General features: G+C 45.8%; 3 protein-coding genes across 3 annotated transcripts; 2 read left to right on the top strand and 1 right to left on the bottom strand.

Moving 5' to 3' along the window:
- Nucleotides 1–22,116: 22,116 nt before the first annotated feature.
- Nucleotides 22,117–108,371, top strand: GALNT10 (polypeptide N-acetylgalactosaminyltransferase 10). Its single transcript, XM_065643748.1, has 12 exons — nt 22,117–22,434; nt 61,556–61,658; nt 62,524–62,662; nt 66,785–66,951; nt 84,892–85,077; nt 86,745–86,928; nt 87,811–87,928; nt 96,447–96,554; nt 98,447–98,668; nt 99,350–99,466; nt 102,126–102,275; nt 103,045–108,371. Exons 1-12 carry the CDS (start codon nt 22,249–22,251, stop codon nt 103,210–103,212), a joined length of 1,848 nt encoding a protein of 615 aa, XP_065499820.1. The 5' UTR covers nt 22,117–22,248; the 3' UTR covers nt 103,213–108,371.
- Nucleotides 108,372–112,859: 4,488 nt separating this feature from the next.
- SAP30L (SAP30 like) lies at nt 112,860–124,067 on the top strand. The gene is made up of 4 exons (XM_065643749.1): nt 112,860–113,377; nt 115,231–115,353; nt 117,031–117,129; nt 119,059–124,067. The coding sequence occupies exons 1-4, from the start codon at nt 113,192–113,194 to the stop codon at nt 119,185–119,187; spliced, it is 537 nt and encodes a 178-aa protein (XP_065499821.1). The 5' UTR covers nt 112,860–113,191; the 3' UTR covers nt 119,188–124,067.
- A 9,520-nt stretch (nt 124,068–133,587) lies between these two features.
- HAND1 (heart and neural crest derivatives expressed 1) lies at nt 133,588–134,738 on the bottom strand. Its single transcript, XM_065644372.1, has 2 exons — nt 134,232–134,738; nt 133,588–133,689 (listed from the first exon to the last, which is right to left on the bottom strand). The coding sequence occupies exons 1-2, from the start codon at nt 134,736–134,738 to the stop codon at nt 133,588–133,590; spliced, it is 609 nt and encodes a 202-aa protein (XP_065500444.1).
- Nucleotides 134,739–142,250: the final 7,512 nt, after the last annotated feature.

Raw genomic sequence — 142,250 nt, 5'->3', positions numbered from 1 at the left:
AAGCCCAGGAGGGTGAGGTGAATTTAACACCAGGTAGGAATTTCCCAGGAGACCGGTTTGCTGACTGAAAACGCTACTCTCACAAAAATGAAAATTCTTCCTTTGGGAAAATCTCAAGACTGACGACAAATTATGAGTTTCTTCTGGGGGAAAGGGTGGGAGAACCGGAGACATTTGCTTAGTCCCATATCTGCCTTCAGGGAAAAAACAAAATTAATGGGCACCAGTTGAGCAGTCACGCGTCAAGCCAAGAAACCCCACTGAGCTCTCCTAAAGCTTTTTCCACTCGTTCTGAATATCTCCTCCTATGAAAAAAAAAAAAAAAAAACAGTTATACTGCATTTTGCCCCAATTCAGGTCAAAAAATGGCTTTAAAATCACATTCTTGAACATGGTATGGGATTTCATTTTCCAGCTGGCAGCAGTGAACTTGCATCAGCAAAACCTGTGCTCTATGAGGCATGCTCTTCCCGGCCTGCCCCAGTGTCACCAGTTTAATTAGCGGCCACCCCCAGTGCCTGCGGCTCAGCTTAACCTCATGCGAATAACCCCGCTGTGCTGGACTCCTGCTTGCAACACAGAGAAATCAGTGCCTTTCTCCCCCTTTTTTTCCCCGAAACTTCATACCTGGCAGAAATAAAAACTTGGAAGATGACCCCAGGTGGATTCATACCTGCCTCAGTCACTCAGTCTAGTCTTTTATCTGGGGAGGTAAATAGGAGAAAGAGACCTAAGGGAAATGAATCCTTCACCAAGCCTTGATGTGTGACTTGCCAAGCTGCTGGTGTCTGCCTGGGAGTGGGATTAATACCCATCATGGGCACTCACGGAGGTGAAGAGCATCCTCACCAGATACAGGAGGGTGCAGAGGGGGGCCAGGAGGGCTGTGTGGAGCTAGAAAACACAAAGACAGGAGGGCAAAACTAGGTTTTAGGCTCAAAAAGAGCAGGTTGTAAAAAACAATAATGGGAAAAGTGATGGCAAGGAATGTTGGTGTTGGTTCTTCATCCTCTGCTGGGTAGGACAAGGTGTGATGGGCTGAAATATCAGCAAGAACATTTGGGGTTAGACATCAGGGAAACCATTTAAGGGCAGCAATGAATTGTGGGGCAAGCTGGTCAGGGTGAAGACAGACATGCTGTCATGGTGAAGAACACACCAGAGGCACATCTCTCTGGAAAGCTGCAGGTGGAGCTGGTCCAGCCTGGATGCAGGGCTCTGGGCTGGACAAATTGCTGAGGTTTCTGCTGCTTCATTTTCCACTGGTCCAGCCCAGGGTCTGACCCTGCCTGACTGGCCAGGGGGATCAGTTTACAGACACTTTTTCTCACCTTAGCACTCATTTTTCCAAATGACAGCCGCACCCACTGATGGCTTGGGCTCCCAGGTGGGATGCCATGGAGGGAATTGTGTTTACGGAGCTGCAAGGCAAACTGCGCATCCCCGTGTGACCCGAGGGGGCTGGCAGCACTCACAGCTGGACACAGCGAGTGAGGACAAGGACATCCACTTGCAAATTTTGCATGGGCTCAAACAGCAGAGTGGACTTGGAAAATACCTTGGACAGGTTTGTTGAAGAGAGGTTTTTCTTGGTTGTCTCCATTGACTGGATCAGGAATCTACAACTGGTATCTCAAAGCACTAAAGTTATCACTTGCCCTTTGGATACATGATCAGGGACTTCTCTAAATAGATAGTAGAAGATGGCTGAGATATTTTCTCCCAAAAAGAGAAGCAGTGCCAAGGGGCAGGACTGCATCTAACCAGGCTGACCTGCACTGCATCTCACAGCTATGTCCTGCTCCTTCCCCCATGGCTCAGCCACCAGCTAAACCATCCACGCCAAAACCACCTCCCCACAGCAATGAGCAGCGGTGCGTGCAGGGACAGGGTTTCATCTCCCTCTCGGGGTAGAGAGGGGAGCGGGAGGGATGCGCAGGAGGAAGTAACCCTGCTGCTATCAAGTTTACCAGCCTTTTATGGTGCCTGATTTCTGTCATCTGCAAAGCTATCAGCTGAAAACGTCAAATTAGTGCTGTTAGTCCACTGCGCGGCTCTTATCTGCGCCTCTCAGGATGGAAGACACTTCAAGATGATTATTGTTCCCCACTGCTCCTGAAATGAAATCGGCCCTCCCGGAGCACTAAAAGGGAACCGAGAAATTGTTTGCCTGAATTTGCATGAAAAGCCTTGGAGACATAATGGAAGGGGGTGACAGGCCCAGTGTCACCTTCTGCCAGCTAAATGACAGAAGAAAAATTTTCCTTTGCATTTCTGCTTTATTTTAGGGTCTCGATTCCCTCACCTGGCCCTTTCCCTCACCTGCCCCTGAGCTCCTCATCCCTGCACATCTGCCTGCACTGTGACTGCCACGGGGGCTGCCTGCTTTGGAGCCTGGGTGATATTTTGCCACCCAAAGAAGGATGGTCCATCCCTCATGGAGACATGGAGCCTGTTCCCAGCACCACAACAATGTCTGTGAGCCCAGGGACCAGCTCTCCCACCTTCACCCCAGGGGCAAAGTGGGGTACTCCCTCCTCTGGGACGTCCCATCTCGCTCTAATTTTTCCCAGATTTAGGACATCTGTATACTGGAAAGGGGTGCAGTGACACAAATTCAAGTTCCAGCCACTCCGTCATTGCAGTTTGATATTTTTCTTTTGATGCACTCGCTTGGCTGTGAGTGAGAAAGGCTGACACCAGCTCGCAGGACAGACGGACATCTGTGTGCTTCCAGGGCTCCTCCTGATTGCCATGGGATCATCAACCCAAACCTGCAACATCCTGTATGGACCAAGAGCTTAATGACAGGGCTTTCCTGGTGAAACACAGAGGATGCAAACATGCTCTGCCACGGGGCCGTGTTCAGAGTGGTTAATCCTGGTACCTCACTGGCTGTGGCTTTGTGAGGGACCCAGCTGGGTCTGCCAGCCCTCATACATCCCATTCCCTCACCCCCTTGCCCAGCTGGAATGTGTGCCTCAACCTCCCCATAGGTTTGGGGAGCTCTGAAAGGGCTTTAAAGCACGGCAGCAGCCCCCCAGCCCCAGTGTGGGGTTTGCAGGGCTGGCCTGTGGATGCATTGTGGCACTAAGAGGGATGGGTGAGCACTCGTGTCACATTGCACCATCCCTGGGGAAGGGATTCCATCCAAAGCAGGGCTCTGAGTGACAAAACACAATGGAGCAGACAGCATGTGCTGGGGCATCCTTGTGGGAGGAGAGCCGATACAGGGCTCTCACCACGGGGACCCCATGGGACATCACCACATCCATCACTCTCCCACATCCCGACACATCTGTCCCAGCCCCAGCAGAGCAGCACCATCCCCTTTTCCCAGGCAGACACCTCCTGTGTGCAACACAGGCAGCACCTGCAGCAGACACATGAGATGTTTCCTCCAGGTCTCTGCCTGCTTTGGACTCTCTGCAACAGCTTTTGCCTCCCTTCACAGGGACCAGGAGCCCATAGCCCACCTGTGCCAGCAGCATCCCGCCCCACGCAGGGTCACAGGCAGCCTGAGGAGCATCTGCACACAGGAGAAAATACAACCGGAGTCACACGAGTGTCCTCATGCCACTGCCTGGAGAAACCGTGCTGACACATTCTCCCTCTTCTTTATTTTTTCTGCCTCCAGCAGTGCAGTGGGAGTTTTCTTGCTGCTTCAACTCCCGCAGCCAAATGAAGGTGGGATGTTGTGTAATGGGCACATCCCTCAGGAAGGGAAACTGAGTCACAGCGTGGGGAGGTCATGGTCCATCCCCTCGCTTTGCTGGAAGGGGACAAGGGAGGGCAGTGAGCGAGCCCACGGCTACATGGCCAGAGGAGCCCCCCACGACATGGGGCTGGGGCACAGCAGGCGCCCCCCGGCAGCAAACCTTGTTGCTATGGCAGGGAATAAACCTGCCTGGAGCGAGAGAGAGGAGAATATGTAAACAGTCATCGCATCCCTGGGAAGGCTGGTACGCTGCGGCTGGCTGCGAGGGGAGAAACTCAGATGGAAAAATGTACAGCTAGGAATTAGGAGAGAGCTTTCAGAGTCAAACAGAGGGATCAAAAAGCCTGGTTACAGAGTCAGAGAAGGAAATGATTAAAGCACTTGTGGTTCAATGGTGAAACAAAAGCAGCTATTACAATGGAAAAATGTATATATAGCTGAGAAAAACTAGATAGTGGTTCTTATGGTATGGATTATGTGAAATGTTAAGAATGCAAAAAGCAAGATGAAAATGCCAGGGAAAAACAATGCCTGTAAGGTTTAAAGGCAATAAGAAAGGAGGTTTTTTTAATTATATTTGTATTATTACAGACAAATGCTTAATAGAGATGGCAAAATTGCTAATGATTATACATAACGGGCAGAGACAGGCAGCAAATATTTCTGTTTGGTATTTGGAAATGAGCAGACAGCTATATTTGTCTCACGTTGGGCTGCTGAAGCACTTTCTAGTTCATTAATGATGTGGCCTTATTAAATATCATCTGCCAGGAATAAACACTGGAGAAGCAGTAGGCCAGGGTGGCTCGGCTCTGTGCCCTGCCCAAGCTGGGTCCTGGGGCAAAGCGCAGAGCCAGAGATGCTGCAGGGAGTAAAGGGGGTGGTAAAGGTGAGTTGGCTCTCGGAGAGGGGATGTGGGATGACCCAGATCGGTGCTGCCTGCTCAGCTTTGCCTTTAATCCTAGGCAAAATAGAAGAGAAGCTGATGTAAGATTCAATTAATAAAGAATTAAAGGATAGAAATCTAATTAATGCCAATCCACGTGGTTTATGGAAAACAACATCTTGTCAAACAAAGTTGGTTCATTCCATGGCGGGTGATGAGTCGGGTTAGCAGACATGACCGCGTGCTGCACCAGCACTGGCTCTGAACTGGAGGGTATCCTGGTCCCCCCAGACTGGTGCAATGCCTGTTAGCAAAGGGCACACGGCTGGGATGAAATCTGGGCTATGAGCAGCTCACAGCATCGCAGGGGCGCTCGCCCTGCAGCTGGGACCAGCCTGCAGCTGCAGCGGGCACATGGGGACCCGCTCAGGGACTGCTGCTCTGCCAGCGTAAGGCCAGAATTTTCCGTGTTAATTGAGGCAGAATAGGACTCTTGGTGGCTGTCCTGTCTGGTAGGATAAACGCTTGATGTCCCCCTTGATGATGAGTGAGACAAAATCACCTCTATCAGTTCCTTGCACAGCAAACCCACCAGCTCATTTCCCCTCTTCCCTTTTTCTCATTATTCCCATATTGCTTGATATTTCCCTCCCCGCTTTTGTTTAATCAATAGCTTATTGGAGTCAGATTTTGGAAGCAAACTAAATATTGTGGGTGCCTGTCCCAGGGGAGGGGCTGTGTGTATATCAAGGCCAGAAGGATGAGTTCAGCCTTGAGAAAAGAAGGTTTAGGGGAGATCTCATCACCATGTTCCAGTATTTAAAAGGTGGTGACAAAGAAGACAGAGACTTGTTTTACAAAGAACCACATTGAAAAGATGAGAGGCATTGGGTACAAGTTACTCCTGGGGAGATTTCAATTGGACAAGAGAGGGGAAATTTTTCACGTTGAGAACAATCAGCCACTGGAATAATCTCCCCAGGGAACTGGTGGATTCCCCAACACTGGGCACTTGTAAGATTCAGCTGGACAGGGGGCTGGACCAACTTGTCTAGAATGTGCTTTTGCCGAGTTCCTTCTAATCTGGTATTCTATGATTCCATGACTCCACAGTTCTGCCCTCACTGGGGTGTGCAGGAGGATTTTGAGGGCTGGAGGGGAGCACTCCCTCTCTGCATGAAGAGCTGGAGTGCAAACGAGTGCTGTCTGCAGGGATGTGGGCTGTGACACTGGTGGCAGAGATGTCTGTCCACAAGCAGCAGTCAGTCCGTCCTTCTCTCCTTGCACATGTGCCTCCACTGGCACATGCATCCATTTGCAAAGGACTGCACATTTCTGGCACTCTATACGTCACTGTGCTTCACTCCGGAGGAGGAATTATCCTTACAGGAAAATACAAAAATATGCTGCACCAGCTGGTCCAAATACAGCTGGCACATCACCATGAGGTGTAGCACTGGACGGGGACTGTGAGAGCTGCTTGCAGAGCAGTGCAGGCTAGAAAAGTCCCTTTATCAATGGGAAGGCAATGGAGAGAATAGCTTCCGTTCAAGGCATGTGAGCAGAGGAGAAGAGGGAAACATCACGGAGGTCCCAGTACACCCAGGAGCATTCTGGTGCCATGAGCCCAGCTGGCCGTGAGCTCCTGTGAGACGCTGTCCCCATACGCCTGTCTCCTCCTGGGAAATCGTGTCCCCAGGTGGGGAGCACAGTGATATATCTGTGTTGGTTTTATCTGCGCTCCAAGGCTCAGCCCACTTCAGCTTCATTGCGATTCCATGTCCTCATGGCATCTCCTGACACTGGATCATTTACAACGCCCAGGAGGCAAATACAATGACTCATTATTATTAGTTAATGAAGCATCCAAGCACTAAACCCACAGTCTGCCGAACGGATAAAGAGCCCAGGCTGAATCCGATTTACCACACATCTCGCTGGCTCCTCTGGCAGCGGCAGAACTGCCGCCCGCTGCAGCTCCCCGGCCCCTTCCCCACCACTGGGGATGCGGGCAGGAGCCCAGCGCTGGCAGGGAGTGGGGCTGGGAGCATCCATCCCACTGTTGGAGCTGGTGAGTGGTGCTGGCTGTCCCCGCTGTGTCACCTTGCAGACCAGGGACCACCAGTAAGATGCTGGTATCTCACCTCCTGCAGTGCCATGGGCTTACAGGGGCAAAGTCCTGACACAGCACTGGGGATAAGGGACCTCAGGGGACAAGGGACCTCAGGGGACAAGGGTCCTCAAGGGACAAGGGTTGCCACTCTGCATTTCACACCTGCACCAAGGAGGCCAGGGGATAGGGGCAGGGGGAGATGTGAAGGACACAGCACGTCCTTGGCTGGCCGCACGGATAACGCAGAATCTCTCAGGCAGCTTCTCCCTTCCCAGAAGGATAAATATTTGATAATAAATTACTTTGAAGATAATCCACTTAATCCTTTGCCGTGTCTCCAGGTTTCACTGTAATTAAAGTGTGATTAATTTTCTAAAGAAAAGCTAAAACCCCATGCGTCTCCTCGCTCCCCCTCCCCAGGGCGCAAGGGATGGGCTCAGCTCTGTGAGAGCGACGATGGGGTCCTGCCGAGCCCACTGCTGGTAGCCCAGCAAAGCCTGGAGTTGGACCCGCACACACCCTGCACGGTTCGAACGACCCCCTTGCAGCCAGAGCATGAGAACCAGTCATGCCTCTGGCATCAGGAAAGGCTGACACAGGCACACAGCCCCCAGACCTGCTCACCCACATGTGTCCCTGGACTGGGAACGCACTTTTGACCCCATGTCAGCTCCCTCCAAAGTTTTTCCCCAGCCCCTCACCTCCCTTAGCCCTTGTCCCCTGCCCAGAGCAGCCAATGTCCCACTGGTGTGCCAGTTTTAAGGCTGCAGTCTGTAGAACTGGTAGGATACCCACCACATGCTCTTCTGCATCTCCCAAGGGCTGGTGCAGCTCCGCACTGGGGGTTTCAGATGCTCAGTCCTTTAACCCCTCACTTCAGAGAGGCAAAAATGTATTATAGTGGGTTTGCTCGTGGCAGGGGGCTGCTGGTGCAGAGCTGGCGTGGGCCAGGAGCGAGGCAGAGGGGAGGTGTGTGGGCTGTGCCTCGCTGATGGAGCAGCATCACCTTTCCACTCCTTGAGCACCAAACCCACAGTTGACTCAGCTGATCAAAAATAGAGAGTGAGGGGAGGTGTGAAAGCCAGAAAAAAAAAAAAAAAAAAAAAAAAGGAGAAAAACAAAGAAAATTCAACTAACCTGACTAAGGCAATCTGCATCAGGCTTCACCTCCTCCAGGGTCCTGAAGCCTGCGGAGGGGGACCTGGCTTGTGTTGGGGTATTTCTGAGCTGAGTGATACATCTGGAGAGCCACGCTGCTGCCCCTGGCTGTGGCAGTGCTGGTCCCCATGGGGGTCCCTCTCACCCAGGAGCATCCCTTGTTCCCAGCTGTGTCTCTTGTCCAGGAGGCAGCAAAACCAGGTTGGATTTTCTGGCTTTTTGCTGGTTGCTGTTAAGTGAAGTGACCCAGGAAGCCTGAGCTTCCCTACAGACCATTGCTGCCCCAGATTCGGGCAATGTCCCTGGGGCAGCCCCAGACCCATGCGTGTCCCATAGTCCTGCTGTCCCCTGCCACTGGGGCAGAGCAGAGGAGAGGACGGAGGCAGCCCTGGCTGCTGGCACTTAAATATTCCCCTTCCCTGCGGCAGAGCAGATTTCCCACCAACACTGGGAGGATGGACCTTGCTGCATGCAATTCTGACTCTTGGTCCTGCATGAGCGGTGTCACCACCTCCCTGTCCCCAGGGAATTTCCCAGGACTGGGCCAACTCCTCCAGGGTTTGAGGCTTGATGCCCTGAATTGTTCCCAGCCCCAGCACAGGCCAAGAGGAGACAGACAAGCAGTCAGGAGGCTAAAGCTGCAGGGGGGTTATGATGGGAGCTGCCCCTGTTTGGGGACATCACAGCACATCACAGGCATGAAGCCACAACCCCTGGTCCTAGGCAAGCCGAGCTGTCCGTGCCAGCCAGGGGAAAGTTAATTTGCTTTGCCCACATATAATGAGGACATGAATCCTGGCTAAAATTAACACCATGCCTTCATTGCACCCATACGGGGAAGGGCTTTCCTTATTATCTGTCCCAGGATAGTTGGGTCTTCAGATCAACCCTGTTAAGAGAAGCTTTGGAGCTCAAGACAACTCATCTTAGAGTAAAACCCCCCTGAGCAGAGGGAGCGTGGGAGAGCAGCAAAGAGCCGCACTTACCAGATACCTCAGCCCAGCACCGGCTCTAAGGACGCAGGCAAAGTTGCATTATTCATATCAGGTTCTGCTATTGAATCCCAATAGCTGGCCAGAGCTTTTGAAGCAGCGGAGTGGACACCTCACTTCAAGTCGGTTGTTGCCCTGGAGCTGCTTCTGCAGCAGGCACGTGTGCGTGGACGTGAAAATTTGCTGAAGAGCAGGAGCCAGTTGGCGAAGGCTGCCAAATTGTCAATGAAATAAGAGTTACACTGCTGAAGGATCAGTTATTCAACAGAGATGGCAGCTTCATTGCTGGGATGAATCAAGGAGCCGTGGCAGCCCGTGGCGGGGGGACTCTGCGCAGCCGTTGGGGTACGTGCTGCTGGAGCAGAGAGTTTTTCTAACAAAACACCACTAGCTTTTGCATCACGAGGTCTGGGGTTTTCGTTAAATTATAACATTAAGGAATAAAACTCAGCACATTGCCAATTTTTCCCTTGCAGGTATTCAGCACGGTGCAGTCTGCAAGGCAAACGAGCTCTGCGCTGTGGACTTTGCCTTTGCTGTACCCCAGGGAAGCCCTTAGGAAGGGAAGAAACAACTGCTTTCACAAGTTTTCCTCCCTTCCTCTTTGCTTCTCCCCTTCCCCCCGTGGAATCAAATTCCCAAACAAAACCAGGGAAAGAAACTCCCATGATGGTCACTCCCTTCACCTGGCCGCAGCAAGCAGCTGTATTTTAGGAGCATCCCGCTGGGCTTTCTGTGTTTCTCTCTCGCCTTACAGCACCTGGACGAGCCGTACTGCAAAAGACCATGGGAAAAGAACTTGAAATCACCATCTGCTTCAACCAGCACCTCCAAAAGCCACTCAGCAGCGCAGGAACCCCAAAAAACCCTTCCCTGGTGACATGCAGGGGACAGGCTGAGCGTCCCTGCTGTCCCCTGAGCCCTGGAATGCCCCTGACAGCTGTGCCCATGCTGAGGCATGCCAGGGTCCACTCAAGGCAATGCCAGCCAGCAAGTTTTGTGCTTATTTCCCTTGAAAACATCTCCTTAACAGGCACTTAACATTATGCTTAAGTGACAACGAATTGCACATTTTATTTAAGAGCAGGCATAGGGAACAGTGTAATTCCCTATAGACTAATGGTGCATTTCTCCTCACAGACAGCCAATTAAATATTTAATCAGCACAATAGCCAGTTAAGTATTGTATATGGGCATAAATACAACCCAATACATTTCCACGCCACATTAAGCGGAAGCTTGTAGACACTTGTCTCCCCAGCATCAGGCACGACAGCTCGGCCAATACATCCTTCAAAAGCAGATTCTATTTATTTTCTGTCATATTAAGTAGGCATCATTTCTATCCTGTCCCAGCCAAGTAAATTAACTCTTCAGCAGCACTACATGAATAATCTGCATCAAATTGTGGATTAGAGGAAGACTGCCGCCATCCTGTTCAGCAGCTGTCTGTGAGCTGACTACAAATTTCCAGTAATAATTTCTCTTCAGGTCGCATATTGGAGTTGTGGCAGCAGCTGGAGAGCCATTGTGCTCGACGGTCCTCGGATGCTTTAGAAGAGACGGAAGATTTAGCAATTACAGACACAAGCTAGAGAAAAGGGGAAAAGAAGTCTGCTTCTTGTCATTCAATGGAGAGGGTTGAGGTTAAAAATGCATTAAAAATCAGGTTTTCAGAGAGGACATCACTACAGGGAGGGAGGGACAGGGCTTACTACACCCTGCAGGGACACACCAGGGGGTCTCAGCACAGGGTGACGGAGCAGCATGGGCTGCGGCTGTGGGACGAGTGGGGTATATGAGTGGGGTGGACGAGTGGGGTGTATGAGTGGGGTGGACGAGTGGGGTGTATGAGTGGGGTGCACGAGTGGGGAGCACCTCGAGCCCCAAAGAGGAGGCAGCGCTGGGTCCATGTGCGCAGGGCTATGCCCACTGCAGTGTACAGAGAGAAACACTCATTCTGTTTTCCCACCATCTAGGAGATGTATTCATTCCACGAGTATCTTCTTTCGGGCTTGATTTCTCTTCAGCTTTCTTTCACAGCTTCCACTTCCCAAGCTCTCATCGGCTCGATTATCACTGTAAAAATAAATCTATTTACAGTGCATTGTTGCAAAATGAATCAATAAACCTGAAGCAAACACAAGGCCAAATCCTCAACAGCTTGAGTGGGAGGCTTTGTGTCGGCCGCAGTGTGTGCTGCCTCCCGCATCCCCCCTGCGTTTCTCGAGGTCTTTCCCGGTACAGAAAGTTAAGCACAATGGATAATTGACAGCTGATTTTCTCTCCTGGCTTCTGAATGATTTCAGATATGAATCAAAATCCTCTTCTGAGTTCTGCAAGCCATGGTGATCAGTGCTGGTAAAGTAAGGGGAGCAATACAAGACCCTGCTTGCAGAGATAAGCTGCTCTTGGAAAAAGAGTCTTTGCTTCATTTCAAGCACATAACACAGGGCATGCAGTGATACAGCACGGCAGAGACTGAGCAAGAACAGGATATAGTGTTAGACAGCACCTTCCCTGCTCAGGGCATTTCTAGGGCTTTGCAAAGCACCAAGCTGGCAGAATGCTGGCGGGGGAAGCAGATGCCAACTGCCAGCACTAGGATGGAGCTCCCGAACACCAGAGATCACCTAACTAGAGGGGGACAGGGTAAATCCTGCAATATGTCCATGTAAAAAGGCTTTTCAAGATTTGTGAATCACACTTTGGAGAACTAGAGACTGCAAAAGGGTGGTGTGTAGGGAAAGATTAAACTACAGGAGGGACACCAGGTTTTGGTTAATTTTTATCTTGGAATAGTTTCTATAGAAATCTGCTACGTTATGGACAGGTTTTGGGAAAGCAAAGGCTGTGTGTCTTGCTGGAGACCAATGACCAGACTGGGCAGCCCAGGACCAGTCCAGCCCCATGACCAGCACTGGTGGGCTTGGCTGGGCTGAGCGGGTTCACACCTTCCCAGTGAGGTGTCGTGGCCAGACGGAGCCGTGACTACGGGCCTCATGACCTCACGGTGCTTTAATCTAACATGTTATTCCACTCTTGGCCAGGTTCTGAGCATGCTTGTGCTGATTACATCATCTCGGCTGAAGCACAGTAAGGCTTTAAGCCACATGAATGCCCTCGGTTCTGTGCCCATTGCCTTAATTGCAACCTGTATTTCCTGAAAAGTTAATTTTATCCTAGACCTGGGGAGAAATGGGGCTGGGAATCTGCTTCCAGGTACCCCCAGCCACCCCCATTGGCTTCCTACTAATAAATCTCCTTCTATTAGGAAAAAATAGGCAAGTGCGAAGGGTGGTTTCCACATTTCTATCTCTGTTGCTCTTAGTTCAACCTCTGTAACAGCTGCCAGGAGTCATAAATCACTGAGCAAAATCCTGGAGCTGGGGATCACTGTCTTGTAAAACAAATATCTTCCAGATTTTGTAGTGCCTGATGCTGGTTACAAACTGTTGGTTGTCAGGTTCTTCCTCTTCTCTTCCATTTATTTCCCAGCCCCGCGTCTCTGCTACTTCTTCTCTGCTATATATTTCCTGTTTATTGTTATTTCTTTCCCCCCTTTGTTTTAATAACTCTTTTACTGTGGATTCTTGTAAAAACAGCTGCTCTAGCCAGTAAAAAAAATATTATAATATCTGGAAACAGATGCCCTGGCATTGCTTCAGCTGTAATCTTCTAGATTTATAATTCCTCTTCAGTTCAATATTGATTCAGAATAAAGCAAGTCAAAACACACTGGCAGCTCGCAGCTTTTTGTAGTTGTCTTCTATATTTCTTTTTCTGTGCCATGACATTTCTTTTCTCTTCCTCTACATAACTAAAACATACAGAGGAATGCAAGCTGATAAGGGACACCCAGGTGCCTATAGAGAACAGGGTTTATGTCTCTGGAAGCTCAAAGGAATGTTGTCAGGTCATTTTTTACTGTTTTAATTTACTTTCCTCTTGTCCGGCACTATCTACCTCCTCTCAGCATCCCCCCTTAAGTCACTCCCCTGTGTTTCAGGGACTCACAGCGTCCCCAAGGCCCACAGGGAGGTGACGGCAGCCCAGCAGCCCTGGGACAGGACATGGCATCTGCTGTAGGATGCAGTTGTGCCCGTCCTCCTCACGTTCTGGGTGCACAAATTTAGGAAGTGGAAGTAAAGGATTGGTCCTACGATAGGCTGAGAAACATCATTTCTAGCAGTGCTACACTGCTGCAGGGCATTTAATTTGGGGAAACAAGCTCCAGCCCTCCCAGCCAACAGCCAGGCTGGCTGTCTCAGGCAAGAAGTTCACCAATTCCCTGGGCTCTGCCACGAGTCAGCCAGGGGTTGGGAAACCCTCAAGCGATCGTTTACTTCGCTGTGCCCAGAATGGCAGAGATGCTCCGTGAGATGCTCTCAGAGATGCTCCCAGAGGCTCCACCATCAGCAGAACAGCTGCTCTTCGTGCTGTCTTCCTGTGGACTGGGGTGTCCTGTCCTACTTCACAGGGAGTGGGGCAGCATGGGGAGGGTTCATACACCCCGATAGCTGCCATGCCAGGAGCTGGCAGACCTGCTGCCAAGCGATATGGGGTTGTCCTAACTTGAAACATGATTTCCCAGCTAAGAGCATCTCTTCTCCGGCGCAGGACATATTTACTGTGTGTTGATGAGGTCCTGCTTAATCGGCAGCAGCTAAAACACTCTCCAGAGGAAGGAAGGGCAGATCTCTCCAGCTCTGTGTCAGCAGGAGTGAGCAGTGCTGGGCCTCTGCCAGGAGCTGGCAGGCACCCAGGGTGGCTCTCCAACCTTGGTAAATCACAGCAACTCTTTTCCCTTCTCAGACAGCCCGGCAGCAAAGCAAGATGTGGCTCTCTGAACTCTGGTTCACCTGGTTCCACCCTCACCTGCTCACCTGAGCGAACCCATGTGTCAGCTCCAGGTTGAAAAACAGGAGTCCTAGAACTGAACTTTCTTTTTCTTTTTCTTTTTCTTTTTCTTTTTCTTTTTCTTTTTCTTTTTCTTTTTCTTTTTCTTTTTCTTTTTCTTGTTTCTCTTTCTCTTTTTCTTCTTTCTCTTTCTCTTTTTCTCTTTCTCTTTCTCTTCTTCCTCTTTCTCTTTTTCTTTCTCTTTCTCTTTCTCTTTCTCTTTTTCTTTCTCTTTTTCTTTTTCTTTTTCTTTTTCCTTCTTCTTTTTCTTTTTCTTTTTCCTTCTTCTTTTTCTTTTTTTCTCTTTCTCTTTCTCTCTTTCTTTTTCCTTTTTCTTTCTGGTTTCCAACAAATTAATCAAGCAAACACCAGATTTGCAGCTGGGCGTGCTGGGGCAGCGCAGGCTGTGAACGTCTCCCCTTTGCCTCTACCTTCGTAATAGGGGGACCCCTCCGACCCTGGCCAGCCATGACAGTGACCACACAGCTCAGGCTAAGGGGCTTCTGTGGCTGTTGTTTCCCCTCTCCATGATACAGGCAGGGCTCAGCCTCAGGTTTTCCTGGAAAGATGAATTTTCCTGACTCCTCTGAAGCTTTTAGGTGTGTTTCCCAGGAGGGAGAGTCTGAGGGAACCCCAAGGGAAGTGCTTTGCCTTGCAGTGCTATGTACTGCAAGATGATGGTTATTAGCACACTCGAAGAAGCTGCCAGTTATCTTTCATCCTGCTGTATCCTCTGGGAATAAGACAGAAAACTCTGCACAGCACCTTGCTCAATAGGCTCGAGTATTAACCACAGGGCTGCTGAATTACAAATCCTCAGCAACAGTACAGCGGTGTGATACGACAGCCATAGCCTGGGATGTCTCTGGTGTCTCACGTCAGCCCTGCAGACTCACCTTCTAAGTAACACAGCTATGGGACATGTGGAGTTTTGCTTCCCAGGCTTCCTCCAAAGGCAGCATCATCCCTCCTCCCTTCCTACCCCCTCCCCAGGCCAGCGCTGGTGCCTGCATGTTCTCCTCCCTGCAGAAGGAGCCCAGGCAGCGCAGGCACATTGTCAGCACTGAGAGCTTGTCACAGCGAGTTTTCCTGATGGTCCCAGGTTAATCCCTGTCTCTCACACATGCGGCCACTCAAGGTTGTTCTTTGCTGCCACAGGAGACTTGTGACCAGCTGAGCTGCATCCCAGGGCAGGAGGAGAGGAAGGAGGAGGAGGAGTATGGGAGGGTTGGACTACAGAATGCAGGAGGAGGAGAAGGAAGGATGTTTGGGACCTTCAGGATGAAGGCAGCACTCTGCATGCTGAGCTTCAGCTCTCCAAGTGTGAACGTCTTCAAGCGAGCCACCGTGACATCTTCTGCAGTCAAAAAAGGAAAAAACACTTCATCTGGCTGTTAGAAATATCTGTCAGGACAGCATCTTCCAGAGACACAACTGCCTCTTCATTGACATCCAGATAGTCTGTGTGTACTTCCATATATTAAAGAACAATGGGATTTCGGTTGAACTACAAGGTTCAGCTGATGGGAGGGGAACTGTACAATTCCTTACACAACGCCTTTGTGTGTCTCAGAGGCCAGAAGCACTAGCAGACTCTGAAGCAACAGAAAGGATGAAAGCAACCCTTGGGACACTGGGCAGGAGAAAGGAAACAGGATGGTATCCAAACCTCTGGCTTTATGATATGAGTTCATTTCTAAAAGATAAAAAAAAATGGGAAAAAACACCAAATGGCTGAGCAACTCCATCACTCTCCGATGGTTACCTAGAGCCACACAACAGCCAGGAGGGAGGCATGAAGCTCCTTGAAGATGGGGAGGGCCATGTCTTTGAGACACAGCAGAAGTGCTGACCTGACCTGGTACAGGTGATCCCGCGGGCCAGGGCAGCGAGGTCGTGGCAGCACAGAGCTCTCAGCTCTCGCGGTGCATCGCCACAGGTCAGTACTGCAACACTGGCAGACGCCTGCCCTCTCAATTTCATCCTCTTGTCCCATCCCACACTGCGTCTGCCTTGCTTTTCTGCTTCTCAAACGCTGTTTTTTCAGCCTTTCATTTTAGAAACAGAAAATAAAGGACAAAGGACCTGGTTTCCTTCTGGCTCTTGAACACAAGAGCCCTTGGAGAGGATGTATTTTAAGAAAGGAGAGTCTTCCCCCCGCTGGAAAAGCAGCTCAGCAAGGGCAGGCTCAGCGCTGTGCCCTCCAGTTGGGCACTTGAGACACCTGCTAGCAGCCACTTCAGCCGCCAGACGCTCATCCGGCAGAAATCAATGTCTGCAAGACGTGCTCCATCAGGATTCATGGGGAAGGCAGGGAGATTCGTGTCCTGGGGAGAAGCCCTCCCCACACCTCCCCTGCACCAGTTCACTGCTCAAGTGACATCAACGTCATCTCCTCCCCGGGGTGGGCACCCCATGGGCCATGGGCAAGGGCACCTGCTGGGTGGCTCGGACCCCCTCCGAGGCTGAACCTCTCATGCTTTCAATACACAGGGCTGAAAAAGCAGGAGGTTCCTATGAGAAGAGCTGCCCAGGTTCCCCTCGCAGCTGGTAGTCATTTTTTTGTTCAGTATGAAGAATCCTGAAGCTGATTTTATGGCCAATGTAGAAGGCAGGATCCCACAGGGGCCATTTGGCACATCTCACTCTGTGCTTCACCCCAGGCTTGTGCTCCAGGGACACATCTCACCTTGGAAAGCTCTGGTGTGACTGCTCCAGCCTTGCCTGGCAGGTCATTCCCTGCGGTTTTGATTCTCCAATGGGGAAGGTGCTTCTTGACATCTGTTCTGAATTTGATTCTCCTCTATTTACATTTTATAGCCCTTGCGCCTCTCCACTTGGTGGGGCTGAGTGCAGTAACTCGAGATGATATTATCTGTATCACTTAAGTTTTTATGCACTTCACTTAAATTTTCTCATAACCAGCTTTATTTTTTCCTTTCTCCTGGCTGTCTTCAGCACTAGATATTATAGTGCTAGGTTAAGCATCTTTATCCTTCTTTCCCCTTTCCATAAGGTTACTTTTCAATCATGTAAGCAGAGTTTATCACACTTAGCAAATACCCTGTTAAAGGAAAGCTTGAGCACATAAGTGTTCTTGATTCATTGCAGATCCACCCTGAAGAAGACCTTGGACCCAAGTGGTGCCCCTCTCACCCCAGGGTGCATCCAGCAAGCTGGCAGAAAAGCAGACCTCTCCTCCAGGTTCAGCTTGGTAATGCACAAACTACTCATGTTCATAGCAAAGCTGCAAACCTTCCTCAAAATCAGCTCTGTGTTGCTCTCATATGTGCATTGGAGAATCTGCTTTAAGTTTCACCTTGCTAAAACCACTCAAGCCCATGGAAAGCACAATTTGAAAGCTGATACCTGTTCCAAGTGCTAATGGCTGCTATGGGAAATAGTCAGAAACATAAGGCTGAAGGCTAAGGTGTTCAAAGCTGCCTTTATTAGAGCGTGAGCTTCCAAACCCCTTGAGAAGAGCAGAAATTGTTGGCCTCAAAATCCATGGTGTGCTCAGACAAGTGGGAGCCAGGGAGTTTTGGGGACATCTTGACTGCAGTCTGCCTGGCTGGCTCCACCGAACTTGGAATCAGTCCGATTCATTGCAGCAGCTCTGAGCTCAGAGCAGAGGGAGCAGACAAGGCTCATTGCCTATTCCAGCCAGAAAGACAGCTACAACAGTTGCGGTTTTCATTCTTTTTAAGTAAGGTTACTTGAACAGATGGCCAGCAGTAGCCCCTCTGTCACCTCATCCCCATACTGAGCCCCGCTGATAATTGAGCGCAAACTATGAGGGCTGCTTCAGGAAAACAGTACTAGAACTAAAGCATCCTGATGTGGTTTTGTGCAAGGGTTTGCAAGGTGAATCGGGGTCCCTGCTGGCCACCAAAGCCCGGAGGGGAGAGCAGGGACCATTCTGTCCATGCAAAGTGCAGCAAAGGCTTTTTCTCCTCAGCCACTGAGGGTCGTGGCCCAGAGATGGGCAAGGGATTCAGGCCGATCCTGGGGAAAAAGCACATTCCCATGCAAAGCACATATCTGGATATGTTGGTGCAACTGCTTGCAATGTGGAACGCATGAGGCTCACATCCCTCCTTGCTTCACATTCTGTTCCAGTATTTATCCTCCCAGCAAGCCACCGCTACCTCGTCCTCCAGGACTGTGCTTCAACTTAGACATCAGCAATTTCCCCTGCCACAGACCATCAGTGAAATTACCCACCTGATTTGAGGCCAGGGGAGTTAAGAGAGTGTTACACTCTGGGAAACTCTGCCAACAGCTTGGTTGCTTTTGCAGCCCTCCAGGGTGCAGATGTACCCAGCTACTCCTTCCAACTTTGCACCAGGCTGGAGGAGCGACCGTCAGTGACGGCACCACTTTCCAAGCAAGGCCCTGAGCATCCTCCACCAGCATCCAGCTTCAGCCGCCTTCTCCTGCCCCACACTGCTGGGCTCTGCCTGAAGCAAATGCAGGCAGATTTCCCTGTTGACCCTGAGGATTTTGCTTGCTCAGGTAGATCCACTTGGAATACCAGCATTTTAATTTTATTTATTTTTCTGCTAAAAACTGTGCATAGGTCTGTCCTATGCAGATAAACCCCCAGGTCAGTCACACCACAGATAACTCCCTGTCTTGCTTTCCAGCCAGGGGACAAGGATTCATAGATGTTGGTGCTGTCCCTCTATCCCTGACAGAGACAAGAACACAGTTGGATGCCCTCCTGCAGTGCCAGGGCTTGCAATTTCTTTTTAAAAGCCTGTAATCATCCTCGCTTCTGTGAGCTATTCAAGCATTTGCATTGTTTCACAGCATCTCGAGTGCCAACTAGAAGCAGCTCCTGGTTTTGGGGGAGCCCAGCAGGATTGCTGGGGGGGCCATGCCAGCAGACACTCCCTGCCGAGCAGCACAGGAGGGTTGTGCTCCTGCCAACAGGGGAGCCAGGTCCTGGGCATTGCTTTTTACCAGGAAAGAAAAAAAGAGAAAAAAAAAACCCCAACAAATCAATTATGTTCACATGATATTTCAGCTGAACTTCGACCAATAAACACTGCAGGATAAAGAAATGCTGTGGAAAAAAAAGTTCTGTTGTGACACAGCCATGGCTGAGGTTCATTCATTTTTTAAAGATTGTCTTTGCTTTTCCCCTCCTGGTAAAAAATGAGATTTGGAGAAAAGAGAAAGCATCACCAGCATATACACATCTGTCCAAAAATCTACCCAAAGTGTAAGTGGAGCAGTTGACTTCCCCTACGGGTGCAGCTGTTGGACACAGGGCACAGTGTGAACACAGAGACCTGGACCGGAGTATCCCACTGCATCCCCTGTATTGGCAACGTGTATCTGCAGTATCCATGAACCCAAGAAAAAACATAACAGGCTCTCGTGTGGTATTTTAGATCCCATTTCTCCCTTACTATTAGAGGCAGATATGTCCTCCTTCCAGCTGTGTCTTCCCCCCTACAACCCATGCCATTAGGCTGGCACAGCAGCTGGGGCATGGAAAGCCAGGTCTTGTCTCACTCATGACCACTTAGCAGGAGAGAGGGGATCCCATAACTGTTCGGCTCTCTTGCAGGGGTGGAAAGGACGCACTGCTTTCCATTATCCACCCCCGCAGGAGTCCCAAGGCCAGAGTCTGGTCCTTCTCACAAATCAGTCCTTGCCCTGAGGAGCTGAAGCCAGGGGACACCAGAAGGCAGGAGAGCTCTGATTCCCAACGTCTTTGCCATCTTGTTTTCATGCTGTCATGCCATCTGTGGGCTTCATCTCAGGAACTCCTGTCACATCCACTCCTGTTAGCATTTTGCAATGATCTCTTGCCCTCTCTCAGCATCTGCTGACCAAGTGCCCCTGGCCTCCTCTGCTCCTCATCCTTCATCCAAGGCTTCATCACATCGCTACCCACTTTTGCTGTACTCTGCCCTGCAGCATCTCAACAGATGAGCTGCAAACCGGGCAACCCAGCTTGCTAGCAAAGAGAGCTTCCAAGTGGGGATTGAGATGCTATTAATTTATCCTATATTTGTTTTGAAAAAATGCCTGGGAAAGGTACACCATTTCCCTTTCCAGTTAGAGGCTTAACAGCCACAGGCTTTCTTTGTTCTCAGAAACATAAATCTGTATTTATTTTACATGTACCAAATTAATACCCAAGGCATTGCATCCAACAGGCCAAAATCAGAGCTTTGTCTCCACCAGAACACTTCAGGAGAAAGAGGAGAGGGAAAAGTGCTGGAGCTTTAATAGAAGAAACATTTATTTATATAGGACTGAGGCAACTCACGGGGTATAAATTATTTTACTGGGTAACGCCAACAGGATTCAATTCATCTTAAAATGTGTAGGAAGGACCTGGAGCACCCATTTCCAGCATGATCACCAAGAAATTGCCAGACTTTAATTCCTACAAGGCTCTTCAGAGAGTTTGATTGTTGAGGCTGTTCTCAAATACAAAATACCGATCTACCTGCAGTATCGGCCATATTCTGTTCCCAGTTAAAACTTGTGCACCTCTGCTGAAGTCAATTTACGAGGCAAACATTTAATTTAGTAAGCAGGCTCACAATCCTAAATTTAAACATACGTCAAGCCAGCTAGTAGCTTTGTTTTAATTAACTCTCAAACTTTGTGGCTGTCATTTCTTTATATAAATGAGGATATTCTGCCAAGAGCAGATCATAATCCTATGTGCATACCTACCAAACCTCCTGCTATTTCACACCACTTCTCAAAGAGCTCTAGCAGAGGCAAGAGGATGTGCATGTTATTATAAGGGTCCATATGGCAGCACGTTGGCACTGCAGTATTAAATCAGAGGTATTGTAGCTTTCCAGCCTAGATTCTTACAGTACCAGGTAATGTGTATGTAGCTTTATTGTTGTACAATTTTAGTGGCTATGTATTATTCAACAGCGGCCAAAGTCTGTGCTGGCAGAGGTGATTCAGTGATGATAAAGGTAATATGTTTTGCTCCTAAAGGCATGAGCAAAGGGATTTCACAGGTCAGTATCTTCTCCACCCAGAGGAACAACGGGAGCACTAACATTTCTAGTAAATAAATCAGCTACTGACAAATTCTCATGGATAATTAAAATGAAATGACAAGCTGCCTTAATACATAGTTAGACACAGGAACTGGAACCTGCTCTCTAAATTAAATGCTTTCCTTGATAATTTGGCTCTTGAAGCCAGCACTGAAATCTGCTGGAAGGTGCCATCTAGTGGGTTATGGAAGTTTATTTAAGTTTAAATTCACTTGCTGATGCCGGGCAAGGGTGGCAAGAACTGCAAAAGCTAGGATGTGTAATGCTTTTCATAGACTTTCTGTTGTTGTTTTTCTAGGAAATAAAAATTTCCCTGCGGGGGTTTACATTGGAAGAAACCTAATATTTATTTTGCCAGTTTCCTCAGCAGGACACTGAATTGTCACAGCTTTGCTGCTGGCAGTAGCCGAGCTACATGGCCGTTCCACCGGCAGGGCATCCTCTAATCACCAGGGATGTTCGCTCTTCTTTTAAGAAATTAATCCACTCCTCATTTCTTTTTGGAAAAGCTGTACCACCGGTTTTTCCTTCTTAAAAAAAACAACAGTACAAACCAAACACAACATCCCGTGCCTATAAATTATCTAGTTTATGGTGCAGTAGAAACCACATTAAGTGGTACCCAAATTAACAGCATTCCTTGTTAACAGGAGCCATCGCCGGGGAATGGATTGGGAACAATCCCACCCGTGGGTAAGGCCAGGGAAGGAGACCGATGGCATCTCCATCCACGGAGCCTTATCCACCCGGCTGCCGTGTGTCCATGGGGTGGGCTGCAGCCCCTTGGGGAACATCCACAGCCCTTCACGCTGCTCTGACCTCTATCCCAGTGCCCGGACCCGGGCCCGGGACCCGCTTAACCCCGGGGGTCGATTCCCTCCGGTGCCGGCCCCTCCCAACGTGCTTTGCAAACCGCTGATGTTTTTAGGGAGAGCATGAACCAGCGCTGGGGCTCGGACAGCCCCCACCGCAGGCGCCAGCGCTCAACAACCGCGGGTGCCGCCGCCGCGCTGCTAATTGCCGAGCCGCTAATTGCCGAGCCTCCCCCAAGCAATTAGCCACCTGCGTTCTCCCACCGACGGCCGCTTCGGAGCCCGCTCCCCGCCCGCTCCCGCGGCGCCCACCCAGACGCCCGCCGGTGGCACGGTATCCTTCGAGAGCCGTTATTAGAGAGTCATTAAGGGCAAGTCATTAGCGGGGAGGGGAAGCGCCGGAGGGGGCGCGGGCGGGGCGGGGCTGCGGTGGGCGTGGCCGCGGAGGCCCCGCCTCCCCCGCGCGCGGAGCGGAGCGGAAGTGCCGGAGTTGCCGCCCGGCGCTGCCGCCGAGCGCGGGGAAAGTTGGGCTCCCGAAGGGCGGCGGGGGCGGCCGGGCCGCGCTCCCTCCCTCCCTCCCTCCCTCCGTGCTCCACCGTCTCCTCCTCCCCGGCGGCGGCTCCGATGCGGCGGAAGCAGAAGCGGCTGCTGCAGGCGGTGGGGCTGGCGCTGGCCGCCCTCGTCTTCTTGCCCAACGTGGGGCTCTGGTCCCTTTACCGTGAGCGGCAGCTGGAGGGCGGCGGGGCGGCCGGCGGGGAAGGAGCCGCCGCGGCCGCGGGGCTGCCGGGGGCAGCGGCCGGCGAAGCGCCGGTGAGTGGCGGCGGGGGGCTGTGGAGGTTCCCCGTGTGCGTGCGGGGGGACGCGGGGCGGGCGGCGCCGGAGGGGGTGTCCCCTGCTCCCGTGTCACAAGAGCGGAGCCTCGGCGGGGGCGGGGGCCGGGGACGAGGAGCAGCAGCCGCCCCGTTACAGGGGAGGGCAGGGGGTGGCCTCCTGTGCCCCTTTTTTGTGGCGTGTGTTGGGTGCAGGGGGAACGCGAGCACTTTCTTGGCAGTTTGCGGATGCAGGGACTGGGGGGGCTGCTTGCCTATTTTTTCTTGGCTGAGCTTGGAAAGAGAATAAAGCGAGGTTTTTGCTCCTTGCTCCAAGGATTAAGGAAGGGGAGCTTGTCCTATCCTTGCGAAGAAACTGACAGTAATTCTGTCTCCCAGGGGTGTGCCTTCTGTGCCATTTCTCTTTACCTGCCTTGGAAAGGTACGGGGAATAAACATCACCCATTACCTCTGGGTCCTTGCAGAGCTTAAGGCCAGGGCTGGCAGAAGGTACCGGGGAGCCTGAAGATTATGTCTGTGTGCTGATCATCCTTTGGGAAAAGAGGAGTGGATAGCTCTCCTGAAGAGAGGCAGAGGATACCCGCTGGATACGTGGCCTGATGGTGTTGCAGCACATGACCACATTCCTTTCTTGTCCCACTGGTGTAGTGGTAAATTTACAGACAAACCTTCTGGTTAGTGTGTGAGACAGGAAGGTTAGATCACCTAAATTAGAAGCTCAGTTTAGCTGTGTTTACTTTTGTCTACATAATTGCTTTATCCCCTTCTGGGTTTGGCTTTGTACCATTAAGAATGATTAGGACTTGAAAGCCTGAAATGTCAGCGTGTAACTGTTGGTTCAGCTGCCACTCTACAAGGCTCAGCTTGTTCGAAACCACTTAAAACTCTTAGTTGTCTAAATCTTTCCCTCTGTGGAGACTTGCGGCTATGAATGCACCATAAAGGTGGAGACACGTACTGTGGTGATTTCTGCTCAGAGGGAGAGCAGGCTCTCAAAAAGAGGTGTAGTCTAAGGCTGAGCTCTTCCTTCCCAGAGGAGATGGTTTGTTTTTTTCGAATTCAAGCATTTAGTGCAAGTCTAGGTATAAGCATGATCATATCCTTGTAATGTCTCATGCTGGTAGGGAAAGGGGTCAGCTGTTATCTGCCATAACACATGCATTTGTAGCAGATCCTTAACCTGCCCAGAAATCCTTTAATATACATAGTGATCGTTACGTGCCTGGAGTTCCTGATGTCACTGCCTTTTGCTTGTATTTTCTGTTGGATGCAGGGAATCTATTTTCCACGACTGATAAAAATCAAGCCCTGTAGTCCACTGCTCCACAGCTTCACATGGTAGGGTGTTATGGTGAAATAAAGACCATGGTAAAATCAGATGTCTTTCAGAGGTTATAAGGAGAAAGTTGGTAAATATTCTTAGGATGCTTAGAAGTTCCTTGCTGTAAGGAGCAGTTAATTCTGATTAAATCTATAAAGCATGAAAAAACAGTGACAAGCTGACTTTTTAATTTTGGTCTTCCAAAATTGTCCTTGTTCTGTGAGTTTTGGGTAGCTGTAAGCTGGGTAGTTCCTACGGTACAGTGCATTACTGCTGATTTTTGTGTGTGTTCAGTGTTCTCGGTATTTAGGTATCCTATATTGCCCATGTTGTACAAAATGTTGACTCCATTTTTCTTTGTATCTGTTTAAAGTGTGGCAGGTGTCAGTAAATCCAGATCTGCTTTTGTTTTGATGGTGTGTTAAGCTGGGCAGGAAACCTCTGTACAACTTGCAGGAGAATTTGCAATAAAACCTCTCTGCACTTGTGTAAATCAGAGTTACGGGGTTTTAGGCTGAAGGCTTCATTTTCCAGTCTAATTAACGTGGAGTTATGGGCCACAGTGGATCTGGGAGTGAAGATATGCTTGTATCATATGCCTATTTTTTTTTTGAAGGATTGAGCACTGAAACGATAGCTCCTGTTACACCAAGCAAGGGAAAACATACCCTAAAGGACAACTGGCTGTCTCAGTAGAATTAATTTCAGATGAAGCAGAATACAAACCAAATGTTTTTGTGGTGTTTGGGGGGGTTTGGTTTTGTGTGTTTGTGGGTTTTTTTGGTCTTGTTTTGTTTGTGGTTTTTGTTTGTGTGGTGTTGGTTTTTGTTTGTGGTTTTTCGTTTGTTTTGTTTGTTCGTGTTTGGTTTTGTTTGGGTGGTTTTTTTACTGTTGTCATAGAGTTATCTGCCAGCTGATTGCAGACACTTTTTTGGGCATCCTCACATTCAGTGGTTCCAGCATCTCTTCCCTGGTCCTGACAAGTATTCATGAATTTTGTACTTAATAATCAACTTCCAGCTTGTAAATGAATATGCTGTTTGTCTGCTTGTTCACAAAGCCATTTGGAAGAGCTGACCTCTTAATACCAAAACTCTGGATGATAGGAGGCTATATCATAAAAAAATATATTCATAGTACTCAGAAACTATTTTCTTCTGTTTCTGGCTTTAATTTGCCTTTTTGTGCAGGCTAATCTTTGAATTGGGGACATTTCGGATGTGATAGAGAATTGAGCTTTTCAATGAAACCTCTGTCCAGGCTCATTCATTCTTTTTAAATGATGCCTGCTGCTTCACTCAGTAATTTTATCTTTCAGAGTAACAGCGAAAAAGGGGAAAAGGGTTTTAAGAAAAGCTGAATTAAAGCTATGCAGCAATTCCTAGAATATAGAGTTGTGATGCTAAAATTTTGAAGTTTAAAACCTGCTAGCTTTTGTTGTCTATCTTGTGCTGTGTGTTACCTTTGAAATGGCAATATATCAGTGTAGACGATTTTGCCTTGTTTAATCTTTCTAGTGCCTGAAACAAATGTGTCAGAAAATTAAGCAATCAGAAGCTGTATAAATATATTCCAGGAAAGATTATGCTAAATGATTTTTGCAGAAATGCTTAGGCAGCTAATTGCTTCTGTATTTACACGTTCAGGGGAAACATTACGCTAGCAGGAAATGTATTGCTTTAATAGGGTGGATTCGGTCTGTGTTCTTTCCTTCTGCCTGTGGGTTTGTTCTTTTGCAGCTCCATTGGGTGCTTCTTGCTCTGCAGAGAAGGGAATGGCCTGAAGTCATTGAGGTCTTGGCCTCAAAGTCATGCTGCATATCTCTTTAGAAAAGCTGATGCACTGAGTTACTCCTCACTACAGCTGCACGCTCAGAATTGTCCTTCATCTGTGTGTGTAGTCGCTCAGCAGATGATATGAACTGGGAAGTCCTTTTTTCACGCTGTGGGTAACGGGTTTGGCTGGTGTTGTGGCTTTAAATGGGGATGATGGTGTCAAAGTACTGAAGTGTTTCTGCTGAAAGCAAAAGTATTAGCTTAGAAGCTTCTTGTACTTCGTGATTGTACTTTTTTTTTGCTCACCAGCATGCCTGTATCTGGATGTTCATGTAATGCACATTGACTTATGCATAGTTTAATATTTTTATTTTTCTAACAAGTATTCAGTAGGTAAAACCATATGATCTGTAGGTGTGGAAGCAGGAGAAAGCAAGAGATGTAGCTATTCCTGTTGTCTCTTGAATCTCTGCCGTCTGCCTCGGAGGCTGCTGGGCATCCTCAGCCCAAATGTTTAATTGGTGTGTAGTTCTGCAGTACGTAAAACACAGATGAGTTAATTTGTGGGCTGGTGGTTTATGCTCGGACTAATGCAAGGATTTCTGTGTCTTGTAATGCTCTGCAGAGATACCGCTCTGGAGATCCACGCTCTGCTTGATACCTGGTGTTGTGGGAATGTGGTGTTTGAATTTGGAGACATACCGAGCTTGAACATGTCTATCTTTGGATTGCTGGCTAAAGGCATTGTAGCAAATTAGCTGTCTTTCATTGCTTGTGTTTCTATCTGATATGATGCATGCTTTATGGAGTCACCCTGTAGCTTGTTGTAGTAGTAATTTGTGCTCTATACATTCACTTGCGAGCATGATGGAAGTATACAGATCACATAGGTGATGGCGTGGTGCCCTCTGCTGCCAGCTGGCTGGAGTGAAGGGGGGGTACCTGCCTGCTGGCACTCGTGATTAAAAAATGGTTTGCGAGAATGGTCCTGTTGGAAAGTTTGGGTTTGTAAATGTTGCCTTTAGTGCAATTAAGCTTGACGTTTCCAGCCCGTGTTGCTGAAAATGTAGCCCTAATGGTGAGTGGGCAGCAATGCTGTGCTGCCCTCCAGGCCGCTGCTCATGTCCTCCTCAGCAGAGGAAGATGATCGGCTTTGCCATTCTGACCTGGGGGCAGCTATGAAGCTGTCAAGGATTGTCAGCTTCATGTTGCAGCTGGTGAAAGTTAAGAAGGAAGAGGATGGCTTAGCAGCCTCTGTGCTGCCAAGGCTGAGGAGGGAGGAGAAGGGCTTGGGAAAAGTGAGAGGAAAACCTTTCTGCTCTCTGCCAGCCAGAGGTGAATGGAACAACTGACTCACTGTCCTTCCTAGGCCTGTGTCTTCAGCAATTAGGCTGGTTGTGCCCTAGACCTTGCGGCTGCCGTTGAACTCCGGGACCTGTCTCCTCGTGGACCTCTCACAGACATCTGTGCTGGCAGCTGTATTTGCTAGTCACTCATCAGCTGATGGAAAAGCAAACTTTGAAAAACTTATTTTGGGAAGCATAGTGTAAACCAATTGGCATCTAAGGACTGACGTGCAAGTGCTAGAGCTGAACAAGCCTGTTTTAGTGTAAGAGTGACTGACTTCCAGTATAGGCTGCTCTGAACTCTGTCACTTCAGTGCGCTTGTGAAATGAGGTTTTCCTGGACTAGATAAGTGTGGACCACACTTCTTATCAGCAAAGTGAGCAGAAGTGAACATGAAGTGGCTGAACCATCTCACAGCTGTGAAATGCAAAGTACAATTTGGAAAAAGTGTTTATTAAGGAACTGGAGTTTTCGGAGGTCTTCACCAAGGGCCTCGTTATTCCCTCTGGTGATCTTCACTGGAACGGCAACACAGAGCTGAATGAACAAATGGGCTGTGTTCTAGGTCTCCTATGCTGTGTGAAAATAAAAGGTTTATTATATTTGCTGTTCTTTAGGGGTGGTATCTCTCTCATGGAGCAGGTGCTGCTGTTATCAGACAAGTGGTTCTGTGTTTCACCATTCAAACATACTCTGTGTGCAGCTCTTGGTAGCTGCAATGGTACCTTTCTTCACAGAAGGAAGATTTCAATGGGAAAACTTTTTGGCTCCTGGCATTTAAGCTACTTTTTAGGTCACCAGTGAAAACTACAATCATACAGTGATCTTCAGAGCTGTGTGTGTTTTTTCTGGTATGAATATGGATCAAATTCTGACAGGCAGTGAGATTTAAGAGCAACTATATTTATCGATTTCGTGACGGATACCTGCCATGCATCTAAGTGAACTGAGAAACTAACGGAAAGTTTCTTACCACCAGTGAGGAGTGCTGGTGAAATGGGGCACAACAATGCTATCTACCAGACTTTGTTATATTGTATCATCATCTCTCCCTGTTTAAATACAGTTACAGGCATCACTATAAAAAGATAAAGAACTGCAGTTAACCTTCCTGTCACTTTATTTGCTTCCCTGTGGAGCCAACTATAACCCTGCTTATGTTAGATAAGAACAGACCCTGTCTAACTGAAACTTTGAGGAAATTGTTATCCGGGTGTAAGAGCAATCTGTACTCCGCTCCTGTTCCTTCGCCACCTTTTCCTACACCAGGTATCGCAGGCAGAGAGCTGTCAGCTTCCTTCTGGAAAGTAGAGAGCTGATGGGGTGTGTTAGGAGTTTGTAGGAGGTATTCCACTGTATGCTTGAAATATCACTAGGAAAAAAAAAAATCTTTTAATAGTAAGAGGTACTCTCAGGTTCAGTGACCTGAGCGTATGTGTAGTTTTTCTTCTGGATTGCCTTTGCTAGAAAACTGGAAAGGGATTTTTCCATGGCTGGATGGATTAAAAACTGGCTGTTCTGATGGGACATATTGTGATGGCAAGCAGACATTAGTGATTATTTAAAATATCATTCATTTAAATATTATTTAAATGTTACTTCAATCAGACTGAGGTAGATTGAGTTAAAGCTGAGTAGTTGCTTTTTTGGTTAACCTTTTATCTGTCTGTTCCTGTTCTGGAATCAAATTTGGAGCAGCCTTTCTGCCCTACAGTTGCACTTTGTCTTACCCTGTGCTCATGTCCCTGGACAGAAGAGTTTCAGTCAGTCCTGGTGCAGTTTGGCCACCCATGTATTCTTCCTAGATAGAGCTTGGCCTGGAATTCCTCTGCATCCAGAGAGAAGTACAAAAGACACTCTGACTTGACATCAGGTCCCAGGTGGTTTGCAAAACTGATAGCTGTTGGTGGGGATTTTTAGCAGTTAACAGAGAGTGTGAATCTGTTTATTGGATTTCACAGACTCCTGAACAAATCCTGATGCTTGAGTCACTTCCAGTATAACAGCGTGACGCTTTATTTCCAAATCCAGGGTTAATAGCCCTGCCTTTCTGATTTAAAATTTTTACATTCTACATTTTGACTGCCTTTCCTCTCATTTGTGATGAATAGACTTTCAAATTCCCTGTTATCTCGTTAAAAGTCTACTTGTGGTTTTAGCTTCACATCTGGCATGCTGCTTATGACTTCTTACAACCCAGGGAGCGAGGAAGTGTTGCTGGTCCTGCTTTATTCGATGTGAAGCACAACCTCTCAGTGGTAATGGTATTTTTTCTATCAGTGTAACCAACACTCGTGGTCCTTCCTGCATTTTGTGTTACCCTGGCTAGATGATGGATAGCTAACAAGGATGGGAGTGTTTATCTACACAGCTTTGTTAAGGATATAAGCAGTACTGGATATCAAATTATGGCTGACTTGTCAGACTGGGCCTCTTTTGTTAGATTTAAAGGGTCTGGCAAAGGATTGGAGAAAACTACAGATAAGTAAATCAGTATGTAGCACAATAAGTTACTAGTCAGCCCCTCCTGTTCAAATGCCTGGGTAGAAGAGTTACTTTTACTGTGTCTGAGATCTCCTGGCAGCTCAGCATCTGAAGTCCTGTGCAACCCCTAAAATATGAGAAATATGTCACTTGATGTGTCTCCTTATTGTTCATAAATGTGATAAAGCTTTAAATCGCAGCTTCAAAGAAAGGAGGGCTACCATTTCTTGGTCCTTAAGTTTGCCTTCCTTTCTAAATAATTACCTCTCTGCCCTTTTTCAGTTCTTCCATTTTCTCTAATCTTAGCTCCAGGGTTAAAAGAGAGCTCTCTAGAGCATGTGTCTATAATTAAGGCTTTTTAACCACAGTTAAGGTGGAGTACAAGCAGTGTTCCAGTGGTGCTGTTACCCAGGGAGAAACTTGCTTCAGTGTGAAAGCTGGTGATGTTGTTATAACTGAACTCTCTGCTATCGCAGTCATGGAGTTTCCTCTGATACTGCTTCATGCCCTCCTGCTCTGATAAGTTATCTCTCTAAGGCTGATGACCATTAATGGCACATCTTCTGTAGCTCACAAGAATAAAAATATTTATTCTGCCTGGCAGTTTCTTGGAAACACAGTCTGCCAGCTATGGTGAGTAGTGTCACTCATGAGTGTATTTAGAAAGCTTGAGGAAATGTCATCCAGCTCGTTTCTAAGGTCTGACTTCTTTGGGTGTTTCTGCAACTCTGTCCAGGCATCTGAACTAAAACACAGCTTTCACTGACTGTCCCGACGGTTGGTGGCATTCAGCAGACTTTCTTCTTTAGAAGGTCATTATATAAACACGTGAACATGTTGCCACCGATGTGAGTCAGGGATGAAATTCCTCACTTAGTCTTTGTGCTCTCAGAGCTCTTACAACTACAGTGGACAAGAGCAGACTTAGAGGCAAGTACTGAACAGTAGCCGATGGCTTAAATTTGCACCCTAAAAAACTGGGTTTATATTACTATATCCTTTGCTTTCCTGTATTACTGAGTCAAACCGTAATGATAAGCAGTTTAAACATATTAAGGGTTTAAAATGGAAACTCTATTTTAGGCAAGTTGGTGTAACTCCTGTGGGTATTATGATTCTTTCCTTGGCCAGAAATAGAAAGCAAAGGAAGGAGGGTGGAGTTAGTGAAGGTTTGACTGCAAACCTGGTAGAGAACTCTTAATGTTTATTTGGTGACTGCATTTTCCAGTCTTAACTCCTTATTAATTTTTCAGCTGTAGTACTTTTTTCTTCCCAATTAGCACAAGTAGCAGAAAACAACTTCTAAAATCTGCCTTTCGAAACAGGGAATGCTGCCATTCTTCCCTGTTATGCTGAGCATTGCCTCTGCAGCAAGGTAACTAATTTTGGTTCAAAGTGTCTCCCCTCAACACTAATATGTACTTCTCACATGTATGTTGTGTAGCTGATGTAGCAATGACCTGACACATTTCCCTGATGTAGCTTTCAAATATTCCATGTGGTTGTGGTTCGCACGATGGCTGCTGAAGTCAAACTTCCAAAAGACATTTCAGAGTGTTTTTTTTTTTTTTAATGCACAGAAACTGCAGCTGTTTGCTGGAATAATGACCAACCAAAGGGTTAAATTTCAAACAAATGTTGAAGGGTGGTTTTCCAGGTACAAATGTTTGACTTGTGTGTTAAATTTGGATGTCTGTAAATAAGCTCTGTGTTCCTGCTGTAGGCTACTTGGTCGTAAAAATAAAGGATTTGCAGAATAACAGTAAATCAGTCTGTCTCCTGCAAGAACTTTCTGCATGAGTGAAATCTACCTTCTTGTTTGACTACTCTCCCTTTCCACAAATCTGATTAGAGTGATGTTTTGTCTTTGTTAGTCAAAGTCCTGTGATGTTTTAGGCATTTACCAGATCTTATCTGGAAGCAGTGTCAGCTGTCCCTCCTACATGTAGAGCTGCTTTGCTTCTGGCCTCTTGAACAACTGTTTCTACAAGATTAAGTTGTTATGAAAAGTTCTGCTCTGGCTTGATCTCTAGAGCCTGAAATCATTTGCTTGCAGTTACATGTGCAAGCTAAGGTGACTTTTCAAAGGACAATCATCCTCTTCTCCATCTTTGCTTATGATTATTTGGAAGATCTAACATTTAAAACCTCTAGCAGCCGGTCTTGCTTTTTTTCAGGAGAAGATTGTGTAGGCTTGTCTTTGTATAAATGACCTTTCCTTGTGTTCACATTCATTTGGGAAGTTACTTTTACCTGGTTCATGACACTAGCAACAAAACAGTTTTTCTCCATGATGGAAAAGAGGTAGTTTTTTCTTTCTTGAGCTTACCTAACATTTCTCAGTCTTCAGATGAAGTCCAAAGAAGAAATTGTCACAGGGACTTGTAAATATGAGCTGTTGCTTAATAAATAAAAAAGGTGAAACAGAGTTTGAGTGTTCTTAATGTTTAGACCAAAGTTTTCAAAGTTGTCTTAGAGTATGATGTTCCTTTGAAAAAGAAAAGTCTTAGTGACTTTGATCTAGGGTACGATACAAAAATAACCACATAACCAGGTCTGGTATCCCATAAGTGTTGTTTTTTTTTTTTTCTCTTTTTTAATGTTATTCTTTTTAAAAGAGTGAGCAACTCCTCCACTTCTGCTCAGACTGGCTTTAATCTTAGCTCTGCTTCCTTGGAAGTGGCTCTCTAAAGAGACTGTGCTTTCAGCTCAGAGAAGCAAAAGCAAAGTACATTCCCTCACCAAAGAAAATCAGAACCCCAAAAGCTAGATAAATACAGGCATAACTATGTTGTAAGGGCTTCAGTTCAGCAAGTAAGTTATTTTCTCTAACATTACAGAAGGTCACTTAAATTTAGCCCCACTGTCAGTTCATGTTAGCCACTACATAACAGGATTATTCTGGATCTCAAAAAGAAGTGAACCCTGTGATTATCTTCTGTCTTCTCATTTATCTTCCAGGTGGCCTGTTGCCAGGGTTTGGTGTATGATAGCTGTGTAATAAAGTATAACCCATTTTTTTCCGCTCCTGCATATGTTAGTTTTGCTGAACCACCCGATACACTCTGGACTGGCACTTCTCTTTGATTCTCAGGCTGCAGTTTACTGTGTTGGAATTATCTAAAACCCCTATGGATGTTTTAATGTTGTGTGTTGCCTTTTTTTTTTTATGTCTGTTTTGGAATCTGATTCAAGGTACTAATTTAGCCTGGGGAAAGAAAGCAATTCTCCCTTTGGAAAACTGGCATCTGTTCCCAGTGGCAAAGAAGTTGTATTGGTACAATTAAAGTGTTTGGAATGAGACTTCTCAAAATTATTTTGCCTGCTTCTGAGGGCATAGAAATAAGCTACAAAACCATCTGCAACGTATTGGAAGACCTGGGATTTTGTTATAGAAATGGGCAGAAGTGTATTTGGATATATGTACGGAGGCCAGAGGACTATCCAAGTTGTCATGGTTGCCGTTCCCCTGCTATCGCTGCTGACCCTTCGGAAAGGTGTTTTTTTCCCCATTCTGCCCCAGATTGTTTCTGATCTTCAGCTGCAGGTTATATGCTCTGTGAACGGGAACGTGGAAGATTGGAAAAGTCTTATCTGCAACGTGCAAAGGTCCTGCTTGTGTTGTCCTTGATTTTTTTTTTATTGCTTAGTATCTGTGTATAAAATATAATAGGTTTTCTTTCACCGTAGTTGCATATTTTCCACAAACAGGAACTTAGGCCAGCTGATTACAGAAAGAGAGTCCTTGGCAAAGCAATTACAAACTAACAAGCAAGTGTCAATCCTCAGGCTGTGCCAAGACTCTTTTCCTCACATTTTGGCCAAAGCTGTAGTCAGCATAAAGTTATACTGGTTACCATGGGTGAAAGGCCCAAGCTCTGGAAACAAATGATGTCTTGTGGCTTCCTTAGTGCTGATATTTTTATATTAGAAATGCATCTGAGAAGCTGTGAATTGATGCACGTGAGCAGAGAACGCTGGTGTTGCCGATCGATCAGCTGGGAGTTGTCAGTCATGTAAAAGAAATCGCATATTGGCTTAACCCAGAAATGTTAAATGAAATACTAAACTACAGATTTTTCTCTCTGGATATTTGAAAACAATAACAAGTCATCTGAAAACTTGTTTTTTAAAATTATTTCTAGAGGGTATGAGTTTTCAAGCCTAATGCGGTGCCGTCTATTTTTATAGTCCTTGAAAACAAAGCCTGACAGAGCATATTTGCCAGCACTTACATTGCTCTGGTGACAGCGCTTCTTTTTAAAGTGTGCCAGAGGAAACGCTCCGTGCTGGAGCATATGGCAGTGATTAGTGGGACCAGTGCTGCAGGATGAAGCGGGAGAAATATGGTTGTGTGTAGAAAAAGCTGAATGGGCAGAACATGAGAAATGTAGCGGTTTATGGGTTGGTTTTACAGTAGGAATGGAAAAGAGTTATTTTTAGGGTTATCTGTAACTGAGATGCCGTCTTCCATATCAGTGGAGGTTTAGCTGAGAGGACAACTGGTGCCTTTCTATGTATATTTCCCTGAATTTCTTCTTTGTTTAGAAAACTGTTTGCCTTTGTATCTATCTCTGTTTATATAATGCAGGTTTTTGCCCGGTCTGTTTGTGCCAGAGTGAACTGAAAGCCCTAGAAAGTGAGAGACTTTGGTACCAGACTCTTTCTGTGGATTTAGGCCGAAGTGTCTTTAAGGGCTCAGGCGGAGAGCGATCTTCAGAAACCGGCCGATCCTCTCCAGACCTGACATCCTTGGTCCAGGGCTCTGGTCAGTCAAGCCCCTGGGGTGCGTGTGCTCGTGTCTTGCTTCTCAGTATCTCTTGCCGCCTCCTTTTCCTCCTTGATGCCCAGCTGCCGTCCTGAGCATTGACCACCTCTTGTCAAGGACGCAGCTCTGGGACCTGAGTTCCGCACAAGCCACGTGGGACTCCAGGTACTTGCGTTCGAAAGGCTGGGGTGGAGAAGAGGGGAGGATGGTGTCCTGCTGCCCTTCCACAAGGAGCGTTGATGGCTTTTACTCAAGGGTTGCAGTGCAGTAGCTACATCACTCAGTTGAGTTTGCATCCCTGCTTTGACCATGCTAAATAACGCCCTGTTCCCTCTTTTAAAGGAGCAGCTCAGGCATCAAAGCGTGCAAACAGGTATGAGTGATTCTTACGGAGGCCACCTTGTTTGTGAGGACCGTGTACCCAAGACCTGGAGAAATCAGAGGTCAAAATCCTGCCTTACTCAGTTGTTTTGAATTTGATCCTGAAGGTGCCTACAGAACCTTGCTCAAGGACACAGACCCCACTGTGGGAATCGCAAAGCTGGAAGTTGAGCTGCGAGATGCACATCGCTGCGATATTAACGTTTCTTGTAGATTTAGCCCTCAATATCATAGGTAGTCATCATTCAAGTGCTGTAAAAGGTGTTCTCCTGCCTTACCCTGTGCTTCGTATTTCGTCAATTATGTTGGAGTCTGCCAGTTTTTTTCTATTCAATATAGGCAGGAGCAAAATGAAAATGCCCTGCTCCATTTATCACAATTGATGTCTGTATTTGCCAGTATTTTTTTATGAAAACTGCTTGTTTTCCCCTCTGAAATCTTCTTGTCAGAGCAGCTCAATACAACTTGGACTAAGGAAAGTCGCAAGATATTAGAGAATCCCTGAAAACTAGAAGAATGTATCAGACTGCTGCATACCATTATTCTCCTAGTATCAAAATTGGACTGTTATTTTTTGTAGAGTCGACATTTAGATATTAATATTTAAAGAAATAATGTAAGAGGCCAAGTTATTTCCAATTAAATCCAAGTTATGAAGTCATTGTCTTGAGCTCACTACAGCTGTGACTTACCTGTTTTATGATTATTTTTTTGTGTGTGTAGCATTTTTCCTCACATTTAAGAGTTTTTAAAGCTATTTTAGGTCTGATTTTTGCTATCTTTTAAAGTTCTTGCTTTTGCGTAACTCTTGAGATAATTAAGAAGCCAGAATTAAATTCTTTGTGCCCTTTAGGGGAAAGCGATCACTTCATGAGGATTGATTTGTTTGTATTTCTATGGCATGCAGGAAGCCTAATCAGAAATCTACAAGGAGAACGGGACAGCTGGATTTTCACCAATGACTGAATCTGGTGTTTGAAATTCTTAGGCATTTTTAGTCTTTTGTCTCTCTAGGTTTTGTAATTGCTTTCTACTTCAGTCTGCTGGCTCAGGCATGAGACTTCTGGATCCAGCTTCTTCTCCCTTAGCTTGTCAGAGCTGTGAAAGGATCTGACTTTGAAACCTTGATTATTTTAAATCTCTTTTTAATTCCTTACAGCTCTTAGAGGTCTAAACATTTAACGCTTTGTGTAACAATGAATTTCCTGCAAAAGATCTTAATCTTAAGAAATAACTAATACTTGAAAAAGCAGGGAGGGAGAAGCAGCAGTTGCAAAGGTATCCCCCGGTTTCTTGAAGATCCTCAAGTTTTAAGTTTATTCTGTGGTTCAAAGCATCTTGGCTTTATGTGATGAAAATTTCCTCATTACTAGTCTGCAGAATGGCTTGGACAACTTACAGCGAGTATGGAAGAGATTATTGGGATCTGCAGCCAAAATGGTGGAAGCATTAAAAAATGCTCTTTAGCAAAGGAAGTGTAGAACAGCTTTCCAAAGGGATTTATTGTAGCTCAACCAGTAGCCACAAATGCTGGCTTATGTCCCTGGAATGCTGAATGTTTGAGAAATGGCACGGTTTGCAACAGGAGTTAGTCAAGATTTAGTTTGGGTATGTCTCCACCCTGTAATGCTGCGCCATCGTTTCAGTCAATCCTGCGGTATTATGGGTTTTTGCTGCTTTGCTGTTGGCTTCTGCTTATCAACACTGCCTATGCTGAGAGGTGACACGGAGAGAACACAAGGAAAGCTGCTGAGCTGGTTATGCTCTGACGGCTGCACGCAAGATCTTCGTAATTCATACGTTTGGGGTTGAAAGGGTAGGCAGGGAAGGTCGTGTTATTCCGTGAAGAGTCAAACTATTGTTTTTCCTCCTACACCCTTCATGTATTGCTGTGTGCGCAGTCCGAAATGGGATGCCACTTTAGTGATTCTTGCTCTTCGTGGTGGTTTACATTCAAGCCCAACATCAACCACTAAGAGAACTGATGTAGTTCTTGCTGGTTGCACCTTCCCTGATCACAGGAGAGTCTCTAACTGTGCCCTGTTCCAATTGCGTAGGCTGATGTGGGAATGAGATTGAATGTGCTTCTTTGGAGCAGTGGACTTCAAGGAGGAGGGGAAGCAAACGTCCATTTCTTCGTCTTGTCCTCAGACAACATTCTATCCCAAACCCAGCTGGCAGAATGGGCTGCACTGGGCAAAACACTTGGCACTAACTCTGGCAAGGCTGGCGGTTTTGTAGCACTAGACAGCTGGCATCCCAGCTGTGATGTGACAGCTGACACAGTGCTTGACATAACTATTAATCTATGATAATGAGATTGCCTGAATGGCCTTTATTTTTCATTGTGGAGTCAGCCAGGTGGATGCTTCAAGTCTGTGGGACTGAATATGTGCTGCCGAGGCACCCACCCCGCTCCAGGCTGGGAAGCGTGTTCTGGTGCGGCAGGTCGATGTGCGGCTGGCGCAGGAGCCGCTTGCGCCAAAGCAACGGGCTTGGAGCTGATGGGACTGCGTGTCCTCTGTGTGTGTCAGAATAGTCCTGCTTTTTCTAGTGGTCTGCAGCCTGAGATTGAAAGAAAATGTCTATTGTGTAAACACTCTCGTGTATATACAACAAACTGTAAATGTTAAGGTGTTTTGGTATCTTGCAGTGTAATGTGCCATCTAGAAATAGAGCGACATCGGTTGGATGGACAGCTTTCAGAAAGAGAAAAAGGTGTCTCTGCTGCAGCTTTTGCTGACGCATTTTTGAGTTTCTATTGCTAGAAGGAGACCCGCTGTACTTTGGAAAGGTTATAATTGAAAGAAGTTAAAAACCAGCACCCCAGCAGGGTATAATCGCCTCAAAGTAATCTCTTGGGAACTGCACATACTTGATGGACATTTCAAGGCATAAGCCTTCTCTAAGAGTAAAGGAAAGTTCATTGGTATCCAGACAAAGAACCTTTAGCCACCTGGACTGGACTTAGATGTTGTGTGCTGCTTGCTTGTGGATGAGGAGCTGCTGTCTGAGCTGTGGATGTAAGGTGCTGTGCAACATGTTTCAGTAGCACTTAAGCTCCCTTGACCTAATTCTCTTGCTTTTTTACTGGAGCACGGATTAGCAGTGGCTTGCTAGTGTAAAAGTAAGCAGCAATTAATTCTTGTAAGTCAAGCCCTGTATGGCTATAACTTGGGTAATGCCATCTTTCTGGAAAAAACGGGGCAAACTCCTTGAATGAATATAATAAAGGATAGGCGGGGGGTGATCCTGGTGCCAGATATTGACATGACAGGCAAATTGTGTGTTAAAACTTGGATGGTGTTTGCTGCTTCCTACCGCTGCTTCCCTTCCCTCAGTCACGACTGATCTCAGCTCTTGGCCAGAGCCAGCTTCCTTGGAGGCCTTAACACATTCCACAGGATTCCAGATTGTTCGGAAAATACTTTCTAAATGCTGTCTTAATTAAAGATTTCTTTAAGTCAGAATTAAGTTATTAAAATGTTCCAGGCATTTTCTAGAAGTCTTTGAAAGCTGACTGTACATTCCTTTCAAAGTTGATTCTACTGCCTGTTATGGATTACAAAGTAATATTGTGCTGCTTGTGGGTTACAGATAAGTTCAAGTAAGCGTACGATTTTTAAATTTTTTTTTCCTTGCAGCAGTTTGCCTTTTTGTGAACTGACACTGCCATCGAGTCACTTTAGGATTTTGCAATTGCGTAGTTGTGGTCCTTTAGCAGTGATGCAAGAAAATGTCCAGTGTTCTTGGGAGGGCATTTCCAAAATCCCTGGGTGTGTCAGACTAGATAGTGCTGTGTAAGACAATAGACTAACAGCCATCTAAAATGCTTTTGTTTTGTTTTGCAGAACCTGTGGCTGCTTCTAAAATACTCGGTAATGATATGTGGTAGGGTTTGTACTTTACAGAAAAATTGCACTGTGTGGAGTTGTTGGAAGGTCGCACAGCCGTCCGTGGTGCTGCAAGTATTTAATATGCTGGTTGGGTGATTTGTGGATAACAAGTGCTTAGAGAGATGTGCCTTTAAAGACAAACTGCACTGTCCTGGGTCTGTCCCTACCAAGATCTGTGAGATTCTCTGCCATTAAAATAGTGATTAGGGCCTCAAACCTAAACTGTGTGGTACCAACACGGATTGAATGCTTCTGTTGGACTATGCTGCTGGTTTGGGGTTTTAATTAGGGGTTTAGGATTTTAAAGACACACTTTAGATGTATTCTGTGTATTTAACAGAAAAGGCTGTGTGTTGGAGGGAAGTGAATTTCTGTAACAGTAAAGCAGGTAGCTGAAAAGATGTGTTTGTAAGCGAGCCTTGGGGCTGCTATCTTTCCGAATCCATGTTCTGCATAGATGATGATCTTCCTTGCATTTTACAGGCAGTTTGGAGCAGCTGGTGGCTTCAGAAGAGTTGTCACCTTTTTGTGGCGCATGCAGTTAATTTCTGCAGAAGATGATATTCAATCTCCCCTTCCTCAACCAGCATTAGGAGAACCTGGCTGCTGGTTTGAAGGTGAAGTCCATGCAGAGGTGTCTTTCTGAGCTTGTACTTGGCCTTTGACATTTTGCTGCTCAGTTCTATAAAGTTGCAAAACGTTTAAAATAATAAAATCACGAAATTGTCAGTTTATGTTGCTTCTGCTGTGAAACCGCTTATCAAGTTGATGTTCAGATTCTGACTGGAAATTGTAAGAGCATGTCAGACTAGAACTCAGCCCCAAAACAAATGTGTGGTTATAGGCTTGCTATGGTCATGTACATCATCCCGAGATTTTTTTACAAAAAGTGAAATATTAATTCATTTCTATTTGCTTTGAAATCTTCTGATGTATCAAAAACCATGTAATTTTCTATCCTTATTGAAGGTACTGCCGTGGGAATGGATGACTGTCTCCATATTTGCTGTGCAATTACTGTTAAGTAAGAGGAAAGCCTGCTGAGTGGTCAATCAGCAAAAGCATTACTGGGAAACTACGTGGCTATTGAGCACTTAAAAGCTGAAGATGAATTTTGAAGCGACTTTTGTGTTCTGCAAGAAGGATGGGAGGCAGTTTTTATGAACTTTGCACTCTGATCAGAGACTAAGCAGCAAAGGCAATGAGTGAGAGCACTAATCTGTGGGGCTGAGAAAAAACATTTCCTTCCTAAGGGAGATAAACAGCCCTGTCATACTTTGTTCTCTTAAGTTTCTCAGGGGATGTGAACCCAAAATATGTTGCGCTCAGCCTCTTTTATCACTGTACTGGATAATTTCTTTGTAAAGCATCTTACTCAGGTCAGTTTTCTAGCACAAGCCTTGCTCCTCTGTCCCTCTTCTGTCCTTGAAAGCATTCTGCAGATTTGCCTTGTTTGCAAGTGATCTTTCCTCTGGAGCAGCATGGGTAAAAAGTGATTTAGAGCTGCTTGCATTAAAAAGAAACAGCAATAATGCAGTTGTGTGACAGCTGCTTCTGTCTGACCCACAAAACAACATATATTGGGAAGGTGTGGCTGGGAAAGGTTTACATAGTTTTTTGAACTGCTTCACTGCAATCTGCAGCACAGGTTATGTGTTTATTCAAGGGGTTTCCACGTGCAGTAAATCCCTCTCCCCGTGCTGGATCTGGCCGGTGGGCTGTCCTCGGGCTGTGGGGCTCTTTGCTACCAGACCATGAGGTTGTGCTGAACATTTGCTGTTTGCTTGGAGTTGGACACGCTTGCCTGCCTGTTGGGCAAGTTGTTTCACTTGGCTCCAGTCTTCCCATACAGGAATGCCTGTTTGGGCCGTAGGAACAGCTGAAATAACTGCTTTTCCAGAATGTTTTGCTTGAGTTGTCCCTAAAGCCAAAGCCATGGAAGGATTTTTAATACGGTAATTTGGCATGAGCGAATGCAAAGTTAGGCAAAGCATGTTGAGCTGGTGGCAGCTGAAGGCTCGTACGGAAACGCCACGTGAAGGAAAAGCGAAGCTTTTCAGAGTGGCTGGTTGCATATGCAGAGCAGGGAAACTTTGCCGGTTGCACTGCTGGGAGTGAGTCCGCAGCCCAGCAGGTCTCACCGGTACCTGTGATGCATGTTGCTGTGCTTCTCCAGCCTGACTGTCTGTGTACTGTATCTCTGCACTGACTTATATAGCTCAAGAACCTTTGGAGCAGGAAAACACTCGCCGTGTTTGAATGGTGTTCGTTCAGAGGGAGTGAAAAACCTGGGATGAAACTGGGTTACTGACTGGATTAAAACCCTTGCTCTCATTAACTTCATTTGGAGCAGTAAGCCACTATTTATTTGTAATAGAGTTTAAATTTAAAAACCACAATGTAAATTGCTCAGGAAGGGATGTCATTTTGTGCGCCTGTGGTGGTGGTAATTTGGCTAAAACAACCACAGGAAATTTATTTCTGGGAGGTATTCTCTGGGCATGGCACTTTTGTGATAACTTCTAGAGCTTATGCCTCTTACCAGAAGTATTTTGGATGTTTGACTCGTACAATCAAAACCAGCTGAATTATGGGAATTTGAAGTTGGTTTTTTTTAAAGCATTTTTTAAAAAGCCCAAGAAGTCCAATTAGTAGAAATCAATTCATAGTAGTTTAAAAATTCATGGTAAGTTACCTTATAAAATATAGATCACTTGAGACTAAACTAAGAGCAGGCATATGGTTTTGATTTTTTTTTTTTTTTTTCCCCCCTCAAACACTGGCATAGTGCTGGGTCCAGACAACTTTATTTTTCTGATGCATTATAACCAGCTGCAGATGTTTTAGACATTATCGCTTCTAAATGGGCTTTGACAAATGTCTCCTGGAAGCCAGCAGCTCTAAATAATACAGGCAGTGTGTTCTGAGGAAATGTTGAAAATAAAGTTTTAGGAATTAAATGTTCAATGTCCGAATCAAGAAAATTTACTTTTTGCCTTTGCCTCAGGAGATTTGCTAGCTGAAACATTCTTTTGCGAGACACGCGCAGACGTTAGTCAGGACACATATGGAGATTGGCATAAATATTGCCACGGATGGTTTTGCCTGGTATGTTATTTACTGGCCCTCTATTGATAATGCTGGAGGGTGGACACTTAAGTAACAGGATACTTCAACATGTATCTAAATACTGGACTGAAGTTTATAACATGTATGCAGCTCTTCGGCATTAAGGCAAAAAAATTGAAGTATGCATTTGAACATATGGAAACATTATGTTTTGTGCATCAGTGACAACAGCATGGCCCTTTACTACAGAAACTTTGGTGATATTTCAGTTACTCTGTTCAGGATTAAAGAACTTTAAATAAGGATCTTTTTGTGCTTTTTGTCTTGGCTGTGTAGCTTTGAATTGTACACTTACCCAGAAGGACATCTTCATATATACATATATATATATGATAAAAATGTTGCTTGTGTATTCAAATGTATGGCTCTGGGGTGAAGCGGGCCTCTGTGATTATTGACGTGGGAATTGCATCAGATGTCCTTGACTTCCAAATTTCAGACAGTTTGATTCATCACTGCATAAACCATTCACTCATTTTTCCATACCCTGAGAGAGGTTGGGAAAACATCTGTGCTTTGCTGTAGACACTTCGTTAAAAATGTGATTTAGTGCGCAGCACCCTGAGTGCTTAGTCTGTTCAATGCAGGAGGAGACAGGAGATATCCTGAGAGGACGGGACAGGCTGAAGGCTCAAAACTAGAGAGTAGAAATACCACCTTAGGCAGGGGTGTGCAAAACAGGCAATACATCTGATAAGGATTGTTCATATGTTGGCAGTTCATCAAGTAATGGTGGTCCTAATTGTGTGTAACTGTTGGGGGTTGGGTCAAAAAATATTTGTAGAGAGTTTTAAAGGGAAATAAGGATTGCTTAAGTGTTATTGGTAGCTGCTTGTACAAGGACTTTCTTGGTAAAAAGGTATTTCAGAACAAGGGGTGCGTACCTTTATGTGTAAAGGTTAACAATGTGTCTCATTCATATCACGCAGGATAACCAAGAGGAATCTCCTTGCGCATCTGTGTTGCCTATAAAGAGCCTTCCTCCAGCTTTGGACCAGTTTAAATATAAGCCAGCTCGTGCTCATTGAAATCCCTAGAATCTGCCTGGCACTGGGGAGCAATTCCAAGAGAAGATTAGAGATGGAAGCATCAACGGGGAACTGCTTGAGCAGGACCTGCGTGCTTTGCTGGCAGGGCCATGGCACACTGCCCTGCAGCGGGGAGCCCAGTCGAGCAAATGCAGGTCTAATGATTTGGATTTTGCTATTTCACATTAGTGTTTAAAACTGCTTAGATATAATCCTCCTAGTAAATCTCTCCATGCTTTGAGATGGCGAACATTCACGACTGCACGCTGATTTTTAGGTATGAACTGGTTATGCTGGATTCTTGTGCAGCTGAACAAAGGCTCTCACTGATGCCTGGCAAAGAGAAGTTTTCGTGTTTGATTCTGTTTGTACAGGAGCATAAAATGGTTCTTTGTATCAATGGGCTATAACAAATGAAACATTCAGCCAAAGGTTTGGTTTTGATGCTTCCCAGTTGTGTAGTGACTCTGGAAAATGTATACAGCAAATACTTGGGGGGGTAGAATTCTGCCAAGTTACTGTAGAACTACTGGTTGCATGGGTTTAGTTGGTCATGTTTCCTTGTCTTACAAATTACTATGAAAGTTTACTTTGAAGTTTGCTGTTCATAGTATCAGTCTTTTCTTAGTGGTTGCTCACCTGAGCCACAAAGAATTTTTTTCCCCAATCACCCAGGATGTTTCTACGACCTTTAGACTTTGCTCCGTTTTTTTGCCGTGATTACATCAGAAAAATCTCAGAGATGGTGTGTGCCCCTCAGCTGCAGCCGTCTTAATGTATTTACTCAGAGGTCCCTTCTCTATACCGTGTATGGATCCCAAAGTCCTCACATGTCTCATTAAAAGACAAGCCACGGTTCGTTTTCGGAAACATCAATCAGAAGCATGCAGTATTTTTATGCTCACTTGGAAGATTGATCAGAATACTTTGAAATTGGTGGTAGCTATGAACTTTGGCTTGCATCTTCTTGTAAGGAAAAGAAAATGATCCTACCTTTAATGGAAACTAGCAGAAAGTTGGCTTCTGTTTAACTTTAAGGAATTTGGGATGGTTTCTCCTCCCTGTGGTCAAAGTGGAATATCTTGGCTTGTCTGAAACTACTGCTGCTTTTTGGAAATGCATTTAAAGGAATTGTGGAGGTTGAAGTATTTGGTTTTTCCCACATGTACTCTATAGTTTCTTCATACTTTCCCTTCTTGGGTGAAATGTTTAGCTTACTGTAGTGAGAGCTGCTACGTAAATTGTTCCAGACAGTCAGACTAGTTCTTCCTGAGGATGGAGGATTAAGTGATGAAGGCTTTTAACTATGTAAGTGTTGGGTTTTTCACATGCAATGATCTTTCTGAAGGTTGCAAAGAAGATTACTTAAATAGACCGGTGTTGCTGTGAAGTCGTCGTTGTTTAATTGGGATCTTCTTGAGCTGTCACTAAATTAAAATGTTAGCATGGGATTGATGCAGTTCTGAAAACTAAAGCAAGTTCCTGGTAAAAGTTTTATATGGGGAAGGTGGGTTTAAATTGCTGCAACCAATTAGATTCACCTGTCTGGAGATGTTAAAACTAGGTGTATTAAGCAGCCAAAAATGTGCTGAATTTACCACCTACTAGTAAGAATTTATTGATTCCTTTAAGGCTGGCACTGAGGTTTCCCTTCATTTTTTACATAAGCAGCTTTTTACTTGGAAAGATTTTAAACTCTTTGGTTCAATAAGCCTGAAATTTGGGGGAAAGCGGAGATTGATGCATGTTCCTGTATAAGAGAGTAGCAATTTGAGTTGATGAGTGGTAGAGATAGCAGGAAGAATAGTAAATAAATTGCCTGAGTATGTTCTCCTGCCTGACAAATAAGGATCCAGTAATGATACAGTGTGTGGTACGAAGGGCTTTGACACAAGTCGGCTCGGTAATAGAGGCGACTTGATGATCTCGCCCCGTTTTGGAGCTCCAATGTTGTGGTGCAGCTCTGGATGGGCACCTACTGTAAACTACATCAATGAGATGAGCTGGGTTTGAAACACAAAAAAAGCCTTTTAATTGAGCTTTGCTCCCAAAGATTATGAATATAAAACAGAAGTGTAATTCAGCAAACTATTTTTGCAGATCTGCGTAGAGGAAAGAGGCTGTTGTTCTCACCTGTTCAAAGCATTTGCAAGGATTTACTTCAGACCGCGGACAAAAGTGTCAGGAATTATCAGTCTAATGTTAGTTTTACTTCAAAGTACATAGAGCAGCCTTGATTTCATTTGTTGTGTTACGCAAACCGGAAAGCAATTCCACTAAATTGCAGGTATTAAGAATCTTATTTTTTACTTCTGGTGAGATTGACATCTCGTCGTTACCGTGGTGTTACGGTCCTTCCTCTTTCTAATGTAATTTGTGAAAATCCAGTCCTACGCACGCTGCTTCTGAGCAGCTGTCCCAAATGGGATTACTGAAACGTTGACATTTTTCTGAGCTTTTTACTTTTGTAATTCATAATAGCCAGCTGCTCTGGCTTATGCTTTTTGGGATGGTGAACTTGTCTTGCCTCTCTGCACAGCGGTAAATTTATGGAAATGCATAAATATTTCTTAGTCTGGGAGCGTCATATGGACACTTAAATCTCAAATTCTCTTTTCTTGTTACTTCAAGTTTCAAGAGATGTTCTTAGAAGTAAAAAGGACTAGTTCACTTAATGTGTGGCCCCTAGAGTGTTTTATAACATGAGGCACGGGAAGATAGGCCTGGTTGAAGGCATCTGTGAGGTGATACTGAGAGAGAAGTAAAAGCTTGAGGAGGGGTGAAGGAATTTCATTGCTCTGTATGCATTTTGAAGTGAATTTAGATGAATCTGGAAGACCACTCTGCTTGGCAACTTGCTATGCAATACCAGGCTGACTTTTACTATGTGTTAGGTATGAATTATTAAGTGATCCAAGTCCATATTCAGTGTGCATCTCTTAATGGCATAAAATTATTCAAAGTTGAGTTGTTTCCTAGCATTAAATGCCTGGCATATTTATGATTCTTGTGCCTTTCTAGCAAAGGTGGTAACTTTCGCATGTAGCATTTTCAGAAGGCAGCTGCTCTTTTATATTGCCTTAAAATATGTAGCTTGTCTCCCAGCGGTCTCACATGTGCCGGCATCCAAAATTAGAACTGTGTGTATTTAGTGGGTTTAGTTTGGGATTCAGGCTAACATTTTTGGAGGGGGAAAAAAAAAAGCTTGCCTTGTAGTGTCATGTTCCGTGGTCTCATGGTGAGAGATTGCTCCCAGGTTTAGGTGTGGCTGATCTGGGGTTAAATAATCTGCCTCCTTTTTACTGGTAGTTTTGGTAAAAAACATGATGGGTTTTTTTCCCTGAAGCTTGACAACCATGTGGTTCCACTTATTAAATCATCTTTCTAACCACAGCCTCTATCTTCCATGCATCCTTTCCCTAAGCGTAGCACCGCAGAGATGATGTTTTCCACAACAGGTCAGTTGATTAAATGTTATGACAGATTACAGCTACCTGAAAAGAGTTGCTTTTGTCTTTAATTTCACAGTGTCAAGTTACTGCGTTTTAAGGAAGTGCCAAAACTCTCCATCTCCCTTTTATAGAGCTCATTCTATGTATCTCACCTGTAAATTTGTCATCCCCAAAAGCTCTCTCCTGTACGGCGGGGAGAACAGATGTTTCTACCTTCCAGAAGATGCTTCAGACACTTGCTGCAGGAGATGGTCACCGGGCTGTCAAAAGCAATCTTTATGGGCAGGCTGGTCTTTCACAAGGAGGTGTGCTTATAGAGCATGAAATCAACAGTTTTGCACAGAGGCAAATAATGACTTACAATGGAGACTTTAGTAGCAGCTTTCAAGCTTGAATGATTATTAGTAAGGTCAGGTGGAGCACATAGTGATGTTCACCTCCTGAGCAAAGTCATTCAGAACTTTTTAGCCGATCATTTATGCTGAAAGGTTTTAAGGTGATGTAATGTTCACGCCTTGAGCTTGTCACTTCCGATAAGAACGTGTAATAAGCTGTTTTGCTGTATCTGTGTATGTGGTATGGTTCCTCAAAATCATTCTTGAGTGGAAAACCATTTTTTGACTTGCAGAAAGAGGAGGTGAAACCCTGTTCCCATTATCTTAGCCTTGAATGATTATCTAGTAGTACTTTAATGATGGAAGGGTTTTTAAGAGATTTTGCATGAAGCATCTGTGAAATAGGCCATTGTCACAAACAACAGGGTTCTGTGAAAGCTTTAAGTGCTCAGGAAATGGAGCTGAAGGGCCAATAGGTCTCTGGCGGTGCTGGCTGTCCGAACTGCTCTGGTTAATGCTCCCACTCATCAGGTCAGGGCTTTTTCTTGAGCAGTGATGGAAAAACTGTTTCTGAAGAATGGATATTGGCAATATTAATCAGATTGATTCTTCACTTAGGACACAGATTAAGTCTTGAACTTCAGTCTTCTATGGTAATAAGACCAGTTCATCATCACTAATTGCATCTCTTCATTCCTGATTCCCTCAGCCTGCTTACTCCTTCAAGGTGACTTCTCTGCTCACCAGATGTGCATGTCTGACAGAACGTGTAAAAACCACTGAGCTTGAAGTAGATGAACTTTTTGTAAAGGAAATTCTGTTCCATTGCAGTTAACCACATCACAGAATTTATTAAGTCTGACTAATGTTCAATGTGTCTCGTCAAACTCCACAGTGGAGGCAGCTTTTCCTCTCTGCACACCAGTTGTAAATGGTGCTCAAGGCTCGGAGCGCTCAGTCTTCAAAACATCTGTGCTTCTTCAGGGAGGGGAAAAAAAAAAGTAACCAGCATCACAAAGGCTCCTCTGAAAACCTTTTTAAAATGCCACATGCTACACCATGATCTTCCCGTTGCTTTTCTGGAGGACAGCCTTCTTCAGAGCAGGAGGATTTCTTGCCTTTTCACATCGTGCTGAACAGCCCGAACCCAACAGCTTTCAGTAGTTATCCTTGTCTGTACTGAAAGCCAGTGCACGTGGCTCTTAAATGGAACATCCAGGCATTGCCTGAATACTTCCAACAACTGTCCTAACATTCTGGGAACATCCAAAATCTGGGATACATGGTATATCTTGCTCCCCGCTCCCATTAAAAGGTGGCTTTAAAATAGTTTAAGCGACTTCTATACAAGATTGAACAGAGATTCACCTTGAAAATTCCTCCAGACAGGTGAAATGGAGCTCAGTGTTTCTGTGCAATTGCGTAAACTGTGCAGTAGCAGTTTTGCCAGCGCTGTGGTTGCCATGAGGTGTTAACACCACGTGCTGTCAGAGGACACGAGGCAGAACATCCATACAATTAATTACTCAGATGGTCTGTAACAAGACCTGCTAATCGCCTGCCCTCTTTGAAATAATCCTAGCAGTGTAAACTTTTTTTCGCTTGTTTATAAGACTTGGTGGAACAAACACCTAAGCAAATCTGAGGAGTTTGTATTAGTCATTCTGTGCTGTATTTTAACCATGCATTTTATTTCTTCATTGATTTTTCTTTTTTTGTCAATGCTTAAGCAGTATTCTTTCAATATGAAGTGAGACTCATAAAAATACTAGATATAACATGTTCAAGTCAAATTGGGTACTTCTTTATTCTGGTACGACAAGCTTGAAAATCTCTTTCAGAGAATGTCCTGCTATGCAGCAATTTTTCTCAGTCCCATAGAGCTTCATTATAGCGAGGTCAGACTATGTGCCATAGAGAAGAGAATTTATATTTTATCACAGGGCTAACTGCTGTGCACTTGTAATGACCCCAAAGGACAGTAAATGCTCCAAATAATTCAGTTTATTTGGAATATAGTTCTACTGTTTTATAGGAGCTAGAGTAGATCTAGGAAAATAGAAAACATTTTGGTATACTTTAATGTGATTCCTACTGGATGCTTGTGAGACTGTTCAGATCCCACAGCCCTTGCTTATTTTAAACTTCCAGAAAGTGGACAGTGAAGATTTCTGGAATTCAATGTTTTCAGTGTCCTCCCAAGGGAGAGACCTCCCCGAAGACCCTTGTGGTAATATGAGACTCCTCAAAGTCTAATTGCCTCTTGGGCCAAGATGGAACTTATTAATTTCTCATGTAGTTGAAAAGCCTTTTCCATAATTTCATGTGTTGTGCTTTTAATTTCATGTCTTTCCATTTTCTTCTTTGCAGCAGTGTGGAAAAGTGTGAGGACTATTTGTAATACTTGCCCTTCCTTTCTGCCCCATCATCTCTACCCTGGTCAGCACCCATTATTTTGCATTTTTCTGTATATGATGTTTCTAAACATCTCAGGATGAAATTTTTTTTTTCGAACAGTAGGACACAGATTCGTACAGTCTGTGATCTGTCATCACCCAGAAATTATGATAAAACAGCTGCTGAACACCTACATAAAAAGTCACTCAAGTCTCTCATTTGTACAGTTAATGCCTTCTTTACTCACCCTTTTGAATTGTATCCCAGATTCTGTTGTCAGGACCACTTCTGAATTTTAATCCTGTTCTCCACTTAGCTGGCAACATCAGCAAATTTAACAAGCATGCTTTTCACTGCAGTATTGAAATCAATAGATTTTACAAGGTCTAGAAAGATTCTGATAAAGATCGTTTTCACATGACCTGAATGTTTGCATCAAAATGTGAACGTTTTGATTAGATTTGAGTGAACTGCGACTTGGATATTAACAATAACAAGACTTGGTACACTCAGGTTTGTGTCATTGAGTGGAGCGATGCATCTTCGCTCCTGTCTGCCCAGTTGTTACTTGTCTCGAAGCATTTTGTTCCTTAGTTTTTAATCCTGACACTGCTGTAGTTAATAGCACTTTGTCACTTTTAAGGTGACACCTAGAAGTGATTTGTCACCTTGTAGGCAGGTACAATGTTTTGCTGTCTGCATCCCCAGCCTTGCTTTCCCTCAATTGCCCAGAAGTGTTTGTCATCTTTCAGTTATTGGAAATTTTATCTGTATTCCACAGGTACTTGGAGATAATGACCTTGAGACCATCAACCAGCTTCTTCCCTGACCCAGCCAATTTATTGTACCAGTTTCTATTTTTCCCTGTTGTACCCTAACCAGGCATAGTGAGCTCTCTTGCTACACTGTCACTACGAGGTAGTTTCTTGCCATACTACAACTTGCAGCTGCCCATGTCAAGTGGTAATCGCTACTGGAGAGTCTCTCTAGGAAGGACCAATGTACATACACAGGATCAAGCCTCTAGATTCAGCATTTCAGTGTCAATTACTTTCTCTCTTCCTGGCCTTGGGTCCTCATCTCAGCCCAGGGTGGAGGCATGGACAATTAAAAGCCTTGGTATGGCATGAAGACGTGTGATGTTGACAATTTCATGCTGTGTTCGAGAGAGGCAGACGTGGACCCATTGAGGAGCTTGCTTAGAAGAGGAATATTAAACCTGAGAAGTGTGATCAGCTGGCACATACCGTGCACACGAGTATGCAGGGAGTTCTGCCAATGTTCCCCTTGTGGAGGGAGGAGTGGCGAAAAGCTGGTAGACGCTCTCTTGCTGTGTATGTAAACTTGGCACTTCAGCTTTTAGCTGCTGAGAAGTCTCTATCCATTATTGTAAACACAATTTTTAAGGTTCCCAATGCTTTCCATGAGATAACCTTCCCCATACGGTTCATGGTGGGGTTTTAGTCCTTAGTCACGTGGTGTGAATGTTCTGCAAGTCATCTTTGCAACCCATCCGTGGTGGCTTGGTTTCCTAGAAGAGGTTGAAGACTACAGCTGGGATTTTTGTGCTTGTCTTTTGGTTCCCGGTGGGGAAAGTGCAGCTTGTGCCCGGTCTCAAGGAGCAGCTCATGCTTCCTGGTGAGGACTGCTTACAGGAATACCATAAGGACACAAGAGTCTCCTCCAGCTGTTGCCCAGCTGTTGCACGCTGCAGTGTGCTGCGGGACTGCTCCTTGCCACCAAGGGCAGGAATTCTGTGTGCTGCGTGCTGTACTGGGAGAATCCAGAGATGCAAAAGAAGCGCAAGTATGTCAAATGAGCTGACAGTGTAAACATGGGGAAATTGGAGGTAGCACGGGTCAGATTTTTTTTGAGTAGCTGGAGTAATAGCAGTACGTCTGGTTCCGAGAGGAATGTAATTAATCCTGGCGTAGATCTGTGTGCTTGCTATTGCTGGGTGCTATGTACTGCTTGTCTGAGCAGCACTTAAATAACTTCTCGGGAAGAAGTGACATGTTAAATGTTGCTTTTTAGTGCTGATATTTTCAGTTTAACATAACACTGTCAAGAAGCGTCAAGTCTGATAGGAAGCTGGTAGAGAATTTACTTTAAAAATCCTTAGAATAGCTAAAAGGAAGATAGTGGTATTTCATTGCTGAAAAACAGGAAAATGTGATTTTGCTGCATTGCTGCTAAGAAAAAGCTGTGCTGAGACTGATGCAAACAGTGTGAACCAGGAATCAAAGCAAAAGGTAGGCTCCTTCAGAGCACCGTCTGAAATAATTGTAAATGTCTAATTGAAAGCAACAATTTTTCTTTCTTAGTGATTGTGACGGGTACTGTTGGTTGCCCAGTGATCGGAAGGCAAGCGAGCAGTTTCAGCACTGAAGGTACGGAGTGAAGAGTGTGGAAAATAAAACAGAAAAATGCTCGTGGTTCTCTTTGCTTTATTTGAGTTAGCGGGAACTATTTCGTTTAAGTGATGTTTAGGTATTACGTGAGCATGGTGGTGTTCCTTAGTAACAGGAGACAACTGGGGGGAAAATAACGTCTGAAAATACCTGTAAGCCTCTGGATGTCTTAAGATGTCCCTAGAATCCTTTTGGCCTGAGTCTTTATTCAGCAGGGGAGCTCCTGCATCACCGGCCGCACTTCAGGGACAGTTTGTTAAGCTGCAGCTGTGATGTGGGCAGGACGAGCAGCTGCAGTGTGTCTGGGGACCAGGTCCTGTACTAGCAGGTGAATGCCACTGGGAGGTGATTTGACATCCTCTAGTTTTGGGTCTGATTTTTTGGCAGGTGACGTTGTCCTTCTTGGTCAGATTGTGCCTGCTTTCAAACTTCAGATAGGTGAGATTTCTATAATTTGATGTGTAGCTTCTAATGATAGATAAGGGCTCAAGAAAAAAGTTAAAATACAGAGTGTTTTTTTTCCTGTATCTTTCAAAACTCATTGGTGGAAAAGCAATTTTTAGGTTTGATATGCAGCTTGCTATGGGAAGCTCTCTGTCTGCTGACATAAAACACATCATCTCAGTACCTGGCACACAACTAAATGGGAATTATGGGTTTTATTCCAGTTTTCGAGTCATATCTGTCACATAGCTTCTGTATGGATTGTATATAGTTTTCAGTAGCAGTAAATGTTGTGGGGTTTTTACCTTTTTGGAGCATCTTGGATTAGTGCTATTAACCTTTCTGAAGTCAGTGCTTTTCCAGGCAAAACCCATATCACTTCTGTTTACTATTACGAACTATAACTGTTGGCAAGATTTCAAACTGCCTTGCTCATCCTACCTCAGAAAACATAATGCAGTCTCTTGTCTTGTGCCTTTCTCTGTCACAAAGTGCAAGGCATCCTTGTAGGATAGTTTGCACTTTGGAAAGTTCTAAAGTTGAGTGCTTTTCTCTTAATTTGTCAGTCTTATGGAAAATATTTAGACTTTTTCCCTTGGGTATCTGGCAGGTAGGTTTTGTCCTGCCCTCACCTCAAAGATTGTTGGAGCATTAGCAGCCATCTCCTATTTTATACCAGTTATACCAGCTTTTACCAGGAGTCACACCAGGGTTTCCCAAGGACCCGGTGCCCATCCAGGTAGGTTCCATTTTATGAAGGGCACAAATTGTCGTAGGTCTTTCATAATGCAAATCATGACAAATGCTGGGTTTTTGTTTGTTTGTCTGGGTTTTTTTTGTTTGGGTGTGTTTTATGTGAACTAAACAAAGTCAAATTTGCAGCCACACACTTGCAAGGTCCACCTATGTGCAGCACCAAGCTTAGTTGTGATCTTGTCCTGGTTGTCTGAGTGCCATGAATGTCACTTCTGTGTAGTATTTTTGTTTTGAGGATATATGGGATTTTTGTGGTTTATCTTTAATGAGATTTCTGAATTTTTGCTAGTATGGCTAGTATTCAAAATATTTGGAAGTTGTGTTCAGCTGAGCAATCCTTGATTGGCTTAACATTCCTATAATCTGATCAAGAGTTTATAGTTTGAGTACAGGGAGTTTGTGGAAATGATGAAATTACTAGGTTTTGTATCCTGCATTTTTATTAAATCTTAATGCAGATTAGTCAAGTGTTGCTGAATATGCAGCATAAACTGTAAATCTAATTGGTAAATCAGATTTCAGAAATGGTGTTCTGAAGTGTGTCCTTATAGGAAACCACTACAGCTTGTGTGCGTTTGCTCCTGTTAAATGGAGCGTGGATACATGCAGACACCTGGAGGGTTCTGCGTTAAATGTCCATTTCTCAAATTGATCTCCAAACCAGCTTGTTCATTCTTCTTTCTGTGAATGTAAGGCTGCTTGTGTTTAAGACAGGTTCAGATAGCACTGGATGCTGTGGAAAACAATGTCCACCTCTATGGACTTCATCCTCGGAGCTTCCCCTGGGAGCTGCGGTCAAAACCCAGCCCTTGGAGCCACGATAAAATGCCACATGTACGCTGGTTCCTCAGGAAAGCTCACCTGGTTTTAAGTTTCCAGAAAGTATGTGAAGCAGAAAGGGAAGGTGGGAGGGGTGGGAAATCTTTAATCTCATTTGGAATGGCAGTTCAGAGATGACTTTTGCCTACGTTTTCATACTTGAGGTATCTGATGTCAAAGCCTCAGGCTGGGTGAGTAACAGGTTGTGTCTCCCATCCTGACCCGAGGGCAGCCCGGGGGGTGATGTCTTGTCTGGGAATTTTACAGTGCTTTGCTGTATGTTAAAGCAAGCTCAAAGAACGTGCCTGTCGCTTGAGAGGGAGCACGAGGAGGTTTCTGATGCGACTAAATGCCTTCAGGAGCTTATTCCACAGTTTTGTGCAGATCCATGAGACACGCTGCTGTGTGGGAAATGGAGCATTTCTGATGGGAAGGGCTGGGAGCATTTTGGTGAACAGAAAAAAAAATGAGAAAGCTGTTGTGGGCAAATTAAAGCAATGGCTCCTGTCTTGAAGTCTGAAACGAGACCAGCTGGGTTTTTAACAGCTGAAAGAAGAGACTGGAGCTGCTGTGCTATCACAAGGTGTGAGAAAACCCTGGGAAGAACTTGCTGCTTGGTGCTCGGTGCTGACTTTGGAAAGACACCGTGCGTTTGGAGGCCTGGATTGAATTAGTCAAACAGTAAGTTCAGAACAGCAAACACTGAAACCGTAATATTATTTCTGAGGGAAAGTGAAGAATAAAGTGTAAGGTGTTTGGTAGAGATTGACGACCCAGCTGGATGTCATGTTCCTGTCCTCAGCTGATGTCTTCAGGCTTTAATTGGCTGATGTACCAGGGCTTTTTGCTAGATAAAATTGTGCTAAGGGTTTTTCAGCAAATGAGGTTGAATTAAACTTGTTAGCTCAAGGAATTTAAAGAGAAGTAAAAGAGTTTCAGTTGAAGCACTGTTCTAGCACTTGATACAAAAAGCTTTCCGCATTAAAAAGTACAGAGCCAGCTAAGATCTCTTAAATGCTCAAGCAGTAGGTTGTCCTGTCCACCAAGGAGCTGTATGCCTGGCGTTCTGCAAGGAGTGTATTTCTTCAGTCTCTCGACAAGCAGCTGCCAAGTGTCCCTGGGTGTCCCGCAGAAAAGGCTCCGCATTGTGTCTGTACACGCTGCCCCATTCAGCTGGTTCTGGTCTAGCTGTGGTGTAATTGTCTAGCTGTGGTTTAATTAGCTGCCACGGGGTAAGGACTGATCCAGAAGTGCCCACGGTACTTGTGGCTCTTTCTGAAGGAAGTGGGCAGGTTATTTCCCTTCCTCAACGTGTGGTTTTCTCAGAAATAAAAGCACAAATCCGAACACGTGGCTTTTAATGCCACCGGTGTTCCAGGTGGGAAAGAAGAGGATGATGACCAAATGGTCACATCATGGCATTGTGCAGGAGACTTTTAGGCCTGGTTCGAACCCGTTGTTTGGATCTGAGTCACAACACAGCTGTGAAGACATACTTGGCTTTTTTGTCTTTGAAAGCACTTAATCATTCCACATGATTGTGGAATAGTCGTGTGTTGCCTTTTAATAGTTCCTGAAATGCTGAAGGTACGGATTATGCTAATGTAGCTTTTAAATTTTTGATGGCCTGAAATAGCTTAAAAAATTAACCTTTTGAAAACACTTGGGTAGATCGCATGACAAGGCTTTTAGCAGCTTGCTTTTTATAGTAGCACACTACCTCCTGTTCCAGTAAATGAAGTGCTTTGACTGACCCAGGTTATGCTCATCTTCCTGGCCTAGGACAAATGCCTCCAGCCGTTGTTGGAATAATTTTTATTTTTCGTTGGATCATCTGAAAGTCTCACCTGTCTTCATACCTGTACGGAGGCTGTTTGCACTGTGTGGGTGTTGTACCAATTTGTTGTTCAACACATCCTAATAAATCTCTGATAAACCAAAAAAGATTTTTATTTCTTCATGGTGCAATAGGACTTGATATCTATTTATTTATGAAGGGGTTACCTACATTTACCATGGATGGTCCCACCATCATTAAAACCTGGGCTTCTTGCTGCAGTGAAAGGGACGGTTCCTCCTGATTTCTGCCAGACCTGGCTTCTCTCACATTTTCTGCCTTCTGAAACCTCTCAGGTGCTCTAGGTTTTGGAAGGCTGAAGAGAAGCTGGCTGTATATACGTTTCTTATTTCTGCTTTGCTGTGGCACAGATTGTGACAATGAGGTTGCACTCAAAGTGCACACACTTGAGACTTCCACTGAGAACACCTAATAAATAGAGGAATGGTTTCTATTTGCTGTGTCTTTTCCTGTTTTTTTTCTGGATTGATTTGTCATCTTTGGCAACTCGCTGTAGGATATAAATGCAAGTTATACTTGCTGAGGTGCTGCGGTAAATGAAGAGACCTAGGATGGAACAGATGCCCCTTATGAACAGTCTCCAAAGATCATAGCTTCTTGGGTCTGATTATAGGTCCTTAGGTTTTTTTTAAAAAAAAGTGTTTGAACAGTGTTTGAAATGTGTACAGCATTATGATTAGTGTATGCACTTCGGCAAATCTTTTTGACTTGAGTACAGAAAACTCTTGGCTTACATCTCCATCCATTCTTCTTTTATTCTGGCTGGAGCCAGGCACACTAAATAGCGATTAAACAAAAGATTAAAATTCCATTTTTGTGCATTTGGCATTTGAATGCCGATCAATTGCTTTGGCGGCGTGTTAAGTTTAACAGCATGGTAGACAACAGAAGGGGCTTGTTTACAGCAATCTGTCTAAATCTATTTTTGATGTATTGCTTAATATGCCTTTCTACTTTAATTCATTTTCAGTTTTTAAAAAATGAAGGATGGAAACAGGCGGGCGATTAGTTTAAGATATTGCTGGGGAAGTAATCACTCCTTAGTGGTAAACAACTTCCAGTTCTTGAGGAAAAGAAAATGTACGTGAGCTGAAATAGAACTCATGGGCTTGCTGTAGAAGTTAATGGATAAAATTCGATGGCTCGTGCACTTTCATAGCTTGACTAAGTAATCATCATGAACACTTCATGCCTTGAAATCTCCTTTTGGCGTTGTTGTTTACAACTGTCCATTTCAAAAATGAAGAAATTTTTGCAAAATGAGAAGCCAAGGTAGAGCAAAACAGAAAATTGCAAAGGCAATAGCCTTGCTGACTTGTTTTGTAGGGACAGAAATCCAGATCTATAATGCAAATTTACCCTAACGATGTGGCGTTGATAACTGTGCTGTTCAAACAGTGGTCACTGTGTTCCACAGTTAAAACACAGACAAGGGGGGATGTGCAGATGAGTTTTGGAGAAAAATGTTATGCCTCCTGCTATGCAACTAGAATTATTAAGAAATTAGCATTAAAGTACAAATTGACACGCAATGCAGCATCACAGGTAAGATGTAGCTCCCCACAAATGAGATGCTTGTTTAATAGTTAAAGCAAAAGTCAGTCCTAGGAAATTTACTGTGTTTGGCAGATTGCTGAGATATCCCACTCTAGAGCATCTGTTGAAGGGATATCATCAAGTTAAGTAATTTGCATAATTGAGTCAAATCCCATGCAGCATCCCTGAAGGAAACCACTTAAAAAAGCAACATTCTGGTCCCTGTGTGCTGTGTCTGGATTTCTAGAGTTCAGATATCTTTTACATAGAGGAAAAAAAGAAAGGGGGGGAGAGGGAAGAAGCTTCCAAACTGACATCAATGTCATCAACCTGCCCATTTTCACAGTGAGAGAGACTTTGAGTGCCGAGATGCGCATCTTCCCTGTGCCCATGATGGCACGCTGCCCACACATTTACACACTGCTCCGCTAATAGTGATGACATGAGCATAAAAATTGCAGTCGGGAGGGGGAAGGCAATGTTTTGTCATTCGTGCTGACTTTTTTTGGTGGTCTGCTGGAATTACGCTGGTCTTGCGGGTGTGATCCTAAGCAAGAAATGCGATGCTAATCGGCCTGCTGCCACTACATCTTCCCTCCGGGGCTGTGCAGATCGGGGTGCTGGCAAGGTCACAGAAACAAAGACACTGATATTAATTTTCTAGCACTGAAAGTCACTTCAAGATTAATATTCAGACGTTGATAGAACCTGTCAGTGACTCAAAGCAGACTTGTCAGATACGGTGTTTTAATAGTGACCTGCAAAACCAATGTAAGTGTTAAATGTTAGCTTGCAAGGGATGCAGTTAGAAATACTCTACCCCCTTAACATTTACCCAAGTCAAATTAAATTTAATGGAGCATTTCTGAATTGGATCGACTAATATAACTTCTTTACCAAAGAGATGTTAAGATTTTAAAAACCATTTAATGAGAGGTATGTCGATCCAACGGAGATTAATGTTGTGCCTATCTTGCGTGAATCTTGTTTGGTTTTAGTTGTACAGGGCAGTAGCATCACGAGCACTGCAGGCAGAGGAACAGATAATGAGTCACCCTACACAGTCCTCATTTTACTTTGCCAGTGCCAACATGAAGAAAAGTCGGTCTTTCTAAGTCTCCAGGACTGACAGCTGAGGAAGAGGCTCTGTACAGGACTTGGGGATCAGTAACTCGTATTCTGTGTGCATCCAAAGTCCAACACTACAGTTTGGAAAGGTCTGGATAACTGATGTGCGTACTCCATAGTTTCCCCTCTTGCTTAGTCTAAAGTTTACACGACTGAATTCTTTCTTTTGACATGTGTGCTGGCTTCCTGTGTGTAGAGCGGGTGTCGTGAGCCTTTGAGTCCTGATGTGCATGTCTCTTTTTTTTAGACCTAGCCGCTAGACACTCTTACAACACTCTCATCTTCAGTGCTGGATGGGATTTCTACAGTAACTGCTGGTAAGGAGTTCACATGTGTCGAATCACAGCAAATGGCAGAAGTGCTAGTGGTGTTGTAAATAGTTCTGGTGTGCTCATTCGGTCCAGAATGCTATAAACAGGAGACAAAAGACTTCAAATATTGAGGTTTCAGATTTGCCAGCTGTTCCTGTGCCCAGTATGACACTTGTGGACAAGCCTAGTGCTCAGAAAGTTGGCAAAACTCTCCTGGCAAGGGAGTGCTTGGTCTGCAAGAGCTTTCCAGGACTTTTCCTGGCAGGGGAGTATCCTGGAGAGGAAACTGGCTGGTGAGCAGGCCTGGCAAAGCAGGGATCTTGCAAAACAGAGGCAAAACATCTCACAGAATGGTAGTGTGCTCTGTGGGTTATTTAGTGGGGATGATTGGGAGGGTGGCCTGTTGTCTGAACAATTAGAAACCACTGTGGTGGCCAGACAAGTAGAGGTGTTGGACTGTCACAGCAGCACAGGGTGGCTGCTTCATGGAGCTGAAAATGTGATCCATTTTACATCAAAAATAACCAAGCTGCTGCTTCTACTCTCTGTCATGCAGCTGTCACCCAGACCTGCTCACAGAGCTGGCACAAGTCAGAGTTTGCATACATGCAAACATTTGGTGGGAGCCACAGGTAGATGCTGGACTTGGTTCGCCTGCCCCTGCCCACCCCGTGCCCTGGCTCACCGCACCCAAGGGAGCATCTCAAACCACCGCTGCTCGCACCCGCTGTGCAGAAGCAGCAGCAACCTCCTGTGGTGGAGCGCACGTGAGCTTTCTGGCTGGTGTTGGCATATCCCTGGTATGTTTTTCAAGGTGCTCTGTGGTCGTATTGCTGACACCAGCCTCAGGTTTTCCCCAGAAGTGCTGCTGCCTGCTATGTTCAGTTTGCCCTCCCAGTGCGTTCTTGCATGTTTGGTTCCTGGCTCACACATTTCATCTTGACGCTTAAAAGTACTTTTTCATTATCAGCAGGTAGAAATTCACATGAGAACAGTGGTATTTAATGGAACGGCTAGAAAACTCACAAGGCAGGATAAGCAATTTAGGTTGATATTTGTGTCTGTTGGGTTCAGGGGTGGTCAGGAGCCCCTCCAGAAAAGAGGAGGGTGGTTCTTCACCCCAGCTCTGCTGCTCTGGAGCTGAACTTGCCTGTTCCTTCGTGATGGCAATCTCGAGGCTTTTGTGGGGCTTCTCATGAAACCTCTTTCCCTCAGCAAATGCAGGTCTTCAACACGTGCGGTCAGAGGTGAACCGAAGATGTTGGATTGCTTGTGGCAATCTTCATTTTATGTCCTAGTTCTTGTAGAGTGAAATTCAGGAAGGTACACTGCCAGTTTCTGTATTTGAACAAAAGGATTCAGAGGAGTTCATGGGCTGAAGGGACAGTAACTAACAACATAAAAATGAGTTATTGCTTTTGATTCATATAACTTCATCAGGGTAGAAAATAACAGATAATGAAGATGAAGAAAATTAAGGACTCATGGGGTAAACGAAAGAAATCAAGTACACCATCAAAATACAGCTCTGCTGGGGTTTTTCTTAAAGTAGTCACTTTTCTCCTGGGTCTGTCCTTTCCTGCTAACCAGCCTTTTCTGGCAGTTGTCTGGTTTTCACCGCTGTTAATCACGTCCCGTAGTGTGGTCTTGCCCTTTCCCTGCCACCCTGAGAGTTACTTCCCCTCCTCCTTCCTACATCATAAGTATTTCTCAGAGAACATGCTTGTTAGCTGCAGGTGGCACAAATGGAAGTTCGTTAATACTTGTTCACATCATGAACTAGCTGTGTGACTTGTGACTGATTTCTCATCTATCCTGAGTGCCCATCCGCTCTCCTTCAGTGAAAATAAAATTACATTGCAGGGAGCAGGAAGGGGAATGCTCCGAGTATTGATGGTAGTTAATTGAAATGTGTAACTGAGTGTCTGGTTTCATGGATGAAACTTGATTTGCCAGGTATGTTAGTATCTGCAAAATGCCAAGAAGCCGAGTGTAAATCATTTTATGATCTGTTTGAAAGGATCTAGATTGATTTAAAATCTCTTATGTAGGAAAATAGTCCTAATAGTTCACAAGCCAGCTTTTAGTCGGATTGAGCTCTGTTAGTTTTAGACCACTGGTTTACACTTTGGCGTGGTAGTAACCAGCACAACTCCAGGTTTTTTATGCAGTTCCTTTGCTGAGGGTCACCACCGGTAACAGAGCAGGCGGAGCGTGTACCCGCGTTCAGTTGGACATGTCAGCCGAAACCTGTCGGCACTGATGGTTTTGGATATAAACCACAGGGCTCCCTTCCTGCTGGCTGCTGTAGAAGGGGGTGATGGGGTGGGGATAACCTGCAAAACCTTCACAGCGAGGTTCACCAGAGCTCACCCGTCAGGCTGCAGCCAGGTGAACTGCGTCAGCCTGAAGTCTGGTGCCTTGGAATAACAAGTAAAATGTCTAAATGTCCTGTTTTCCCAAGACAAATCTAGGCATGAAAATGAGTTTGTAATTTAACTAGTCAGGCACATGATGTCTGTGTCCCAGGTGCTAAAGATGCTTGATAACCTTGCAAGGTTACTATGCCAACCGTCGCTTTTTGGTGGTTGTTTGGTTTGATTGACCCATTAGTGAGACTTCAAACCTCTTGCCCTCCAAGGAGAGAAGCTTTTTTTTTCTTTCTAGGAAGTTCTAGCCTGTGGAGTTCTCTCTGCAGGTCATGAAGAATTAAAAGGGAAAAACCTCTACGTTCTTTGTGTAACTACTTCTGCAGTAATGATGCTACAAATGACTTGCATTTAAACTCTACCACCACATTGCAACATAATTGAAAACTCCTTCTCAGAGAAGATGTTATTTTCTTGACCCCAAAAACGTACTTATATATTTATATTTTCCCTTGGATTTTGGGCATGTCAGTGTTTGAGATGTATCATGGTTTTCTTTCCACACACCATAGTCTCTTTGATCCTGAATTCACCTCATCTTTCATTTGCTAACTTGTTCCCAAAGCACCCATTGCTTTTGAATTTCAGGAACAACATCATGAAAAGAAGAGCTCTAATTGGGTTCAGAGCAGACTCATGCCTTGTGTAAAATTTGCTTTTAAGTTGAGCAGCAAGAGTCATAACAAATGGCCTTTTAAATCTTATTTTGATTTTATTCAGGTATAGCAGTGTGCTCATTAATAATGATCCTGCAATAAGTCTCCCATTACAGCTTTATTGTTAATTAAATAGGATGTGAGTTGTATTGGATGTTTTCAAAACAAAAATGGGAGTTTTAATAGATTCCCTGATTAAGAATACTGGCCTGCATACAAGATGGTGCCCTGAAAAATGTATCACTTCACAGCTATAGATAAAGTACTGTTCTGAGGCAAGCAAACCTTGCTTCTTCCTCACCTGTTCCAGGGTAAAACTACTTGTTTGTCATGGTCTTGCCATAAGGAAGATGCTTAATCTCCTCTAACAGGAAGGGGAGGCTGTTAAGGAAAGGTTTCATGTGTTCTGTATTTAATATATCCAATCGTTTGTTTAAAAGGTATCATACGTGAGGCAAAAGAAAGACCTTTACTTTGGTGATGGACAAAGGATAAAGGACTGGCATAACAAAGAAGCTATAAGGAGGGACTCTGAGCGTGTAGGTACGTAACATTCCTATGAAAATGTTTTAATACAGATTGTAATTTATTTTGATTTTATTTGGTAGACTGAGTGCAGAACAGCATGTTCAACTTTCAGGGTCAAGATGATGTTCTTGACATGATGCAACAGTTATTGCAGTTATTGTGTTAATCCCAGTTAAAGCCTTTCCCCTCAAATCCACATTAACCATTTTGGGGTGAAAATACGTTGGTAACATCTCTGTAATTTTAGAATAGGTGCAGTATTGATATATTTTTTTTAAAAAAAACTTACCAAAACTCACATGCCTGTACCTCTCCCAAAACCAGGAGATCCAGAGGATAAGAAAAATGTTCTAGACTATAGCAAACATGCAAGTTTTGTTCCATAGCTCTGGATTTTTTTTTCTTGAGTCACAAAAAAAGGCTCATTTTGAACGTCACAGCTTTACACTGGTATGTCTGCAAGAGCTCTACCTCCTCTGTTCAAGAGCTCATGTTGTTAAATACACATGTCCATCTGTGCTGAAAAAAGCAACAGCGATGAGGTGTTCACATGTATTCTTCCTGCGGTGAAACAAAAAATATTCTATAGATCCTCCATAGTGTTGCCAAAGCCCCTTCGTCCGTTTCTGGTGTTAGAAGGAAGACTTCTAACTTCTACGATTTATACAGCTGAGTAGTTTGTAGCAAAACTGCTTATCAAATGAAGTTGTTAGGGTGACATGGTTGACCCAGTACTAAATATGACAGAGTACAAAACTAATGAAGGGATTTTCAAATGGCTATAAGATGATTGCTCTTCTTCTGATATGTGGGTTAGTTTCTGGCCAGTTAAGTACCAATTAGTAGTAATGATGCATGTTTACCTTCTGTCTATCCATAGGAAATGGAGAACAGGGAAAACCTTACCCAATGACTGATGCAGAGCGAGTGGACCAAGCATACAGGGAAAATGGCTTTAATATCTTTGTGAGTGATAAAATTTCTCTGAATCGTTCCCTTCCAGACATCAGACATCCAAAGTGAGTATCTAGTTTGCATTTCTGTACGTGAAAGTTCACAAGCGCTAAATTACCACATCTACAGGAGTGTGCTCTTTTTTTATTATGGACTCTTGTACCTTTGTTCATCAAACACAATCCTTTCACAGCTGGGTCCTGCTGTCTCCTTAATAAAGGACAGTGTATAGTAATTGCAGTGGGAAATACAGGAGACTAAATCTGTGGGGGGGAAAAAAAAAAAACACACAAACAAAAAAAACACCAAAAAACCCCCAAACTTCCGATTCTGAAAGACTTAAAATTACCAAAAACTTGCAGCCCTGTGCAGAAGAGAACTTGAACTTACCCCAGAGCTGGCTGCTTCCTTCAGCTCTCCCAATGTGACCGTTCAGTTCCTGAGCCCACTGACACAGCCAGCAGCTTTTAGCACCTAATGAGGCGGAGCTGGTTCTTTCTGTAGTGGAAAACGATGTAAATGTCCGACTCCGGTTGACAAAAGCCCAAAGTGTAGTCAGGTGATGACTGTGTCACTGAACACTCTGTCCAGTTCTCATGTGGGCCGCTAGCTGGAAATGACCATGAAATGCTCAGGAGCAGAACAAGATTTGAGGGCTTCCGCTCAACTATGTATGAAGAGTTCCATCAGAAGCCCTTCTGATTTGTGGATTGGTTTCTTAGACCCTCTTCCTCATAAAAACTTCATCAGGTTTTACGAGTACAAACTAGTTCCAATTGAATGCTGGCTTTTGAGTTCATCTATTTTTGGATGCTATCCCTTTGGATGATGTCAAACTGGATTTTGTGCAAACCAGGAGTTTTTCATTAGTGAAAGTGCTTCAGTTAGGACTTAACCCGTGTTTATACAAAGCTGAGAGTGTTTTTTAAATACTATTTTGGCAGTTTTTAATCTGAAAGCATCATTAGACATTGGAACAGAAACTTGGTTTGTGTAAAGCCATTTTTATCACAATTTAGTGAATCTGAATTCAACATCCACTTTATTCATGAGAGGTTTCCAGTATTCAGGTTTTATAATTTGTTAGCTGCACATTTGAGAGAATCCCTCTTCAGCTGTCACAGCAAACTAATCAAATACACTGACTCGACACCTTTTCTCAATATATGCTTATAAACCAGAGCAGTGAGTATAGCTCTTAAATGTTTTAGGCATGCAGCTGACATGTTTAAACGTAGAGATAAATCAGGTAACTCAAGATGCTTGTTGATCAGCCCATAGTCAAGTTCTAGGGAACACAGTTTGAGCTGGCTAACCGAAATAACACCTGGCCTCCATTTGCAGGGGCTGCTATGGGTGCTGAGAATTTAAACAACAGGCAATGCCAGTATTTCCTTATTTGAGTATTTTTTGCATCACACTCCCCATTGTTTCCCAAAGTTGCTGACTCCTCATTGCTAATTCTGCTATGTAAAATTTTTTAAAATGTGGAACTTCTAACTCCAGTCCCCAGTTAAAATTAATAAGTGAAGTGTCTGGGTCACCAACAACTTAAACTGTGATTAATGATGCTGCAGCTGGTTTGTTTGTTGCTTGACACTTCCTTTCCCCCAGTGTAGCGAGTCATAATTGCGGGGGTCTCAAGGAGAGCATAAACAGCATGTGTATAGTGGATGCCGGGATTAGCTGGGCAGAGAGTGGAGTTACGTATAATGCAGATTTGCAGTAAAGGAATTCAAGACTGAAAAGGTCTGTTGTGCATTCCCTGTGCCTATTAAAAAAGAAATACTTGAAATGGTATGGTTTTTGTCATTTAGGAGGTTGCTGAGGGCAATTTGTAATGAAGTTAGGCTGAGATGGAGCCCATAAAGAGCATTCTAGAAAGAAGCTGTGTTTCAGGGCACGCACTTCACGCAGCCTTTTACATACGGGAAGAGATAGTAGAGGTGTTGTCGTTTGGAGATGTGCCTGCAGACAGCACGGAGTGTAAGGAGAAGCTGAATTGGGGAAAAACAGCAGCTGTCATGTCCTAAGCTTTGGGGCCACAGCTGCAGTTCCCCCCAACAGCTGGCCTAGGTGGGGAAGGACAGAAAAGCTGCCAGTGTGTTTGCTCACTGCCAAGATGGTTCGTGTGGACCTTTGTATAGCAAATAGTGTGTCACCTCTGCTTTCTGTTAACTCTGGGAGTCGAGAGGCTGGGGGACGGCAGGTACTGGATCTGCCTGGTGCACACATACAACAATTTAACAGTCATGTCTTCCCCTGCTAACATTTCTAAGTGCTTCTGGGTTTTTTAATATTAAATACTAATTTTGCAGGTCTTGTAAAGCAATTGTAGATGTGGTAGCTAGAGGGAAACAATTTCTCTCCATGCTTAATGGTTAAACTTAATAGCTAAAGTTTCCTACTTGTTAAAGTTAGTCGTAAAATGAGAATTTCGATTTAAGAAGAGTTAGAAGAGATTTGGGGGCTCTTGTTTCATATTGGAACAGAATTATCTCAGAACAAGGTTAAGATTGCAATGCCAAGGGCTGGATGAAAGCAGCCCTTGCAGCTTCATTTTGCATCTTGCATCTGCGCGTTGCAGCCAGAGCCTGCAAGCTCTTGGCAGCTCCCCAAGACAATTCATTAGACCCAGAATAAGCTACTGTCCTTTCACGCAGGCACCAGAGTAACTTCCTGTAGCCACAGATTTATTGAGCTTGTACAACATCGGTGCATCCTTCTCCATTCCCTGGGAAAGGTACCGGAAAAAAACTGCCGCTGCCAAAGCCGCTTTCCGTTCCCATCAGCCCTTCCGGAGAACGGGAGGAATTAAAGCATATACGTGTGCGTGCTCTGCACTGTGCACGTAGCGAAAGCCTCACTGGGTGCTGGCAGGAGGGCGTCTGCAAATGGGCTTTGGTGCAGGCTGGGCAAGAGGTTTGGTTGGGCAGGGGCAGGGAATGCAGCCTGCCCTGCTGGCGGCGTCAGCAATGTGTTCTAAAAGTCTCTATTCATGCAGCTGCTTCTGTTCTGCACTGAGTACACCGAGTTCTAGGAGTGGAATAGATTTTTGCCTGGTAGTGAACAGCTACTGGGTATTTCTTAGCTATAGTTGTTTGCTATATGGCCTGAGCTGTTACCTGTTTAACAAGGTTCAAACTCCACTTGGGGCCACACCTGCAGGAAAATAAACACTGCGCTTATTGCTGCAGTTCGTATTTTCTTCACCAAGCTACCTTGAAAACACACCCGCAAGGCAACCGAGCATTAACCCTAATTCAAAATCAAGGAGACTAATGCTGTGGGGAAATACTCCCAAATTCAAGGGGTGTCAATGGGGTCTCTGCAGATGTAACTCCCCAGCTCAATCTGGGTTCTGCGGTGCTTTGTGTTCCAAGCCCAGCCTCTTCACTTCTGCCTGCAGAACTGATCCCAGGTGTCAAACCAGCCCTGCTGAAAAAGGAGGAAGACAAGATTGATTGTATAGGAAAAGTCTGATTTGAGTAATTGTCCAGCATGACAAAGGAAGCCTTTGGTAGAGGTTGATCTGTTACTGAGACAGGTGCGTTTCTTTATTGAGCAGTTCTTACCACAGAATTATCCTGTCTCTTCTGTGTATTGTTCACAATGTCCCGGGACTGTTTAGGGAAGGTGCCGTCACACAAAATCTTTACTTCCTGCACGTTTTATTTAAAAATATTTGGACAGCAGTTATACCTGTGATGAGAGTGGTTTGCTTCTCTGAAAACTGAGAATAAGTGAGCTAAACCAATGTACTGATAATGCCTAGATTAGATACATTTAACTTCTGAAACAACTTTGTAGAAAATCCGAGTGACCTTTCAGGAATAAGGGCAGGGAAAACAAATATTTTAGAGACTTTTATGTCTTAAGCTATGACTGGAGTTTCCTTTAAAAGCAGCTTCAGCCCCTCATATATCCCTCTGTCTTTCTGTGTTGCTAAGTGTCACTGGCCATTAAGAGTCCCCCTTTCATTTGGATTATTTTTTTTTTTTGGCCAGGTAGACTAGGTCAGGGAAACACTCGCTTAATAAGACTTTGGGAGTTGGTGGGTTTTTTGGGGAGGGCACTTTGCATCAATTTGAGGAGTAAAGAATGAACTAAGTTACTTGATGATAATTACTATGGAAGTGCTGGTGGTTTTGGGGCACTGCCTTTTGACTTACTCTGTCTGTGTCCAGCTGCAAGAATAAGCTGTACCTGGAGAAGCTGCCGAACACAAGTGTGATAATACCGTTCCACAACGAAGGATGGTCCTCTCTCCTCCGGACAGTGCACAGTGTCCTCAACCGCTCCCCTCCCGAGCTGATAGCAGAGATAGTGCTGGTGGATGACTTCAGTGACAGAGGTATGATCATTCGTATATAACATCTGCGCCGTGTTTACCTACCTAAGGGATCAATGAACTTGCAAATATGCATATAATGACTTTATAATAAAGTTTTTTACTTGCCAACAGCAGAGCTCAGGTGAACCTTGCTGCAGTACATTTGAAAGGCCAAAAGTCTGGCAAAAGACTCATGTTCCACATTCAGTCTGTGCTGGTTTAGCTGCTGATGCCATGGGCTGGCCTGGACTTTGGATGATGTGGATAAACAGAAAAGCTGGTTTTAATATTGTGCCAAGGGCCTGCACAGGCCATTTAACCCCAGAGTTAAATGTTTGACGCTTGGAATACTGAGGGGAAAAAAAAAAGGAGGAGATTGCTCACTCCTCGTGTTCTGCATTTTTTTTCTAGATACAGAAAATGGTAAAAGAAGCCTTAATAAAAGGTTTCCACATTGGACTGCCTATGATTTGGCTTACTGTTCTCCTGAAAAGTAAATCTGCAACATCCAAAACTTCGACTGCTCTCGCTTGCTGACTTGCTTGCAACTACACTCCTCACTTTGTACTGCGTTGCCAGGAGTAGCCATCTGGGATTGGGTTTAAGTGCTACACACAAAGATGTGTTGTCGCAGGCATAACGTATCACCACAAATGGAAAAACCACTTGGAATTGCAGCTGCCATGTGTAGATGTAGTTGCTGAATTTACTTGTTCTGTAGCAGGAAGGCAAGAGATCTTTTTCTCTGAACCATTTAAATGCTATGTGATGTAAATTAAGCTAGAGTTTGTCTTGTAGTTCGTACCCTTGCTATAGTGGAAAAGGCAATCAAGCAAAGGAGAAATTAATGCCTCTACCATGCAGACATTCCATAGCTAGAAGGGTTACATGGAGAGTCCTCTGAAGTAGCTGCTGTTCTCCTGTGTTGAAGAGGGTGCAGTGACTTCAATGCATTATGATCAGATCTAACAACTCTATTTTCGCCTTTAAAATTACTGAGACTATTTAGCTTTATCAGCTGCAGAGTTCAAGTCCTGCCACTGAAATTACTCAAATGGGGAAAAGAGCTCTCTACATGGGTACTGAAGGATATACCTCCAAAAATCTGACATGTAGGAAGCTCCTCAAATGAGTGTGGAAGGAAGCTCGTGAGTATTTAGTGTTCTGACCTATACTGACTTTCAGATAAGCACTATCCAACAACTGTAGTATTTTTTCTAAAGTATGTCTTTAATTAGTTTGCAAGCAAGGCATGCTGGTTTGAACAAATCAATGTTAAAAGAAATAAGTATTTCTTTAGAGGATTTTCAAACTAAGCTGGGGAGAAAAAAAAAAAAAAAAAGAACACAAAAAACACCATCCCAACAAGGTCTCTTTATTGCTACTCAGTATAGAAGCAAATTAGACAAGCTCAGGCTGTAACCACAGCTGAATTGTACAAACAAGTTTCTTTTGAGAGAAGTGGAAGTAATGAAATCTGGTTTCCTGTGGATCTGTTTTCCTTGTTCTCTAGATGTGCCCTTCTGACCAGACAAAAGAGAGTGCTGCTGGCCCCCCACCCGGCTCCTTGTCAGTCCGTACACGTGCTGTTTGTCCAGCTTGCTCTTGCTCTGTTCCACCTGCCTCTGATAAGACGCAAGCTCTTCTCCATCAGTCATCCATCTTTCATAGAAAGGTTGCAAGAAGTAGAGAAGATTAATTTGTGTGCAGCGTCTATTTATAGGTGAATGTAACAGACTACTGGTGTTGGACAGTGAGCTAAATTGTCAAGGAAGAGAATGACACACAGGCAAAGAGAGTGCTAATAAATAAATAAAAAAAAAAAAAAGAAAAGAAGAACCCAGTGTTCTCCTGCTAGCTCACTTGATGTCATGTTAGGACAATTACTGATTGGGATAAAACACCTTTTCACTGCCATCAGCTCTGGTACCCGCGCTGTAGCCTTTCCTGTTGGCTGCTGCTCCTTTTCCAGCAGTCAGCGTTCTTAACCACACTGGGTTTGGCTTTCACATCCCTCCCTGGGTTTAAATAGATCGTTTGTCTTCAGGAGGCTGTTAAGCCCTAAACACATGATCTTGACTTGAAATGCTGCTGGTTACAAATTTCTGGTTTTAATTTATCCATTGTATGTAATTTAAAAAAGCCCAGTACCTGAGAATTGATTATTTAATGCATCAAACTGAACTGCATGAAGGAGTTGGAAGCTCCAGGAAAATTTTTCTTTACATGTTGTGTGTTTGGATTTGGACTGTTAGGCCACTGCTCTGGTTATTTGTTTCTCATTATTAAATTAGGCAGGTAATAAAAGCTCTGTGTCTGAGCTGATGATCATCAAGGCTGTGCCACAGAACCAGTGATCAGTAAAAAGAATGAGGAGAGATTTCTTGTTTTTTTTCAAAAATTGTATGTTGTTATATTAGTCCTCTGCAAGGTGAAATGTTGTGCTTCTGCTTCAAATGTTAGTCCTACAAATTTGCAACAGCATCTTCTAAAATTCCAGAATCACTGTTGGTTGTAGTGATAGTAGAGACCACATCTGAGATCAGAGAGGCATAGTATGAACAGTAAATGTCAGCTTCTTCCCCAAAGAGGTCAGTAAATAGTCATCATAAACTCCAGTGAAAAGCAAAAGATGAAGAGGATAATTGCTCAATAAAAATCTATTATTTTTTTTTTTATTGAGAGGTTACCCTGATAAGAGAAAATATCAGATATATTCCACTGTACCTCATGATGGCCTTTCACTTGGGGGTTGCCTAAACAGACCTCTAGCACTTTAATAACCCTTTAAAAAGAGTAACCTTCAAGAACTTGGCTTTCCCTGGCAAGGAAACTGTATCCCTGTTGCTGGCATTTCTTGTGTACTGACCTGTGTTGGAGCTAAACATACTGGGCTTTGCCAAGTTGCTCTTGAGGTTCTGTTAGCGTTGTGCTCTTGTTCTGCTGTTGCACTGGTTTCTGTAGATGGTGATGTTTGTGCCAATCCATCAGCTGCTTTCATCTCTGTATCTCATCCATGGAGAATCTTTGCTTCATATGCAGCAAAGAGGACTTTGCTAATAATAAAAATAGTAAGTCTGGAAACCTGGCTATTGCGCACATCAGTGATTTTTCTGACAGATGTTACTTTCATATGTTTTTCATCTGTTTTTAAGCTTGAAGTAAGAGGTTTTTGGTGTGACTTTGAAGAGGGCTGAGAAGTTAGATAACAAAGTGACAGGAGAGTGAGGACAGATGTCTGGGTGAGTTGGTGGCTGCTGTGGCTTGCAGCGCACCTGAGAGGCAGCTGTGCTGCTTTGCATTGTTGGAGCTCTTGGACAGATGAATCATCATCTGCCATTTATTCCTTAATTTGTTTGAGAGAGACAATTCTGTGACCTCTAGCAACAAACATTTTTCAACCAGAAGGGGCTGTCCTGATGACAGCAAATCTTAACAGTGAGAAGCAAAAGCTCTGCTAATTGTGTTTTTGAAATGTTTGCTTTGTTTTGTATTTGAAAAAAAATAACAGAATGGTTGGGGTTGGAAAGGACCTCGGGATTATCTGGTCCAAATTGAAATGTGCTGGAACAACTTGCTGTCTGGAATTTTTTTTTGCATGCCTGTAGTATAATGCAAATGATCACAATGTAGCTTTAGTTCAAACAAATTTAGTGCTGGATTCCACATCAGCCACAGAACTCTGGAAAAGGCATCAGTCTGATGCAGGACAGCGGTGGCATCCAGTCTGCCTTGAGGTGAGGACCATGCTGTCACCTCCAGCTGCCATCACTTAAATCTTTGCTGACACTTGAATCTTTCTTTGTGGGGATTCCCTTGTTAGGCTGGGTTAGCGTAAAAGAAGCTGCTTTCCAGCATGTGCCATTGGTCACAACAGGGTAAATCTTGTGGGGCTGTTTTCCCCTTTCTTGACTAGTTGTCTCTCTTTTCAACGTCACGTTCCCGTTAATACTGCTGTCATAGTTTGTTTTTTTCTCCACAAACTTAATTGGAATGTCTGTAATATAAGGACTTCCTTCTCCTGACCAGAAGCATTTCAAAATAATAGTAGGGATTTAATGTGCAGAAGAACATAGGTTATGTTGAAGAGGGAGGCACCAGTTCAGCAGACTTGTTGGAGAATAAGAATTAACCTGCCTGGTGTTGTCTGCCCCTTCCTGCACGGTACTGAAAACTGCTAAAGACCCATAGACGCTACAGATGAACCTCAGCTTTTCCAGGGTGGTCTGAAATAACACCTACCCCTCTGAATAAGCAGAAATCAGAATGCAATACATGCGAATTATGACTTTAGAATTCCTGATCATAAAAACATTTAGCTGTGGCAGTCCTGTGTGGATTTGTAGTTTCACTTTTAATTTCTATAGCTGTTCTTTAGTTCTGATCTCTGTTAAATTAAGCCTTTTCATATGCTGGCTTGCAGGGTACTAATTGTATTCCTCTGAGCTTGTTGTTACCAGAATGGCCCTAAGTAAACTAAAATGCTTTTTTCATGTATATCAGTTTTCTCCTGGGGACTGTCAGATGTGAAATTTGTTTGCTTTTTGATTATTTAATTACAATGCTGCTGAGTGGTAACTGAGTTCTGTTATATTGTAGAAATGGGAAGAGAGGAAGAGCAGTTGAAACGCAGATCAGTTTGTAACACCGCAGGTTTTTGTATCAGCTCTGATGGCATTTTATTATTGATAGCAGGCAACGAATAACAGACAGTTCATGATTCTTCAGGGTCTGCTTTGGTTCTTAGACCTACAATCTGAATCTGGCTGTGGTTGTTCATCTCTAGTCTGTCTTGTACAAAGTGGATTGTTAGTCTCCATCTAATTCTTGTAGCTTGTGGACACCTCTTCTGTACAAGCTATCTCTGTATTTGCATGAACAAACATAAAATTGTCCTTTGTCTCTCACTAGGTAAATGAACAGCCTTAAGCCAACGGAACAGAGCGCAGAGGATGGCACGTTTTCTCTTTGCAGGATGCTTGTCTAAATGTTCTTGGCTTTTCAGCTGATATGTATTTGGTAGCTCTGTACAGCAGTGGAACATCAGGTGTATGTAACTACTGGGTGAAAGGCAGAAGTCAAACTCTCTTCTGTCTGTTTTGGAGAAGAGATCTCTTTCAGATGGAGGCTGGACAGGAACACGTACAGAATCACAAATAGTTGAGATTGGAAAGGGTGCCTGGAGATCATCTAACCGAAGCTTTGAAAACGTCCAAGGATGGAGACTCCATAATGTCTCTGGGGAGCCTGTTCTGCTGCGCTTTGTGCTGCTGATTCCAACCCTTCGAGCTCAGCCAGTTTTCTGTCCGCTTCACTGTCTGCTTATCTAGCCCAGATTTTGTCAGTTTGTCCATTAGGATGTTATAGGAGGCAGTGAGGAAAGTCAAGATGCCTTTTATAGGTTAGAAAAGCTTAAGAATGAGGGAATCCAAACACATCAGAAGAGTAAACAAATAACGTGGGCTGCATGAGCATCCTGTATGCCCCAGTGCCCTTGCTCCCTTGTTGAGTCACCAAAAGGTATAACTAGGGAATGCTAATACCTCTTAAATCTAAACTAATTGTTTGTGTTTGTATGTTTATCTGGAACAAACCAATATAATGTATTTTTTCAGCCCTTTCTTTACTATAAAACAGGGTAGGGTTTTTACCTTTTCACCCGTTGCAGCAATTGAAAATTTTGAATTATTTAAGACACTGTAAACTTACTGTGTGCTAGAAGGCTGTGGCTTAAGTGCTGAATGTAATTTAAAAGAAACATCTTGCCATGTACTTGAGGCTAGCTGTTTATTATGGAGAGGAAAATGTACGTGCCACGCAGGTGGTTCAGAATTACTTGGGGTTTATCTTATTTATGGCTTAGCTTGACAGAAATCAGTGATTCTGGCTAGGTGCTTAAATTTTGTATAGAAGTCGCATTTCAGCATTCAGTTATTTGCATATTGACTGACAGCCTGTTCTTACGCATTTTGAAACTACTTTTGTCTAAGTGACAGTGTTTTAGAACAAGTGTTGTCCCTTGTCGAAGAATGAGGACCGCAGCATCAGTCAGCTCTGAAGCATCTCTTGCATGCAAAGCACTATGTTGATACAGTAATAAAGTCAAACGTGGCAGCACTGAAAATACTGCAGTCTCCCAACATCAGGATTGTTCTGGAAGCGTTAACCCAGCTGGGCTGTCCGCCTTAGGGCACCGTGTGTGCGTGCAGTGGCAGCACATGGAGACTTCACATCCTTCTTACAGTAGCCAGTCAGAATCTGCACCTGTGACCGGGAGGCAGCAACAGGTTCAGCTGAAGTACTTGAATATATTTAACCCAATATGACAATGACATTCGCAAAGTCAACATTCTGGCTTTTAGATTAAACATGGTATATTTTAGGGTGTGGTTATCCAAAGGCGTACATTTGCTTATAAAAAAAATTTTCTCCTCAAAATCAAAGTGTATGGGATCTCATTTTCCCTTGGGGGGTAGTTAGGGAGGTTCCGGATTTTAGCTCCGTCTTTCTTCCAGGACTACCCTGTTCCCTTGAGCCTTATTTTAATTCATGAAAATTGTATTTATTTAGGATCCCTGAAATTATTTATTTGTTCAGCCATTTTTAATTTTTTCATATTCTTTCTCCACTTTTACTCCTTTTCTTAGCTGTCTGTTTTCAGCAGGACCTCCAGCTGCTCTTTGACGTTTGGGAGACAGTGAAGCATGATGAGCCCCAACTCTGGCATGTGGCTACTGCTCATCTCTGAAAGGCCACACGAGGCTTTTAAGCCTTTTAATAAAGGAGACCAAGGAGTATTCTCCCCAGGCAGTGTCATCTCAATCTTTGGTTTTGACCAACGTTTTCCCCTTTGTTTGCCGTCTCCCCTGACGCAGGGTCAGTCAGATTCCTTTGCTTTGCACCGTCGTGCCGTCCCCGCACCGTCCTGTACCTCGCTTAAACATTTACTGGCAGGGGGGTCTCGGAGCCACCGAGTGTCAGAGGGAGCAATGGCCAAATCCTCCTTTTCCTCCTTTAAAGATAAATCCTTGTGACTTTTTAAACCCCTCTTTATATTGCAATACATGTAATTCTGGAGGTAGCCATATGGTGTCATCTGAATGGAAAAACAAATGTGGGTAAGGCCACCTGGCTGAACCACGAGCAGCGTAATTTGGTGTGAAGGGCAGAAGTCGCTAAGTGGTGTATGAAGGGAGAAGGCGAGGGGTGATTAATGTGTCATTGGTGCAACATCAGGTATGTAGCAAATACAGCTCTGTTCCATTAACCACATCTGCCAGCTCTAATTGAAAGAAATCATGTTCTTATTATCCGAAATAGAAAAGGGTTTAATACTTGAATTCTTTTTGATCTTTAACAGTAAAGGATTTATGCAGCTAAAGAGATTATCTTTTCATCTTCAGGCACATGCATTGTAAAAGTCTTTTTTTTCCTCTTAAATGTGCTCAAGTGCATCTGGTTAGTACATCTCTGAATATGGAGTGACTGTGCCTAGGACAAAGTGGTGGCAGTCTTTCTTACTGAATTTTGAATAAGATTCTTTTAAAGCTTTTTAACTTATTTAAAAAAAAAAAAAAAGAGAAAGTCACACTTTGCTTAGGTAAATATGCTTTTGCACAACCTTTTCTCAAATGTTGCTTTCGAGGTCTCATGTAGAAGTTAAGGTAACTATCGTCTCAAACAACCGATTAAAAGATTATTTTTGTAAATAAAGACACAGAATAAAGAGCTTTTTTCTTTGGTGTTAGAATTCTTGTCAGACCATCTCAGGTCTGGTTAGACTGTCATGAATAGTGGGCAGCAAGATCTCCCCTTGGGTAAGTGGGAGAAGGTTAAGAGAGACTTGGAAGTCAGAGAAAACAAATGTACTCTTTGCTTTCAATGGAACGAAATTCTCTTGTCACAAAACGTACTCCTTTTGATGTTTGTATCCCATTAAATCTCAGGCTCTTGCTGATGCTGTTTGTGGGTCTGGTCATTTGTCTTGTGGTTTAACACCATCAAGTGCATCAAGTCACGCTGGGCAGTTCTCAGGCTATGGCCAAGTTCTGAAAGTTTCACTATTAAAATGCTTCTGACAGAAGCCAACACCGATGTCATTTTTGGGAGTAGAAAGTGACTTGGCTTTGGCGAATATCACCGATTCTGGTAGTGGCAAAAATATTACAAAGTGAAATAGGCTTCAAAGTCATTTAAGTGGTTGTGACCCACGGTCTAGATGTGAAGTTTGATACCCAAACTCCAGTGTGACTTACAGGGAGCACAGCAGAACATTTTGACTGATGTAGGAGTGGAGCAATAAAACAAAAGCTGATGCAGGTGTCCGATTTGAGTTTATGAAAAGAGTAATTTGTTATTGTCTGTTTCTGGCAGTGTCTTGTGGATGTGTTATACTTTAGACAACTGTTAGTGGCAGAACCTGCTTTGGATCCGTGTTGGAATGTGGATGGGGTTTGATTTTGTTTTCCTTTTTTGAGTATTCATTTTTAATGTGTCTGTAATCACCATTTTTGGACTTGTGTATTCCCATCATGAAGGGATATCTAAAACCTGCATTGCTCGTTAGGCAGTGGCTGGAGAGTATTAAAAGTATATTCTCTAGCGTTTTAAGGGACCTGAGGGCCCATTGTAGTTGTTTACTTCAGCTTTTTCTGTGACAGCCTAAATTAACCAGTTTACTTTTCATCATCTTGTATTTATTACTTTAAGAGCAGTTGCTACGGCTGAAGGATTCTTCTAGAAAGGAGATGAGGTGGCTTAAAAAGATCCAGTTTACTGTGACCTCTTTCTAAGCTAATTATTGTGTAGGAAAGGATGTCTGGCAAACTAAAGTTTAAAAAACATAAATAATTGAGGAGCAGAACTTCTATTACAGCTCATTAAATAAATCTAGCTGCATTGCTTGCTACTAAGAAACCCTACGCATGTAGCATCTATTAGTGGGAGTTTGCAGGAAAACAGCTTTTATTTTATTCTCTTCACCTTGAAGTATGTGTCATCACCTGCTGGGAGTCAAAAATCTAGATATCTGCCAGCTGCAGTGCAAATCAGCATTTTAATGCTTTACAGCTGTTTCTCTGTAGAATTTAATTAGAAATGTGATCCAAACACTCTCTGCCAGTACTCATATATACCTATTATTGGTAATCATAGTTTCTGCTATTTAAGCATGCATTTTGGGTGGTATTCACAAAGCAGCTATTCTAACATAGGAACTTGGAGAAAGGTGGAAACTTCTTCACTATGAGAAAATCGGAAAGTAGTGCTGCTGCAATTTAAAAATTGGAAAATCTAAACCATATTTCTTTTCTATGAGTTTTAATTGCAGTGATATTTTCTTAATAAAGAAATGCCACATTCTCTCACCGTAGCATCTATTCATAAATGTCACGCGGACCACTGTTGCCTGTTACCAGTATCTATGTATGCGGAGACGTGTCTACTGGAACATGGTATTTTGCCATATTGAATGGTGGAAGCCAAGGCTCAAGATTTAAAAGCAGGGCACCTTCAGCTGTTGGTACTACCCTCTCCCCTCCATCCACCAGCTAAAATGAATGTGTCAGGTGAGAACAATATTGTCCATGAGAAGTTTTAATTTTGGTATCAGCACAGCTGTGAGCAGTCCTGGATTTGTGCTTCAGGATTGAATAAGATTTATTGACCTTTCTGGCAGGTGTCAGGGACTTGTTGTAATAGTTGCATTTCTTGCCAATAAACTAAACGAGCATTGGGAACTTATAGTGAAGAGGTCTAGAAGAGTAAAGTGTAAGTTGTAGAATATACTTCTGACATGCCAGAGTTTGTTTCTACAAGTCAAATGTGTCTGTGTCCAGCAGTTCTATTGGTAACTTTTGTGTTTGCCAAATACTTCGTTTTCTGTTCTCTGACACAGACTACAAGACAAATGTTTTTGCTTTGTCATTCATGGTTATTAACATATGAGCATTATTATAGGAATGAACAATTATCAGTTGGTTTTCCAATATTGCATTGGGCTGTAACCCCAAAGCAAAATTTTTATAAGTCTGCGCTCTTGATTTTAGGCTCCGTAGTTGTTCTTCCTCACTTAGACACTTGACCTCCAAGCCTTTGGACTCCAAAGGGCTGCATTCCTACCAAGTCAAAGCAACTTCTGTGTGGGTTACATCTTGGGCCTAATTCTCTAACAAGATAAAAGTCCAGAGTAGAATTTTCTGTTAATTCTTGTGCTCTTTCTAGAATCTTTCCTTTTTGTTGTTTTGCACAGAGCAAGTACTTTCAGGCCAAGGAGTTCTTTGTATGTGAATATTGCTGATGAAGGCAAAACTGAATCTCTGAGGACTGGATTGTTTGGCCTTTTTTTATTATTTTTTTCCCCAGCAAAACTCAGTGACTTTTAAGGCTTTAATCTCACAGCTTTGATATGTTCCAAAATGTTTCAGCATGAAATGTCTTTACACTTCATTTGCCTGCACGTCTCCAACTGATGGCAAATATTCTTCTTGCTGTCCATCACAGGATTTAGGTTTATGTCGTGGTACCTTGTCCAGTACCTGGCTATGTCCAGTCAATGTGCATTGACCGATGTGCTCCCCAGGAGCAGCAGCAGCAAACCCATCCAGTTCTGACTCTGTCCCTGTGCACCCGCTCTCTTCTGAGCTCTGTGAGTTGCACAAGAGTCGCATTCAGTTGGGTTTGTTCTGTCCTGTGAGCAAACTTCTGAAATGCTTTTGCACCCTTGCTTGTCTCTCGAGTGCTCAGAAAGCAGTTGATGATGTAGATTAAAGGCAATTAAAGACTAACCCAGTCTCTCACGATTTTTAATTCTAGTAGGGGAAGCAGAGTAAGAATATGCAGGATCCTGGACCAGCGTGTGGTGTGTTAGCCTCAGAGTGCTGGAGGTGGTGATGCCATTGGGGTTGCTTGGCTTCATGGTTTTCAGTGTTTTCACCTGCCCATAGTGTTTATCGATTTAGTAGAAGAGTGTTATAGCATCAAGCAGGAGTGCTGACATTCCCTTCATTAAACAACTGGATAACCAAAAACACTTATTTGGCCTTAAGATGGGGACGCACGTTCCCCGTGTAGAAGGGCAGCATTTGGGACAGTAATACCCGTCCTGCCAGTCACCATGGCTACATCAAACTCGAGCGGAATATTAAGTGTGCTGCAAGGAGTTTGCTCCTGTTTCAGCACCTACAAAGGCCAAAACCTGCAGCTGTCTAGTCTGTGTGTCAGCAAAGCTTTCTCTCTGATGTTTAAAAGCAATCGGCAAGGAAATGACTGAGAGTCACAAAATCACCTTGTTAGATCAAATGTAGATGTCAGAAGAGGAAAAAATCTAAATGGGTCCTTTAATCTTGATACATATTTAATGAAATGGGAAGGGAGAAGAGTAAACTAATGAGAATGACTGTTCCCCCTGGGAAAGATGAGTTACGGCACAGGAGGAAAATTGACTTTATTGGTTGACCAGGGAGTCAATGCAGGATTTAAGAACTGATGCACACGCTGCAGGTTGGCCTCAGTGCTCCTTGTGAACAAAAGATGCTTATGCCTTGCAGCATGAAGGAAGGATGAGTAAATGGATTCTTCTGGATTCCCTCGGGAAGAAACAGTTGGAATAGACTTTCTTTACAGATGAACTTTTCTGAGAGATTAAGAGGTTATGCTGTAACTAAGATGATTATTCCCTGTGCATTTCCCTGCTTGGAAATGCAGCCTACTAAACTGTCCCTAGGGTCTGGGTGCATTTATATGCTAATGCCAGTAAATGTGAATTTTCTCATTTGAAGATTACACCTTTGTGTTCAGTACTAGTATCTCCTGAAGCCATAAATGAGCGGGGTTTGGATGTCTGCTGTAGGGTGGAGAAAGCTATGAGAAAGTTCCCCTTGCAAGTTCAGGAAATAATTGAAGATACAGGCAAGACAGCAGAAGTTTTTGCTCTTGAGTTTACAGAAGCCCATAGCACAGGCTTGCCCAAGTGGGCTTTGCCCAGCAACTTGCAGTCTGGCTTGTTTCTTAGGTCGCACACTTGAAGTTTTGTGCATTTCATTGCACCTAAAATGTAAGCATGGTTTTAAAATATTTAGAAAGTGAATAAAGTCAATAAGCTTTCCAGAAACCTATTTCTTTTAATCTTTGTTACAATCTAAACAGTGATGACTGCTGCATTATTAATAAGTGGGGTGGTGCACTTTCAGCTCTTGCCCAATGTACAGAAACCCTTTTTCCCCCCCAGTTTTCATTTGTAAAGATGTGCTGAGACCCAACACAGAGAATGAGCAGTGGAAGTTGGGCCTCCCCTCCTTCAAGGGTCTACCACAGAACGGTAATCAGTGAAGGAACAGATATTAATTTTCTCCTTTCCCAGGCTGCCTCCTCTTTGTAAGATGATTCAGCTTGGAAGGCTGTGATCAGCTTAATCAGTTTGCTATTATTTGGGCTGGTGTTCATAGTACAATTTATTAAATCAGTTTATTATCTTCCCAACCGACTTCAGTGATCAGAGGGTGAAAACACTGAAAAAAATTTAAAACTAGTGTAAGTGCTGTCTGTTTAGATAACAACGCATTTTGCTATTTAAAAAGATTACTCGTGTGCACCAAAACAGGGAGAGATGGTAATTTCAATGATGTAGAGCTTTCTATTTCAGGGAGGCCTGGCTTGCACATTGTGATAGATCCAGGAGAAGTATAATTCATTCTTAAATTGTTAAACAGCACGTTAGGGCCAAGTGTCTATGTAAAGATGGATGGATTCATTTGTAATCTTAAACAAGCATGTCTGCTTGGGGAGGGCAGCGACGGGAGGCTGGGATAACCTGTAAATAAATGCCAGCTGAACAGTTGTGCTTCAGGTCCTGGTGGCTGGACACAAGCCAGAACAACCTGCAGGGAAGGGAAACCAGCCTTGCCTTCTTGAAAGGGAATTCTGCAGATCCTCCCGTCCTCTTCTCCTGTGCCATCTGCCCTTCAGCAGGAGGGGAACATTCCCTGAATTTCCAGAGTGAGGCGGCTCTCCCGTCTTCATGTTATCCTCAACTTTCTGAGTGTAAACTGGAGCAAAACACCTCGGCAGGAGCCAGGATGCTGTAGGGCAGAGGGAACTTTGGTTTCACTGGTGGCATCTGAGTAACATGGGAGGGTGTCTGTGAGTACTTCCGCAGTGCTGTTCATTCTGGATTGGGTTGATGGTATTCATGAGCAAGGACACTAGAGTTGCAGATGTGCTTTACAGTGTAAAATTCAGAAACCAAAGCTGATAGGGTCTAAAGTAACATATGAAACATTTCCCCTGTCCTACTTGTGCAATGTTTGCCTCCTAATTCTTTCTCTGGACATAAATCTGTATTGTAGTTTCAAGTCCTGACTGGTACTTAAAATGAGTTAATTTTTTTTCTGTCCCAAGATCACAAAGGTTGGTACTCCCCTGCCAAATACTGCAGAGATGTTACAGGGACATATATAAAAAGACTTTATGCCAACAATGTTATTGCCGAACAAACCGTGAGTCCTAAAAGCCTTACCCTGTCCTCCTCTGCAGAGGACAGTTTGCCTGAGTTTGCTTGCAGCTCCTTTGAGTTCAAACATCTGTGAAAATGACGGTTCCATGGGATAGGACCAAAAAAAAAAAAATCTGCTGTTTTTTCAGCCCTGGGATCGATTAATGACCCTGACAGCTCAAAAGCCTGAGCAATGGCCACATTATTCAAAACATTCAACTTGAATCCTTCAAAGTACAGAAAGCAATTGTGTGTTGAGCACCCCTCAGTTGCAGCTGCCCGCCCCAAGGTGGAGGTTGTGTTAATCATCTGAGCTCTGGAGAGTCCCAAAGTACCACCAGAACATGGTTCTGCTCTAAAAGAGCCCAGTGACTTCCTCAAAACAACCCCCATCTTTGCATCTCAGGAGAGAATGACCTGAGTCATCGGTTCCACGTCTTTTAAGCCGCGTCTCCTGCTTAAAAACAAAACAAACTCTCAAGTGCATCTCTCTGATGCAACCACTTTTCTTTAACTCGCCCAGCCCCCTGGGCAGCAGCCTGGCATGGGCATCCAGTTTGCCCAGGGAGGGAGGTGCACACTGGTTGCACGTAGCAGTGGCTTTTGTAGGTGTCTGTGGGGAAGGTGAACCACCCCGTATGCAGTTACCTCTTAGCAGGTGCTTCAGGTCTTGTCGTGTGATTTGGGGAAGGGAAAGGGACACCAACCACCCCAGGCTTGAGCTGCGTGACTGCAGTGGCCTGCGGCGCTCTGCAAAACTGAGCTCGGCAAGCTCGAGAGAAGGAGGTTCCTTTCTGCTGCAGAGCAGCTCTTGAGAGGAATAGCTGTTGAACTTAAAGCAGGCAGGCAAGACATTATTTAAAAACGTGTCAGAAACTTGAGAATTGCTGGTTCTCTTCCACCGTGAGAAAATTACTGAGGTTTGTAGTGTGTTTTGAATTGATTTGGCTCCGACCAGTTGGTGATTTTGCAGAAGCCTCAGTGAAAACGTGGCAGAGCCGACGGGATGTGAAAGACGGGCAGGATCCGAGCGGTTTGCCATGAGAAGATGCGCTGAGTGGCTTTTGCTTTGACTTCAACAGCTGAGTCCCATGGACCCTGTGACTGTAGTGCCATTTAATCTGCTCTGGCTCTGCAGATCCACATCTAAGTTGCCTTGTTTCTTGTGTATTTGCCTCTTTTAAGCTCTAAAAAAAAAAAAGATAATCCACCTCAGGAATTCAGCCTGGGGAAAAAAAAGTGTTATTTTGGAAAGATTTGGAACTGCTTATGTTCAGCAGGCCTGCTCTTGAAGCTTCTCCGCTATCTTTACACAGTTTTATTTACAGCTCAAATTACAGAAAGCAGTAGTTTTTAACTGATACTGTTAATGTATATGCTGTATATCAAGTTTATCATGAAGTCTGTTAGCAAGCTACTAGTCTAGTTTTTAATTTGCAGATAATCCTACTCTCATTTATATGTTTGGGCTGTATTACTTTGCCCAGGGTAGACGCAACCATTGGAATCAATCCAGTTCACCTAACAACTTTCATTAAAGAAAATTGCCCTTGTAATAAAAATTACTCAGTGTGACAAGATTCCATAATATATTTTTTAAAGCCTCATAAAATTTTGTAGCAGTTAAGGCCACTTGTTTGTTTTTTTCAGATTTGCTTTTAAAAGCAAAAATTGACTTAATTGTGACAATATTTGTAATAGAGTGAATAAATATTTTCTGTTTGGGCGTGTAGGGGCTAGGCTGGTTGGCAGGAATAGCACAGGGATAAGGAAATAAGAAAACCTTGTCTTTGAAAAGCAGATTTCACTGTGTTTTGTATGTTGTTTGTGAGATTGCGTGGAAGTCTGTGACTCTTTAGTAAGGGAAAGGAGATGCAATGAAGTCTGCTCACTTGCAGTTCATGATACATAAGTCTTACCCTTACAAAATGCAATAATAGAGTGTGGATATTTCTGCAGCAATTAGGAACAGCGTGTCTTAGCATCATCCCCCCTGGCTGCCAGGACAGCGCTTGGTACGTGTGTCCCTGCAGCAGTGAGAACACCTGGGTGCTGGGGGAGCACCTGTGGCTTTTCCTCTCTTCTGTTTGGGAATAACACACCCCGGAGGAATCGGCTGGGCTGCCTTCAGGTGTCACCACGGATGAAATTGCACAAGAAACCAGGATAGTTCAGAAAGGTGTATGATGCCAAAATGTAAAAGGACCAGCACACGGGTGGAAGACAAACCTCTGGGATCTTTCACAGTCTCGTCGTCTTGTTTCTATCAAAATCCGTTACGGAAAGTCTATATATATATATTTTTTTTCCATTGTTTTGGAGTTTTAGATTTTTTTAAGACTTTCCAGTGCTGTGTAGGTCTGGTTTAGATAACATAAATATTGTGGGGTCTGATCATGCAAGTGCTACAGTATGTGTGGCTGCTGCTCGGGGAGTCGGACCCAGAGCTTCTGATGGTCACCTCCTTTATTACAACAAGCAGCCATGCTCATGTTTATCTTGTCTTGGGGAGATTAACTAAGCTGTACCTCCTGCCTTGGGCTTGGCTGATTTGTGCTTGAAGCGGGGATTGATTGTTCTCTTTTCTGATGAACTAATCTTTTGTGATAAACTAACAATGGCAAAGGATGAGCTGTGATGTTAAACAGTGGTGGGTTTTCTTTTCTTTTTTTTTTCTCTCTTCTTTTTTGTTGGCTTTTCAAGTCTACCCACTGCCTCAGGAGGAAGCCAGCTGCACTGATAATATATCTAGTCTCTATGGAAGGCCCTTATTTGAAAAATCTGTAATTGAGTGGACGAAATTTCTAGTTGCTTGAGAGGATCTATTCAGAAGAGACATGAAAAGGATGAGGGAAAAGTGTGCCAGACAGCAAGAAGTACTAAGGGCTCTATTGAGCAGGGAAACATGTAGATATTGTGGGACGATTAGACTTGTCAGGCAAAACACTAAAATGCATTTGTGAGCAAAAAATCCTGGGGAATGTTAAATAAAGCTTTGAAAAGGGCAAAGAGCTTGCTAGGAATACCTCGAAAGCAAAGAAGTTGGTTTGGGTGATCTTTGAAGGCAGGTAGGTGATGGCTGCTTCAAAGAGAAGGTGCAGAATGTGTCTTAGTCATAGGGATTTTGCCCATTTTTTTTCGTCCAGTGGCTAAAACCCTGAAGCACAATTGCTGGGTCAGCAGCATGGTGGGAAGCTCATCACTTAGTTAATTTACCCCTTTGCTCTTTTTAGAGAACTATTCCAATACCCGGCTTCCCTGGTGCCCTGTTCAGGGCACTTTCACGCCGTTCACCTTTCAGCCCCTACATTCCTGCCTGCTTTGGAAGCCGAGGAAGACTCTGCTACACAGAACGCAGTGGATGTGTTCCCGATAGTCAAATCAAATAAGCCTATGAGGTTGTTGGTATTTGAGTGATTGCCTCTATTCAAGTTTTGTTGTGGGAGATTTTAAGATCAGTTAATTGCTTCATTTGACAAACCAGCTTTTGCCTAGCGAGGCTTGTTTCCTCGAAGGGTTGCTGGTGGCGGTGGATCACAGTGCGTTAACGAGCAGTCCCTGGCACACTCTGAATGGGGTTTGCTGTCAAATAGGTCAAAACTTCAGATGCCTAAAGATCAACGCGCTAGTGATTAGGCCAGCGTCAGCTCTTCCTTATTTTTAGGTTTTTCTTTGGTGTAAAGACAGCTTTGTGCCCCTCACTCTTTGTATAGACCAAGCTTTTTACATCCATATCTAAACAATCTGTCCATTGTTTTAATCACTCAGTAATCTTTTTCTGTAGCTCTCCTGTTTGAATTCTTGTTAATCATGGTGAGTGCAAGTGTCTGTGCTAATTATTCAGCTGTGGCTTCAGTCCATATTCAGTAGTGCACATATTTCAATATTTAATTGCAAATACCTCCTCTGATAAGCATTTAGCATAGGCATCCAAACGTACACAGTGCCTGTGTTGGCCTTGCCGGCTTGAAGGCATGTCTGACGAGGCTTTTTGCTTTTTTTTATTTATGTATGAGTGGATGGTCACATTTGTGTGGTTTAAAGAAAACAAACACAAATGCACTGAGTGCATTTTACTTCTGAAAGTAATTGTGCCATGTCTCTTCTGAGCTTCCCTGGTTTTCCACAAAAGTGTCCAAGAATCCCTGCCCTGAGCAAGTTCTCCCATAGGTCTGCCAGCTGGCTTTTTATTCCTTCTCCTCTTCCTCTGCTGTTTTCTTCCCTCCTCTGTCTTCTCCTAGTTCCTGGTTTTTTATTCTTTCTAAGGTTTTAGAACATCTTCAAAAGTCTTGGTTAAGCAGTTATGTTTAAACCCTGGATATAAAATCAATTATTCTTGCTTCCTTTTTCCTGTTATTGCATTGGTTAACTGTTCAGGACATACTTCCAAAGCCATCTCCTTCTGGTAAAAAAGGAGCTGCATTTTTAAGAAACCAGTTGTTACAGTGTTCAAATTTCTCATTTTCATACAGAACACCTGAAGAAACGCCTGGAAGATTATATGGCCCAGTTCCCAAACGTAAGAATCCTCCGAACCAAAAAGAGAGAAGGGCTGATAAGAACGCGGATGCTGGGGGCCTCTGTGGCCATAGGGGACGTCATCACCTTCTTGGATTCCCATTGCGAGGCCAACGTGAACTGGCTGCCTCCTCTGCTGGGTGAGTTTTGGTGCCATAGGTGGCTGAACAGCTAAAGAGCCAGCAACAGATGTTGGTGTCGAGTTTGTTTCACTTCCACCTGCTGCTTTCCCCTCATGCTGTAAATGGACAAAAGGAAGATGAAATGTCTTAAAAGGGAAAACAAAGAAAAACCAAACAAACCAAATAAACAAACAAAACCCCCCCATACAAACAAAGAAAAACCAAACCAACAAAACAACAAACAACAACCCACCCACCACAAGACTCAGATGAATTGTTGGCAACTTGTAGCCTTTAATACAAGAATTTTTTTCTATTCTAGAGTCCTACACCGTACAATAACCCCATCACATGCTTAGCTTAAGTAAAGGGCAGAGATCATATTCTTCTTTTTTGTCACTAAATAAAATCATAAATAATTTACAGCTTGCTAGAAGAGTAACCTATCACATGGTCATTCAGGAGCTTGCAGACAGGAATGGCTTTATGATACAGAAAAGATCTTTACATACAGCTTTTTAAGTAGCTTTTTGTTTTGGTTTGGTTTTTTCCTCCTATATATAAATATATTTAACTTCATAGTCTGCAAGCCTGTGGAAAATACTGTTGTGAATGACAGCTGCCGGTATGTATTTGTAGAACATGTGCAGTCTTTCCAAGGCAGTGCTTCATCTTGAAGGAGGCATCAGTTTTACAGTGTCAGTTCTCTTCAAGGATGACTAACGGAAAGGACGGTGCCTTCTGTTTCTGCTCCCTGCCTCTGGCCAGTACCAAACTCCTCTGCAACCCTATTGCAAGTGACCTGTCCAGGCGCTCTCTGAGGTGTGACTTTGTCAAATAAACTGTGGCAGCAATAGTCAAGTGGAGGTTTAAGAAAAACTACTCAGATTTGTCAGCAGGACTGTTGGATGGTAATACTGCAGTTTTCACTACAGTTTGTATCTGGCAATGATGTAAAACATTTGCAGCTTCACGAGCCCCGAGGAGGGAGGACAGAATTAGCTCAAATGCCATGAGTATGCTTTAATTTTAAAGCATAGAAAGGATTTGTGTTAGGCTTGCATTGGAAACTGAAACATCATTTGTCGCCTCTGCCCTGAAAGTTCCAAAAAGAGTCCATCTCAGTTATAAAGTATTGAAGAAGTTCCAGATGTTTCTGCAGGAATTAATCCTGTCTTGGATTATTTGGTTGGAAGAGAAGGTTGAGGGGAGGATGTACACTTGCATTGCTTGAGCTGACTGAGCGTAGTTACGCCATGAGTCTGAATCGCTTCCTGCCAGATTCTGGCACAGCAATTAAAGCTGAGTGGTAACGATGGGTTATTGCCCTGGCTTTGAGTCAGTGCAGGAATGGCTCACATCCCTGTCGCTTGGTAAAATGAGGACTGTTCACTATGTACAAGATTGTCTGTTTCTAGCCTGGTGGTTTAGGTATCTGTGGCAGTGTGGCTGTGTCCTTCTATTCTGCTTCTGGTGATGGTCACTGTCACATGAGTGCCTGCTGTTTCTATCTCAATAGTTTTAGCTTGAATTAATATAAATTGGAGCATCTGCCCGAAAAGGAACGAATGGGAAGAATGAGTGTCGTTCTTAGACAACTTCATGTTTTGATGCTCTTTTCTGTAATTTCACGGTCAACGAAACCAGCAGGTGCAGGTTTTCTAACATGTTTCTCTAATTTTCAGATCGCATTGCCCGAAACCGCAAGACTATCGTTTGCCCTATGATTGATGTTATTGATCATGACCACTTTGGATATGAGACTCAGGCTGGAGACGCAATGCGAGGTGCATTTGACTGGGAGATGTATTACAAGCGGATCCCTATTCCTCCTGAGTTGCAGAAACTTGATCCCAGTGATCCCTTTGAGTAAGTTGCTGAAATGCAGCATGGTAAAGGCTGGCTAACAAAATAACACCCTGTTACAGGGTTGGTTTACATCTCAGTGTAGTAAAAGTCAGAAGCTGGTGTCAAGCTACTTGCTTTTTGGCAGCTGTTTGCTTTCTTGGTTTAAAAGAAATGCATTGTGTAGTAGCTGTGAACACTCTCCTTTTCATTGCTATTTTTTGCCACCTTGATTCCTGCAGAAGTTAACATTTCATTTAAAACTAGTGTGTAACACTTAATGTGGTCATTTATTACCAAGATCTTTCAAACATAACTTAGTATCCCTAATGCTCTGCTGAAAACAAGAAACCAATGGTGACTTATATGTCATTCCCAGGTGGTGGAAGAAGAAAACCTAGCAGAATAATTAGAGCAATTTTGATGATTGCAGTGCATCGCAGAAGTAAATCTGTGATTGTTATGTTCTGCTGTTGCTGTGTTTGCCAACATTGAGACAGTTCTGCTGTCCTTTACTTCTGCAGTGTTCAAAAAGAACCCAACAAAACACTTTCTGAGGTCAAGCTCCATGACTTGATTGGACTACTGAGACAGAGCATCCCCTGTGCAGTGTATGGGTCCCTCTGGGAGAGGTCCTGTCACCTGATGGTGACTCTTTTTGCCTGTTTGGAGGAGGGACATCAACTGCTGCTGAAGGGAGCCTGGTCTGGTCCTCCTCATTTGCAAGTGGAAAATTAATAGATAATGCAAAACCAACTGTTCAGTGCTCGACAGGGCTGCAAAGGCACTGGGAACACTGGGTGGTGAAAATAATATTTGTCAAATCTTGCTTTGTTTTTTAAATGTTTAGCTAGAGATCTGTATCTATGAATGTGTTTGTAATATGGAGTCTGGTTTTTCCTTAAGGTCTCCTGTAATGGCTGGAGGACTGTTTGCAGTCGATAGAAAGTGGTTCTGGGAGCTGGGAGGGTATGATGCAGGTCTGGAGATATGGGGAGGAGAGCAGTATGAAATATCCTTTAAGGTGAGCTATGTTCTCTTGGAAATTACTTTTGTTTTGAAAAGTAAGAATTGTTCTGAGGAACGGAATGTGAATGATCTATCTTGTCCTTGCTTGTGCGTGTGACTAAAGGTGAAAGAGCTGGGAGTAGTTTGATAGTACATAGAAGAAACAGCGATGATGTGACCAGTCATTTGTGAGGGTCAGTTATGGAGCATGATTAGCTGGGGTGTCCCCCGGTCTGTGGTCACAGCTTCAGATCCATACGTTCTTCCCAGCAAGGGTAAGTCAGCTCGTGTGAGCTCTCTCTGACTGTCAGGCTGCTTAGTCCTCACCCTGGCAAGATGATGAAATACTCTCCTGCTTGAAGGAAGGAGGATTCAGGCAGCTCAGTGTTTGCCCAGTTGAATACGTCAGTCCTGAGTTTGAGTTCCCAGAGATGAGAGTAACTTACTGTCTGCAGTCGATCCATCTGACTCCTGGCTGCAAGGAACTGAGACGATTAATTACCCTGTAAGAAATCCTCAACAATTGGAATAATAACGCTGTTGCTGGCAATGACTTTGGATCATTATCTGCCTGGCTTGGGGACAATTCTGTTACTGATTGCGCAAGCTGTTCAGTTGAGGGCTTTAAAATAGGAGTTAGCCAGCTGACCAGAAATACATACTAATAGTAATGAGTCACTGTGACCTACAAAGATCACTGGTACCTGGGTTATCTTGGAATATGGCAAACTGAAATCAGTTCTAGGAAACCCACTGGAATGTTCCAGACCACTGACAGTTGGTGGCTTGTCGTCTTTTCAGTGGTGGGAATCTTTTCCATAGCCTGTAGCAAATTGATTAAAGATTTCTACATTAAATTCTGTTTGGGCCACCACACAGTTTCTCTTTCAGAGGTTGCATATATAACCTTATAGGTGTCTGGATGCCACGGAACTAAGGCAGATGACCTCAGCACAGGGCGAGAAGATGGTAGTGATGCTAACGTACTTCAGTTTAGCTTCAGCGTCTGACATTCCTCATATCTCCTCCGACAAACAGGTTATAGCTGATCTCTTACAAAACAGGTTCCTAAATCTCAATGCCTCTATGCATATAAAACTAGATTTAGCAAGCCATATTACCGCACATACGCACCATGTACTCCTGTACAGCAAACAATGGAAGAAAAGATGTTGTTTTCAAGACAATGTATTTTCTTCCATTGTTTGCTCATCAAAAAAAAAGAACAGCACACACACACAAAACCCAAAACCAAAGCTAATAAAGTCACATTGGAGGTCCCTTATCCTCTGTAATGGTGGCAGGAAGGGGCAGGGGGGTCACCCTCTTTGGAGATGCCATTGTGGTTAGAGCCATTTATTTTTGTATTGCATGTAATGAAATGGTGTAACAACGTCGTTCTGTGCAGGAGGGGCAGGGGCAGTATTCAGCCTCTTTTCCGTGGCCCTTTTGGAAAACGCTGGCTTCCGAGAGCAACGACAGCGGCTGGGCAAGCCCTTTGTCTCTAATGCCACAGCAGACAGTCGCACTGCTTGATCTGCAGGAAATAAGATGACTGCATTCAGCTGTTTGCTTATCCTCTCTGAAACACACTGTGGTTTATTTCAGTCCAGAGATGGTAATTTATGGAGGGATAAATTTGCTTTAATTAATCTCTGCAAAGACCCCTTTTTTCTTTCATTGTGCAACAGAAAAATGAAGTTTTAACTGAAAGAGGCTCAGTGTATTTTCAGAAATTAAGATAAATTGATACATTCATCTGTGGCTGATAGATTTAATAATTCTGCTGGAATTGCAAGAATAGAAGGTTTGTTCATAGAATTTATGAAGCTATGACATTTCCTGGCGAGCTTAGAGCTGCGTTTTTACCTTTAGAAACAAACTGAGATTTTTGTAGTTAAAGGGGCACTGTCAAATAATTTAAAGTTCTGGTTCGAGATGTGGGGTACCTGTTTTCACATTATTTATTATCTAACAGGAATTCAGATTCTAAGTGTGTCAAATGTACAGCCTGGCTTTGATAAGGGATCCCGTCCTGTGCCTGGGGGCTGTGGGTGCAGGTGCTCTTTGTGCTGCTGGTTTTTGATCCATTCCATCAGATTCGGCCTTCTCAAGCCTCACCAGGAGTAGATTTTTTTTTTTTTTTTTTTTTTTCCTTAAGCATATTCTTTTTTTGGCCACATATGGGCTGTACTTTACAGTTTTTTTGCCTTTATTTTAAAATCCAGGGCTCTGTTGCTGAGAGACTGGAAATAAACAAGTTTATTTAGGAGCCTCTTGCCTTTCTGTTTTGAGATCGTATGTATTTCTGTCGTCAGCTGGCTCTGCTTCCTTCTGTGAAGAAACTTTCAGGTGGAAGGCAAGCCAACAGAGAAACCATCGGTGTTTAGCACCTCAGAAAACATTTAGCTGGAGGACAGATCGAACTCTATTAATAGCCTTGCTCCTTGTATAAAAGATGTACACCAAACATTACTAGAAAACATAGCATGCTGGAGGGACAAAAAAATGTAGGTGAACTTTAGATTAGAAACAAACTTTCTAACCCAAACTGCTGTTTCTGGGTCTTCTCAATCCCTTAAACCAGAAATTTCTAGTCTAGAAATTAAGGAGTCAATCTATCCATTCCATATTGAAACAGAAACCACATACTGCTTCTTTTTCTTACTTGTGTATACCCAGAATAGCTCAGCCTGTAACTAAGGACTTCTACAGATCAGGGATCTTCCTATTTCAGGTTGTCATCTGACGCAACGGGAAGGTTACGGTCTTGAGTCTGAGTTGCAGGCGTTACGCTTGTTCAAGTGAGCCTCGCTGCTTCATGAACCCTGTTTGCAGAACGCGCCGGGCAAACCGCGCTGCGGATCCACGTGCTGCAAGAACCGTGGTGCAAGAACCGTTCTCCTCCCCCTCGGTGGGGGTGCTGACCGCGGAGTGCATTCTTGGGTTTTGGAGAAAGGGTGAACAAGCACGCGCAGCTATTTGTGTGTGGCACTTGTTACCATTCCATTCTGCTGCCCCTAACTACAGCCATAGTTTCTCTGTTTGGTTTTTGTGCTTTTGGGGAGCCACTTCCATACCTCTCCTTTTCTACAGTTTTTCCTGTCTTTTGTATCTTTCTGCAACGATGTGAACGAAACTTAATACTTTACCCAAAGTGACAATGCGTCTTTTCTAACCACAACTTAATAGCTCTGATTTTCTGAATGCTCCTGCATACTCCACAAATGCGGGCATTCTGCTGCCTACATAACCACTTCATTTTCTTTGAGATTAATATATTTAATTTGGAGCATTATATATGAAGCATTTAAACTCTTCCCTTCTGCAAATGCTACTTTGTACAGCACTTATCTACACTCAGTTTTATTTGCAATCATGTTGCCTATTTTCCAGTATTTTTGTGGCTTCTGTTCTGTTTGGCTTACGTAATCTTCACTGAACGCCTCTCTTCCATAAATATATAGTCTCTGATTTTTTGGATATGGGGGAACAGAAGAGGAAAAATTATGTCTCTGACTTGTACAGGCATAAATATAGGTGTACTCTGTACCTCAGATCTTGAGTGGTGTGGTTCTCAATCTTTTAATTGTGCATTGCACTTCAAGAGCAAAGAATGAGAATCTGGAATGTCTCTCACTAGATGATAGATCATTTCAGTTTTAGAAATGTTCGTCTTGTAATTTAGAGATTGTAACACCTTCATGAAATTCAAAGGGCTTGGTGCAAACGGGCCATATTGACAGGTGCCCTGAAAAGAACAAGTAAGGAGGGGAAAAGGGATGGGTAGTACTTGTGGTCTTTACTCCTTGCTTCAGCAATAGGAAACATCCACTGCACTTATTCTGGTGATCGTAGATCGCTGCATTTTTCCAGATCCTTTTCCCAAAGTATCGACGTGGATTGCTTCTCCCTATTTCCATAGCTGAAAGCACGTTGCGTGTTTTCCAACAAACCCAAATGCTCTGTAGCATCTCTCCGCATATCTAACGCCTGCATCTCCCTTGCCCTGTGTCAGCAGCGCGTTTCTGATTCGTGTTTTGCCGCCGGCCTCCTGGCAGGTGCTGAGTTAGGACGCAGCTGCCGAGGGTTCGCTTCTGACAGCATTTCACTGAAGTTAGTGCGGACTGGGAGCCTCCACTGCTCATTCCAGGCACATGCTCACACCACTTTCCGGCGGCTCACGTTTGTCCACACTGAAACAGGCCGGGCATTCTGCTGCTTTTTTTGTGTTTTTTGTTTTGTGTTGGTTTGTGGGGTTTTTTTTAAGCCAGCACATGCTGTTTAATTCTCAGGCTCTCAGCTGCAGTACAGGGTGGCTTCTTTCTCCTTTCCTATCTGGTGATGCAGAGATCAGTTTCAGCCCATTGACTTGAATTTTTGGCTTCTGTTCACCCTTATGTGCTTGGTTCAGATTCTAGAGTAGCCTCCCACCAAGCAGCAGCAGGAAAGTGGAGCCTGAAATGTGATTTTTTTGGGGGGATGTGCTATCATTACTCTGAAGTGCCCCAGACAGCAAGGAGGGGCTGTGCTGGTGTATGTTGTGTGAGCGAAGGTGTTGTGCAAACACACAGATCCCAGCGCTTTTTGAGCTACTTTAATCTTTGATAGAGCAGTAAGTCCCAGCTGCAACAGCAGCTGATGCTTACAATACAGAGGATTATGATTTCCCTGAATTATTGGTTGTCCTTGCTTCTCCTCTCACCTTGTTATGCAGAGAACCCCCTTGACTTCCCCTCTGTGTCCTTTTCTTCCCACCTTTCAGTGTGTGCTCAGACAACCAGCCAGCTTCTCTCCGTTGCTCCATCCCGTGGTCTTTATCTTTGTTGTGGCTTGCAGAACCAGCTTTCTTTTCAAGGCTTGACTCTTTCCTTTGTGTTGGTTTGTGTGGTGTGTGGTGTTTTTTTTTTTTTCCTCTCTTGGGAAGCATTGGCTCAATAAGGTTGCAGTCTTTGGAAACCATAAACCTTGTACACCCAGATAATTTGTGTTCAGACACCAACCGCGGTATTGTATTGTGTGTTTGAGAGGAGAGGTTCAGCTCTCTTACGTGACATTGTTTTCTGAAATAGCAGAAAGGGAATTGGATCAGCGTAACATTCCCATGTAGAGAATAGGTGACGTATTATCTTGTGCTTTCATAGCGCACCGGCTGAGTCAAAGGCTCTGGAGTTGCTTTATGAATAGGGTGTTACAGGTCTCCAGGCCACTGAGAAGATGGAAGTAATATCACCAGCATTGTTATTTTACTTCCCTTGTATATGGTTTTATTATTAGGGTGATATTATGGCCTTACAAAAATGTCCTGCGGTATCACTTCAGTGCAGCCAAGTTTTCTCTTGATTCTAGCAGATCTGTCAGCTGCTAGGTGCCTCGCTCAAAATGTGGATTGGTAAAATTGTGCCTGAGGAAGAAGAGAAATTTCACGTTCTCTCCTAATGAGATCTGATTAGATCATTGTATAAAGCACTGCCTGCCTGACCAGCTTTAATTCTTGTTCTCACGGTGTTCTAGTAAATGGCTGATTGAAATTAAGCGCGTCAGGTTCAAGCTCTGATGTTTACTGTCATGTCAGGGAGATGAGACACCATCTCACCCTTCCGTAAAACAACAACAAGAAGAAAGCGGCTCTCCAGGCCTGAGGAGAACCCAGCAAGTGACAGCCGGTGTTATGTGAAGGCACGAGGTGCTGCCCCACGGAACAGCACCGGTTCAGCTGTTCGACAGCGCTGTATTTTTAGCAGTTCTGGCATGTCATGCCTGTTAACTGTACCCTTGTTTAAAACCAACCAAATACCGCTCACTGAGTGGAAGCGTTCTCTCAGCTAGCTGGCACGCAGCTATTCTGGGTTTGCTTCACTTGCAGTTATTCCTTGACAGACATCCTTGGATGTGATTCCCCTGACCTTTAACTTTCTAAAGCTTTTGTTAGCAGTGTTTTACCAATGCATGTCACGCTCTTTCCCTCTCCCCCTTCTTCCAGTTTTATAGATAAGGACTGGTAATTGTCTTTATGGAGGTTGTAATGAGTTCTGTCACCACACAAAGCAGCTCACTAATAAAATAAATCAAAGCAGCAATGAATGAAAGGAAAGCATGCTTTTAAAATTAGATTTGTACTGCAAGTGCCACACTGTCACTTGCAGCATGAGACAACATTAAAAAGGCCCTGAGTTGGCAAAGTACCTTGAAAGGGTCACTGAGCTCTGCTAGCAGGGATTAGGAAGCTTTCCACGCAGCACTGGTAATTGCAGCATCATTTGGGAGTAAATATTTTAAAGCATGATTAGGAATAGAGCCTGCAAAGCTGATCTTAGATTTTACATGTTCTTATCATATCATTACATGAGTTTCTTTAACGTCATCTGCTGTCCCTGGAGTCTTGTACCAGCTTGGAGCTCTTGTCCCAACGTATCATCGGTTCTGTCTGGGTTCCCACAGCCCCCCATGCAGCGCTTGGGAGATCAGTGCTGTCCCCTTTGCCGCCTCGCAAGCTCCGCAGTGCCAGGACAGCACTGTCCTTGTTTCTTGGGTCATTTAGGTAAGTTGTGTTTTCAGAGGAGACGTGTTCACGGAGGCCTGACTGAAAGCCTTTCCTTAGACATCAGGGCATCCCATGGATGGGCAGCAAGGGTAACAAAAACCTGCTGTGTTCATTCAGGCTCGTGTTGCACTAAAACGCAGCTGCTGGCGGACAGACGGGGCTTTCGTGCTGCAGGGTCAGAATTCGGGTTGTTGAGGAGCGTGCGTGCCCCTGCAACTGAGCTCTTGGCTTCTTCAGCTCTTCCTGCAGTTTTATAGTTCCAAGATCTGTTGCAGCTCTCACAGCCTCACGCAAACCGTTTGTGTCATAGAAACACAAAACATCCCCAAATTCTTGTTTTCTCAGCCTACCTGTTAATTTCCTAGCAGAGAAATCATTCTGGGGCCCTCTGCAGCAAAAGCACAGCAGCTATGGAATAAGAAGCATTTCTAATTCCACTAGAAATATCACAGAAGCTGAGTGCTAGTTTCTTTTTTCATCTTCATCTCTTCTGTACCAGCCTCTCAAGACACAGCAGGGACAAAAAGAATGAAATTCTGTAGAAGGAGTGTTTGTCAACTTTCTTCTTGTCTCTCTTGCCATAACCACATGTAATTAAGTACCTTGAACTGTAGAAGTTGCCTGTGAAAAATATTCCTCTAACTGAGAGCAACTAACCTCCATTAAGTTATACGCAGTCAGCAAATGACTGTAATTGTAAGGGCCAGTAGACAGAGCTGAAACTCCAGAGGACTTTCATGTCAGAGCTAATAATTATGCAGCAGCCTTGGCCAAATATTTCTCTTCCGAGCTAAGTATTTAATATTGTCGCTGTAGAATATTAATGGAATTGCCTGCTATGTGTGAAGCTGTTGACTAAGCTAATTGTATAGTGAACTGCGGTGGCTCAAATTAGCCACAGGGAATGGAGAGATCAAGAACACTGCAGCAGCCAGCAGTGCCAGCGGAGCTGCTTAAATGCTGCTGCCTTTGGGGCGGTAACGTCAGATCTGGGGACAGAATGAAGGGCAAGACAGTGTCGGGCTTAGAGAACTCAAAGTCATTTGTCTTGCACGCTGAAGGATACTTCTTTAAGTATCGATTAGATATCTCTGGGAAGCACATATGAATATATTTCTTAAACCTAATGAAGTAGATTGGCTGGTTTGGAAAACATTCCCTTTGGTTTCACTCGGACAAAACTATTACATCCATGCTATAAATAAAGGATAAAAGAAAGTTGTGGCAGAGCGTTGGCACAAAGTGAAATCTTCCCAGATGGGGAAAGAAACGTCTGGGCCTAATCTCGACATGAGCCAAGGCTCAAGGTAGTTGTCTTCAACTAGCAGTGTGTTCCAGTGACTTTCTGAGGGCTTTTTTAGAGCTAATTATGCTTTCACCAGGCAGGGATTTCTACCGAAGTTGTAAGGCTGCAAAAGCAATGAGTGCATGTCAGCAATGAAACTACATGAGAGCAGTGATAACCATGGGGGAAAAGTAGCAGTTTCTTCTGGTTTCTGGCACTTGAACAGGCTCCTGAGTTCCCTGGAGTGTTTTGTGTAACAGATGACCTGTGCTACAGAGATGGGTTCCCTTTTACAGCAATATTACACAACCTACACCCAGGTCTTTTATGGCAGTCCAGTTTAACTATTGAGGTTACTATTGCTGTAGTAACATATATCAATTTAAAATGTGTCGTGTGCTGTTCTCTGGGTGCTTGGATAGGTTTTTTTCTGTTCTGTTCTCTAAAGAAGGCAAAATTGAACTGTTTAGCCATTGGACTTGATAACACTGGTGGTAAATCAAGACTTGCTGCATGGCTCGAAGTGGGGAGTTACAGGATTTGAGACTAAGGCTAGGAGGGGAGGGTGTTACAGAGAGAGCGTACTTGAAAGTAAAAGATCTGGTTTAAGCTTTTTCATGACCTGAAAGTCTTTCTTTTTGTTTTTTTCTTCTTCATTTTTCTCCACATAACCAAGAGTGAACCTGTATGTCTGCTGTTCCACAGGTATGGATGTGTGGAGGTCGCATGGAGGACATCCCGTGCTCTAGAGTTGGTCATATCTACAGAAAATATGTTCCATACAAGGTTCCAACAGGAGTCAGCCTGGCAAGAGTAAGTGGCAATGACATTCCACATGACAGATGTCTGACTGCAACGTGACCATCTCCTCTCACCCCACAATGGGAGGCAAATGTAGGCTTTGTAGTCAATAAATTGTACTTGTGCAGTGCTCACATCGAGCGGTTTTGCAGTGGTGGATGTGTAGCACAAAGTGAAGAGAGCCCAGGGGAGCTGCAGACTCGTGCAAACAGCTGCTGTGCTCCAGACATCGGCCATTCTAGGTGCTGGGAAGGGGCTTTGTGATCAGACGCTGGGTATGGAATCACCAATAAAAACAAGATATGGCTTTATTTGTCCAACATGTCAGTCATTTTATGGCTGTACTCTCCAAGAGCAGCAGGCTTTGGCATGGTGATTGTGTTTTGGTGATTGAAAGACCTCTCAGCTTCAAGCATCGCAGACCACCGAATGAGCGAGCTGTAATTTTCCACAATGTAATGTTCTGTGCCATCTTATTTCTCAATGTAGTGCAGCCGAAAGAGGAAAGAGCTTTTGTCTTTCATGCACTAGCTTTCTCCAGTTAATTTCCAAATTGAGAAGGGATTGCATTGCCCTCTGGTGGGAGAAAAAAAATCATAAGAGTAGGAAGGCTGCAAAACTGAAAAAAACCAAAACAAAACACAAAAAGGTACCCTGCTGTTCTGCAGTCTTATGGTTTGCACAGTGTTAAGATGTTTCCCAGTTCAGTAGCATCACCCTAGTCATAGATTTGGATTTATTACTCAGCCAAACAATGACCTGTCAGAGCGATGGAGTGCTCTCCTGTCTACGCCGTCGCTTCAGGAAGGAGCTTTATTTCTTGTGATTCGGTATTTGGCTCTCACGCACTCCCACAGTGCTGGAAGGAGATGGTGAACAGGTGTAGGGAAGGCTGTTACTTGGCATCTAAGATAGTGCAGCACCTTGAGATGAACACCTGCTCTCGTTGTGCGCCAACTGCATTTGGGGCAGGGTCAGCACCCTGCTCATTCTTAACATCGTCATTTTTTTGGTAGTAAATGACCCCTGCTGGACTGACCACCTCTGTGCGAGGTGGGCTGTGCTGTTGAGTCACTGCAGCGGTGACTGCACGTGATGCGTTACTGTGCGACACCAAGAAGGTACCTGAAGTTGCCAGAGAACAGTCCAAGGTCCGATGGTCTCTGGGGTGCGTTGTGACAGGCAGTGGGGCGGGTATCTCCAGAGCGGGCTGTTCTTTGCTGTCTCGGAATTGTACAGTGGATTAAGCTTTACAGTGATAGGTGAAATATACTGCTGCCATGAAGGAAACCCTTTGCTTCTATTCTGAAGGGTCATCACCTGAAAGTTCTGTATTGCTGTGGTATCTGAGAGTTTCTTTTGAACAGCTTTTTTTACCCAAGAAAACAGGAGAATAGTGGTAAGAAAGAATATTGTAAACTGAAGCTTTCCAGAAGGGAGTACTGCAGATCCAATTCCTAGATGGGTATAAAAGATGCAATAAGAAGGATTTAAGAAAGCGGCTTTTTGTCAGGGACCTTTCAATGTCCAGTGGTATTTACCAGCATGATTTTCTGACTAGCTTCTTTACAGAAAAAAAAAAAAAAAAGGGAGGGAGGTTGGAACCACACAACAACTTTTGATTAATGTTGTTTTGCTTAGCCACAAGGAACTAGATATAATGGCCAAGTGCCAGGATTCTGTTTTGACCTCAGCTGGAAATATCTTTCTAAAAGTCCCTTGGAACTGGAGAATAATAAAAATAATCTTTGTCCTAAAGCTGGAGAGAAAGAGTGGATGTGAATGAAAATCCTTTCTGAGCAAAAACATGAGAGCTGTTCTGAATGCTGATGTCAGTAGTTTGTGCAGAGTGTTCTGACGTGTTTTTTCTGCCTCATTGTCACATGTGGCTGTTACCCACGCAGAACTTGAAGCGGGTGGCCGAGGTGTGGATGGACGAATACGCAGAGTACATCTACCAGCGCAGACCAGAGTACCGGCATCTTTCTGCAGGGGATGTCGCGGCTCAGAAGGAACTTCGCAACAACCTCAACTGCAAGAGCTTCAAGTGGTTCATGAACGAGGTCGCCTGGGACTTGCCAAAGTTTTACCCACCAGTGGAGCCTCCGGCAGCTGCCTGGGGAGAGGCAAGTTTGTGCTCGAAATCTGCAGTGGGCAAACAGGCTGCGGTTTAGTTTATTGAAGTTGCCTGAGCCATGTGCTCCAGAACTGATTTGCTGTGAGTAAGGTGGGAAACCAGAGTTTAAAGATCGCGTTTGATATGTTTCAGAACACCTCTACCATTATATTGGCCTGATGAAAGGTGGCCACTCAGCAGACGTTGCGAATTTAGTAGAAGGCAGAACATGCCAGCAGGGAGGACTAGGGAGAGGTGGCAGCTGAGCAGTAGTAGAAATCTTGTCTTTCCAAAGGGCTACACAACTGTGGTGAGCTACTCTGCTCCTTAGCTTTTCCACATGAAAGCCAGGAAAACCATCCCTGGTTTTGGACGTCAGCAGTGTTCTGGGAGAAGAATTGCCCCAGGGGCAAAGCCGTGGATTGTGACACACAACAACATAGTGGGCTCTGCGGTCCTGTAGCTAATGGGTTTTTCTGTGTCCTGGAGGTTGTTGTACAGCTGGCGATTGGGTCCCATTTGGAGTTCCCATGCTCTCTCCTGGCTGTTGTCTGCCAGCTCAGATGCATAGTTTAGTGAGGCATCTTAAAATTGTCTTCAAACGAACAGTGCCAGTACTTGAGGCAGTTTAAGCCTTCTTTTCTGTCACTTGCTAAGAATAGGAGATTCAGCGACTAATTTACTATTTCAGATACGCAATGTAGGAACTGGACTGTGTGTGGATACGAAGCATGGGGCCCTGGGATCCCCGCTGAGGCTGGAAAACTGTGTGAAGGACAGAGGAGAGGCAGCATGGAACAACGTGCAGGTAACTGTCCCCCAGTAAATCATTGGCTCCTGAACAAATCCGCAGAGGGAGAAGTTATAAGCACAGCTGTTTGAGAAGGAAGGCCGCTGCACAACTCTGTCAGGTGAACAGAGGGTGCTGTGCACCCCAAGGCTCGCGTGCTAATTATAATTGATGGGCTTTTAGCAGGATGTGGCTTGTGCTCGTAGCGAGGTCTGGAGCCTGGCAGACTTTGTGCTGAGCTTTTACCTCCGCTTTGAAGTTCTTAGAGCAGCAAAAGAAAGCAGAAGAAAACAATGTGCCAAAATAATAAAAGAAACCAGTAACAAGGCAGCTGTAATATGTAACAAAGTGAATATTAACTTCAAAGGTTGTGCTGAAAGAAGTGATGGAGGAGCATCATGCATATTAATGAACCTGCAGGAGCATTCAATAACAGCTTACTATCATCCCTCTGACAGGAGGCAAATGCATTATAAACACCCAACTATTGCTGGAGAGAGATGAAACCGGCCAGGCTATAAATTCACCTTCTCAACATATAAGGTGCCAGAAACGACAGCTTTATTGTAACAGAAGGGAGGGAAATATTAGTTTGTCTAAACTGTAGCAGCTGAGCTGAGAAAAGATCAAGAAAACAATGCCTCTATTACAGAGCCATGCATAACTCTTCAGGGTAATGGCTTCAGTAGTAGGAGACAGAAGGCTGTTGCATATCAATTTTGATGCATGAAAACTAGAAACAAAACCAATTTACTCAGGTGCAGTCCAAAACTAAGCCTTTGTTGCATCAGGAGGATCTTGAACAATTAGTGTTGGCTTATGTTTAGGAGGAGAATGCGTTTTGAACTTCTGTGTAGTATTGAGCCTAAGCGATTGCAGTAATTTCTCTCACAAGAGAGGTTTAAAAGAGAGACAGGAACAAAGTAGCTGCTTTGTGCGAAAGTTTTTGGCCACGCTACTTCAAATAGTAGCACCCTGCTCATTACTGGTCTTCCTTACTGTCCCATGAGAGATCTCTGGAGAGAGGACCATTCCTCCCCCTGGCTCCAAAAGGAGTCCCCAGAATAGCCCTTCCCTTTGGGACTGAGAGGGACGCGTGCTGGCTGTAGCCCTGCAGAACCACGCTGGCTAGTGCTGGTCACAGAGGACACTTGCAACCTTGCCAGAGAAGCTGTTCTTGTCAAAGCAGAAAGCAAGAGCTTAACCCAAGTGCCTGCCTTTAAACCAGTTTGTGTTTTGCAAGGTTCGGTCCTGTGGTGCTTAAAACATCAGCCAAGCTCTGATCATCAGGCTGACGATGCAGCTGGACCACGCGACTGTCTCAAGCTGTGGCAAAAACCAAACGCCAAGAGGGCAGGGCAAGGAGCAGAGCATGCCTGTGGTGGTAGTTCCTCCAACTTTTCTACAGTAGTCCAACCCGGTGGCTCAGGATTTCCAGGCTCACATCTGGTGGCGTTGTGGTTTAACCCAACCGGCACCTAAGCACCTTGCAGCCGATTGCTCCCTCCCCGTGGGATGGGGGAATCAGAACAGGAAAAGTGAGAAAACTTGTGGGCTGAGATAAAGACAGTTCAACAGGTAAAGCAAAAGCTGTGTGCGCAAGCAAAGCAAAACAAGGGATTCATTCACCACTTCCCAGGGGCAGGCAGGTGTTCAGCCATCCCCAGGACAGCCGGGCTCCTTCACACATAGAGGCTGCTTTGGAGGACAAACACCATCACTCTGAATGTCCCTCCGTTCCTCCTTCTTCCCCCAAAATATATACTGAGCATGACATGATGTGATACGGAGTATCCCTTTGGCCAGTTTGGGTCTGCTGTCCCGGCTGTGGCTGCTCACAGCTTTTTGTGCACTCCTGGCCTTCCCAATGGCAGGGCCGTGTGAGGAGCTGCAAAGTCCTTCACTACTACTTAGCAATAACTAAAACATCAGTGTGTTATCAACATTATTTTCATTCTAGATCCAAAACACAGCACTCTACCAGCTACTAGGAAGAAAATTAACTCTAACCCAGCCAAAACTGGGACAGGCAGCTTTCATCAAGGCCACAGCGTTGTCAGGCATAGGTTGTGCCTGGTTACTGGAGCTAAAATCCTTTCTGTTCTTTTTTGTAGTATCCTTCCCTTCACCTGAAAGTGCTGAGGAATCACTGCAGGGTCAGTAGGAGGGAGCTCCAGGAAGCATTTCCCCCATGTTTGTCCTCCTGACACTCTTGTGAGTGGAGTGGGGAGCTGTGGGCTCCTGTCCCAGAGGTGTAGGACAGACTCTTCCCAAGGCAGCTGCAGGCAGACCTGCGTGGTTACTGCTGGCGTTAACTCGGAGCTCCTGTAGCACTCTGCCTTTTTTGCTACCTGTGGAGTGCTGTAATTGGTCAGCTGCTCACTTAATCCGTGATGTGTGTCTGCATTGCAGAGACATTCACAGCTGCTATCAGTACCTGAGATAACCAGCACAGCTGTTTGCAGCAGCACACTCTCATTCAGTGGTGTGGCAGTCCATGGAGTGGCTGGTACAGGCTCCCCTGGTCAGCAGTCACTGTCCCCAGAGGTTTTTCTCTAGAAGATATCATTTCCCTGAAGCCATCCCCACCCTGTGGGCTAAGAAGGGAAGGTTGTTGTGCTGGTGGAAGCAGCATGCGCAGTGCCAGCCATCCTGAGGGTCCTGTTTGTCCCGGCAGGTGTTCACGTTCAGCTGGAGAGAAGACATCCGTCCTGGGGACCCTCAGCATACCAAGAAGTTTTGCTTTGATGCCATTTCCCACAGCAGTCCTGTGACCCTCTATGACTGTCACGGAATGAAGGGGAACCAGCTCTGGAGATACCGAAAAGTGAGTCTGCGTGTGTGCGCACGCATGTGCGTATGCTTGTTCAAGGTGCCAGATTGCCTGTAGGCATTCAAGTTTCCTTAAGATGTCACCACTCACGTTTTATTCCTCTGTTCATGTAGGGGTGCTAAGAGAATCCGCAGGCAGCCTGTTGTCATTGTGCTGTTAATTACTCTCGATTAGAAAGAGGTGACTCCCCTCTTCCACTGGTTAGAAATGGTGATGACTGCTTCTCCAGGGCTTGCTAAGCAGAAGGACACTGTCCTTGCGGCTCTGTTTGCAGCTGGCACTGAGGTGATGCAACACACTTGCAAAACCTGTTTGCAGAAAGGTGCGGTGCATCTATTGGTTTGTTCTAAGCACTAGAAGTTACGCCAAAAGTAGATAAGGATTTATTCATCCTCCTCCTAAGCAATCCTTCTGTGGGCAACGGAAAGTAAATTCTTGACTAAATGTCCTGTCCAAGTGCCTGCAATCTGCATGCAGGTGCTGTGGAGCGACTGCAGTGGGATGAGAGCTTGGTGGCGGGAGAACCTGGCTTTAGATGTAGCTTTCCAGCTTCCCCATGCAGACGGGAAGATCGGGCTGGGTTCTGTTGCAAGGGGTGGGAATGGACCCTGCCACTTGCCAACCAGTGAATTGTGGAACAACTTCTTCACATACATCCCAGTGACAAAACCGCTTGCCTTGTTTTTTAAGACTTCTTTCTGTTGGTTTTAGAACAGCTTTGCTTCTCTGCTTAGCAACCTCACGTCAAATTTCTCTTCTCCAGGACAAGACCCTCTTCCATCCAGTAAGCAGCAGCTGTATGGACTGCAGTGAGAGTGACCGAAAGATCTTTATGAATAGCTGCAATCCTTCATCTCCAACACAGCAGTGGATATTTGAACATACAAACTCAACCGTCTTGGAAAAATTTAACAGAAACCTTGATCTTTAAAAGACTGAGAAAACATATATATTTTACAATTATAGTTTTTACTGGGGAGGGTTACGAAAAAATTTTTTAAGAATACTTTTTTTTAAACAGTTAATGAAGGTAAAAGGGAGAATCTCAGGAGAAGGTTAACTAGCAGGCCAGTCTTTATTGTGAAGATGCTGCATCCTTCTCTTCTGAGGATGGTGGAATTTTAAAGGCTTTGCCAGAGCCACTTCTGTGCTGAGACTGGAACAGAAACTCTGTTTTTAGAGGAGTCTGAATGTGATTCAAACTGCTTTTTGCTGGTTTTGGGTTTTTGTTTTTTGGGGTTTTTTAACTGTTGTGTTTCCCACCTGGGTCTGATGTTAAATGATTTTCTTATCCAGGAGTCTCCAGGACTTTCTGTAGCTGCTATACCACCCACTGAAGTGTTCCCACATAGGTGCTTTATCTTCTAAAGTCCACACAAGTAAAATCTTGAACACGAGATTTAGTCCTTTGATCAAAAAAAAAAAGGCCATCAAAATGTAAAATGAAGTGGATTTTTTTTTTGCCCTAAACCAAAATGTATTTCAAACAGATTGAATATTATTACTTTCCAAATCGTAGCTCTGATAAAGGAACGAGCTCTAGTGGAAGTGCAGCCAAGTGTTGGGAATATCACTGTAGTTGTTAGTGATGAGAAATCTGAGTTTCTGATCCCTTCACTTTACAGTCAGTTTGTTGCTCACTGTTGACTCTTCAAGGTGAAAGGTGAGCAGAGGGTTTTTAACTAAGCATGGCTCTCACAGGTGAAGATTTTTGCTGAGAGCCTTTGGATATCAGGTTCTAAATTGGCCTCTTATTCAGAATCTTTTTAGCACGGACACCTCTAGGGTTTCTCAGAGTTAAATCTACTACATGAAGGCAACTTCCATTTTTTCCTTTAGAGGTTTAAAGGATAACTTAGTTTACAGTTGGTGTGAGCAGATTAATTCAGGATAATTAAGTCAGGGTTGAGATTAGCCATTGGTCTTTACTTATTAGTCCATCAGTCTGTAGTTTGTTGCAGTCACGAGTCCTGTGGTCAGTAGTGTTCTAGGCTTGTGGGAATGTGCTGTTAATCTCTCTTTTTCCCAACATCCACAGCACTGTGCAGTTTACTGTGACTGGAAATCTGTCTGCTTAAGCACAGATGTGGGATTGATGGGCCCATTTCACTGGTGCCCTGTCCCTTGTGCAGTCAGTTTGCAATGCCAAGGTATTACCCTTCTGGTTTGGCTGCAGGATCTGCCAGACACTGAACCAGAATTGTCTCTGGAGAAAAGTACTGCCACTAAAGAATGAATGGAGGACCCTTGGTTTCAAGTCTGAGCGAGTGTTTAAAAAAAAACTCACACTGGTTTAAAATGAAGTTGTTGCAAAAACAGATTTACTAGTTCAACTGACTTAGTCTTAAGCTGAAGGCAGCAGTGGCATTTTTTAGTAAAAGCTGTGAATGACGGTGCAGTTAAACATTTGCAAAGATCTGCGTAAATCAATAAAACTGGTCTTTTTTTGGTAATTGCCCAGTTCTGCAGTTTGTCCAACTGCCCGTGCAGGACTGTTGCAGGAGTGTCTGTCACTAGGATCTCTTTTCATTCCTATGGGAGGCAGAGCCACTTTCCAGTGTTTTGTGTCTGGCTGTTGCTTTCCTTAAGTTATTAACACTCTCATTATCCTAGTAGTGCTGATGGTGGATTGCTTGATGGCCTGACCAGATGCCTTTATGAATGTTTTAATACCTGTGGAACAAGAAGCTGTTTGTCCATGAACAGTGCTAGTTTTTTACAATTGGGACACAATCAGCAAACGACATAAATGGACTGTAGGTTGTTCTGCTTGCAGCTTGCAACTTTGTGCGTCTTAGTTTTCTAATGAGAGGATTAACTTCTGTTTCTAAAATGCATGGCTTGCTTTGTACTTGAGCTCACCTCGTGAAGAGAGCCCTCGCTGCTCGGCTTGCTGGACGCTTGCTTCAGAGAGAACTGCAGTAATGAACAGGTCTTTTACCACTTAGTGATCTTAATTTGGAGAGAATGGACGACTCTTAGCAGTTTGTACCAAAAGATAGGTAATGGTTGAGGCGATTCCTGTTTGACAACCGACCACCAGTACATGGAAGCTGGAGCTTTAGTGTGAGTGGTCTTACTGGGTCCTTCTCAGTATGGTTGATCTGATCTGTTTTCTGAAGGTCTGGGATCTGAGTATGATAAGTGCCCCACAAATTCTGTACACTTCTGACTGGCTCACTGGGCCTTGAGCTATTAATTTATTTGCATCAATTATGCTTTTCAATACCCTAGAGGCTTTGCTGACTAATGAGAAGACTTAATATAGCCAACCATCCACTGATTGAGAAATAGAAGCTGTATTTCATCATCTACATCTTTAATTGAGCCTTTGCTGCGCAATTTGGTTAATTATTCCAATTACTTTTGGTTATTTGTAAGCAAAATTGCTAAAGCATGAATACATAAGCAACTCTTCACATCTGCATGCAAGTCAAGACTGGAGATTAAATACCAGTGATTATCTAATGCAAAATAAATGTTTTCATATTTTTCCCCAAAAAATATTCAAACAACCCCTCTCTTCATGGCTGCATCAATTCTGCTGCTTTTAAGTATCAGAATCCCAGACAACACGGGGATCCCTGGATGTGTGTTACGTGGCAAAATAATACTTTGATTTGCTCGTGAAGCTGTTGTTGATTTATACTGGTGCTAATCTCTAAGGCCTACAAACAGAGTAATAGGTTTGGGGCTCTCACCTGCGCAATGTGTCTCTTTTTCATGCCTGGGAAATTAACTTTATTTTCCACACCACAACAGAAGAACGATGAGCCTTACTGACAGGGGAATACGGCATCGTTAAAATAAAGATGTGCCTTTTAAAATGTAAATGTACAGCAAATGCTTAAACTTGAACCATTTCCTAGTGCCTTGCTGGACAAGAGAGAAGAGGGGAAGGGGTTGGGAGATAAGGATTTGAGAGGAAGCTTGACTTGTGCAGTGTTTGTGTGTGTTTCTTAGAATGTCTGACTTCTAAGTGCAAAATTAGTGTGAACAGCTAATTCAGAAGCTCCTGGGTTTCCTGTGTTAAATCAATAGTATTAATGACTCTGGGAGGGTGTGTCACTCCTGATAGGAAGGTTCAAAGGCTGGCAGGTTCCTCCTGGTCCTCTGTAGCAAGAAAAGCTGGATCAGAGAATGTCTCTGTTTGCTGTTGCATGTTTCACCTCATGGTGAAGGCTCGTGCCTTTCACTGGCATGCAAGATCCTGCGTTTTGTTTTCTAAGTATCCAAATCGGAAATCACAAATAGCCCCAAAGGGATATAAAATCTGCAGCAGGAGTGTCTTGCAGAAAGTCGATGCCTTCCATCACTGGGAAACTTCTAAAGAGTGTGCTCAAATTTCTCATACAGAAGTAGCAAGAAACCGATTTTTCAGCTTAACTTTAGTCCCAGTTTGTTTTACAATAGTCTGTGCACAGGGCTTTGCTTTACTGGAGAGTTCCAGTCAGCAAACTTTCCTCCTCCCTGCTGCACTGAGACATCAATGTACGGAAAATCAAGCAGGCACCACCAGCAACCAGCATTGCAGAACACGGTGCTGCTGTAGGATCATCACAGCAGCCATACCGGCTTGATGTATTGAGGAGAGGAGAGCAGAGATATCTCCTAAAAGTCATATTGTGCAATCATGTAACTGCTAGGTAAAAAGAGAAGCTTTTATTTTACATGGTCTTTCAAGATCTGGGCAGATACTTGAATGGTTTTGACTGGAGAGGACAGCTGCTGGCAGTCAGCCTGTCACACTTTCAGTCAAAAGCGCCCTGGTAAAGTCATGTCTGAAACAGTCTGGCTCTGCTAGGACAAGGGATTCAAGCATACCTTGCATCCCATGTCCACTTCCAGCTGCTGCTCTTCATGTTCCTACTCACCTGCTTGCAACAAAGGAGCCTGGTGGTGCCTCCAGCAGTCCTTATCTGACGAGCGGCAACCTAGGTTTCCATTTCAACAGTCATTTAGCATGAAAAGCTTCTTAAGTAGTTAGGAAACTGTTGCCAAAATGATGAGTAGGTTAATGTCAGAGTCTGGAGGCATAGGATTAAAAGATCTTTCACAGGATACATAGCAAAGGGGGAGCTGGACTTGGAGTCGGGAGCACTGGATGCTGCTCCCAGTCTACCAGTGGCCTATTATTCTATCTTGAGGAAGGCAAGTCTGCGTGCTGCAATTTCACAGCCTGTGTAAGATTTCAAGGGCTTTATTTGCTGACCTCATGAGTGTTAAGTCCGTATTTTTAAAAAAGCTGCAAATCCTTGCCTGGTTTGAGTGGAGAGGAGAGATGCAGTGGGTGGAGAATGGGAAAGCTGAGATCTGAAATTTCCATCAGCATTCAATGCACAGTTCTCAATTCATTTCATGTTCCTTGTTAACCAGTCAGATTGATTTATTCATGTTATAAACTTAAAGCGTAACTGAAACTCACCTCCTTCTTTGATTGTTCCCTTGTAGTGTCACATTCTAACTTGGAGGTCTGTGTATGAAGGTAGGCAATGATAGATTATGGAAATCCTAATAAAAATCATATGTCTGGTTTTTGCCTCTGCCAGCTGAGCATGCTCCTTTATTTGCTGCATTTGAGCTTTCTTGATGCTTCTGTATGACCCAAAAGGCTTCAATGATTCCAGCAGATGTGAGGGATTTGGGAGTTTTATATAAAGCCACTGGATCTATGTGGTCTTAAATCTACTAGTTCAACTTTAGGAAAAAAGTAATCCCAATTAGTAAACGAGCAAATGTGAACTTCAACACCAAACAAGATAAAAACTGATCAGGCTAATAGACTAAAATGTTAGCCCTTATGACAACCATAACAAATAGCTTTAGCCTCTAGGGTGGAGAAGGGAATTGGTTTCAAAATGCATTCTCCAGGATCTTGGTGATAAGGTCCAAGTTTGTCTGTTCCTGTACTGCATGCATTTTATCTGTAAAACTGGATGGTGCCTCTTGAATCAGTGTGTATTTATTTCTGTGTATATTAGGACCAACAGCCTAATATCTGGGGGTGGTAAAGGACTTGTAGCACTTTAATGTAGTAGCTTTCATAAACTGGGAATCATTGATAGAATGCCTAGTGTTTTTAAAGTTGAATGGACTTCCTTTTATAATATATTTAAAATAAATTTTTAATGTGTTTTCTGAAACTGTGTATGCAGAAGTGCCTGTGCCTGTCCCTGCCTGTTTTGCTCCAGTGATTGATTTCCCTTCTCTCCACTTCTTATGAGAATGAGCTTAGTTTGCCTGGTCTGGTGTTTTCCCCGGCACAGGATTCCTGCTGTGTCAGGCACAGCTCTCCTCCAGCCCCTTGGGAAACATCTTTCTCAGCTGCTCGTGAGAGGCATTGGGTATAAATTGCAGGGTTTACCGTGTTCATGCACAAGCAGCTGACAAGCTCATGCCTCAGCGTTATATTGGGCCTGTGTGGCAGGTTCAGGCTGTGGGGGCTGCAGAGAATCCTGGGGGCCACGATGGGAGGAGGTACATAAGGAGAAATGTAGAGAGATGTGGACAAAGCTGGAGGAGGTGTGGACAAAGCTGGAGGAGGTGCAAAGGGGGACATGTTCGTGCAAGGAGGCACTCCGTGCCCAAGGATGCAATCCTGGGGGGCCCGTGGCCATGGTGGATGGCTTGTGCTGAGGTAGGACACCCCTGCAGGGTTGCAGCCATGGACGATCCTTGTCAACAGGGGACACTAAGAAGCACAGAGGAGCAGAGAAAACCCAGTATGGAGAATTGAAGACAGACCCGCTTGACCCTGACCTCCTGCACCATCCGTCACCTTGCTGAATGAATGGAGAGAAACTGTATGAACCGTGGCAAAGGGGAGGTGAGACTCGGAATGACGGGCGTTTGAATGAAATTTAACCAAAGGAAGGAGGAGGAAAGGTGTTTATTTCAGTCTGTGTTTTCTTTTACTCAATACCCAAATCAGTGATTAGAAGTTTGTGTTAAATGGCAACTGAGTAAGTAAAAATTCCCCAGGTTGGTGTCGTTGTGGATCTCCTGCAGTGACTATCTCGTGCTCAAGCTGCAGCTTTCCCCAGGAAGGAGCGTTTGCATGTAGTCGGCTGCTGTGTGGTGAGTACTTTGGAGGAGGGGCTGGGGTGGGACCCTCGGGCACTCTTGTCCCCCTGACCGAACATGGCGATGCTGCCATGCCTGGATGGTGACCCTCTGCGGTCCCTGGGGTGTGGACCTTGCTGTCCTCAAGAACAGAGCCTTGCGGGTGAGAGCCTCCAAGAGCCGACACCTGGGCAGAGGCCACCACACCGGGGCACTTCCCTCCCTGTCACCAGCCACAGGTTCAAAGCAACACAAAAAGCTTTTCTCAAAGGCAGTTCATGTGTTTACTGCTGAGATACAAGGCCATGAGAATAAAATGTTAGAGCCACCCTGTACGTGCGTCTTGTCTGAAATACCTTTTCCCGCAGTTTGGGGGAGCTCAGCATCACACAACTGCTCCCCAGCTTAGGGCAGGGTGAAGCTGTCGCTTTCCTTTCTCTGCGTGTCTGCCTTGAGAGCAACTACTGGCAGATCTGTCCTGCTCCTTGGTTTTCAGGGGAGGGTTTTTAACAGCTTGCCGCCCTTTTTGTATTCTGATTCTTGTGCGGGAAGTCTTTCAACCTAAGACAAGGTAGGTTTATAGGCATTGAGCACAGCCCTACCCCGTGTTCCCATTAGGACCCTCAGCACTTTCTGCTGTCACTACTTCTTTTGTGGCCTTCCCACCACTCCTTTTTACTGAACTCCGTGGGGTGAAAGACAGTGAAACAAACTGAGGGGAGACAAACAATAGAATGTGTGAAAATGTGCATGTGTGAAGGAATGAAAAGGCTCTTGGGAGAGCAGCAGACAACTGCAAGGCATGCTCCTAAGGGAAGGCTGCGCAGCGATTTTTGGTCACAGGAACATTTCCCAGGGGAAGGATGTGCCAAAAGCTGTGACAGTTGAAGCATTTTAGCATGTTCAATATGTGCAACCCTAGAAAAATACTGAGGAGAGTGGGAGTCTGGGGGAAGGCACTAGTGCAGAGTCTCCATTGGCCCCCAGGTACGGAAAATGGAAATGGTCAGATTTCTCACTGGAGGTATAAAAAAAAAATTTAAATAAAAATAGCTTCTTCCCAGGACACCTTTGGCAGCACAGACCTTTTGGAGAGTAGCATTTCTGTCCTAAGAACCCTGAATGGCTCCATTAAAATGTTAAGTTCCAGATGACAGCTGCCTTGCAGACCTCCCTTTAGAGGGTAGTGCTGCTCCAGGTAAGATTTAAAGTCCTGTGCAGGTTCCCCTAATTTGATTAGAAGGCTGACTCGGATGGGCAGGCTATTACAGCTTCCAAGGCACTAAAGCTGCCTGGATGCTGATGGGTTTATGAAACATTGTTTCTCACTTCATTGCAGCTCCCACAAAGAATTATTAGATCAGGTTAGTGATAGATACCTAATAAAGAATGTCTCTATGAGGCAGTTTATTTCACAGCAAGCTAGTTCCAGACTAGCAGACTGTGAAATCTCAAGCTTCCCATGAGGATAAATATGCTGAAAGAAACTGCAATTATATGAACACCTCCATGCACTTTAATTTTTTTGAAAGCCTGAAAAAAAGGTGTCATTGTTTTAGCCTGAGCTGGAGGTGCTTAGCACTGAATTAGCAAACAGACCGTGACAAAAGCAGGTTTGTTGTTTGTTGTTTTGTTTTTTCCTCTTAGTGGGCATTGCAAAACAAAACCTTTCCATTTGCATAGGATGAGTTTGCAGCCAAAGATGAAATACAGTCTGACGGTCAGTACCGACCTGTTCTGGCACTGATGGTGCCTGTTTCTCCAGCCACTCCCAGCTTCCCGCTTGTTATGATCATGTTCCCTTCATGTTTACCTGCTTGCTGGTGGCTATTATCATCTGTCCCTGCACTCTGTGTTTTCAGCTTGCCAAACGTCAAGATAGTCTTTCTGCAAGATTTCCTCAGCCTGCTCTTCAATTTTTATTTGTAATGTTAAGATAAACGTCGAAAGCTTGCTATGGGGATCTCTGAGACCACTGTCAGCCTTCTGGTGTTCTCCCTTTCCCAAAAAAAAGGCAATATCTGTAAGCTTTTTGCCAGGAGGTTATTACTTCAGGCAGGCAGATCCCAGACAATTTGGCCAGGGGCTTTTACAAGCAGTAGCATCTTGCTTTTTAAAATCTCTTTGCTCTTCACTAGCTACTTACTTGTTGGTCTGCAGGTAAAGTCATTTGTTTCACCACCTTCCCACGCAGTGGCCGGCTCCTGGGAGCCGTGTCCCCAGGAGGGTGCTCTGTGGTTCTCCAGGAGTCACACGCACAAACAGGAATTAGTAACGGCCTGAGTGCACCAACAATAAAAGCTGGGACAAGAGGCAGAACTGTTGAGGATGAGTATTAAGTCACTGCCCTCCAGATTTATGAGACCTGTTTGGTATTGCAGGGACTGCCTGGAAAATACATATTTTAGCATTTCTCAGTCTTCTTGCGGGGAGGAGGCAGAACAGGCTGCAAGATGCTTGTGTCAGTGTTGCTGTGGAGCAGCTCAGCTGGTGACCAAGGGCTTTGAGGAGTCTCTTGCAAAGGTATTTCGTGTGCATGGTTCAGTGCAGCTTGTCTTGCGCTAACGCACATCATTCCACATGCGGGATTTTGGACTTTGAAGTAATTTCAGTCTATAGAACCTTTTTTTCTGCTCGTGCAAAAAGTCTTTTATTCAGGAAGATGAAATACTTTTCCATTTACAGCTGCCAAGGTGCCTTTGACAATAGCACATGCTGTCCACTATTTCAGAGGTGAGAGCATTTCCAGAAGTGATCTCTTTTCTATACAGATCAGTAGGAATTTTTTTTTTCTTCCCTTCCCCTGCCTTCATTTTGCCTTTTTTTTTTTTTTTTTTTTTTTCTGAAGAGGAAAGAAATGCAAAGCTTGCAGTCGAATTGCTTTGGGAAACACTTCTCCAGGTCCAATCTTTTCACTATCCCTGCCTTGTAATCAGGAAAAAGAAAAAAAAAAATCTTCAATGTTTCAGCCAGGGACTCCTACTTACACGACAGCAGGAGCCTGGTGCTGATGTAGCCGAGCAGAGGCAGCTGGGGGCTGCGTAACACGAGTTGTGTACGCGGGTCTGGGCTGTTACTCGAGCGATGCTGGTGCTGCTTTGCTCGGTTGGAGAAACCCGGGCCAGGAGCCCCCGGGCCCGACCCCCAAGCGGGCGGGTGCGCGGCTGGAGCCTTGTCCTTCGCTACGCGGGGCTGTGCGGAGCAGAGGACGCTGGAAGGCCGGCGGGGCCGGGGGCGCAGGGAGAGGCCGAGCGTTCCCCCGGCTCCCCCGGCACAGGCCGCGGCGCCGCCACGGCGCTGCCCTGGCAACGGCGCGCGCTCCCCCTCCCCGCGCGCCTCTCTGCCGGCGACCTTCCGGCTGCCGTGCGAACGCGGAGGCGGGCCGGGGCCGGGCGGTGGCGGCAGACAGGCAGCGCCTCCACCCAATAGGCGCGCGGAGCGGCGCCGGCGAGCCCCGCCCCGCGATCCGCGCAGCCCAACCAGCGCTCCGTCTGCAAGCGAGGGGGTGGGACTTCCGCTGCCGGGGAGGCGGTTTTGTGTGTGTGTGTGTGTGTGAGCGGTGCGTACGGGGTCCCGGCTCCCCCGCGGGCGGCGGCGCTTGGGGGGCCCGGCGCGGCCTGGCCTCCGTGGGGAGCGGCGGCGGCGGGCGACCCTCCCGGCGGCGCGGCCCCTTCCCCCGGCGCTGAGGGGGGTCCCCCCTTGAGGGGGCCCCTGCAAGAGTGGGGGGTCCCCGCGGAGGCGGCGGGGTCCCCCCCAGCGGGCGCGGGGCGGCCCGGCAGCGGCGGCAACGGCGGCTGTTTCCCCGGTTCTCGGCTCCCCGGGCGGAGTGAGGGGCTGGCAGGTGGGCGATGAATGGTTTCAGCACCGAGGAGGACAGCCGGGATGGGCCTCCCGCCGCCCCCTTCTACGGCCAGAGCTGCTGCCTCATCGACGACGGGGACCGCTGCGTGCGCCCCGCCGGGAACGCGTCCTTCAGCAAGAGGATCCAGAAGAGCATCTCGCAGAAGAAGCTGAAGCTGGACATCGACAAAAGTGTGAGTCGCGGCCGTCGCCGGGCCCCCCCGCGAGGGCCGGCCGGGCGCTCCGCGCCCTCCCCAGCCCCCGCCGCACTGCGGTGCCTCCCGGGGCCGCGCTCCGGCCGCCTCGGCCCGGCGGGAACTTGCTGATCCCGCCGGCGAGTGCAGCTTCCCGGGGCGGGGGGGGGGTCACTCAACCCCGACAGGCTGTGGGGAGAGGGGGTGCGTTGGCGATGCTTTGTGTTCCCAGCTCGGTTCCCCTGCACCGCGTTTGCCCGTGGTCGGTGTCGCTGCGCTGGGGCGCGGGAAGGACGCGGGGTAAAGATGCGGCTGTTCCGCCTGGCGCTGATTAGCTCGTGAGGCTTAATGAGGCGGCACCGAACCCGTGTTTGGGAGGAAAGCTCTGCCGGGGCGGGGGGGCACAGGAGCCGTCTTGGCTTCGGAGGCAATAGCGCGATTTTAATTTCAGTTTGGGATTGAAAACCGCTGGGTGAAATCAGCGCCGCGGGTTACCGCTTCAGTTGGGCGTCACTGCCGGTACTTTTTGCATTAGTAACAATTGGTGCTTTAGCAAAGCAGATGACTTAAAAATGAACGATTTCGTGTAACTCGGAACGTTTGGTGTGCTGCCCTGTGCACAGGGCTCTCGCTTGTTCGCTGGTTGGCACGAAACAGCCCAATTTGCTGCTGACCGCTTAATGATGGTAAGTGACAGCTGTCAGCTCAAGATAGAAACGGGCTGTTTGCTGAGTAACGAAACTGGTCGAGCAGAGCAGCCTTGTTGAGATATTACAGAAGGAATTTCTCAGAAGCGACTCGGTCCACCCTGCGTGCTTTTCTTCCCTGATCTTTAAAGATTAAAACCATTAAAAACAAATAGGCAAACAAAAAGGTGAAGTTTTGAGTCAGTCTGTTTGGCACCTTCCCCGGTTGGGTAGGTCCCTTTCACATGGCTGAAATACATCATGTTGCAGGAAGAGAGTGACTCAGTTTGAAATATAATCTTACTCTTAAAACCCAGAGTGTTTCTCCTGGCTGGAGTCCTCAGCAGATTTGTCTAGAGGTATAGTAATTTCTTTCATTTCAGAAATAATTCTTTGTTGCCAGATGAAAGGCTTTACAAATTAAAAAAAAGGAAATCAGACTAATGAGCTCAAAATGAAGGGAAAATATGAAGATATGAAGTGGGCTGCATAAAGTGAATTCAAATGTAGGATGTCTGTGTTGTCTGAAAACATTTTTGCCTTACAGATACCAAATAATTTTGATCATTTTTGGTCCTTTTTAGTATAGATGATAATTCTAGTGAGAAAATATCTGTTAAAAAGGGAGTTCCGTGGCACAATAAGCTATAGGAAAGAGACACTTTTGCTTTTGGTTTACTTGTTTTAATTGAGGTAATTAGCCAACTTTTATTTGGTCTAGATTTTGAAACACTTGCATTAATAATGTGTACTATTCAAACCAGAAAGCTCACAAGAGTGGAACAGAATAGTATTTTTCTTGGTAGTTACCTGGTAGTAAGTCCTGAAGCAAATGCCCTTCCTCCAGACAAGTTGATGGGCTTTTTTTTTTTCCTTCTGACATGTGATTGCAACTATAAAAAAGAAATGTATTATCTGCAGAGGTTCAGGTTCAGCTGGACCTCCTGAGTCCTTCATTTTCCTTGCCTTTAGTCTTTGTAATGTAAATTATCTCAAAGGCAAGAGTATGATATCAGGTCTGGGGTTTAAGATTAGAAATTCCTTAACGTCATGAGGTTGTCAGTCGTGAGGGATGTGCCCTCTCCTGCTCTTGTCGAACTGGCTGCTGTCAAATGCTGTTTCTACCGTACCTGTTTTGATCACTTTTTTACCACTTCTGCTTCTCAGGTGAGACATCTGTATATTTGTGACTTTCACAAGAACTTCATTCAAAGTGTCCGAAACAAAAGAAAGAGGAAGACGAGCGATGACGGAGGCGACTCTCCTGAGCATGAAACAGATGTCCCAGAGGTGAGTAGGTGCCGAGTGGGTGTAGGCTGCTTTACCTATTTTGAGCATGTTAAATTTTCGCTTGGATGTTTTCACATATCAGAAAATATTAACATTTTAAATGGCAACTCCACGGAAGCTGCTATGAAGTTAGTCTCACTTTTCAGGGAGACTTTTTCTGATGTCTCATGTTATAATTTTCTTCTTCATTCCTGTATGAGTTCTTTGCCCTTGGAAAGTTTTCTATAAAAATATGTACAACGAGGTAACTGTGCAGTTTCATGTATGTACTGCTTCCAAACAGAGAGCTGTTAAAACAGGATTTGATACTAAATCTTTTTTAATGGTAATAATATTTTCAGTGGTGACTCAGGCCCTGATATAGTTCTTCATTACCTAGCATGCATCATTTTGCAAATACACTAGAGAATAGGTCACTCTGTCTGTGTTTGGGTATGTGATATCCAGGAATATTAAGCTTCTCCAGATCTTTGCATATATAGCCTTTTTGGCACTATTTAAAACCACCTTAAAACCATTTTTAACATCTTTTTGTTTTTCAGGAAATAGGCCTGATTTTTTTTTTTTTCTGTGTTAAGAACTCTAGAACAATCTCTTCTCTGTGCTGTATTTGTTTTGGTGATGCTTCTGGCACTGTTGACACTGCAAAAAGTTGTGCAGAGGTGATGTTTGCGGAAGAGCCAAGTTCTGGCCATGTCAGCAGAGCCCTCTGCTGGAAATGCCACCCAGATTGGCGAAAGGCGTTTTAGTTCTGACAAAAAAGCCACCAAGAATCGTTTTGCCAGCAAAGCTGTGTCTTAACTGCAAAGCTCTGTCCGCACATCTCCTGCGGAGAGGTGTTGAAAGAGCAGCAAGTTTTCACGGGGTTTGGTTGGTTGGGTTGTTGGTTGTTTGGGTTTTTTTTTTAGGATACCTAACCTTTGATTGTAGCTGTTTGTGTTTCCATTCTACAAGGTTCTCTGTCACAACGTTCCTGCTCAGGCTTTACCTTAGTTGCCAGGATGACTGGTGAAGACCCAGCTGGTATCTATAAATGTTAGTGCTGTAGAGCGTTCGGGGTATTTGGTGGTTAAAACTGAGGGCTGCACATCACCTGACTGAATAGGAACTCTGCCGTGTGTCAGTTTTAATGTCGTTTTCTTCTTGGTTTTCAGCAGGGACTCCTTTTGTCTTTGAAACCTGGCATTTTCCACGTGATCTTCATCTTCCTTCCTGTAATCTCGCCCCTCCCTTGCTTTTGAACTGTGCACTCTTCCATTGAAGCATTTGAATTTCATTTCTTCTTTGTCCTCTGTTTTATGTCACAAGCCATTTGTTCAGTGCCTGCTAAATTGATATTTCATGTGTGAGCTTTTTAAACCTTGTGAGAACAAAAGGTTCCCCTTTACTTGGAGGTTGCAGAAGTGTAATTGAGAGCAGAAATCGGCGAGCAATTCTGTTGACAGCATGTGAACCAGAACAAAATTTTGTATATTTCCCTGAGGCTATTTTGATCCTTTGGCATTAACAAATGCAAAATATACTTAGATTTGTCAGTAAGGTGAGCTGATGTGGTTCTGAATGCAGGCAAGGAGCAGCTCTGTTGAGGAAGACATAGTTATTTTCAGATGATTCTACATTTCTGCCTAATAGAAGCTAACAGTAGTGCTCATCCCTTCGTCTCTGCATCACTTCCAGGTTGACTTGTTCCAGCTCCAAGTGAACACTTTGCGACGTTACAAGAGACATTATAAGTTGCAGACTAGGCCTGGACTCAACAAGGCTCAGCTAGCAGAAGTAAGTGACGACAGAGGTACTATCATCTCTGTTACTAAAAAAACCTTTTTATCTCCTGTGCTGAAGTGCAGATTTCTTGGATGCTGATACCTGTAACGACTCTCTCGCTAGTACGTACCACGCGCTTTGTGGCAGGTTTCGGGGGATGGCACTCACAGAACACTGTGTGCTTGCTCCACCTGAGGCACTCATGGAAGATACGGAAGCTGGCTCTTGAAAGCACGTTTTAGTAACTTGCTTTTCTCTGCCTCCTTTCCCTCCTTGTTCATAGTCACAATTCATTAACTTCAGGGAGCAGAACCAGAACCCAGTTTCCAGAGGCTCAGGCGTGAACTGAAGATGGCTGTTGTACTCAAACTCACACTTAAACGCTGCTACTCACCTGAAGTGCCTCTGTTAGTTTTTTGTTTCCTCACAGGCACTTGAACTGATTGGAGTTGCTTATTATTACAGACCAAGTCACTGATGATGACTTCAGATTCCTTGTTTCCCTCCCTTGTCCCGATGTCTTATGTATTAAGTCAATAAAAGGCCTTTTCCTTAAGGGCCTCTACTGCTGCTTTCTTACCACATGGGATACTTGTTAAGAAATAACTGTAACTCTTTGTTATTTGGGCTTGTTGTGCTTGGTGTGCATCTGCTCTTCTCTTTTGTGACTTGATTTGAAGGCATTCTGTGGGAAAAGTCTTCTCTAAACTTGGAAAAACTGTAGCAGTTATTGAATGGTAACAAGGTTGTTTTTGCACGGTGAGGCTTTCACAACTCTCTGCCCAAAACTAACTGGTTTGCTTTAAAGAACAACAACCGGCAGACCAAAAAAGACAGCAAAACATGCTGTCTTACTCTCTTTCAAAGTCAACCACGAAATTAATACACAGAATATAGAGAATGTGTAGTGTAGTGTGTGTAGGAGAAAGTTGAACCAAGCAGAGTGTGTGTATGTCCTCATTAGTAGTTCTGATTTGTCATGTTCTAACTAACCAGTTCATAGTCTCTCAGCTACCTCCTGCCATGAAGGACTTCTTACTTAGGCAATTTACCATGAATGTGCCCAGGAGGAAAAAAAAATAAATAAAACTACTATGCAAGCGGAAAATAAAGGGAGCCTAACTTAAAGTTGTCACACACTTCCCAGATTTCCTGTGAAGTCTGAGCAGCTTTGACCCTACGCTGGATCCTCGTCCAGCTCCCATGCTTGAATCACTGCTGCCTGAGGCTCTTAGACTCCTGCTGCTACCCCACCGTAAGGAAAATTCAAACTTCCATAAATCTTCTTGGAGTGACTTATTGCTCAGCCTACATCAAAATCCAGTTCTGGAGCTGTGCTGGGTACCATAAAAGAGCTTCTTCCATTTGAGAAGCAGATCTCATCCAGCTCCAACATGTTTTCTACATTCATTTTCTGAGGAAAAAAAGCAGCTAATGGTTCAGGGCTTATGCCAGTGTCAGGGAAGGGTAGCCCTAACCAAATCCGAACTCTCCCATTGCAAGTCCCTTGGTGTTCCTTTCAGTGAAAACTTATCCAGTGTGTTTACCTTTGGACTCTATAACTTTGCTACATCTGGTTCATACAGCAAAGTGCTTCAATATTTCTGACACTCTCCTTTAAAATACTGAGATGCAAGGCAAACTTGCTCTCCGAATAATCTCGGCATGAAATGTCACTTAGGAGAGGCTGTGCTGCTTTGGCAGGAGGACGTTCTGACTTCCAAATTCCGCTTGTAGGTTGGCTGCAAATACTGCTGACGTAGCAATTCCAGCACTAAAGAGAAAGGGAAATGAGGACTGACAGTTTGATTTGGTGCATGTTTGACTAAAAGTATATTATGCTCAGTGGCCATAAAATTGTTTTTGGAAAGTGAAATCCTGTTCTGATTACTTTACTTTTTAATTTCAGAATTTCTGTCTCTTTACGTGTTGTCCTTCTAGACTGTCAGTCGTCACTTCAGGAATATTCCTGTGAACGAGAAAGAGACGCTGGCATATTTCATCTATATGGTGAAGAACAACAAGAGCAGGCTGGACCAGAAATCAGAAGGTAGCAAGCAACTAGAATGAAGATTAACAAGACTTGGAATAAGAGAGACCTTGAAGGAACAGATGGTATTGTGCATTTTAGGTTTATAAAAACTGTTGAAGTATATTGTAATTTTTTTTTTAAATGCAGTAAGTCTGGATAACAGAAAAAAAAATATAGACGTTCTTATCAGGAGTATTTGAAAACATGTGCCCAGCATGTTTCTGAAGACTTCTTCCCCTCGTTTCAAAATCACATTGGAATAAAGAAATGAGGATAATGGGGAAATCAAGTAAACCTGTAGGACTGTGGAGTTTGTCAACTTGGTATTTTAAACTATTTCTGGAAATCTGCATCTCAGTCCAATTCAGATCACAGATGGAATTTTTTCACTGAATTCAGACCACATCCCAAACCACCGTGCAGTTTGCCTTGGCACAGGACTGGAATAGCGGCAGAGAAAATTTGTTATCGAGGTGCGTGAGCCAGAAGTTTGCTGTGTCTTGCCTTGAGTCAGTGTTTCAAGTCCCAAACTTCTACAAATGTTCCAGCTCACCAAATCTACTCCAGTGAACACTACTTGACTAGTCTGAAATCTATTAATTTTTTTCAACCATTTTTCATCCCACGCCTTCCAACATGGATGCCAAACAACTCTCTGCAATCTCTTTTTCTAATTTCTTTTATTTAAGAACTCACTAATTAATTGTCTGTAAGAATTCTAAAACTTCTGCATTTCCTCAGAATGTGGTATTAAGGCAAATACAGCTTATTGGCTGGGTTTGATCATGTTGGTATAATACTCATTTAATTCACTTACACTTATTTCCCTTGTATTCAATGCTCAGTGATGGCAGGTGAATCAGTGGCTTAAAACATCTGTCTCTTAATCTCTGTGTCAGATCAGGTATAAATTGCAAGCGGTGTGAATTTTATACTGAAGCTTCTCTTTAGCAGGTGTCACAAAACTGCTGTGTGGATTAGCGGGCTCGCAGTCTCTGTTTAGTATAAAGCAGATTTATGCTGCCATAACCGGGGTAGTGAACTGACTGAAGTAGGATGCGCTTCATCTGTCTCGGCAATGGGAAAACGGTAGCAAAGCACTTGCCTTTTTTGAGCGTTACATGTGCTTTCGTAAGAGCTGTGTGAGGGGAGGGCGGCACGCTGGTCCTCTTCAACTGGCAGCTGTGTGAGGAGATCGCTCCGATTTGGGTGTTTAAAGCCAAGGTGTCCTTACAAATAACACAGCAGTTAATTTGGCAAAAGGAGCTTACAAAAGTGTTGGTCGTGACTGACTGTTATCCAGTGACCTCAAATTCTACTGAAGGAGATGTCGTGATTTAAAGCACCACCCTGTTTCTTTGCGGTCCTGACCAATGTCTCTGTTCTGTTACAAGATGCCAAGACTCCACATAGAGAGTATATTCTCAACAAGCCTTAAGCAACGAACTGAGCAGGAGAAAACTTTGGCTAGCATTTTGTCAATGGCAGGTTTGAATATTCCAAAACTGGATGAAGCTTTGTTGAAGAGCTAAGCACGCAGATCACGATCCCAGCTTAGCGCTGCGTCATGTTTTGTAAGGCATGAAGGGTTCACGTAGCGAAGCTCTTGGTAAAGCTCTCCCAGGGTCTCTTTAAGAATCAAGTCACAGTTTAAAGCAAGCTGTTCACATCAGCTCTGAATTGTTAGTTAATACTCCAAAAACTATGTTCAACAAACTTCAACATGTCCAAGCCCTGTGTCATAGGCAGAAATACTCTGTTATGGTACATGTCCCATTTGTGAAATTTTGGAGGGTGTGATTGTTTCAGCATTTCCTCGTTCATTTCAGTATGGATTTTAAGAACATTAGACAACAGAGAGGTTCAAGGAACGAGGAGAGAATGTCTTGTGTCGGTATTTCATGAATGTTTAAAAATGTCCTAATTATGCTAGTCCTTTCCTTGTTGAAAGGATGGAGTAATTCCCACATCAGTCAACATGATCTGGCTTCTCTCATTCAGGACAGATACCTAAAAGGGTACGTTCTTTGACTGCATGTTCATCTTCCAAGTGTTCATGTAATCAGAGGGTATTACCAAGGGAAAAGAGTTTCTGAGTTGAGAGGGTTATGCCTCGTTGTAAGTTCTAGACCAAAACTGTAAAAATGTAGTTTGTTTGGGATTTACTTTTTTTGTTGTTGTACTTTGTTTTAATTTCTAAGAGTAAATAAATCTGTTGGGGTGTTTTAGCAGCCAGCAGCAAAATGATTCATTTCAAGGAAATATGGCAGAAGGTTCCATCTGTTCAGGTGTATTCACTGGAATGTTTTTGTGCAGAGGTGGTATCCAGGAAGCTTTTTTATATTTTAATGAAAATAATCAGTTGATGTGAAATGTGATCCTTGTTGGTTTCACTCTTAAAGCAATTATACTTTTTTTGAAAAAATTCTTAGTGAAGTATGATGATGAAGAGATGTTTACCAGCCATTAGCAGTTGTTTATAAGGTGGAAAGCTTGGAGGCAAGACACCAAAGAAACAGAAGAATCTTTGGCTGTCGGACCCCATGGCCTTATAAACCCTTGCAAATGCCTTATTACCTTGTTCTCAACTTAGCTAGAGCAAAACGCCTTGAGCAAAAGAAAGCCGATGTCTTGTTGGAAGGGTCAGCCACTTTATGGCTCCCATGCTATAAACTGAAATCACATGTCAATTCAGTAGCAATATCCATGTTCAGGGTGCCTGTGATTCTTGAAAAGCATTTAGTGTCTAATAACCAGAAAACGCAACAATGCAATTGTCGTTCTGTATAATACCATTCTGTGTATTTGATTCCTTATGCTGCATGCCAATTCAAAAAAAACTTTCCAACTTTTTGTTTTAAACTTCAAAGTAAATGTGTTTGAACCTCACACTTGTGAAGCCATGAGGTGGGACATTTTCTCAGCACTTTTAAGTGGGACTTGTTGGAAAGGTGGAAGATCCAAATCGCTTTGTCTGGTATGATAAGATTTTTTTTTTTTTAATTATTTTACATTTTGCTTTTCACAGATGGGCCTTAAATTCTGTCTAGCTTTGAACCATGGAGCACAAGCCTTGGGGGCATGGGGGATGACCAGATGTCATCTTCCATTTATAGTAGTGGAAGTTTATTTCTTACAAACCTGCATAGGTGACATTCACCCTGCGGCAGAGGAATCGGCTTTGAAGCCCTCCAGCCATAATATAGCCTAATTCAATTGCATAGCCTGATTCAATTCTCCTTGAAGAGTTGCATTAACTTCATTAGACTTCTGAAGAGATCCAAGCCATTAGTATGAAATCCAAATCATGCAGAAATGTCTCTTCTGGGGTTAATTTCATCCTGTACACTGACTTCTGCTTGCTTTAAGGGAAGAAGAATAACTCATTGCTGGTAGTTACTGGCTTGAGCTCAACTCAAGGGAGTTGGAAGCATGCGAAGACTCGGGTTGGTGGCAATCTGATGGTCGAAAAGTGCAAATGTATCCAGAGAGGCTGTGTTAGAATGCAGTTTGTTTGTTTGTTTTTTTAATTTCTGCATCTCAAAGAATATTGTATATCAACCTGAAGTAAACAATTGCATTAGATTCTATGATAAGCTAATGTTTCTTTTGCCAGGCACTTTAGATGCTCAGCCTGAGAAAAGCAGAGGGGGCAGGTTTGTACCACTTGTCTCCAGCACTCTGATGTCCCCAGCACTCTGATGTCCCAGCTTTTTGGCTGTAAACCACTAGATACCCTGGTGTGCAAGACTTGACCAAAACATATCAAGTCTGGTGTTTAAAGTTAGTCTGAAGTGCAAGCTGGCTTCAGAGAGGCTTCGAAATCAAGAGCCAAAATAATCCACTGTAAGTGCGAGTTTTCAAGTGGGCTGTGATGGCACAGAGAAGATGAAAGAGGACACGGCCCACAGAGAGACTGAACAAAACACGCTTCCACAGTTAGTGACGTGGAGGAGGATTTGTTCAGTGTTAGCTCTTGTAATGGATGTTTTCTGAGAGGGGAAGCAAGGGGGAGCTGTGCACTTTACGTCTTTTGGCTGAGCCAAATGTAACTACCAATGGGAGATCTTCAGTTGGAGGGGAGAGAAATGGTCTGCTGGGGGACTGTTTGTTTAAATTCATGGATCGTTATACTTCCCCAGAGCACTTGATTCACTTTGCCTCTACAGTTTAAAAAAGTGGGTAATACAAGGTAGCCTCCAGTACAAAAAGTCCTTGTACTGCCCAGAGTATTGACTGAAGAGTCCCAAAGGTGAAGGAATGTTATTGATGCCTCACTCCTCTTGTCACTGATGCCCTTTAGTCATCTCTAGCTTTTTCGAGTTAGGGAGTCTTCATTTTCCACTTCCAAAGTGCAAACGAACTGTTAGGATGTAAGATACTCCTTGCACTTTTCACAGCTATCCCTGGTCTCGCGTTTTTCACTTGCTTGTTTGGAATGAATTAAATGCTTGAAGAAAGTGGGGGAAGAGCTGGGAGGGGAGGGCTCCTGCCTTAAACCCGAACTTCCCTTGCAAGTAGCTCTGCAGCCAAGCCCGGACATCAGCAGGTTCCAGGAGCCTCTGGCTGAGCTGCATTTGCTGCTGTCCCAGCCGCAGCTGGAGCGCAGGAGAGGGGAACAGCAGGTAACTTGCAGAATGGCTTGGAGTCCTTCAGCGGGCTTACTGGGAGAGAAAAACTGTGTTCTCTCCTCCGTTTCTGGCCTCCATGTGTTGTGCTGATCTTATGCCAAATGTTTTGGACACCTTGTATTTTTAACTGTGTAATATAGCTGTGTATTGTTAAAGCAACTTAGTAACTTATAGCAAAAACTGTAGAACTCATTTCTCTGAGGTGTAGGAAATGTCCTGCTTCCACTGTGTATGAGACTTTAACTCTGTACTGTCTGACAAAGATAAAATGCTGAATTTCATTTTAATAAACGATCTATCTAGCAACAAGGCCTACATTCCCTTCTGTTTGCCTTTCTGCCTTTAGCACTTTAGCTCTAGAGCTGGTGGAGTTTTGCTTTGCATGGACATTTTGTGCCAGGCTTCTCTGATTCACTGTCATTTCCCACCCACCCACCTCCCTGGGGCTGAAAATATTGCAGACGTGGAGGGGGGGAATGGCACTGCTGACTAAGATAGGTCAAGCCTGAAGCAGAAACTCAGGTGACGGGATATTTTGCGACAAACCTGTGTGGGTTGCATAGATGTCCATGATGGAATCTTTTGAATGCAACGAGAAAGAGGGAGTTGGTTGGAGAGCCACATGACCTTGCATTTTGAGGAGTGTTGGGCTTTTCTGTGATAGAGATATTTCCCACCTCCCCTGATAATGAACAGTCACTCAAGTGCAGCATCTCGTTTGATTCATGTTTCCTAATGCATCTTTTTAATGTTTAGTTCAACCCCGTGCTTCTGCTTCCTTCTCTAGTACACCCTTGGCTACATTTCACGCATGACTTCTAGCTCCTGTCCTCCAGAGTCGAAGCTGCGTGCCCCGCTGACAAGGCGGGTGCTGCTCCAGAGCAACACTGACGTGTAGCATCCCGACATTCAATCAGTCAGGCTGCAAGATCCTTTTTCCATTTAGTGCTTTGTTTCCTTTCCTTTTCCCATATTGCTCTTCCTCCTGACTGACAGCCTTATAGACAAAGATTCCTTACTTTTTTTTGCTGCAGTGAGGAAGTGGGTGATGCCAGAAACCAGGGCTTGAACACTTCTTTTCCTGAACCCTGTCATGGTGTTTCCTAAGGCTCTGCTGGCACTGTCTGACGCATGCTCTAGCCTTGTTTTTAACCAAGGAAGAGGTTGTAATGTAGCTTTTCAGACACAGAGGATGGTAAGGTGTTGAGAGCTTTACACTCAAATTACATGACCTGAATTTATCACTGTCAAATTAAGTTGCGCTGTTGATGTGCAGTAAAGACTTGCACAGATAATTCTCTCCAAAACAATCGCGCAACACCTGTACCCTTACTCCTTGGTGCTGTCCTACAGCCACCTGACCTGTCTCCTCATCACCGTTCAATTCATGACGAGGGCTAAAATGCTTTCTTGGAGGAAGGTGGGAACTTGTGCTGCTGCTGTGTGGTGACTTCCAGCTGTGCAGAACCTGCCCATTGACACTGCTGGGGCTGCATCCAGAAGACACTTGGTCCCCCTGGTCCTACGTCCCAGGGTATGAGAGGGAGTAGGGACTGTGGGGAAGAGACCTTCAAGAACTGGATGTGTTGGTGCTTTATTAAGCTGTGAGAAACAATGATCACTAGTTATGTTTGAGCCTAATCTTTTAGCTAAAGACTGACCTGGGTGTGTTGGAGAGCCGGGGGAGACTGAGCTGGCACATCAGAGACATCCCAGTGTCCTCTGTGCCTGCATTTGTGGATGTGCCCGGAGGCCTTTGCAATGAACCAGCATCTTTTTGTGCGAGGCAACGTGCTGCTATGCTGCAGGAGTGTTATACCTGTCTCGAGGAGCTCGCAGTTGGAGAAGGCAAGAGCGGAGGTGACACAGGTGGGCACCACAAAACAAGGAGCAAGAGTGGGTGACTTTACAGGGCATCACCTGCGTGTTGCCAAGATTTTTTAGGAGGTATCAGGGAAAAGTCTTCAGGTGAGGACAAAGGCAGTGTACCCTAGTGGAAGGGGAAAAGCCGTGTTGTTCACATTCCCAAACTGGTGGGTGTGGGCTCTTCTGCCAGCATGGTGAGGAGATGTCCTGCCCGGGGACCAAAGGCCGAAGGGCTGAAGGAGGGCAGCTGTAAGCAGCAACCTGTTGTGCAAGTGCTGGTTTTGGCATGAGAGGGTACACTGGAAACTCCAGCGATACAAACAACCTCTGCTGGTTAATCTGGTATTTGTACAGACTAATGAATAAGGCTGCTTAATCTCAGGTTTGCTCCCTGCCAAGAGACTCGCAGAAGATTTCAGGCTTAAAACTGAGGAGGAATCTGCTCGGTCTTTTTAAGGTCTTCACGCTGAGAAACTGCGCAAGCAGCAGATTGATCTGATGTGCCCAAGGCCACCCGTCCCTCCCTGGGCTCCCCGCTGCCGTGCGAGGGCAGTGTTAGCTCGGGAACCCGGGCTGGGTGCTCTGCAGCTGCACCTCGGAGCCTCTGGGCAGCTGGCGCAGGGACCTGAGCTGTTTTCCCATCCCCAAGAAGCCTCCTCGGCAGGAGCTGGCTGTACTTGTCAGATACCGGAAGCGGGATCATGCTGTAGTGGGATGTAGAGATCATAAAAATGGTTTGTTTGGATTTTTTTTTTTCCTGGTTGGACATTGAAGTTGAACACGTCCAATTCCCTGCATGAGCTGTCCTACGGCCTCCTTGCAACACTGATGGAAACCAGGCTTCAATTCTCTGCTCCCCAGCAGAAAGGGCAGCACAGAGGACTGGGGAAAAATGTGAATTTAATGGTTTTATGTTTTAGAAATGTGGTTGAGCAGGCTGAGTGTGCAGGGAGAGCATTATGGCTTGCTTTTTTTTTTTCCTTTTATTTCCCCTGTACCCAATGAGGGATGACTGCATGGCTCTGCCAGCACTTAATCTCACTTTGCCAGGAGCTGGAGCCCATTTCACATCTCTTATCCTTGCTGGTAGTGTTGGCCTCTTCCCTAAGTACCTCAAAGCCTACTAATGTGCTTTTGTGTTTTTGCAACTTTCTCCAAGATCTGTTCCCTTTCCGTATTGCAGGAAGCACTTATTGATCACTGCAGCATCCTCCGCAGGGAGCACCGTGGTGCCCCAAAACAGGACTGTTCAGCTCTACCCTGTCCACTCTGTCCTGGAAGGATCCCTGTACCCTGCAGGTTGAGGTTCTCCTTGTTCCACATCCACCCTCCCAATGGAACCACATTATTTTTTTTCCTGGCATTTCCACTGGTTTACTGGCCATTAACCCTGACCCTCATGTAAAAAGTGGAGCCCTTGATGCGCTGCTGCTGGCCTCAACTCACCTCGGCCCTCTGTGTCTGTTTTCCTGGGCATAAAAAGCGGTTTGAAGGCTCTTCATTGGCACAGTGATAGCACTGGGTATGGACAGGGCTTTTCTTATTAGACTAGCAGAAACCACAGAGCTGGAGAGCTGCTGTCCCTCACCATTCCTTGTCCTTCTCCCTTCTCTCCTTTTCCTGATCCTGTTTTCCCCCCTATTCTCTGCTGCTCATCTGCTCTAAGTCCTTCATGCACTCTCCAAAGCAGCCCAGTAAAGGTATCTCCACAAGGGCCTTCCCACCCCTATTTGTCATGTTCCTAGAAACAGGAACCTGAAAGGGCATCGAGTGTAGAGTTGCGTGGGTTCAGCCCTAAGCAGCTGGCTTGGTTCCTGGATGTTTTGCAGGGTGACTCGCCGAACACAGCAGCCCAGGCTCCAGTCGAGTCAAGCTGATGAGCTTCAGTGCAAACCCTGCCCTTCTGCTCTCCATCAGACATGGCACCAAAGCGGGAGCTCAGCAGTGAAGGTGAGCAGAGGAGGCAGTTTCAGGGCTGACACAAGCTTTGTGCACTAGCTCAGAATCATAACTCCTTCCAGCTTCTCAGTTTGGGAAGGAGCTCCCGGCCGAGGCAATTAAAGCAGCCTGCTCTGGCCCCTGCGTCCCCCCCGGCTGCTCCTGCGGGTCAGTTACAGGCCATGAGAATTTTGTCCAGGTAGCTGCAGTCTGAGGGAAAAAAAAAAAAAAATCCCTTTTCCTCTCAATTCCTCAGCTTTCAGCCACTAGTGACACCATAAATTCCCCTACTTCTCTGGTTACTGTAAAGTCTTCCGGGGTGGTCAGGACCCAAATTCCTCATGCGGAAGAATGAGCAGGGAAAAAGGAAACTTTGCAAGGAAGGACCTTCCCCGCTTCAGGGATCCGTTACAAGGAATCGTCGGGGCTCCAAGCCTGTGCTCTTGCCTTGCAGTCCCTTGGCTCGAGCCTCTTCAGTTACTGCCAGTCCCGCTCTCCTCTCAGCAGTAAATACCCTCCTACCAGCCTGCGCTTCCCGCTTGGGCTCCAGCAGGTCTGGCTGGAGCTGCAGCAGCTCCAGCTTTGCTATTGCACTTTAGCTTTGGAGTAACCAGGAGAGACGGAGTTTGTCCAGCACCACACAGGGATGGAGACGGCACAGAGTCCTGCTGAGCAAAGTGCCTGGCTGTTTTTACTCCCTGCCCTGAGCTGTGCAGCACTGATCCTCCACCAGAAAGCTCCAGCTCCCAGCCTGGACCTTAAATCCAGCTGCTGCATGGGACACAAGTGGGCTGCTGTGCCACACACATAATCCAGCTTCACCTGAGCGCTGTGCCGAGATGTCGTGGGAGAAGATCAGCGGGAAATTGGCAGCAAAGTATCATTGCTGCAGGAGAAGATGCTTGCTGATGGGATTGCTCCACCACTGAGCAGGACAAGGACTCTGCAGGAAGCCAAGGTGAGCACCTTTGCTAGCTCCACACCAAGCACATGAGTCTTGGGAGGAAGCACTTGCTTCTCCCAACACCCCACACTGGGGAAAGGGCCTTGATTGAGTGGGGCAACAAAGGTGGGGTTTGGAGAGGTAGGGGCACGGGGTGGATGGCGAGTCTGTCAGCTGTTGGAAGGATGATTTTGGGAAGGTTGGCCCACAGCGCAGTGCTCTTGGTCTTCTCCCAGTGCAGGCAGCTCCATGGAGAAATACGCCCCGGGTAGAGCTCAGTGCTAGCAGATCCATGCAGGGACAGCCAGAGGGGTGAAACCCCAGAGAGTTCGGATTTGTTTAAAAAACAAAAAATAAAAGAAGGAAAAATAAATGTCGGAGCCTTCATTTGCCTCGTGGCTCCAGAGTCTTTCTGAGCTTGGATGTTGTTTCCGTAGCTGTAGGTGGGTCTCACATGACCCCAAAAACATGGAGATTTGAGGATGAACTATTGCATGACAGGAACTTTGCAACTGAGGGGGCCTCTGCTGGACAGAAAACCTTCCCACCTGAGCAGTACTCCCAGGAGACAGTCTGACTTGGGAACCAGCAACTGGACTGAGAGGCTCCAAGTGTTGGGAGAGGATCAAAAAGCTCCCCTGGCAGTAAATCTTTCACCTGCCATGTTACTCACTGGGGCTTGTGGCTATTCCTCCGAGGTTGGCCTCAGGTCAGGATTTCTCCTGTCTCTTTAGCCCCCAAACCTGGAGATTTTTGTCTTATCTTTGACGCCATCTTGACACAGAAAACGAATTATGGCCCAATTACCCTTACTGCACGGGGCTGGGGCTACCTTAAATGGCCAGAACTATCAGGCGCTTCCTTAAGAGCAGATAATTAGAGTGGGGTGCAGGGTGGGGAGAGGGGCAGGAACTGTGGGGGACCCCTGGCATGGGGCTGCCCCTGCCCCCCTGCTTGGCATGGCAGCAGGGGACATCCCATCCCGCCCCATCCATCCTGTCCCACTCACTCTGGCCCAGCCAAGCTGCACCCTTGGGTTCCGCAGAGGCCAGAGCAGAGATGGGGTTCCCCGCTGCTCCCCACCAGCGAGGTGTCGGGGGGTCCCCCTGCCCCACGCCTCCCCCAGCGCTGTGTCACCCGCTGGGGCCAGGCCAGAGAGGCCCCGTGTCGGGAGGCGGCTGCCCTGGCCGTGACCTTCGGGGTGACCTTGAGCGAGTCCCCGCTGCAGCTGGGGACCGGCTGTGCCTCTCGCTCCGTGGGGACGGGGCATTTCCGTGCTCACCCCAAGGAAACAGCAAACAGCAGCCTCACAGCTGAACTGCTGTGGCAACCAACCTGAAACTTTAAAAATTCCTTTTACTTTCCCTCTTTCAGTGACCTCCAAACGTGTTCTCCTCTGCTGTGTGCCTGGGCATTTCTTGCCCGGGGTTGTGCTGTTCCTCTGAAGCCAGCAGCTGATTTTTGGGGGATGAAACATGCCGAGCTGGGTCCCAGCCCACAGCCTGGACCGTGCCCATCTGGGGGCCATTGCCCAAGTGTCTCTGCCCCGGCAGGCGGTGTCAGGAGCGTGCGGAGCCGCGTCCCCTCCAGGGTCCAGCCCAGGGAGCAGGGAGGTGGAGCTGTGCAGCAATATGGGATGCTCTCCTGGTCTTGCAGGTTTGCTCCAGGTATCCGTGCACTCCTGGGTGACTGGGGCTGGGTGTTTCTTTCCCTTTTCTTTTTTTTTGTCAGATTGGTATTTTATTTGGCTCCATACTGTCTACTGAGCTGCCTGGTGTAACCCTTCCCTTGCTGCTTCTGAGATAAGAATAGGCTCCCCTGAGATCAGATAAACAGGCCCATAAATACCTACAACAACAACAAGCAGGGTCTAGGCTTGGCAGGAAGGGAGAAGTATGCAAAAGCAAAAGAGGAGCCATTTCTCCTCATGCTAAACCCCAGGGGTGCAGAGCACAGGCTGGGAAGCGCCTGACAGCCCCTCTGCCCCCAGCACTTGCCCCCTTGGCCAGGCAGGGGGGTGAGAGGCCAGGCAGGGCAGGCAGCACGGGGCCGGGTCCCCTCTGCCATCCCCGTGGCTGGGTTCCAGCAGCAGAGGACACAGCACGTAGGATGTTGCCCTGGGGCCAAGCGACCCCTGCACGCGTGTGCTTCTGTCTGGGCAACCGCAGCCCCGCGCCTGCGTGCCGGGGGCATTCTGCTTCCCAACAGCACCAAGTTCACAGCAGGGTTGAGCTGTAGGTGTGTGCAGGACCACCTCCCCTGGCCAATGAGCTGAGCTCTTGGCCAAAAATCCAAAGCTGGTGGCCAAACCATTCTTCTTCCACCTAGGTTTGGTGCAGCCGGCACTGGGAGCCGTACCGCTGCCTGCCAGAGGCTGCTGGGATTCATTTCCCAGCCACTCAGGTTTGCTGCCTGAGGAAGAGAAGCTGCCCTCGTATAGGGCTCCCACCCCCCTGCCGCTCCCATCCCTTTGGGGGTGACCCCATCCTAGGCTGGACCCAATCCTGAGCTCAGCATCAACACTCCTTCCCAGCTCCAGAGTGGTGGAGCTGCATGTGCAATGCCAAGGTGGGGATTGAGCTGCTTGCAAATACACCCCCTCCAAAGCCTGCGTTTTGGGGAGCAGTGAAGCCCTGGTGTACAGGAACTATTTTGTGCCTTTCTTCCCCCTGCCCCCCCCAAAAAATGCTGAGACAATCTCACAGGAAAATCCCCTTGCTGGGCAGGGAAACCTTCTGCGGACATGGAAACAGAGATCGTTTTCACTTGCAAAAATCACGACGGAGTGAAGGGTGCTGGCATGGGAGAGACCTTTCCCACAAATTTGCAGCCAGTAGGTACCCCCAGCAGAAACGCGTGGTAAGAATAGCAACAGTCCTGTGGGTGCAGGCAGAGCATCGCCCCAGCTGGGGGGGTGGTGTGGTGTGCCCCCCTCCCGGAAGCAAAGCTGGAAACCCATAAGAGAAAAACCTCCAGAGGTTTTTGGTGTAGTAAGGAAAACTCCTCAGGCTGCGGATGATGTCCCAGATAGAGCAGGGACACAAACTCCTGGGTGATCCCCGCCTTACGCATCAGAGCAAGTCCCGGGCCCCCATTTAACCCTTTCTCTCATCCAATGCCGTGGGGCAGCCCTGACTGGTTCCGTATGGATACGGGGATATGGGCTGGCACATGTAAACAGGATTGAGGCTGGATACATTTATGGGGCACTCGATTACAGTGTTAGTGACGGCTTGGGAACTTTCCCGTAAAAAACCCAGCCCTTTAAGGGACTGTGAAACTTAGCCATTAAATAGGATATTTGGGTCTGGTTTTCTGATTTTCTTTATTTCTTTATTTCTTTTTTTTTTTTTCTTTAATGTGTTTGGTTTTAGAAATGCCCTATTCTGGCTTCACTCATGGACTTGGTGCCATGCTAAACATTTTCTAGCCCAAACAAAAAAATTACCACTGTGGGCCTTGCTCTGCTCAGGCAGTCAATTTTCATCTCTGCCTCCTTCAAAGAGATTAGAAAACAGGTCAGGGGCTGGGAAGGCGGCTGTGCAGCGGCTCCGAAACGAGGGACTGATCATTCTGTGAGCTTTAATTACAACAGCCATACTCCCCAATGTTTGTGTGTCCATCCGTCTGCATTTGTACACAAGCACAGTGTGATTACAAAGCGCAAGCTGCTTCCCCACAGGTGAGCTGGTGTATTTTGGGGGTGTGCGGCTGCACATGCACAGGTCGATCAGTGTGTCTGCAATTTATGGCTATTGCATCATTATTTCGATACTTTTAGTTGCAAGCAAAAGCTTGGTTTCAAACAGAAATCTTAATGCTCCCTGCTGAGCCCTCAGATTAACCCTACAATAACGTACGACTCTTCCCCATCTGTTTTCTTTGCCCTGAGCAGCCAGCTGAGCATTAGGCTTTATCCTGGCATCTCTGGGAACGGCAGCGTGGCCAGGCTGGGAAGGCAGGATCAGGCCCCGAGCCCGTGCACGCAAGTCTTGGAAGCCACCCTTCAGTAACAGATCTGTGTGTGCACAGAATAAAGGAACGAGAATTCTGCTTTAATTATTAAGAATTATTAAGGAGTTATGCTTGAGAGGTGACAGGGATGACTTTGGGCTGAGTGAGCGCTGGTGGATTTGAGGCTAGGGGCATCTGTCACGTCGAGACGGCGAGGAGGAGATGTTGCTCCTTCCAAAATGTGGCATCCTTCCCCAAGCCAAATACAGTCCAGTCCCTCTAGCTGGTCTCCTGGGTCAACGGGGAAGGGGTTGTAGGGCAGGGGCAGAGTTTGTGCCCTGGGACAGATTGCGGGTAGTGGAAGCACGCCATAAAGACGTCCCAAAGATTCCCATGGAGCTGCCCAGGCCCCACGGGAGAGAATTCCCTCGCAGGGATCGGCCCTGCAGCAGGACACTGACTTAAGGGGAGTCCTGTGGGCAGAAGGGAGGGGGGCCCGGCCATGGCAGCACGATCTCAGGAGCAGGGGAAGGCAAAGGGGTCGAACCAAAGCTGTTTGCATAAAGTTTGAATTTTCTTTATTTTTTTTTTTAATTATTTCTTTTTAAATACGTGGTGTGGTGCGCCCGGTCCCTCGGGAAGTGGTCATGCAGATCTGAGGTAGAAAACCCGGCACAGGAGTGTTCCCAAATGCACCTCTAGGTAGTTTCACCGCAGCCACACGTCGGTCAGGCAGCGGACGGGGATGGGGCGGGGGGCTCGTATTTACAACAGCAAACGAATCAAACCGTTTCGGCCCGGCCCGGGAGGGCAGGAGCCGCCGATCGCTGCTGACAGCGAGAAGGAGCAACGATTACTGCAACCGGGGGAAGGGGCGAGGGGGAGAAATGGCCCGGCCGGTCCCCGCTGCCGACGGGGCGGGCAGGACCCGGCCCCACAAGGCGCCCTTCGCTTGTCTCCCGCGGAGAATCCGTCTCGGCGCGGGGGTGCCGGGCCGGGTACCCGCATCCTGTGCCTGGATGGGCTCCGGGGACCGGGCCGGGCTCTCTCCGACATTGCACATGGAGGGGCGGGCGCGGAGCGCCGTCGGGGCGGCGGGACAGCCCTCAGGGGTTCAGTTCCAGAGCCCAGACCTGCTGGGGCCAACCCGTCCGGCCCTTCAGCTTCTTCTCGCCGTGGCCCAAAGGCTGCGAGTAGACCTCGGGCTGCTGCGGGAGAGGAGACGAGGAGAGGGGGGAGAAAGGAGCGGTCAGGAGCGGAGCGGAGGGCCCGGCCTGGCCGACCGCACCTTGCGCCCGCCTCGGGGCTGCAGCCGAGCCCCGCAGCTCCGAGCGGTTCTTACCAGCCCGAGAATAAAGAGGGTTTTTTGGGGTTCCCACCTCCCACCCCGCACGCTGCAGCAGGGGGAGAAGCGGCCGCCTTTGCTCCGAAACGCATCCGCGCCCGCTCGTCCCGGGAAAGCGGCCGGGAGAGGGGAAGGACGAGCGGGCGGGAGGCTCCGGCGCGGCCGGTCCGGGGGTTTATCCCTCGGGGAAAGAGCCCAGGAGCCCGGCCGGCCCGTCGGAGCCCTCCGCCAAAGTCCAGCCCACGAGTCTTTTTAAAAAAATTTTAAGCTGGGGACTGGAAAAAAGAAAAAAAAATACTCCAGCGAGGCCGAGCAGGTTTTTTTTTCCCCCTCAACCCCTGAGCTTTCCCCGCCCGTGCCCGGCCCGGTGAGAACGGTAGAGCAGGGGCCCGGCTCGCCTCTTACCGTCTCCCGTTTCCTCTTGTTCTCCCTGCCGTCGGCCTTCTTGAGCTCGGCTTTGAAGCCCTCGGTGTCCCCAGGCTGGCTGTCCTTGGCCAGGACCTCCATCAGGTAGGCGATGTAGCTGGTTGCCAGGCGCAGAGTCTTGATCTTGGAGAGCTTGGTGTCGGCGGGCACGTTGGGGATGCACTCGCGGAGCTCGGCAAAGGCACTGTTGATGCTCTCCGTCCTCCGTCGCTCTTTCTTGGGTCCCCCGACCCCTTTCCGCCGGCCCAGGCGGCCGCTGAGAGCCTCCAGCCGCCCCTGGCCGGTCGGGCCGTACTCGGTGGGGCCGTAACCAGGGCTCTGCCCGGCGAGCTCGGGGGTCACCTCGGCCGGGTTGAGCACCCAGCCGGGGAAGTAGGCGCGCTCCTGATGGCACCGCGCCGCTGGCCCGAAGAGGAAAGGGTCGTGCAGCATGTGGTGGTGATGGTGGTGGTGGTGGTGGTGCTGGTAGCTCCCCACCAGGTTCATGGTCCGCCCTGCTGGCCCCGGGGGCCGCGCTCAGCAGCGCACCATGGCCGCGGCGGCCGGCCGGGAAGCGCTCCCCACCGGGCGGGCTCGGCGGGCAGCGGCGGCGGGAGCGCGGCTCCGGCCCGGGGCTGCCTTTGGGGTTTGGGTTGGTGCGGTTGGGGTTTGGGGTTTTAGGTTTGCTGGTTTTGGTGGCGGGGGGGGGGTTGTGTGTTGTGTTTTTTTGGTGTGTTTTTTTTTTTTTTTAACCCCTTCTGGTGCCGCCCAACCCTGGCTTTATATAGGGCCGGGCCCCCCCCCGCCGCGGAGCCAATGGGCAGGGGAGGATGCTCGGGGGCCCCGGGGGGAGCGGGGCGGTGGAGGGGGCGTGCGCCGCGCTATTGACTCAGTTTATTTGGGCTCACACCTCTGCTGTTTGCTCTTGCCTCCCGCTTGTTCCTTGTTTGCAGGGAGAAGAGGGTGAGGAGTGACCCGGGGGGGACCACAGCCCCCGCCCCGTCTCGCTTCGTTTCCCACCGCTTCCCTGTTCCTGGGGCCGGGGTGTCGGAGCCCCCACGGAGAGCGGCCGCGCCGGGCGGGGAACGAGAGGCGGCAGCGGGTGCGGCGGGGCCGCGAGTGGCCGCAGCCCCGACGGCCGGGACGGGCGGGCGCTCCGGGGCCGCAGTGACTCGGGGGCTTTTTGCTTCTCGAAAGCCGGAGAACCTGGCGGGGGAAGCGCCCGGCCCCACGCGGGGGAGGCTCGGCCCCGTGGGAGCGGAGCGGGTGGTGCGGGGTGGTCGGGGCAGCACCCGGAGCCGGACAATGAGCAGCCTCCACCGAGGGAGCTGGGTGATGAGGGAGAGCAGGGGATGAAGGCACTGGAGGGAGGCTGGGCTGGGCATGGCGGGGGCAGTGGTGATGGCACAGGGGGCATGGGCATATTGCCCACGCGCGTTCTGTGTGCACACGTGTGTTGCACAACTGCACACTGCACACGTGTGCTGCATGGCTTCGGGCATGCTGCATGTGTGTATGGCGCACACCCATGTTGCACAGATATGTGCTGCACACACACGTGTGTTGCACACATATGCAGTTACACCATGCTTGTATGCTGCTCACACATACACTGGACATGTTGCCTACACATACCACAAACGTATCTGTGCTCTACGCACACCCCCTACAAATACATTACACACATGCACTTAACTGCACGGCTATATGCTACATACACACACCGGCAGCACACGTATACTACATACAAAATGCCACCATATTTATATTACATACATACACGTGCTGCACACACATACTGTGCATATACACGTTGCAGGCATTGCATTTGTACACACAGACGTATGCTGCACATCCATGCAGAGACACTGCACACACACACATACACACATATAAAAATTATACTATACATACACACAATCGTATCTACCACACGGCAGTGGGGACACGGGGACCTGCCCTGTGTTTCCCTGTCCCAGCCTGGCTACAAAACAGCTGGAGGGTCCTGCTGGGACTGGGATCTTGTACCACAGCCCCCAAACCCGAGCCCAGCTTGGGGCCCTGCAGGGGACAACATGCCCCACTCGCCTCTGCACCCCCGGGAGACAAATCTCCAGGCCGACGGCTCCCAGACCCCGCACTTTGGCCCCAGCCCGGCCGGGTGACATTGAGGCCGACCTCTGCTCTTGCTCCAGTTACTCCCAGTGAGGACAAACTGGGCACGGCGGTGGCGATCACGGCGTGGTGGGGCAGGAAGGGGCTTTGGGCCCAAGGTATGTTAGCGATTAACGGCGCTTTCCAGCGATTCATCTTGCAGCGGAGGGTGGAAACGTTGGAGGGTTGTTTGCAGGCGCTTGTATTAATCATCCGGGCTAACACACCATTAACGTCCTCCTGCATTTTAAAGATGACAAATTTTATTTGACTTCTCTCAATCACAGTTCCCGGGCGGATTCAGGAGCCACTTAAATGCCTCGGATTTTCCATCGTTAGTTGTTACAAGGCGAGTTGCAAAGGCAGGAGGCCGGGGGGGGCTGGGGCAGGGTGCGAGCAGGACTCCAGTTCTGCCGGGCCCCGGCGTTCGGGGTGGGGGTGGCCGTACTGGATCTGTCCCGCTTCACTCCCCCTCACTTTGTTCTTGGCTGCTGCAAAGCCCCCCCTTCCCCACCCCTTTTAAACAAGCGCCCTGCAAACATTTGCTAGTGATTACCCTCCTGTTAGAGTCAGGCCTTGGGTAGGACGTCATGTCCCCGATTTCCTCCAAAATGCCAGTGGCTGGGTGGGTTCCCTGAGCCATGCTTGGAGCCGTCGGGGGTCAGTACTCGCCTGGGAGAGGGACACGGCTCCCACTTCATGGCTTAGCCCCCCATACTGGTATGGCATCACCTGCAGTGCCCTGCTCCCCCTACCAACCAGCCCGGCTGTTCACTGAACCTCTCCCTGACCCTGGAACAGCCCTGATCCAGCAAACATCCAGGCTGGGGGCTGTGCCACCCAGCCTCATCCCTGGAAACACCCCCCTCTTCCCCCCCAAAAAAAAAAAAACAAATGCAAACCTTCCATCCCTGTAGCCCTGCATTACACAGGCCACTCACAGCCACATCCAACTTGGAGCTGTCGCCTTGAACCGTGCACCAGAGCCACCTCCAGCCTCCGGCTGCTGAGCCAGGTAAGCCCAGCCCAATCCCGGGCATTATCTTGCTTTATTCCCCCCCCAATGGAGGTCCCTGGACCCTGCGCACTTTGGAAGTGCTCAGCTGAGCAAATAGTGGGACCAGTGGGTTGATTTTCCTTTGGAAAATCTTTCTAATCTTTCGTGTTTTAACAAAATAATAAAACTGGAGCCCTTTTCACGCTGACACCTTTTAAATCAAACCAGACTGCCTTTGTCATGGCGTCCAAATTTAGCACTTCTCAAACTTTTGGTGAGTTTCTTTAATTTCACGTCTCCCCGCTCATGCAGGGGGAAATGTTGAGCGGTTCGGATTAGGCGATTTATGACTGGCATGGCAAGAGGAACCGCATTTCTCTCCACCTGTTTTCCTTCAAATCCTTCCCAGAGAAAGATTTCCTGCCCTCGCGGCCAAGCAATGGTGGATTGGGGGTGCTGCATGTCGGGGGGCGAGGTTATCCCGGCTCTCCGCAGCCCCCAGCACCCTGACCTCAGCAGGAGCCACCCAGCTGCACACCCATCCCCTGCCCTGGGACAGGGGCTGTGCTTTTGGCCCCTCAGCCACCTCCTTATCAGCACCCAGTGAGCAGAAGCCTGGGGTGTCCTGTGACTTTGACGCCAGTTCTGCTCCCCTCCTCTGGCTCCCTTATCTAAATAGGAGTGTAAATCAGGGCCTTGGCAGATGCCCTGGCAGGACAGGGACTCCATAAAAAGGGGCTCTGCTCCAGCTCTGTTTACATTGCAGCCCCGTAAAATATTCCCCTTGTCTTCCCTGCTAGCATCTCCCTGCAGCATCCCGGCACCCTCCTCGTCCCGCATCCCCCGCGCCCCAGGGTCCTCTGCAGCCCTGGGGTGCAGCTGGGAAGGTCCCAGCCCCAAAACCCAGCAGCCCCCCCATGTCCTCCCATCAGGTTATGCCCCAAGATACCTCCACACCCAACCGCTGCCTCTGATTCCCCGCTCCGACAGCCTCTGCAGGCACAGAGCGGGGCTGAACCAGCTCCCCCGGGCAGCTGGGTTGTGTCTAAAGGTGTCCCTGGGTATTTATAGCACTCGCCCAGAATAATGCAATAATAATCACTCAGCACCTTCCTAACAGTTCTGTTCCTGGAGGCCTCATGGGAGTAGTTGCAAAAGGCCTTGGGAAACTGAGGCATGAACAGAGTCTGCTTCAAGGAGAGGTGTGTGGGGCGAACAGGAGTTTGCTGTGTGCCTGCCGCTGCTAGGGGGGATTATTTTCCTCCCAGTGATGTGAGGAGGGAGAGAACCTGCAGAAGTGAACAAAATGAGGTCAGTTGGAAAGTGGGTGCTGATTGGCAATGAACCCAGACCCAGGGTCACGGCCAAGGCTGGGTGACGAGTGCCATGGCTGTGAAAGCCCACACAGGACATCCCTCCTCCCCAGGAGGGCTTGCCACGTCTTGCTCCACCAGCACAAGTCTTGTAAGGGTGGGGGAGTGTTGGCGTGCAGGGCAGCTCACGTGTGCCAGGGCTTGTGCACTATGTACCTCACACTGCCCGTGTCCCCCAAAGTGCAGCACTGAGCTGCTTGATGGTACAACATCACAGAAGCAACCCCAAGTGGGGTTCAGGGTGTCGAAGCCCCACGGAAGGAGCAGGAGGAATTGAGAGTGAGCTGGGTACAGACAGTGGCCGTGCTGTGCTGTACCCAGATGCTCCTGTTCTCAGCAGCAATCCATGGCATCTTCTCTGTACACACACCTCCCGTGCCGCTCCTCCGGTGACATAAAGGATGACTGTGAGCATTGCCGCTCCAGAAATACAATCTATTTATGGCCAAGCAGCCACTGCCTTGTCTGGATAAATCAAAAAGAAAACAAAGCTTTATGGAAAAAAGATTATTAAATTTTCCGTGTACTCCTGAAGGGATGCGCCAGGCACTCGCTGTTTATTTTTTGTCCTCTTTCCTTGCTCGTACTGTAAATGACACTGTGTTTACAAAAGTTTTTATGTCATCAGAGCAAAGTCACAGCTCAGCTTCCTCTCCTGTGTATTTTATGTAGATGGATGTGTCTGCGAGGAACATTCAAACTAAACAGAGTGCTGGTTTATAGGAAAATGTATTTATTTGAAAAATCGTAACTCACAATTTCGGCAAAACCGGGCTCCACATTTATTGCCGCTAATGGGGTGTGGCGGCCATAAATTAACCTGGAAAATTGCTGCGGCCGTATCAACAACGGCTCATTGTGCTGACGGAGCAGCAGCCGCTCCCCAAAGACTCCTCATGTCAATTTGCAATTAGGTTTGGATGCAAACAATAGGCAAAGGGAAGGTAATGGCAGCCTCACAGCTCGCCGCTGGAACTGGCCCCAAAATCATTACTCCAAGCTGGGCTGGGTGCCCCCAGCCTTACTTAAAACAGTGCTGTCACCCCATCTGATTGCCACTGAAATCAGTGGCAGGAGGCTCTACCTGCCATGAAGGGAATTTTCTGTTTATATAACATTACCTGTCATGGACACGCAATTGGAGATGATGGAAAAAACAAGTCAGTGAGCCCTGACTGGCAGCCCGAGTGACCCATGTGCGTGAAGAGCTGATCCAGTTGCTCCCTGGTTCTCTTAATCCAGAGGAAACTTTTGCATGGAAGCAGGAGTGATGCTTCTGCCTCCAAACCTCTTCTTTCCCCACTCGAACTCCCTTCTGAGACCAACCCTGATCCCAAAGCTCCAGGGCCAGGTGCTGACCCCGTGGCGGTGGGTGCCGCCATTATCCTCTCGTCCCTGATCCCCTGGTTTGGGGCAGGGTTTGGATGCTGACCCAGGGTGGTGCCTCTCTGCTCGCGGGGAGAAGCGCTGAAGAGCTCCCGGCTGACGCAGGTCCCTGACGAAAACCAGCACCTTCCCCTCCTCTGTCCACTTTCCACTCCTGAAGCAAATTTACAAGGGCTCTAAAATGTCCCGCTCCAGGGCATCAGCCAACTGCTAATGGCTGGGGATTGGGAAAGACATTTCCTCCGCGCGAGAAGGATTGCATAAGCGCTTATTAAGGCAGCTCCTGGCGTCTTCGTCTAAAGCATCTGGTTTGGGGCATGGCTGGAGACAAACTGCTGGGTCTGGATGGGGTAGAGCTGGGCTCCCTGCTGCCAGCTGTCCCCTTGTCCAGACGTGGGTGCAGATTCATGTCGGTTTGTATGCACCGGTGGGGAAAAGGGAGGTGGATCATGTTGTGAGATGTGTCTTGGTCCCCCTCTCTTTGCCCTCCATCTCATCCTGGTGGTGCCACCGCAGGGTCTTGCCTTCACACCTTTTGCTCCGTTGGCTCTGGCTTTGTGAAGTTCGGCAGGAGGAGGCACAGTTTGAGCTCAGGGCCCTTCCTACCCCAGGTACCATGATACCTCACATGCATGAGGGACTTCCCTGTCCCTGGTCACACCGCCATCCCACCTCCCTTGAACGAGGAGCTTCCCTCCTGTCCCACCAGCACCGTGGCTTGCGCAGGGACTCACCTGGCTCGTTGGCCGGGCATGGGGTGCTCCTCCGATCTTGTACAATACTTGTGTGACATTGCAGGTAAAAGAGGGTGTCAGTGCTTGGCTTTGCGGTGGGTGGAGGTTGGTGACAGCGTCACGGGCCACTGAAACAGGCTGAGAAGCTCTAGCAGGTGTCTGCTGTGCCGCAGGCTCAGTGGGATGTGCTGGCACTGGGGAGCAGCTGGAGCCGGGGAGCAGCATCCAGCCCACATTTCCCTGTGCTGAGACCATTCCCAGTATCCATACCTCCCACCCTCCTCTGCGTACAGATCCACCTGGGATTCTTAATTCATTTTGACTTTGTTTGGGGCAATTCCAGCTCTCGCACACTGCCTCATGCCTGTCCGAGCTACGCCAGTGCTGAAGGACAAGGCCAGTTAGTGGTACCTTATTATCCTGATTATCCTCGACTCTCCCAAAATCCCAGAGCTCCTTTCCCACTGGGGGAGCAGAGGGGCTGGTTTTCCCCTGGTTCCCCCATGGCATCTCGAGAGGTCTGTGCAGCCACTGTGCTTGCATCAGGCTATGGCAAGAGCTGCAAGATGTTTTTTGCAAGGTTGGGTTAGTTTTCTGCAGATTGGGGTGGTTTTAAAAATTAACAAGCATCTGTTAAGACTTTTTTTGCAACTGAAAATTATTTGGAGGCTGGGGGTTTTAAATCATTTTAGTTCTTTTTTCCACTCTTTTTCCCGCATTTTATAAATGGGAGGTGGCAGAAGCAGGAATGCAGCCAGCATCAGACTGGGGCTGCAAATATTTTGCTTTCTAGGATGCAAGTTCTTCAGGGAGGAAATGGCGGGGAGCTGGGGGTCAGTTATTTGTGTTGTTTCCTTGGGTTTTGCTTTATAGACCTCAGAAAAAAAAAAACTGCGAAGAAGGAGGAGAAATCTGGAGATCCATAGGGTGGCTGTTTCTTCAGTTAAAAACATTTTGACATGCAAAACTGCTGCCAGCCACGGGCAGTATCTATCCCTCCTTCTCGCCACACCGGCTTTATAAGCCCGGTATGTTCAAGACCCTGTTGTACGGGTGCAACACTGATGGGTGTCCCGCGTCAGCACAGTCTGTGGTACCACGTTGCTTTCAGGGGGTCACAGGGTGGGGACGCGCTGTGAGAAGTGAATCCAGAACTGCAGAGAATAACGACATTATTGTATGTCAATATGCAACTCCTCCTAACATGCTCTGTAGAAAAAACCTGTTTGAAATGGAGCTTATTGGAAGGAAAAAATTTTCTCCTGTAAAAATTCTGATCCCTCCCCAATTCTCAAAACTGAAACAAAATAGTTTACTTTGAGCTGAAGACATTTCTGCTCTTGGCTCTTTTTTTCCTGAGAAAAGCAGTGAACAT

The sequence above is a fragment of the Caloenas nicobarica genome, chromosome 13 (genome assembly GCF_036013445.1).
Source record: "Caloenas nicobarica isolate bCalNic1 chromosome 13, bCalNic1.hap1, whole genome shotgun sequence".
Lineage (NCBI taxonomy): Eukaryota > Metazoa > Chordata > Aves > Columbiformes > Columbidae > Caloenas > Caloenas nicobarica.
The sequence above is the reverse complement of the archived record's forward strand: the minus strand, read 5'-3'. Positions and strand labels throughout refer to the sequence as shown.

Bases quoted from the DNA above. Each gene is read 5' to 3' on its own strand.
- SAP30L (XM_065643749.1), top strand. From the start codon at position 113,192: ATGAATGGTTTCAGCACCGAGGAGGACAGCCGGGATGGGCCTCCCGCC. The intron at 113,378-115,230 runs GTGAGTCGCGGC...TCTGCTTCTCAG, and splicing joins AGCTGGACATCGACAAAAGT to GTGAGACATCTGTATATTTG. The intron at 117,130-119,058 runs GTAAGTGACGAC...TTGTCCTTCTAG, and splicing joins ACAAGGCTCAGCTAGCAGAA to ACTGTCAGTCGTCACTTCAG.
- HAND1 (XM_065644372.1), bottom strand. From the start codon at position 134,738: ATGAACCTGGTGGGGAGCTACCAGCACCACCACCACCACCACCATCAC. The intron at 133,690-134,231 runs GTAAGAGGCGAG...CCTCTCCCGCAG, and splicing joins ACAAGAGGAAACGGGAGACG to CAGCCCGAGGTCTACTCGCA.
- GALNT10 (XM_065643748.1), top strand. From the start codon at position 22,249: ATGCGGCGGAAGCAGAAGCGGCTGCTGCAGGCGGTGGGGCTGGCGCTG. The intron at 87,929-96,446 runs GTGAGCTATGTT...GCTGTTCCACAG, and splicing joins AGTATGAAATATCCTTTAAG to GTATGGATGTGTGGAGGTCG. The intron at 98,669-99,349 runs GCAAGTTTGTGC...TTACTATTTCAG, and splicing joins CGGCAGCTGCCTGGGGAGAG to ATACGCAATGTAGGAACTGG.